Source organism: Pseudochaenichthys georgianus, chromosome 3 (assembly GCF_902827115.2).
Source record: "Pseudochaenichthys georgianus chromosome 3, fPseGeo1.2, whole genome shotgun sequence".
Lineage (NCBI taxonomy): Eukaryota > Metazoa > Chordata > Actinopteri > Perciformes > Channichthyidae > Pseudochaenichthys > Pseudochaenichthys georgianus.
The window spans coordinates 43854097-43998275 of record NC_047505.1 but is presented as its reverse complement, the minus strand read 5'-3'; positions in this window follow the sequence as shown (position 1 = coordinate 43998275).

Here is a 144179-nt window from a genome sequence, read left to right as displayed (position 1 = left end):
ACTTCAGTGTTAGTATTATTAGATCTCAGTGCTGCGTTTGACACTTTTGACCACAGCATATTACTAGACCGACTGGAAAACTGGGTGGGACTTTCAGAAATAGTTCTAAATTGGGTTGAATCCTACTTAAAGGACAGAAACAACTTTGTTTCTATAGGTAAATACAAATCTGAGTTGACAAATATGACATGTGGGGTTCCTCAAAGCTCCATCTTGGGGCCTCTTCTCTTTAACATCTACATGCTACCACTGGCTCAGATAATGAAAAACAACAAAATAAGTTACCATAGCTATGCGGATGACACCCAAATTTACATAACCATTTCACCAGGAGACTATGCTCCAATTCAAACACTGAGTAAGTGCATTCAACAAATCAATGACTGGATGTGTCAGAACTTTCTCCGATTAAACAAAGACAAAACTGAGGTAATGGTCTTTGGAGCCAAGGCAGAACGTATAAAAGTTAGTGCTGAGCTTCAGCCTGCAACGTTCAAAACAACAGATAAAGCCAGAAATCTAGGTGTAGTCATGGACTCTGACCTGAGTTTCAACAGTCATATTAAAACAGTTACTAAATCAGCCTACTATCACCTAAAGAATATATCTAGGATTAAAAGACTAATGTCACAGCAGGATTTGGAAAAACGTGTCCATGCGTTTATCTTCAGTAGACTCGACTACTGCAATGGTGTCTTCACAGGTCTCACTAAAAAATCTATTAGAAAGCTGCAGCTGATTCAGAACGCCGCTGCTCGAGTCCTCACTAACACTATGAAAGTGGATCACATCACTCCTGTTCTGAAATCTTTACACTGGCTTCCTGTGTGTCAAAGAATATATTTTAAAATACTGCTGCTGGATTATAAAGCACTGAATGGTTTAGGCCAAAAATACATTTCTGATCTTCTGCTAAATTATGAATCATCCAGATCTCTCAGGTCTTTAGGGACTGGTCAGCTTTCTGTCCCCAGAGTCAGAACTAAACATGGTAAAGCAGCGTTCAGTTATTATGCTCCAAATATCTGGAACAAACTCCCAGAAACCTGCAGGTCCGCTGCAACTCTTACTACTTTTAAATCCAGGCTGAAGACTTTTATTTTTGTCGCTGCTTTTAATTGAAACTGAGCCGTTGTGTTTATCAGTAAAGTGGAACTTCTGTGTGAACTATTCATATCTTAAACTGCACTGTAACTTTGTATTCATGTACTTTTTATTCATGTATTTTTTCTTTTAATGTTTCCTTTATTATCTTTTACTGTTTTTAAATGCCTTTGTCTGAATGTCTTTCGTTTTTGTAAAGCACCTTGAATTGCCTTGTGTTGAAAGGTGCTATATAAATGAAAGCTTTAGCGCAAGTTCAATAAGGAAGACCTAACAATGAGTCAGTTACACGTCACTCTATTGCTCTCTACCCCCTCATTAAATGTGGGGGCGTCACCCCTCAGCAGCCAATTGCTGCACACGTTAAATTCCTTAAATCCCTGCTCTTTCTTCCTGTCAGTTGTCATTTCAGGTGACCACATGCAACCCTCCTCCACCCCTCTCGCCTCCCGTCTCCTCCAGGACAAAGCTAAAACCTTCCTCCTTCAGACCGGTCCCACCTACTTATCACCACCACCAGTGTCTAGACCCCGGGGGAATTAATCGGAACGGTTCTTTCCCTCCTGAATGATTATCCTGCAAACCGGGGCCTAATCGCCAAACACCATTCCATTCTCCTGTTGTATTATCATGGCAATTTCATTCATATGACGTGTAACAATAAATATGTATTCCATACATCACGTCTCTCCGGGTTGAAATAAACTTGCCTTGCCTTGCCTATGTAGTGGCTGATGGTGCAACTATGCCATCAAAACCCATGCATAGAAAACACCTTTTGAAAAGCTGTCCACTGTAGTAGCCTCTATGCGTGAAAGGGTTCTTTCAATGTTCTGCTTGTCTTCATATGACAACACTTCAAATTAGATGAAGTTATCAAAACAAAAAGCACACCAACAGATAGCCAAAGTAAAGTAAAGGAAGTTGCAGATGCATCAAAGGGGCCTCAGTTAGGTACAGTAGGTACCCATAAATGTGTAAGTAGATCATTTGGAAAAGTGGTTAAATGGTTTTCTTTCTTTCTCTCAAAGGGTCAGCTTCAAGTTTCATAGCAATTACTTTCTGATAGACAAGAAGTAAAAAAGGTCACTGTTCCTAAGCCCTTTGGTGGTAATAACGAGTCAAACTGTAATATTAATAATAAGATAATATTGAGGTGAGACACATTTTTTTATTTTAAATTTGAACTGGTCTGATAACTCCCGTTAATAATGATCCCAGGAAAATTACCGATTATAAGGTTGAATCTCTGCCTTCTTAAGTGACTCTCTGTGCTCATTTATATTGCATACAGTTGTGATGAAAATGGGGTTTTCTTGGGGATATAGTTCCATCCTGCTGTGTTTGATATGAAAGATAAAACTGTAGTATCACTGTATTAGCAAGCATTAAAAAAGAAATAGATGTATGTATCAAAGAGTAGGAGTTATTTTTCTAATTCGTATCTATTCTGGGACATAATATTGCATATAAAGGGTTTTTTCTACCTTAAAGGTGGGGTAGGTAAGTTTGAGAAACCAACTCGAGATACACTTTTGTTATATTCCATGGAATGCTCTTAACATCCCGATAGCAATGAATATCTTAAGTGCTTTGACAATAACCCATACAAAAATGTAATCTGTGGAAGCCGTAGTACTGTAAAAAGCACGACCAATCATCTGAGCCGGCCCGGCTAAAGTAACCGGATGGCCTACCTGCCTGTCAGCCTTCCATCTGTGCACAAACTTATCTCGTGCCCTCATTGGTCATGTGCGCGTTCGTGTGTGTTGGAGGAGGGGCTCTGTAAGGAAGTGGCAGATTTTTTTCCGGTTGTGTATTTTCAAATTCTAGCGCACTCGAGCCAGTTTCTCTAAAATTACCTACCCTACCTTTAAGCAGTAGAAACACAAGTAGCCAATGTCAAAAAAATAAAATGTAATATATTACTATCCCAGGTGCACAGAGCTCAATGTCCAGTCATGTATTAAACTCATTGTTTACAAAAACATATTTAAAAGTAAAAACTTATGGTAAATATTTTTTTCTCCAAACCTTTCCCTTTCACATAATAGAAGCCTCCCGTATCTGTTTTCCTCAAGGCAGTTTTAGTCAATTAAAAATGTTAGCAGCTCAGGAAGTTTTAAAATAAGAAAAACAAGTTTGAAAACAATCTTGAGACCTGCCAGGGTAAAAGTGAGACAGCCTGTGAGCCCCCAACCACAGCCAAAACGATTCAGCATTTGGCTACTGAATGGGTGTAAATGAATGCACAGATAGTGACCTAGTACTGTTATAATTAACATTATGTTAAGCATAACAATGTCCTTTTTGGAATTGGTTCATAATGTGCTGGTTAAAACAGGCTCCCCTATGTTTATTACTGTAGGTGGCCAAGCGAGAAAGTTCTAAATCTGGAAATCTGAGCATCGGATCAACATCTACAGTACTTAATACATTTCCACAGATAGCTCGACACTTTAAGCAATTTGACGGTTCTGACATGGGTCCTCTTGATAATAAGGATATACTGTCATATTCCGAAGACAGTGTTCCATGTTTGGAAAGTGTATTTCTTTTCCACTCGGCTGTCAGCAACAGCCATTTTTATGATGGTATAACTCAATGTTTTGGTGTTCGGGTCCGCAACATTTTGGGCTCGAGCATGCAAAGTTGTATAGAAACTCGCCACTCTACCAAAAAACTAAAAAAAGAACAGCGCCATTGACTGTATACAACCTGCTGAGCAGCAAATGGCAGAGAGACACAGGTAGTGATTAGCTCGTGAACAACGGGGATCATTTAGCAGCTAAAGAGCTAGATATTTCTCTGATGAGTTTGTGGAGAAAAACATTTGAGCTAATTTCTTTAACTTGTGATGTGTGTCATTTTGTAAAGCACTTTGAGCTGCACGTGCTGTATAAAAAGCAGTGTTTCCCCTACCATTGTCTTGGAGGGGCGCTGCGCTCCGCCAACAGAGCTCCCCCAACGGAGTCCCCCCCCAACGGAGCCCTCCCAAAGGAGCCCCCCCTGAACAGTGGCGGAGCTGGGAGGTGGCTGGGAGTGGCCACGGCCACCCCCAGCTGAATCCTGGCCACCCTATTGGCCACCCCAAACACCCTCACCACGGGGGCCCAAACTATTTTAGAACATTAAGAAAACATTTTTTAGTAACCTTTCATCATTCATCAATAATTAACATTAATAGGACGTTATGTGGATAATGTACTCACTAAACTTACAATTCATTTAACTTATTTTGTTCCAAAAGTTAATTATCCAAAGCCTCTGTACACCCCCTTCTATTTACATGTAATGGTTTGGTCCTGCCTCCAAACGCGGTGCAGCACCGCCGGCACTTTCTAGCAGAGAGTGAGAGCATGTTAGGAGCAGGGATGCTAGTACTTACGTGAAGAGAAAAGAAAGGAGAGAAAGACAAGAGAGAGGGACTAAAGGGCGACAGTATGTCACCCAGTTTTTCAAAGAAAAGGTGGGTGTGGTCTATGAGTGGTAGAAATGTGTCTGTTAGCTACGTGTAGTCCATTGTAAATAATAATTGTTATGTGTTTTTTTTACGAAGCTGACATTAAGTACTGTTAATATCTATACAGGTTTTTTATTTCACTCCTCTTTTAGCTGACATTTAGTAAATGCAGGTACATTTTTAGCAGCTATTCATACTAAATCAGTTGTCCCTCCCCCTGGTGCCAGGACCAACAGATCCATCTCTAGACTTAGCAGCCCTGTCCACCCCATAAGTGTTATATTTTCACAGCTCAGTGTCAGTACATATTGTGCAGTTAGTATTGGACTACAAGATAGATGCAAGCCTGTACAGGTAGAGTTATTTAAAGCATAAATGAGTCGGTTGGGTTGTGGAGGTGCAGGTTACAGCATTGTGCTTGGTTGGCGTGGCCTGGGCCTGGTGGCGGGGCCCAATGTGATATATTTTCATGGGGCCCAAAATCCCTGGCGTGTATGGCCAGAGGGCAGGACCTATAACGCATTTACTACCCAATAGCATTGTGAGGCTGAACAAAAGGACCTTTTGACTATGTAAATGTAGTCTTTTAAAAAAACAAAACATTTACTGACTTTTTTAGGATAGCTTCAAGTAATGTTGTAAAATTACAACCGGGGGCCTTACAGGGTTAAGGGCTATTGTTTATTGTTATTTACTTTAAGATGTTTATTCTTAACCTATCATGTAATTTAAAAACTCTTATTTAAATGATGTGTGTGTGTCTCTGTATTCCTGATGATACACTGAGAGAATGAGCTCTTAGGGCTGCTGATCACCATAAGCTAAACAGTCTGTAGATTGCATTACATTTGTATAATGTAAGCTTTGTTGATACTTTGCCTGCGGGAATACAAAACAAATAGTTAGATATACTGAATATTATTTGATCTATTCCACCACTTAATCCCAAATAATGTAGAGGTGTGTTGTAGGTACCTTAAATAACTCCTTGTTTTCTAGTGAGATGTATTTTTATGTAATAGTGATTTCAATGCCACCCCAAAATAATCACTGGTTCCATCCTGGCCACCCAACTGAAAATGTCCTGGCTCCGACACTGCCCCTGAAATTCAAGGTGTTTAAAAAAAAAAAGCACCAAATCTATATCTACTGTCACTTTTCACATTGAACAGGTGCTCTTTTATTAAATAAACTAAACACTTTCATTTTGTGAGTTTAGTGTTTTTGACCCTAAGAAACACTGATGCATTAATCAATAACAATAATACACAGCTCCTCTCTCTGCTCCAGAGGATTTAAAAATATATATCCCCATGTCTTGTTTCAGAAAGATTGGATACAAAGAATCTTGATGATAATACATGAACAGTAGTAAATTGGCTACAACAAAGCGACATGAAAAAAGAAATCTCTTTAGTATGTAAAAGCTTGATTCAAACACACTATGTGCAAGGTTTTAGATGTGAGTACAGATGGCAGACTTAATAGAGTACACCTGAGCAAGCCTATTAGTGATACAGCTGGGTGATTGGGTTTTGTTTTAAGAGCCTTTTTCTGGTTTGTCCCCAGGGTGTGCTGCCACGCTGTGTTGGTATCTCGGCACAGAGCGAGCAGGAAACAGGAACAGCTGCTGCTCTCCTCTTGGTCCGAAACCAAGCTGTCCTCATTCTATCTATCTGTCTTTATGTGACTTTGTTTCAGTCCACTGGATGCCTTCCGCTCTTACTGTCTCTTCTTCACATCTCTGCTAATTCATGCAAGCATACAGCGGAGCATTCTTAGCAAAGGTAATTCATTTTAAGAGCATGACAGTATTGTGTAAGTAGGTAATGCCACATCATTTGTGTTAGTAAGAAACACAATTTATGACAAGTTGACCCGATCTGCAGACACATGGGAAAAGGTAACCCTGTTTGGTTTCTTTAGTTTACAGCCAACATTAATCTTGATCAGGTTTAAGAAACAAAGAGGAAATTATGGAAAAAAGTTAGTTGAAAAAGGCTTTTCCACACAAACAAGTTGCATTTGTCACACCAAGTCTAACAAGTTTTTCTTTCATCCCCTAATTCTATCCTGGTCTATCTGTGTCGCTCTGTTGGCATGTGAGTTGGCCATGGTTGTCTGACTGATGTTTTATTCTGGACAGGGAGCTCTGCTGTGCTCTGTATTCTGTTTTCAGACACAGTGGGGACTCCTCAGTTAGTTGCCAGTACTCGGGCCTCTGGGACAGTATTGTCCAGATGCTTCTCTCTCAAACTGGTTATCTGTCAGAGGAAACTTGATGCTCTAATTTTGAAATTGCTATGTATGTGCCACTATGCATGTGTTTGAGTTCGCTTGAAAGGGGTTGGCCCATACCAGCAGAACTTTAAAACGTTACAAATCAAAATGCACATTAAAAAAAGTATTGGTAAGGTTCCTAAGTTGTCATATGCATTTCAGTGAACTTGGAACAGTAATGCATTCAGTATATCTAATTTGCTCTATAGGGCTGGGTGTTATTTCAAAATATTTTATAATTGCACTGATACCTGATTTCTTATTTTTATTCTTCATTGGTTATATGTATATATAAAGGACTTTTTTTTCGAAATAAGTCATTAGTCCTTCAAAAGCAGAATTCAGTGCAGCACTGCAATAACATGTTTGGTCAGGACTTCTGACCACATGAGACAAAGCACCTTTTGTGTGTTCATTATATTCTACATTGCCATTTATCTCATCTCTCTACCTCTTTCCAGTCTGTTCCCACCCTCCCTTTCTCTGTTGCTTTCATTGAAAAAGGCACATGGTGGTTTTAACGTTATTGGAGCAGTTGTCCAGGCTTTAATCTGTGACTTGGGGCTGTCATTATCCATCAGCTGAGACGCTCTGTCCCTTCCAATTTCCTCCCTGCGTCCATCTCTCACTTTCGCACCTAGACTTTGAATCCTCCCTTTGCATCCGTTCGCCTCATAAATATTCAGCATGCCGACGAGTAATTTTCACACACAATCTGCCACTCCCATCATTTCTACACCTGGACACATGGACGTTGACATCCCTCTCGGTCTTAATCTACTTTCATGTCATTTATTTTCTCTCCTCTTCCTCCCTTATCGACTCCTATCTTTTTTCCTACTTCTTGCATCTCCTGTCACCTTTCCTCTCCTCTCATCTTAATTGTCCTAGTATTCTTTAATTAGGGGTACAGTTGAGTAAAATCTTGAGATTATAGGTTTCTGGGTCAATGTTTTGCACTTTGACAAAAAAAAAGGAACATAAAGTATTTCCTTCGAGTTTGAATTGGAGCTTTCAACAGATAGAGTATATTATTTGTCAAATGGTTTTGTTGTTAAAATGTTCTTTTGCCGTTCTAACATTGTAAAATGTTATTCTTCCACTATGTGAAGAAAGAGCCCACTTTATGCATCTTTAGAAGATATAGGAGGTTGTCCACTTATTGCAAGGTCGGCTGAATGTTGAGAAATTCTTGAACCCATATGCTTCCAATGATTAAGACATAACATAATATAATAAAAAGTTCTTCAGTGCAATTTCAATGGCAGAAGGAATACACAATGGCATTTTAATTGGATGATTTCAGAGTATACAATTCAGAAAGTAGGGTGCCCATCATGTAGCGAGGGGATAAGGTTAGAGATGATAGTTGCGGATGGGTACATTTAAAAAAAAGAAAGAAAAAAAGTTTTACAACAAATAAAATGCACTTGCCATGATTGTTGAAGCTCAAATGTGTACGCAATGAGTGTGTTGGTCAATAAGACTGTTAAAAAATGTACATTCGTTTTCAGGCAACATATTGCAACCCTGTCTCCTAAAAATTACGTTCCCACAGAACTAAACTGCATTCTCAATTACGTTTAGCTAGAAACGTATTTTCTCCCACGTTACGTTTGTTATGAACGTATCTTAAATACGTTTATTTTCTACATATCTTTGCCATTTATTGTCTTGTTTGTAATAATGATAATAGTTATTTATAAATATCATTTTAGAGCACACCTTTGAAATCGAGAATCGGGCTCGATATATGGTTAAATTAAAATCAGTAGGCGAGGCTGTAATTTCGCCAGCTGTTACTCTCATGAGCGAGGCAGAACATAATAGTTTGATCATGCCAAGAAGCTGCTGTGTCGTTTATTGCACCTCAAACATTAAAACAAATCCAGAGTTACGTGTTTCTGTACTTCCTCTAAGAAGAAAGGACAGTAACAGAAGAGCTCTGTGGCTTCAGGCTTGATCGCCGTTCAAATGACAGCGTTGGTTTCCCCAAAAGTGGGCGGGGCTGTAAAGTGAAGTAGATTTTACTCTGATCTATTATTCAAAACCATTCTATTTATTCTAACGTAAATTACATGCCAGTGTTTTATCTTTTTATTTATTTGTTTTTATTTTAAATCGTATAATGTCGGACTTTTTTTGTCGTCTTTGAGGAAAATAAATGGGGTTTCGAGCCTCAAAATACTGAAATCTATATTTTTTAAAATCTCTTCCTTCTAATTTGTTATTCTTTTCTAAATAACACACAATTATCCTTGTTTTTATTTATTCGTTTAATTCTATAATCTTGGGCATTTTAGCATGCTTTTTAGCCATAAATAAAGTCACCAGAAACAGACGGGACATTTCGAGATTTAGGATGGCCGAAGACACTACACTACCCATAATCCCCAGCTATCGTTTGGGACTACAGTCCCGTTGAAAGACCCCGTGATGTTGCGCCAAGGTTACGCCGAGCGTCAAGCTCTTTGAAATGGAACGAAACCACGGCAGACTATTCAAAACTGGACTCGAACGCCCCACCAGAACTACACATGCTGGCTATTGTGTTTCGCAACATGTTCTCTATGCCACGTCTCTACTGGGAATTGTAGTTTTAAAAGACGTGTTTCCCAAATTTAGAAGTTGACAGTATTAAACTGTGTACAGCCCTGGAGGTTTAGGCGATAGGAAACACATTGGTGTGTACACATTTAAAACATGTAATTACTAAATGGGTGAAAATCGCTTGTATCCATAATGGGCAGCATTAATATATACCCACACGACAGCTCATTGTTACTTTGTTATTCTACTCCACTACAATTCAGAGGTTAACCTGGTATTTTTACTTCACTACATTTAGTTTAGTTACTTTGCAGATTCTGATTAATGATGTGGAATATAAACAACCCTTAAAGCAGACTTTAGTTACACCTGAGTAAAATTCAGGGTAGGTGATTGTCAAGTGGCAACAATCAGGAGAGATATTTGATAGTTGGTGCTTGAGAAGACTAAACATGTATCTGCAGATCTTTATAAAGTATATTCATTACTCGTTATTCTCTACTAATAGTTAATTAAAAACTGTATAATGGCTATTTTGCACATCCCTTTCAAGATTTCAAGATTTTCTAAGGTGTATTGATCTTATACACAACTTGGGTCGCAGGTTCCTCAACAGCGCATTACAAGACATCTATCAATATGTGTGTACTGTATACCTCCACCATTAAACTGTCATATTCTGCACATTTCTTATACTATCTACATACATTAGAGTATAATTAATGTGTAATATCAGTTAAAATAAGTGCTTTAACATAGTTAACATTGCAGGAAAGCAATATTTTAGACGTTAAGTACTTTGTCAGGCTTAATATTTATCTGTAGATAGATACCCCCTAAGCTTTTTTCTTGTTTAAAAGAAGACCTTAACCTCTTTAATGTGTTAATAAAGGTTAATTCGTTTTTCTGTTTTGCACATTCTCCTATTAATATCTGTTTACATCCGGCACTAAACTGTTTTATTGTAGAGATCACTTAGTATCTTCTTGACTTTTTATATTTTATATTTCTATCATTGACCTTCTACTTTCCCCCTATGAAAGTATGTACTCTTAATATTGTTTTAATCAAATAAGATTATTCAACAAAAATAATTCAATAACATGCTTTAACCACTAGGCCGTGCACACAAGGTACACACAGCATATTAATAATAACTTTGTATTATTAGTGTAGACACGTATGTATAACATCTGAAGATGTGTGGTTTTATTCATGTTTTTACATAATTTTACAGGATATTGCTATACTATTTCTCTTGTTTTACTTCTACACATTAATATCTGATTTGTAAAACATCACAGACAGAAAGGCATAGGCTATACGTCATTTAATGGTAAGCTATTGAAATTGTGATTCCATAGATGTGTCTCCCATCACCCAAATCCCCTGACTATTCTCTCAACTCAGTATTTACATTCTGATATTCAAAGAAAATCAGTAATATCTTTAAAAACTACAAGTCCTTTTCTATCAGCTGTGCACCGTTATGGTGTAAATATAACCTATATACCAATTGGATCAAATATAAAAGTCAGCCGAATTACTATTGATACTGCAAGGAGACGTATTTTGTGAAAAGAAATTGAAGATGTTGTTTAATTGTTGATATATTTATGATCCACGTCAAGTATTCAGTTTTGGCAGCAGTTCTCCTGTTTGTCTCTCTCATCATGGCTCTATAAATAAAGAACTACGGCAGATCTGTAATATTTAATGCAGCCGAACCGTGTATTACAATGCCTTTATGTGATGACTTCCAAAGAGAAAAGCAAGCACACTCTGAATTAGGTATTATTTTATTTTTCGTTGTCGGATATCATATCTTATTAACACCATATCCCAGCGTGCATTGCGGCTAAAACATCCAATCAACAAGCTTCAAGCTTAGGATCTTGGGTAATCAGTTTAGTGGGTTTGTGGTGTGTATCTCTCAAAATGTCCCGTCTGTTTCCGGTGACTTGATTTACGGCTAAAAAGCCAAAGATTATAGAATTAAATGAATACATATAAACAAGGATAATTGTGTGTTATTGTTGAGTAAATAACAGTGTGTTATTTAGAAAAGAATAACAAATTAGAAGGAAAATATTTAAAAAAATACAGATTTCAGTATTTTGAGGCTCTGAGCCCCATTTCTTTTCCTCACAGACGGAAAAAAAGTCTGACATTATACGATTTAAAATAAAAACAAATAAATAAAAAGACAAAACACTGGCATGTAATTTACGTTAGAATAAATAGAATGGTTTTGAATAATAGATGAGAGTAAAATCTACTTCACTTTACAGCCCCGCCCACTTTTGGGGAAACGAACGCTGTCATTTGAACGGCGATCAAGCCTGAAGCCACAGAGCTCTTCTGTTACTGTCCTTTCTTCTTAGAGGAAGTACAGAAACACGTAACTCTGGATTTGTTTTAATGTTTGAGGTGCAATGAACGACGCAGCAGCTTTTTGGTATGATCAAACTATTATGTTCTGCCTCGCTCATGAGAGTAACAGCTGGCGAAATTACAGCCTCGCCTCCTGATTTTAATTTAACCATATATCGAGCCCGATTCTCGATTTCAAAGGTGTGCACTAAAATGATATTTATAAATGACTATTATCATCATTACAAACAAGACAATAAATGGCAAAGATATGTAGAAAATAAACGTATTTAAGATACGTTCATAAGAAACGTAACGTGGGAGAAAATATGTTTCGAGAAGATATGTAGAAAATAAACGTATTTGAGATACGTTCATAACAAACGTAACGTGGGAGAAAATACGTTTCTAGCTAAACGTAATTGAGAATGCAGATTAGTTCTGTGGGAACGTAATTTTTAGGAGACAGGGTTGCATATTGGCATGCAAAACTGATAGAAGTTCTGACAACAGTAAAGTAGAGGGCTGTGACTATAATCTGGGTACATCTAACACAGTGTAGAGGGAACAAAAAGAACATGGACAGAATAGGTAAAAACAAATTGAAAGAATGAGAGAGGAAGAAAAAAGACAAACGAGAGGGAGAGATAAATAGACAAGAGAGCAGAGAGAACGGATGGAAGAAACCACAGTGAAGTGTAACATGGTTGGAGAATACTGTATAATGAGTTTTGTTGGTCTTCAGGTTTGGTCTGCTGGTCACAGGCAGGACATTTACACTCTGCGTCTCGCACATAAATCATGTCACATGGTTGAACGAACAGACACTGCCAGCATTTTAGCTCAGTTCGGCCCACCCTGCTTCAACACGTACACACAGAGAGTATAGACTGCAGGATACTGTATCTGAATACACATTATAAGTACACTTGGGCAGAGAAACTGTTTGTATGCTTAGACATGGATGGGAGCCAAGCAGCAAACACAAGAGCCCAAAAGTGATGCAAACGTGTCTAAAACGTGCACGATTCCCAGCAGGGGGTGGTTGTAGAATGAAGTCCAGTTGTATAAAGGTCTACGAGAAAATGACTCAATTTCTCCCTTGAATTGAGATCTTTGCAATACAGCATGATGTGTACATGTTAGTCAAATAGACAAAGCGGCAGGTATTGCTTTGACTCCATAGTGTACAGCGTTCTCTGGTTCGGGTGTTGTTTTTCTCTTTTTTGTGTTTTCAGTTCATGAATGTTAATTGTAACAAATAATGCGTCATGTTGATTTATTTCATAGAGAGAGGAGAGTGAAAATTAATTTATAAATGTTTCTGTCAGGTTGTGTTTGTATTACAAGAGGGAGACAAACAAATGCCACCGTCACACATTCCTGAGCTCTGCATTCTCGCGCCCCTCCACTCTGGATATATGATATCTGGCACAGGTTCCACACACTGGAGCACTCCCCTTTTGATGCGTGTGCAAACACAGGGGCTGAGACAACAGTCTCCAAATGCTCTGATGCAATTAGCCAACAGAGTGTGAAGCAGAAAACCTTTGTAGCTTTTTACACAGCGCACAAAAACAGTGTCAACACAAAAGGACGCAGAGATCAGTCGACAGGATCCGAGTCTCTTTGTTGATGCCACTACATCCCCTGTGTGTCTGTCGCAGAGAGTGAAATTAGCATTCGTATAAACTGGGTAGAAGAGGAGAGGGACGAGTGAAGCTCTGATGGGAGGTACGGTGCCTGTGGTCTGCGGTTAGTGAAGGGCATGATCTTACAAAGAGAGTGCATGGATTGTGGTGGAAACCTTTTAAAATGCTCTATTGAATACACAAGAAAGGTCAGGCAGTGACAGACAGTTTGATAAAGATAAAGCATAAAGGGAGAAGCCACTGCAATCTTTTTTTGGGGGATTTTGTTCATTTTGTGCTTGAGAGAGCATATAAAATGACCGTTAACATTTTAAATGAGATCTCTGAATGTGGTCACTACAATTCTCCTTTTAACAATGTGATAATAAAGTATGCTGTTTATATCAGTAGAACTTGTCAGTCTGCAGTCTCTCTGCATTTTTCCACTCTCCGCCCCTCTCATCAGCCTGATAATGCTCACCTGCTCACACACCTGCAACACATCCAATTAGCCTGGTATTTAATCTCCTACCTCACTACTCCTCTTTTCCAGATTGTTTCTTTGTTCTCTAGATGCCGGTCTGATTTCTCATTGCCGACTGTCCCCTAAAATGTTAAAAGCAGCAGCAGCTAGTGCAGTAGCGTAGGCAGAAATGTACTTTAGGGTGGGCCAGATTTTTCTTCTGCGCATCAGAAGCTAACAACAATACCCGCTGGTACCAGTGGCAGATTACTTTTAGAATACTTTTGGAATACTTTCTTTTTCCATAACAGATGGGTATGTTTTGGTGAACAGGAGACACCTATTTTACTGTTTTAATGGCTTATCACGAGCACAAACACAACATCTTGGTGTAATTCTGGACAGCTCTCTCATCTGCACCACACATAAAAAACATCACCCGGACTGCATTCTTTGTACTGTCTTAAAACCTTTCCTTAGAATATGTTATGCATTGTAAGGTGTCCTTGGGTACTTTGAGAGGCGCCGCTAAATAGAATGAATTATCATTATTATTTATTATCTGAAACGATGTAATAACTTTTAAAACTTTTTCCAGTCACTTGCCTCATGCATTCAGCAGCAGCAGGCCATTCACTTTATTTGATCCCGTTATAAATGTCATCATTTCGACAATAAAGAAATGCTACATAAACGTTATCTTCCACATTTTATCTAACCATCTCCGTTTCTAACTTTCAATATATTTTAAAAGAGATCTCTCTCTCATCTGCGTGCGGGGGTGGGGCCTCACAGACATGCTGCATCTCTCTCGCTCTCTCACAGACATGCTGCAGCGCTGTGCAGTGTGCACACAGTTCTGCCGGTAATACATATTACATTTTGTGAGGAAACTTTTCCACCAATAATTCCAATAAGTATTCCAAAATGTATTCACTTCAGGTTTACGAAAGTAACTGTAATCAGATTACTTGTTTTTCAAATGTAACGCCAGCTGAATACACTTGATTTTTGTATTCTGATTACGTAACGCCGTTACATGTATTCCGTTACAACCCAACCTGTGTATATCTCTCCGGACTGTCCACCAGCAGATGAAAAACACCCACCTCTCCGCCTCTTCCAAGGGACGAGGGAACCGTGCGGCAGAGTTTCCGTTAACATTGTTTTTCTTCTGACAGCCCAGCAGCAGGAGACGTGGGGAGAGGGAGGCGGGGCTATTTCATCGTTATCAGAAAATGATCGTATAGATCGCTGATGAGGGCAGTGGGGGCTGTCTTGGAGTCTGGCTTTTAAAAAAAAAACAAAGTTCATTAGTGAACTTTGAGCCATCATTTATTTTGCAGGCAGCTCTCTGCCTCTCACGTTATTATGGCGCGCGCCGGAACCAACAATCAGTTTTTACCGTAAATTAGTTCGGTTCAGAGGACGCACATGCAACATTAATTAAACTCGATATTTGTTCACTTGAATTTCACTTTGAATTCTTGGATATTCTCAATGGGTGAATACATTTTTTTATAATAATAATAAAATAATTTAAAAAAATTATTATTATTATTATTTTTTTTTTAAATGACACCAAAGCTTTCTCAGGGTGGGCCAATGAGTAAACTGGGTGGGCCTGGGCCCACCCTGGCCCTATGGTGGCTACGCCACTGAGCTAGTGATGGGCAAATGATGGGCAAATGAACCTTTGAATGAAGCATCCAACCACTTGGACAATTGTTTTAAAAATAAGTTCATTTCTCAAAGCTTCAGTTACCGCGACCTCTCCTGGCGAAGTGCAAGGATGCAGTGGGTTTAACATATCTTTGCCTTGAAAAATATTCGATGCACACGCACATGCACACACGCACACGCACACGCACACACACACACACACACACACACACACACACACACACACACACACACACACACACACACACACACACACACACACACACACACACACACACACACACACACACACACACACACACACACACACACACACACACTCACACTCACACTCACACACAAATACTGAATATCATGTTCTATTTGCAATTAAAGATTGATAATTGTGTGTATTGGGTTATTGAGAAGAGAGTGCTGGAAAATTGTGTAATTATGGCAGGGGGTGATTATGTGGGATGGGGAACACTCACATATCTTTATTGAGGTAGCCTACATTATTCTTTTTATTTTGTATTTTTCTAAAGGCATTTTTTTGCTGGAGAGGGGCTTTTTCAGTTATATTATTAAAGTTGAAAAGCGGGCAATGATTAAAAGTTCATCCAGTCCAGGATTTGAACCAGTTGCACGGAGGACGTTGCCGCATGCGGGCCGCTGGCTCTATCCACTGGGCTATCTATTCTTTAAACTGTTGAACCTTTTTTTAATACTCATAATTGTCTTTTTGTTCACAACTTCTCCACATTTTGAAGTGTTTCCCGAGCCAGAACGACCTAGGCTATATTTCTTCCTGGCTTGCTCTATAATGATCCAATACAAATGCAATACCAACAACAACGCAAACTACTACAACAACCCACACATTGCACATTGTTTAGAGCAGTTATAAAGTGTTGAAGCGCTCAAATTCGAAACTGTTTCAACCTGTCACCTGTCAGAATCGAGACGACAGCATTGAATCACCTGATTGGACAGCGAACCAGTGAGTTGATTCATTCAGGAAATGAAGCAGTTGCTGCTTCGGACGTCATATGTCACGTGATTTGAAGCAAGCTTCGAAGCACTGCTTCTATGGAATAGGAAAAGCAGGGTTTGAAGCACGTATCGAAGCTTCAGTGTCAAACAGCCATCACCAGCAGCAGCCATAGGTAAATAGGAAACTTTTATTGAGCTTTACAGTATATAATATGCTTAATAGATTATTCTAGTGTAAAGGCAAAAATGTGTATAGTTTTTATTTAAAACTTAGCAGAGGGCTCAAAACCTAGATAATACAGAGATGCCAACACAATTGTAGTCCTGTAATGTATATGAATATGTTTATGTTGATGACAAAGATATGTTACAAAAACATGTACAGGCAGTCAAAAGACCTATGAATACGAAGAAAAATAAATTCTAGGCCTAACCTGAACCTCAATGGCCTCAGTCCTCTTAAATTAGCTTGTATTCTACATAGCACAGCCATTCTCCTGTGATTTGCTCCGATTCAGAAACAAAAACATTAGTGAAGTTGCGTGCTAAGCGATGGGATAACTGTCTGATTCCTCCCAAATGCATTGAGTTAAGTTTAGGTCAGAGGTCTGTTCAAGCCGTCAAGTTCTCCCATACAAAACTCAGAAAAGCATTTCATTTAATGAACCTCGCTTCGTGTTTAGATGCATTTTCATGTTGAAACAGTTAGAGGCCTTCAACAAATTGTGGTCGGAGAGTCTTTATGACATTGATTTGGTCGCATGTGGCACAGCCCACTTTTAATATTTCCCATATGCTGAAACCGCCAACCAACCACTGTCAGTTGACAAAGCCCAAGTGAAGGTTACTACTGTAACTTTAACGAAAGACATATAAACGCATGTTACATTTTAGTTCCATGACCTGGTCCCCCTGTCTAACAATGGCTGTATAGCTGACTAACTGTTGTTACATAAGCTTAACGCAGCCTGGCACCGCTGGGACTTCCTTCTCTCGGTTAATTTGCAAGCAAAAAAACAGACCAATGCCAGCGGCAATACTAAAGAGATGGACATATAAAGAGGATGGAAAAGAAAAATGGGGGGAGGAAAAGAAGAAGATTAGAGAGAGCAAGGCGACTTTTGAAATATGAAGGGAAAGTTACAGAGAAGAAGAGTGAAGCAAATATATGAAGACAATTAGAGAGAAGACGAAGTAAGAGCGTGAGTGAAAAACAGCAGGCGAGTGTTTGGCGAGCTAATTCCAAGATATCGACATCGCCTTGATTAGTAACTGGAGGGAACCTTTTAATGATAGGCATTTTTTAATCAAACCCCAGCATAACACAGCCCACCAAGCCATCTATTATACAGAGTCGGGTGAATTATTTCTCTCCTCCCAATCCTTCCCCTGGGCAAGTCAACAGATGATGATGATCCTGCTGCTCTCCTTCAAACTGAAAAGGTAATCGACTCTACAAGTACGCTCTGACATTAAAGTACTTTATTATCTTCAATGGTCTTATTACTTCAGATTAAAACTACCTATGTAAAGCTTAAGGAGCTGTGTATTGATGCTTCACTTGGCACATTGGAGCAATAATGAGGCATTCTATTGTGGGGCTGTCTCCAATACCTGAGCAGGGATTTTGTGTGTATCGGTGGGTGTGTGAGTCTCCAGGGTAAAAAAAGAGCCCTCCAACTCTTGAAGAGTGACTTTTTATTGTTGGATAGTGGAGGCCAGGCTGCCAGATTGGAAGAATACAATACCTGAAGGAGAGAAGATGACACAGGTTAAAGAAGAGGAACAATGAATGAAGACCTTTAGGGACAAACAGTTTGTGGTTCGTGAAGTGTACTATGGGCAGAAAAGTGTACCGCTGGTCTAGCTAGAGAGGGCTTGTCTCGGTGGTCTCCAGTGCGCTCATTAGGAAGCAGGGACAGCATCTTAGAAACCCCTCCCTTCCCAAGAGATAGAAAGCAACTAATTAGATGTCTGTCCTCCTCCCTGACACATCCACATCCCCAGCGAACCACTCATTAGTCTAACTTTGCTTGCAACGTGGCAGAGTTTACAAGTGGATTGAAGGAAATACAAAAGTGAACAAAGGAAAATACCGTTTGTTGTATACAATAATAAATGAACAGTGCTAACAAATGTATTTAAGATGAAGAGATTTGCTAAGGACATGCTAATGTTGTCGGAAGTCAAATGCTGACAATGATTAGTTAAGAGCTGTTTGGAGGTAATTAGGGTAAAGTTAATTAATTATTGGGTATCAACAATGGGTTTAATGACTGTGTGCCACACAATGTCATTTTCTTTTAGATGGTTTAGACTGTTGGACCGATTATAAGCTTCTGTCTTGTTATAGAGTAGTGTAAAGATATTTGCATAGTTTGTGCTTAGAGGTTGACAGAAAGAGAGAGAGACAGCCGACTTTAGCATTAATGTTGTTGTGCTGGTAAATGTACAGTGTACTGTTAGTTTCATTTTGTCTCTAAGTGTACCCTGCTGCTCTTCAAAACCCAAGAAGAGTTCCCTTGTCTTGCTTCCTACCTCCTTGGTAGAGTGAAGGAGGAAGCCTCCAAGTAAACGCCAGCCCTAGCTCTGCCATAGAACAGGAGGAGAAGAGGAAACCAATATTTTCATCTGAATGTGGAAAGGAAAAAACACTTTCTTACACAATTTATTTCCAAGAGAACAGGAGAGCAATGGATACAAAGAAAAACAAACAATAATAGGTACACAGGACTTGACATGGTCAGGTTGTTTGTTACATAATTGTATGTAAAACCAACATTAACAAATTAATACAGTGTAACAGAAACACTGACCTTTGCCCCCAACAACTGTATGCCAGACTTCATGAGTCACTGATATTACATTTAATAATTCAGGCGTTTTGATATAATAATAGCCCTCAAACTTTTTTTCTTTTTTTAAAACATTGTCATATAAAGCTCTCAAAACTGAAATCCAATTAGGTTACATTTTGTGTGGTCCTTCCATGGAGGGTGTTTCGCCTCATTACAGTGCAGAGAAGGCCAATACAGATTTAACTAAAAAGGTGAAATCTCGGTATTATCTTTTTCAACAGCACCATCGTACAAAAGAACACCAAGGCACTTTCCAAACATAATATTTGTGAAAGGGAAGACAATTATCACACTGTGTCCTACTGTTCCATAAAGTAATTAAAGAAAAAAGTTCCCATTGTTCATTTTCTTTCTAGTTTTCTCTTTTTTTAACTTTTAATTTTGTATTAAATATGTAATTATAACTTTACATGAGAAATAATTCACTTCATTAAAGTGTTATTAACCTTCGGAAAATAGAGAAAAACTTGTTAGACTTGAGGACTTTATTAATGTATTCATAGTACAACAAGGATGATTGATCTTGTTCGATGAAGCTGGATATTTTTTTTAATAAGTATTTTCATATGTTAGACACAGGTTTATTTCATCCACTGTAAGTACATGTAATATTCAGCCTGCCACACTTGGCTATGTTAATGTGGTACATAACAATTAGAGTGATTGACAGAAGACGGCTTTACTCTCTCTCATCTAATGTGAATTCTTGTCCATCTGCTTTTCTTTTCTCTCCACCCGTCCTCATTTGAAACATCTATTTTCTTCCAAGGCATTGAACTAACAAGGAAAGAACACTGGTTAATTCTGGCTTTAAATTCTGGTCAATACACAGGCTCAGTGTTAGGATGTTTGATTAGATCTCAATACCCTCGTCTCTCCTACTCCAAAAAAACGATTTAGCTTGGGGAACGGGTGTGTGTGTGTGTGTGTGTGTGTGTGTGTGTGTGTGTGTGTGTGTGTGTGTGTGTGTGTGTGTGTGTGTGTCGGGTGAGACTCTTAAGAAAGGAGTGCTGCTGCTGTTTTCATTGATTGTGACACTGAACCCCACATTTACAATAGCACATCTCTTACGTCTTCCTCTCCTTCCCCGATGCCAATGAATCAAAGGCTGCAGAGGGGCGAAAGCAGATCTTGTTAGTGATGCTTTCCAGGGAACCTCTCCTTCAAACATCTGAAAGCCTTTCCCTGATCGATAGCTGCCGGTCTGTGGCGCGTCTGCCTTTGCGCAGGCTTGTGACTAAGCTAAGCGTTTCTGTGCTTCAAAATAAATGGACTGAATGACTCTGTGCTCTACAGGGATGCAAGACTTTGAGCAACGGCTGACATCGACTAACATGTTTTTATATTTGATCATTTAAGGAGACTGAGCTGTCAACTCCCCTTAGTATTTTTTGAGAGATATTATAGAAGTTGAGTATTAGGACAGTGACACATTATTTGTTGTGTTGGCTCCGTACATCAGACTACAGCATGGCATAACACAACGATGTTGAAAGACTGACAACAATATTTTGTATGTGTTCTGAAAGACAAGTTCAGACAAGATACAACACCCTAAATATTTGATATTTTGTTGTTTATTGTCAAGGTTTTTTTTGCCTTTCATCTTATATTCAAGTCAGGGAAATACATGAACTCAGTCCAAGTAACCGATTTGTTCAGTCAATATCAATCCCTGTTTGGCCATATAAACTCATTGGTCTGCCTTTATATGACCATCATTTGTCCTGCTCCATTAGCCTCAGGCTGACTATGTTTTCAGAGAGGTTCCCAAACTGTTTGCAAAATGTAAAAGTAAACACAGCTATACTACTCATTTTTTCATTGAGCATGTAGCAAGATCCTAGCAATGTTACTTCAGTACGAGTCGAATGTCTGCAGAATAAAACATTTTAGAAGTGGTGGCAGAAGACATGCTTTAAACTGTTATTTGAGCATATTAGAAAATAAGACAGCAGTTGGATAAGATTAATGCTAAAGGAGATTGCAATCTCAAAAACTAAACCAACGTCATGAATCAAAGAGTCTATTGTGTGTCTCTCCACAGAGTTCTGACAACCTCGAGGTCATTCACAAAATGAGTGGCCCAGACTTCCTCCAAGGCATCTTTCAAAGTCTGGCCAAAGGGCAGGAAAAAAGAGATGTCTTATTTATTTAATATTTTCTCATCTCATGACATCTCTCGCTTGGGCAGGTCTACACGGACAATCACATCTCAGAATGAAAAATAGTAGGATTTGGGGAGGGGGATTTTGTACTCTCCATTTAAGGACAATTAAACAACTAAAGTTGTTGTGCAATCTACTAATGGGTAATTATAAAGTAGGGATTCAAATTGTAAAAACAAAGTTGTACTTTGAATCAGAATTCTATTGACGCATTTGTTTGTAATTTAATGTGAAATACCTGCCAGTAATTGTAATTTGTGTCCTTGCAATCCCAGCTGTTGACATACATAATACATCAGCATGAAGGACATAGATTTACGTGCATCTACATTTAAATCCATACTAGCAACCCAGACTTCAATGTGCATTAAAAAACAACATTTCTGTGTGTCTGTTTCTATGTATATTTACTGGGTTCCCGATTCTAAGTTAATGATATATAATAAAGCCCATCAAGTTCAAGGCATGCAAAGGATGTAGACAGAGCCATTACCGGAATCAATTATATTGTCGCTCAAGCTTTGTATTATCTCAGTCCATGTCCTTAAATACTGATGCCCTCACAGTCTTAAGAAGAAGTTTTTCACAGGATATCAGAGAGACAACAGATATATGTTCTTTCAATGGATAGGTACTACATCTTAATGAAACACACAGTGGGGGGTGGGTAGTCTGACAGAATAAAGATCAGACGTTAAGTAATGGTAGACCAAAACTCTCCCATCGGGGAAGTGCAGTATTTGATGACTCATTGGTTTAGTCATTTACTGAACACAGCAGGGAATACATCATAAAAAGTTGTGGCCATCCCCTTCAAAGTCTCCCCACCACAAACCTAAAGACGTCAGGGGGTGGACAGAACAAGAAAGGGAAGTTATTCAACATGTATGGTGTCTGACAACCTCTGCCAAGTGGGGCCAAAGTCCTTCTCTCAGTTCTGCTTCCAAACAGTGGACGAAGGAAAGGGAGAAGGCAAGATAAGATCCTCAGGGTGCTTCTGACTGATGTCCTGCTGAGCCGGCCTCAGTGCTGTGCACGGGTCCAAATTAGCCGCTGCCATGAAGACTTAATATGCTCCTGACAGAGGGAGAGAAGGAGGGACACTCAGGAGACTGAGAGGAGATATGGAACATCAAGAGTATGGGGAATATAAGGGGAAAATAAAAAAAAGGCAACAAGAGAAAGAAAGTTAATAAAGGGATCAATACATGTAGGCATGAGAAGAAGGAGAAAGAGTGAAAGGCTGTGTGTTTGTGTGTTTATGAAAGAAACAAACACACAGTCACACATGAAAATACTTGGGAGGTAGCGGAGACAAAGGCAAGGAAGCGAGATAATATGAAGGAGATGCATATGGAGAGAAGAGAGCGTATACTTCAAGGTCTATATTGGGTTGGCGGTGGCAGCGCCAGAGGACCTGAGCAGAATAGCCTTGGCATCGCGTCCTTGGCCAATTAATGTGAAGCTGTCTGGGTCCAGGGAAGCTATTAGATTCTGGAAGAGAAAAACATATTAAAAAAGAACAGGAAGAAAAGTTCACTGCTGCTTCCCCACAGTGGTGCCTGTATGTAAAGCCCCTTGTTTTTCTTGACTGAATAATAGTCCTCAACCCCCCCCCCCTTTCAAAGCCTCTGGATGTGGGCAGAACAGCTCTGCGTTATTAACCATCTCACTAGAGACACGATACCCTCGCCGACAAGAAGCAGCTTTTATTAAAGATGCCGCAGAGTGGAAAGGAGTGAGCATTGAGATTCAAATTGAGGGAGACAAGAAAACACTGTGTGGCCATAGCCTTAGTTAGTTAGATGAGATGGAGAATTTGTATTGATGTTAATCAAACAACAACCGTGTTTCTTCCTGTGTTTAATAAGCAGCGCCTGCACTCACATAAGTGTGTACACCAACTACAGAGAATAATTGAGTACATGCCTGTGTTTGCAAGCATGCAGACAGATGTGGACATGACAATTCATGGGTAAACATGCATGCATGCAAATATACAGTGACCCTGTGGACACACGTTCCAATCAAGTGGATTTATTCGAAAATATTTGACTATAACATTATTATTAGCTGTATGACATGGTGAGATATTTTTCAAGTATAATGAAGGCAAACAATTCCTAAGCTACAGTCGAGCATTCGTGAAAGATTTACATTTAATTCATTGGCTAATATGTGACAAGCTCTTCCACAATGATTGTAGGCGCATAATAAATCTGCAGTTTTATACTCTCCTCAGCATCCTGCATTGTTACCAACGCAACACCTGGTTCATGTTATTAACATCGAGATAGTCAGGTTGTTTAAAGCTGGGAGAGATGTGTTCATGTTCCCAGAATCAAAGCACGGATCAAAGGAATAAAACATGTGTTATTCTCTCCCTACATAGATCTGTGTGATTATTGGCTGGACTGGAGTGTATTACGTGAAAAGACCCTGCACCATTAATTCAAATCAGAGAGAGGGGTTTGCTTTATATTTCAATGAAATGTAACTTATAATGTGTTTCCCTGTAAACAAATCAATTGTAATATCTCTTGGCTATGGAGGATTTAAAAACCTGGATTGGATCTAATCTACTTAGTTTGCAATGGCACCATTGCTCTGAACTGAACTGTATATTCAATCCACTGTGTGACCTTTTCTGATGAATATCCAAAATATGCAAATCAACCCTTTTTGCTAATTTAGATCATATATATTCAAATGGTATATTAAATATTACATTTTTTACCACATCCAAGATGCTCTTCAAGGCTCAGCAACGTGTTTTTATAGTCAAAGCCATAAACAGGAATATTTCTCCAGTTGATTAAAAACAAATTCATTATCGCTAACATATGACTTAAATAACAATTAAAAACGAATAACAGGCTATCCTGGGAGGGATAACCTGTGTGTCACCATTCACATGTTTCTGAGTTTGGTGTGATGTCAAACGGCATCAGAAACAACTGAAGCAAAAACAAGAAACCATCACACAACAGTAATTAACAAAGGGCATGCTCCTTGCTGGTGTGTTGGTGTGTAGATGAACATCTGAGTATTACATTACATTGCATTTAGCTGACGCTTTTATCCAAAGCGACTTACAATAAGTACATTCGACCAGGAAGACACAACCTTGAAGAAAACAGAATCATATAAGTACATCAGGTTTCATAGAGCCAAGTGCTACTCAACTGGCTATAGATAAGCCGGTCCTTTATTAGTATATAAGTGCTCTGTTAGCAGTTCTTTGTTAGTAATTCTATCACTCGAGGTGGAGTCGAAAGAGATGAGTTTTCAGTCTGCGCCGGAAGGTGTGTAAGCTTTCTGCCGTCCTGATGTCAATGGGGAGCTCATTCCACCATTTTGGAGCCAGGATAGCAAACCCACGTGTTTTTGCTGATGGGAACTTGGGTCCCCCTCGCAGCGAGGGTGCAGAGAGTTGTTTGGCTGTGCAGAGCGTAGAGCACGTGCTGGGGTGTACAGTTTAACCATGTCCTGGATGTAGAAAGGGCCAGATCAATTTGCAGCATGGTACGCAAGTACCAAGTTACCGGAAGCCAATGAAGGGAGCGGAGGAACGGCGTGGTGTGGGAAAATGTAGGAAGGTTGAAGACCAGACGAGCCGCTGCATTCTGGATGAGCTGCAGAGGTCGGATGGCACATGCAGGTAGACCAGCCAGGAGGGAGTTGCAGTAGTCTAGGCGTGAGGTGACGAAAGCCTCGACCAGAAGCTGCGTCGCTTTCTGGGGACGTATCTTCCTGATGTTGTAGAGCGTGTATCTGCAGCAACGGGTTGTAGCAGCGATGTTTGCAGTGAAGGACAGGTTGTTATCTAGGATCACACCCAGATTCCTTGCAGTCTGAGTCGGGGAAACAACGGAGGTGCCGATGTTGATAGTCAGGTCAAGAGTGGGACAATCTTTTCCCGGAAGGAAAAGCAGTTCAGTTTTGTCAAGGTTGAGCTTGAGATGATGAGCAGACATCCACTGAGAGATGTCAGCTAAACAAGCAGAGATGCGTGCGATGACCTGGGTCTCTGAGCGGGGAAAGGACAGAATTAATTGGGTGTCGTCAGCGTAGCAGTGGTATGAAAAACCATGCGGGCTAATGACAGATCCGAGCGAGTTTGTGTACAGGGAGAAGAGGAGGGGACCAAGAACAGAGCCCTGAGGGACCCCTGTAGTTAATTGACAAGGGTCGGACTCGGACCCTCTCCAAGTTACCCTGTAGGTACGGTCTTTGAGGTATGAGGTGAGGAGGGAAAGTGCAGAGCCTGAAACTCCAAGTTCTTGGAGAGTGCGAAGGAGGATCTGATGGTTCACCGTGTCGAATGCAGCAGACAGGTCCAACAGGATGATGACAGAGGAGAGGGATGCTGCTTTGGCAGTGTGCAGTTCCTCAGAGACAGCAAGGAGAGCAGTTTCTGTGGAGTGGCCTGCCTTGAAACCAGACTGGTGCGGATCCAGAAGGTTGTTCTGATGGAGATAACAGGAGAGTTGTTTCAAGACAGCACGTTCAAGTGTTTTAGACAGGAACGGGAGGAGAGAGACAGGCCTGTAGTTTATAACATCAGACGGGTCGAGAGTGGGTTTCTTTAGGAGAGGGTTTACTCTTGCCTCCTTGAGACTGTTTGGAAAGTGACCAGAAGTTCGAGAAGTGTTTATGAAATGGATGAGAAACGGTAGAATATCAGGAGCGATAGTCTGAAGGAGGTTTGAAGGGATAGGGTCCAGAGGACGGTAGGGCGGGCAGAGGTAATGAGGGTAAGAACCTCACTTGGCGAGAGAGGGGAAAAGGAGGTTAGTGTGCGGGTGGAAGGAGGGTCTGGTGACCCATCGGTGAGTAAAGGTGAGTCAGAAAAAGAAGAGCGAATATCATCAACCTTTTTTTCAAAGTGGTTAACAAAGTCGCTTGACAGAAGTGAGGAGGGAGGAGGGGCTTTGGGGGGGTCCAAGAGGGTGGAGAAGATGGAAAATAGTTTGTTAGGATTGGAATAGGAAGATTGGATCTTATCTTGAAAGAAAGTGCTTTTTGCCTGAGAGATCGAAGCAGAGAAAGAGGAGAGGAGAGCCTGATAGGTTAGGAGGTCGTCTTGGTGTTTGGATTTCCACCATTTCCGCTCTGCTGCCCTAAGGACGGTTCTATTAGCACGCAGTGCGTCATTTAGCCAGGGAGCAGGAGGGGACTGACGAGCCTGCCGAGATGTGAGAGGACAGAGAGAGTCCAGAGAGGATGAGAGAGTAGAGAGGAGAGTTTCCGCAGCAGAGTTTGGAGGCAGGAGTTGGAACGAGTCTGAGGAAGGGAGGGCTGAGAGCACCGATGAGGCAAAGGTAGAGGGGGAGAGGGAACAGAGGTTATGGCGGACAGGTGCAGGATGAGAAGAGATTAGTTTGTTATGTTTGGAAGTGATCGGATGTGTGGAGCGGGTTTACAGAGAGGTTAGAAGTAGTGCAGTTCCTTGAGAATATGCGATCAAGGACATTGCCAGCTTTATGAGTTGGTGGGGACAGAGACAGTGAGAAAGCAAAGGCGGTTAACAGAGATGTTAGTTCGTCTATCTTCCCCGTCTGGAGGTTGAAGTCTCCGAGAAGTACAGCGGGAGGGCCAGTTTCAGGGATGTGTGAGAGGAGATTATCCAATTCCTCCAAGAAGTCCCCCAAGGCGCCTGGTGGACGGTAAAGAACAACAATGGTTAATTGTATAGGATGGGTTACTGTGACGGCATGGAATTCAAAGGTGGAAGGAGTGAAGTTAGGTAGCTTGAAGAGGGAAAAGCTCCATTTGGGATAGAGCAGGAGACCAGTGCCACCTCCTCTGCCAGTGGGTCTGGGTGTATGGGAGAAGGAATATGCTGTGGAGAGAGCTGCTGGGGTGGATGTGTTGGATGGAGTAATCCAGGTCTCAGTGAGAGCAAGGAAATCCAGAGACTGCAGGGAAGCGTAGCCAGAGGAGAAGTCAGCCTTAGGAACAGCTGACTGGCAGTTCCACAGGCCGCCTGAAACTAGATGTTGGATGTCAGTGGAGCATGTGGGATAGACGAGAGCAGGCCGGTTATAGCGATTAGGCGATACACGGGGCCAGTGATAGTTGCGAGAAGACACATGAACAGGAATGGAGAAAATACACATGCTTATAGCATGAGGGGCTAGAAAGCTAAAGAAAATAAAAATAAGACACCAGCAATACTTAGCTCAATCAGAGTAGGATTTGCCTCATCTTTGCCGGTCTGACGCTGACGCTCAAAGAAAGAGCTACCTAAATGGACACCTGATTGCTGAGTTCTCACAGCTGTGGTGCCACGCCCCTCTAATTAGTTAACTCTCTACAGCTGATGGGCGACAGCTGAGAGGCCCTGCCTATTTAAATGCAGCCTTGATCGCCTACTGAGAGCAGTGTAACAGGTTCAGTGATCAGATCTGAGATTTAAATTCTCTCAAAAGCGCCGTTTTAGCTACAATAACTAGTGATGGCAAAATGAAGCTTTGAATGAAGCATCGAACCACTTGGACAATTGTGTCGGAAATAGGTTCATTTCTCGAAGCCTCAGTTACAGCGACCTCTCCTGGCGAAGTGCAAGGCTGCAGTGGGTTTAACGTATCTTTGCATTGAAAAATATTCGATGCACTCACACACTAAGACTGAATATCATGTTCTATTTGCAATTAAAGATTGATAATTGTGTGTATTTCTTTATTGAGAAGAGACTAGAGAGTGCTGGAAAAAATGTTGTGAGGAGAGGGCCTTTTATCAGTTATTAAAGTATTAAAGTTGAAAAGCAATGATTACAAGTACATCCATTCCGGGCTTTGAACCAGCTGCGCGGAGGACATCGCCGCATCCTGGCCACCGGCTCTACCCACTGGGCTATCTATTCCTTAAACTATTGAACTGTTTTTACATTACTCATAATTCTCTTTTTGTTCAGAACTTCTCCACATTTCGAAGTGTTTCCCGAGCCAGAACGACCTATCTTTCTTCCTGGCTTGCTCTATAATGATACTAAAATTAAAATGCAATAACAACAACAACAACAACTCAACAGCAACAATGCAAACTACGACAACAACCCACACATTGCGCATTGTTTAGAGCGGTTATAAAGTGAAGCGCTCAAATTCGAAACTGTTTCAACCTGTCAGAATCGAGACGAGGCAGTGCATTGAATCGCGTGAATGGACCGTGAACCAGTCAAGTGATTCATTCAGGAAATGAAGCAGTTGCTGGTTCGGACGTCACATGTCACGTGATTTGAAGCAGTTGCTGCTTCTGACGTCACATGTCACGTGATTTGAAGCAAGCTTCGAAGCACTGCTTCTATGAAATAGGAAGTCCAGGCTTGAAGCTCCGTTCGAAGCTTCAGTGTCAAACTGTCATCACTAACAATAACTACAGAACAATTATACAGAGTAGAATAACTGAAATAGAGAAGTCTAATTAAACAAGAATAGTACTTACAGTGGTTGCTGCGTCAATAGGTATTGTCGCCACCGGGTCAAAATGCACACTGAGTACTTCAGTTTTTGAATCCACTATTTGAATGCTTTTTTAGCTGAAAGATGAGTACATCACGCTGTTGTACACTTCACGCAATCAGCTGAGAGGCCCTGCCTATTTAAATGCAGCCTTGATCGCCTACTGAGAGCAGTGTAACAGGTTCAGTGATCAGATCTGAGATTTAAATTCTCTCAAAAGCGCCGTTTTAGCTACAATAACTACAGAAAAATGATACAGAGTAGAATAACTGAAATAGAGAAGTCTAAAGTCTAAAGAGTATGTTTTTTGAAGAGACAAATAATGGTGATACATGTTTCTAGTCAGGCCTTGCACAACTTGTTGTTTGTGCTGCTATTATACTAAACACTAAGTGCAGTGTCTCTGAAAGAGCTTCCTCTCATTGATTGTGCCCCCTCCAAACCGTATTGACCTCCATCACTCTCTGTTCTGCAGACATTATCAGACCTTGGGCGAATAGTTTTCTTCGTTGCCTCACAGTACTTCTAGAACTTTTCTCGCACAACAAAGACCTTTCTCTCTTTTCAGTCATTACTTACCTTCAACTGATTGGACATTTGGTATTTTCTTATAAGACAATTGTCAAGACAATATGGTAAACAATAGGTAGAACACGGGCAGGTAACCTTCTCTAACCAGCACATGTTGGTGAGTTTCTATATAAGACTTGAGTTTCATCAGCATTTGTAACATAAATATAAATAACATATGCAAAGTCACTTAGGAAGTATGGTATCATGAACATGTTTAATTTATATTTAGTCTATCTTGCAGTATAGCCTATTTTTTTTAAATCTGAAGTGATTTAAAACAGTGATGGCTCAGACTGTTTTTTTGTATATGCCAGACATGGCTAAACAAAACCTTTTTGAATCACAGAACGGATTTGAGATTTGTGTGACAGTTCAGAGGTCTGGAACCAGGCTAAATCACACTGCCCTCTGGAAGGACCCTATTTTTCTATTTGTACATCTGTTCTTTCTGTTTGTTCTCCAATTTGCTCACAATGTCATGGTGAAGGGTACGGTCAGGTAGCTCTTAAGCCAGAACAAGTCACAGTTTTGTGCACAATTCACATCTTAAATTGATACTTCAGCTTACCTTCATGCTAAGAAACAACTGTAAAAGTAACAGTTCTCTGCAGTTATGGTGCAAATACATTTCTCAAGTTAACCAAGTGGAGACAGTACAATGTTCTTTCAAAAGACTTGTTAGCAATAGGAAAGCATAACAACATGGTACAATTGGGTGATGGGAGACCATTTTGAGTGGCTTTCTTTCTTCATTAGTCCAGTGTTTGAATTGCTCACATGAATTGTTTCGTATACTGTAATCCCACTCAGTCCAATTTATTTTGTCTGATAAAGCAGACACTGGTTAAAACATTTTTACAAATAAATTATTCAGAACAATGACTGCTCCAATCTTGGCATCTCGTATCTTTCACATCTCTCTCTACTTTCTTTTGCCAATCTTCCCACAGTGGATTTGCTTGGGCCGTCTCCTCTGATTGCATATTTTCTCAATTTTTCGACCTGATTCTCCCTGTTATGCAGCCGACATAGAGCTGCCACTTGCTGCTGCTCCTCAAATATTCTTTTTGAAAAGCCTTATTGTTATCGTCTGTCTCTCGCACTAAAATGCACACTCACATGCACACTCTTGTTTATTATCAGATTCTGGTCTTATCTGGTCAAGTGTGTTTACCACTACAGTACACCTTGAGTTTACGCTGCAGGGGCCCAATATTTTGCTGAGAGATTATTTGAGGGATTATATATACTTTTTATTTTCCATCTGGGGAGAGCATAGGAGATAAGTCCCAAATGGGTTATCCGTGATGGTCTGTTCATTTTATTTTTGCGCAATACATCATTCCATCACTTATTGATATGGCACAGGAGCAAAAAAGAGAAAGTAATATGAAAACATCTTGAGCTGTAGCATCATTGTTGTGTAAGTGTTGTCTTAGACCCCGTTGGTGACTTGATTTGGTCTCACCTGATATTAGTTATGGCAATAAGATAGGAATGTGTTGATTGCAGTGAGCTCAAAAACATACATTTACATCCTAATGTATGTTTCTCATGTTAAAAACAAATATTCATTCAGAGAGCCAATTTTGTTCTCTGCTAGTTAGAATAACGGAACTGCATAACTATAATGCAGGCGTTGTTTTTCACCCATTGCCACTTACACCCCACGGTACTGTCTAATGCAGGTTTATGAATAGCTTTATAACCTGACATAGCTGACAGTGCGATGAGAACTTGTGATTAAGGCCTATGCTGAGTCTCACCTGATGTGTTCTCTTGTGCAGAACCTGCCAGCCGAACTCAGATATGATGACTCTACTGTGGTGAGGAGCTGTCAGTGCTAAGAGGCGATACTAAAAAAAGATCTATCACTGCCACACGGACCGAAGATCGGCCATTTCTCAGTGAAAGTTCATCAACAAATATAAATTCTAATAAATGAGTAAAGACTTTGTTAGCATTTAATCCAAAGCAAAGTGCAAAGTCTTGATGAAGATATATTTTTACTCTTGACCTTAGTGTAAAAGATTGCTATATGTTTATTATAGGAGTAGAAAATCAACTACCTTCACATAATATCCTGCATTACATTATATTTCTTATGGCAAATCTGTATTTCCACATGTATATTTTCCACATGTACTGTATATACAGTATATCTTTTTTTTTAACTTTTTAACTTTTTAATGCTATTTTATTTATATTGCAGAAATATTTGTTGGACTGTTTATCTACCTTAATTTCTCTTATGTACATTGCCTTGTCTTTTATGCTGCTGCAACGCAAACATTTCCCTGTCCGTCCGTCCGTCCGTCCATCCGTCCGTCCATCCATCTATCTATCTATCTATCTATCTATCTATCTATCTATCTATCTATCTATCTATCTATCTATCTATCTATCTATCTATCTATCTATCTATCTATGTATCTATCTATCTATCTATCTATCTATCTATCTATCATTCCATCTATCTATCATTCCATCTATCTATCTATCTATCTATCTATATCAATCTATCTATCTATCAATATTATTCGTTCAGAATATTGCTCCCCTCATTTTATTTCTCATCATGCTGTTACTGCATGTTCCCTGTGTCTTGGAGACTGCATGAAAAGTCTTTATTAGATACTTTGACAGACATATTTTCTATCTGCTGATAGAGTTTTTAATAGCACTGCCATGGAAGAAAAAACAATATGAGATGATGGATGAAAGCTATTGCTCAGGAAATGAAGAATAAATAAATGGAGTTTTCACCAAGGTGTTTGTGTTTATGGGCTTCTTTGCAAATAGAACATATTTGGAGCTGTAATCACAGAAGGCCAGAAAAGAAAGTGAATTATCAGAGCTAAAATGTTTTGTGACTTTGAAAACACACTTATTTTAGCATGCTGTTGATGGGAAGTTTAAATTACTTGCATAAACGAAGCACTACAATTTTAATGTACTTGAATATTTCAGTTATATGTTACTTGATATTTTATTCACTGCTTTTGTGCAAAGTTTTTGTCGGGGACAGGCGAGTCTGAATGGAGCAGATGGACTTTCACTTGATCTGAAAGTTCAGGACTCTGGGAAGTTGTCTTTCCTTCATTTTCAAGAGGGGAGGGAGGGATGTCGGTTGCTCTTCACTCATTGTCATACATGCAATGTGGTTTTATGATTATTGGTCCTTGGATAGTGCTATCCATATTGAGTGACCTCAATGAATGGCCTCATTCTAAATATAGTTTTTAGCAATGCAAGATCAAAAGCTTTGTGCAACACTGAACACTGAACTATTTTTTCATGACAAGGAATTGCAAGATCTCTGGCCCAAAACCTGTTTTTCTTTTTCCGTGCCATCCGTTTGAACGTGTGTTCAAGTTTTAGGAATTGCGTAAAGAAAAATAATTTAAAAAAGAGCAATCCCAACAAGTACTAACACTATATTTGCTTTAAATTGAGCTCCAGCAGGGAGCTGTCCAGATGGCCCAATCAGAAAAAAAGTCTGGCAGTTGCATCTGGAGCCAGCAGGCCAGATGGAGAGAGTGCAGATATGGGTTGAGTCATAAGAAGAAGAAGACGGGGGGAAAAAACTCCATTTGTGATATGGTTGTATGTTTGTCCCTTTTTTCCATATTGTTGTTAATAATGAAACCTGTCGTGATGGGTGATTAAGATCAGTAAGGGAGCATATATGTCATTGCTCCAGTAATAATGACCCTGCATGGCATCTGAAATCTATCTGCAATTAACTGTGTTGTCAGTGATGACCAAGCACAGTTATGTTGTACTTTCCAGAACCCAGATAACTGCATTTTACTTTGCATGAGAAGCCCAAGGGAAATAACAAATGTCATTACCCACACTGCTAAAACTGAGCTAGGATTTGGCACAGTAACTCAACAAATTATAATAGAGCAAGTTTCTCTACAAGGAGTGAAGGTCATGATGCTCGGTGTGATCATGGCAGTGTGCTTCTGGTTGGATATCAACAAGGGCCAAGAGCTGTAGTCAGACTCACAGTCGGTTGGCTTGCAGAGGTTTGCAGTGTTGCTCCAACTTGAGATGACCTCAACTAAAACGATTCTGAACTTTTCCGCACAAACCTGCTGAAATTGGAACGTCATTTTCTATTTTTCTAAAGTGCTGGGGTCAACTTTATTTAAAAGCTCCCAGATATGAATGATGAACATAGGCTATATAATGCCTGTAAAGGCTTACCCTGAAGTAGACCATAGGAGCCTTAAAAGTGTCTTATCAAGGGTTAAGACATGACAAGTTGTTTCTGCAGTTTTTAAATGCACATTGTCGTTTTTTAACTCTGGTGCTCTGAAGACGAACATGCTAATACATTGCAGTTGATAGGATCTGAACATATCCGTTACATAATAAACACAAAATAATAATAAAAAATAAAGCTAAAGTGACTTGCAAACTATTTATGGTTTGTTTATGATATGCTAAAACAGCGGTTCCCAACCTTTTTCAACTCAGGGCCCACTTAAGAATCAAACAATTTTTCGCGGCCCACATTCAACCATAAACAATACGGAGGCTAAATAAAGTTCTGATTGGTTGATTCAGAACATGTGACACGTTGTAAATCCAGTAGAACAGACCGCTGCCAAGGACTGTAATGACCGTTGCTAAGGAGGATCAAGAAAGAGAAAGGAAAAGAGGTTAAAATAAAATCTTAACAATGAAAATGTTTTTTTGCGGCAAATATTGAATTTAGATTTACACCCGTTAATATTTTATTTGAGCTTTTAGATGAAGACCGCACACAGTTAATAAATACAACTATTCCTCTGGATAAAATACATATTTTTAAAAGTCAATCAAGGAGTAATATTAATTTAAGGTGTTTGAAGAGTAGATTAAAAATACAATTTCTTTTGAAAAAAATGATTGCCACAAAAAATGAAATAGTGGCTCAACACGCCATGAAATGGGAAATAATTATCTCTAACGAAGAGTGGGATTAAAGGAACAATAAATATGCTTGCCATGTTGTGTTTTTTGTGGTATTTGGTTGTCAACCTATTTTTGTTTGAGAAATGTTGAAGTGATCTAGTGACTGTATCTTTATTTCTTCTGTTTTTTTTTTTTTTTTGTCTGAGATGGGAATGTCATCTCCTATATGTTATCGTTATGTCCATATTTGTGTCTTTAGCCTGTACAAAATAATAAAAAAAAAAAAAATGTGACAGCCCAATTGCAATGCCTTCGCGGACCACTAGGGGGCCGCGGCCCACAGGTTGGGAACCGCTGTGCCAAAAGCTAACCGCTAGATAAAGGCTTTAATTAACTAATTTACCATATAAATGAGAGTGGTGTCAATCTTCTCATCCCACTCTCGGCAAGAAGCACATTTCCAAACGAGTTGAACTATTCTTTTAAACAGTACACTCATTAAAATAATGTTTTTTACCAGCGTAATACATCACCTTTCCATTCTCTGGTAATCCTTTTGTCTAGTAACAATATCATTAAGATCAATAACACCTAATGCAACATATTACTCAACACATTTCATCCTCAGAGAGAGAGAGGTTTGAGGTAACTCCCCGGTGGGAATCAAGGTGTTCTCATTCTCCAGGGATCTCACCATGATATCTTGTGTTCTTTACCTCAGCCTAAAAGGTCAGGGCTTGACTCGATGCTTTACACGCCCACAGCAACACATTCTGAAGCGTTTCGCAACACCAGCTAGCCCACAAGCTAATGAATCCAACCTGCCTTACAACCAAGCACTTCATAAGCGCCGGTCAGTAGCTGTGGTAAAGGGTCAGTGCTTCTCAAACGGCTGGGTTGCCGAAGCGTGAACAGACCGCGGTGGAAGCAATCCTAAGCCAACGCGGGGGTGTCTGCCATGAGAGGGCTTGTTCACACACTATATACACACTCCTAGAGGTTCAAACAGATAGCGTTTGTGGTGTGAACTTATTGAGATTAGCTTTTAAGATGTTCAACATTATTTGAACGTCATTATTTTATTCCCCTTTACGTGCCTTTTCTTGTCCTTTTCAATGAATGTTGACTTATAACAATGAGACACAAACTGGTGCCACTTAAAGTGTAAATAATTTGTTCTAGACTTCACTGTTAATTAGAAATGTAACTGACTTTGCGGTAAACAATGGGCAACTCAGGGTCAATTTTACATTGAACCTTGGCAAAACAATTGAGTAGATTAGCGCTCTCATTTCTACAGGCTTAGTGGATTCAGCCTCCAATGATCAGTCACAGATCATCCATATCCATCTGGATCGCTTTATCTTGGCTCATACTCGGTTTGCCTGAGGGGAATCAATTAAACACTCTTGATGTGGTCTTAAATGTGTAAAGTTCAAGTCCATGCTTAATTAAATATGGGCAGTTTGCTATATTGTATCTGCTTATGATACATTATACACAAATACCATGAAAAAGAAATACAAAATGTGAGCTGAAAATATCAAACAACAAAGTGTACAAGACACCGAATAGATTACAGCAAGCCAAAATGGTCATGAATGTTTCACCTGTTCTTGTATTAAGTGCTTTTTCATAAAAAAACAGTGAACTAATGAATAAGGTTCCCAGGTGTGTTTGGATAAAGATATATTGAGGCTGTAGCAGGAAACCTCAGTAAATGCACCATGTTGAGAATGGATTAGCCTGCTGAACAAAATAGAGGATTGTTGCAGGTGGTGTTTTTCTGTGTCCTGCTTTTGTAGCCTTATCAATTGTTTGTTAGGCTCTTTTGAGAGCTCTGTTGGGCAATTCAGTTTTTGTTTTGAAAGGAAATGTGTATTCCCAGAGTTACAACTGATTGTTTAAATGTATTGTTGTGGGAGAGATCACATTTGTAAGGGTGTGATATTGCTTTATTTAGCAACATAAGAATCCTAATGTACATGTGTACACTTTATGGGTGTTTTTCAAATGTGTTAGTTGTTCTATTTAATCTTTTCAGCTGTCATATGAATACTCATCTTACAATTTTCAATATGATTATTTTTCCTTCTATCTTGACTATCATAGATTGTGCCACAAAGGTATATACGTATACAGTACATATTTAGTTATTGTATTAATCTGAAACAGTTGCCATAGCTATACTGTTGCACAGCTACCAAAACATCTCCGAGGACTGCTTTATTCTGCTCTGAGTAGTAAATCCAGGAATGAAAAGACGCACGTATGCACGCTGACAAGGCATTATACAGCCCGGGGAACCTGGCCTTCTACGTGAAACCATTATGCAGGATTCCTGCCTCCTGCTGAATGCAGGTGGGATACAGGACCTACTTATTACAGCCCAGATGTGCCTGTAATCCATCACTGTCTCCCCTGCCCCCATCGCACTCTGGAGGATGTCTGGTGCAAGCCCCCCAGTATGTGTATGTGCGCCCTATTAATGTGTGAGCATGCATACCTGTACCTTCCTCTGCCTATCTTTTTGTATAGGCCTGAACAGTAATTGTCAGTCATGTATGCACATGTTTATGTATGTGTACTTGTGTTGTTTCATTATTCTTCAGTCTGTCTCTGTTCCTCACCTTATCTTTGTCAGCAAGCCAGTGGTTTATATAATATATATTACATTCATTAACAGTCCCTCTAAAGTATTATACATATTAAAGGAAGGCTCTGAAGCATCTTAAGTTCAACTTTATTTGACAGGATTTATAAAACTACATGTAGGTAAAGTCCTGTGTGTGAGTTGTAGTTGCCTCACAGTGCTGCTGTGGTACAGATGGTGTGGTGGTGGTTGCTCACTCATTATTCCTGCTGCTCATTATATAGTCATTATTTGTGTCACTCTTCTCTCCCTACAAACAAAATAATGATTTGTTATGGTTCATGTGCTTTACTTCTTGCTGCCAAATCTAGTGATTTCTCTGTGCTGCCATGACTCCCAAACATATAGCCATGTATACATTCTCGTACATCCACCGAGATACATTTAGTACATTAATTGTACATGAGAGGACCTTACTTCCTCTTCTCTTATCGATTCAGTTTCTAAAAGCTATAATCCTGTCTTGATATGCTCATCCAGCCCAAGTGTTGCTAAAGCACAAAAGACAATTAGAGCATGGAGTTAAGACTTCTTAACATCCTTTGCGGTCCTTTCACTAAAGCCCTCTGGAGTTGATAGGGAGTAGGGCAGTATACGTGATAGTTGTTTGAGTGTTTGTGTGTCAGCTGCCACCACAAGATCCCCTCACTCTGACACACTGCCAACACAGGCTGATTTACGAGATCATTTACAGTAATCTTTTTGCCCCTTGACGGTGCCTTGACTTGCATTTTATGTCACACAGATTGGTGTCATAAGACGTCAAAACAGACTGGTTTTGACAGAGCTGGAGGTGCTCTGACATTTGGTGAACCACATGAATATTGAGTCGCTTGACAGACTATTGAGCTCGCTGAGGCCAAAGTATTTTCTCCAAACACAAACAATTAAGCCCTCGCTAGATTCCTCTCTTAACGCAAAAGCTTTTCTTTTCTTTGTTGGTTTACATTGTCCTTTACCCTACTAAGCAAGGCTCTACGTTCTCTGCTCCAAATCAATAGTCAGATGTACCAATAGATTGCCTACCGCTGCTGCCCACACTAATGAACAAGTAGTTGAGCTGAGGAGAAGCAGGGATCAATTCCATCATGTTCCTTGTAAACCTTTTAGTTTGCTGGTATCACAATGTTATCCTAGGGAGGGCATGTGTTCCCCATCTGATTAAGCCTCTGTGTAAAGGCGTAGCTGTGCACCGTCAATACAGAATGATTTTTCGCAGTACTATAACACCACATGTACCCATGCTCTTATACTCCCACCTCTCTGACCCTAGCTGTCTCAAGTGTTGCAATAATTGCCCAATCAATACACCCTATGTCAATTGCGTCATGCCAAGAAAGCAGGAAGCAAGAACAGGCAACAGACACAGTCTGCTCCCCCCTGGGGCTAATCTGTCACTGAATCAATACAAACGATGACACCAGATGACAACTGACCGGCTGATATCATCTTTCATCTAGCCACCAAAGGAGCCTCGCTCTGTGATATGTGGCAGCTATAGTGGACTCCTGTTAGTGATCCTGCCACCATTCTTCAATGTGTCCAGCTAAGCGGAGGAAGAGCAGAGTGTGAGCTCTCTGAGGGATCTCTTGTTCATTCTGAAAGCGCTGTGTGCAGCATTTTGCATCTCCGGTGTGAGGGGTTAAGCCCAACACTGCTGATGCTGGACAAATCCCAGCATCTCCAAAAAGATACTTTCTCACAAATGATAATAGGAAGATTCTTAAATCTAGACAACCCCCACTGTGCAAGATGAAGGAATCATTACATGTATAGTGTGAAGACTGAATTTCACTTACAATTTAGAACTCAAATAATTATATATATTTATTTACATAAAGTTAAAAAAAGCTAAACTCACCACATGATCTGCTGCTTGTGTTTTGTGCATCACTTCCACATCTGTCTCTTAACAATTAGTATGGCAGGATGTAGCCATGGCCAGTAAAAAGGGGATGTTTTCAACATGACCTGACCCATTGGTTTGGAGTCTATGACGTTGAAGCAAAGCCTAGCAATTTAGACCTTAAACTCGTTAACTAAAACACATGAGAAGTTGGTTTATTTTCTTATAGAGACAATACACAATCTGACTTTCTTTTTGGACGTTTTTTTTCCCTAACAATTTTAAAACTCATTGCACAGCCTTGTGCAAGCAGTGCCAACGGTACAGCATGTGTAAATGAGCAACAGAAGGAATATGACGTTTTGTTGGCGGGAAAGGCGGGGCAATATTCTTTTTTGTTGATCGACGTTCAATAATTGGAATGGATGATGTGGGAGCTTGGTGGCTTGCTTCTTGCAGATCACATTTGCAAAGATCAACTTGTCATTTATCATCCCTAACAAAATGTTTAGACAAAGATTTCACCTGACACCAGTCCAACATAGCATGTGGTTAATTTGCTGAAGATCAGAAAGGAGGCAAACGCCCAGAAACAAAATGGAACTAAGGATGGCTGGTGGGCCTGGCAGAACATTTGCAGGAAACACACCAAGTGTAATTCTGCTGATGTCTGTGTTTTGTATACTACAGCTTGTCTGTAAGATAAGGCTTTGCAAGGGAAGACCAAGCCTCTCAGTACATTACACCATTGTAGATCACAATGGGTAGAAGGAATCCCTGGCCCACCTTAATCTTCACAATCTTGCACACTCAGCACATGTGGAATCAGGGATATCACTGGAAAGGAGCAAATGTGGAGAGGAACAGAAGAAGAGAAAGAGTGAGACCTTACCTTTTATCGTTCTCAAAAGACCTTCTCAATGCCTCATTTGGCTAAAAGGATACTTGAATGCATACACTGTGAATAAAACTCCAGCTCTAAATTGTTGCATTAAGTCTGTATGACGAGGGGGATTTGAAATAGTCAGTGACTGCTTAGAGTCGGAAGAGAAGAAAGAAAGGAAAGAAAAAGGGGAAATCAAGAAGAAAATCAAGGAGCAAGGTTGAATGGGCTCGATTTTCTTTTTTGAATGGATGATGGGCACACAGAAACATTCAATTTGTCATACACTTGTTGGTTGACTGACTGGCTGCGTGATGGATTGATTGACTGACTTGCTGGTTGGTTGGATGTCTGGTTTGCTCTCAGCATTTCAATGAGTTATTTCTTCTCATGTTTGACTGATATTCCCACGGTAAAGCTCCAAACATTACAAGAGTGTCTTGAAAAGCACAGCTTCATCTCTGCTCATTACGGAGTAATACAAACGTTGAATGAAGAGAAAAACTGTGTGTATTCATCATTTACATTACATGTAATTTGTTAGAGGCTTTTATCCAAAGTGACTTACATACATTCAGTGCTGTGGACAATCCCCACAGGAGCAATTTGGGGTGAAGTGTCTTGCCCAGGGACACAACGACATGCTGACTGCAGTGGGGTTTGAACTTGGTACCCACTGATTCGATGTCCATCACACTACCCACTGAGCCACAGCCTCCCTCATCATGTCATTGTGTAACACATTCATTAGTCATCTTGATGCTTATTGTCTACAGAGGCATTTGGGAGATTTATTTTATCCAAGTTGCTTCATACATACATCACTAGTGTCTTGATCTTCACTTTAATTTGGATGACGCATAGAAAATGTCACTATCTATTTCATCTTTCTAATTTTCAGGGCTGATATGACTGTTTAAGTCATTTAAAATCATCTGAGTCGGCCCGGCTAAAATAACTGGATGGCCTACCTGCCTGTCAGCGTACCACCTCGTGCACAAACTTATCTCGTGCCCTCATTGGTCATGTGTGCGTTTGTGTATGTTGGAGGAGGGGCTCTGTAAGGAAGTCTGAAGGAAGGGGCAGATTTTTTTCGGTTGTGTACTTTCAAATTCTAGCACACTCGAGCTAGTTTCTCCATTCTTACCTACCATACCTTTAACTAATGCATGAGTTAAAGTATAAGCATAATGGCATTACTTATATGCATATAAAGATATTAAAATGTAATTAATAGACCTATAGACTGTGTTTACTCAAATATATCATCAACATCAACTGTTTAGCCGTCTATCTATCTGGGCCATTTCTTAATCTTTTCTAAAGAGATATTTAATTGTCATTCCAGTTGGTCAGTCTTTGGCACCGGCAGTATACAGTGTTGCCTAATAGGTCTTAGAGCTGCAGACTTAATTAAAAAATGACATAAATGGCACTGGACCGACAATAATGTCCCATTTGATGAATATGTGCTAGAAAACATTATTCTCCTGTCTCTTTGCACCCGTTCTTACTGTTCAGTTTGCTCCCTTGTGTATGATTAGTGTGAGCTGACTGGAAAAAAAAAACATTAAATAATCCCGTTTTTCAACCATGTGGTTACAACCCTAAACAACTGCAGGAATCTATAAGAACGTAAAAAAACTGCTTTAAGTAGTACATTTTAGACTGCTGAAGCCTCTTAGTTTATACTAAAATATTTCTACCTCTACTTCTGTTGACAATTTGTTTATGGCTAGCACAACTCATGACCAGAAATAACTTCTTTAACAGAAAAAAAACCCCCATTGTTCTCTGAATGGTCAGGTTTCCAGCAGTGTCTACACAAATTCAGCACTAACTCCAATTACCAACAAAAATATGGACCAAATGTTCAAGGAAAACATCAAAGACATGAAGGCAAACAAAAAAGTAATACACAAATAATAATAAAAACAAGTTCAACTGGAAGTATATAATAACACCACCAAACAGGTGCAACTCGCTGTCAAAGGGAGTTCTAATAAACTCGTTCGACTTCCCGGTGCCATCTTCTCCCCTCAACTTCCTATTGAAGTTGACTTGAAAGCAAAATGATATCAGGGGAAAATTGTGGCATAATTACTAAGCGATATAATAGAAACTGCCATCATTAAAAGGTTGTCTTTTGTTCTCTGTTTTTCTTCTTGAATCCATGTCCTCCTGCTGCTAACAACTGTTTTGCTAAGCCACCCATAGGCCTTTTGACACTAAGACGGATGGCACTGGTCTCTATTCAGACCTCTTTAATTCAGTTGGAGAATGTGATACTCTTCTCTACAGGAACTTCTATACAGTCGAGCACATACAGTAAAGAAGTAGGGGGATATTTGTTAATAAATATATCAGTGCCACAAGGAGTGAATCAGGCTCTGAAGGTCAGTGGTTTCATTTCCAGCCTGTGCAGCTGACATGGCGCTGTATAGGCTAGATACTTGCCTAAAACCCAAGTTGTTCCCAATTGCACGACCAACGGTACGTGTATGTTTGTCTCCCTGAGCAAATTCCACCCTGTATGTCAGCCTCTGTCTCCTTATAAATGTGTGTGAATGCTGACTTGTATATGAAAACAAACTTTGATCAGTTGTAAAGACTTAAAAAGTGATTTCTAAATGCAGTCCATCTATGAAACATATACTTTCCTAACCACACACACACACACACACACACACACACACACACACACACACACACACACACACACACACACACACACACACACACACACACACACACACACACACACACACACACACACACGAATGCATGCAGGTTTTCATCATCGCATTTCTGGTTAAACGGAACTAGCCTCGATGGTCTCATTCCCACTTGGCCAGGTTCGGTTTGATAAATTACTTTTTGATGCAATTTGTGTGGCATGTGGTTGTGTGAGTGTTGGTCTGGCTTGTTATTGGGTCCAGGGTTCCCAGTAACCATGTGGTTCTCAGGAAATAGCACTGGCTGTTTGATCCCATTGATCTTCTCGCTCAGAGATGTGAAGCCAGCAATACATTGCATGTGTTGTCGGGAAACACAAACACACATACACATGCACTACCTTGTCGGATTCATCTATTTTCTCATGTACTAAGCTGATTTGGATAATTTGGCAGCACAATACAATGCCCTGAATTGCTGTAACGTTGTAAGTCAGATTTATTTTTAATTTACAACGATCGTCTTTTCATAAATGTAAAATAAGAAATAAAAAACTGAACTACTGAATGTCTGTGAGTATAATGGTAAACGGAGATCTACCAAAGTAATGTCCTTCAGAAACCCTGTCAGAAATTTATTAGAAGCTCATTATTAATAATAAAGGTCAACGAGCTCCTTGCAAGCAGGCTAATCCCCAAATCTTGCTGTTGCTCATAGAGGCACAGATTCAAAGCTATGATGGATTATTTTAGAGTTAAAGTAACTTGCTATCCAATTATGGGTCCATTCCGTCCTCATAACAAGGCCAAAAGCTCCATATCTAATCTCTATTCTAAGTTTTAAAAAGTACAACTTTAAAAACATAATTGAGCAGCCCTTAACTAAAGCTGTTGCCTACATTTAGCTGACCAAGGCCAGTTCTGTGTATTGTCACGTTTTCTCTCATTGCAAGATCATTATGTGCACACCCACACACACAGACCAACCACAACACACGCAGAAAGGGCTCTCAGGGAAAGCAAACATAACTCGCTGAAGCCACACACTCTTGTTAGACAAACACACACATGGCTAGCAGTTGATACATCCACTCGTTCTGCTGTAGGTCTCTGTAAACACTCCAGGAGACATAATCAAACTCAAACATTGTTAAGCCCTTTGTCACCCTTTCATCCTCGGACAAGGAGGATGACAGACAATAAATTCCAATTTAGTGATGGCCCTGACTGCAAAATAATACTCAGAAAAGTCTTAACTATTCTGTTGCACTGTTAGTTTGAGGGCCACTTTTAAGTATTAATCAATCATTAAAGGAATGGTATGCTCATGACACTCATTTTTTTTAAATTATCATCCGATAAAACAGACCAGTCTCTGCCAGTCTCTCTTTTTTTTTTTTAATCCGATGACATTATCAGTGATTTTAAACTGATTATATACCGAAATAACATCAACACTGTGGGCGCCGCCATTTCCCGGACGTGACGTAATCCATGCGTTTGGTTTTCGAAGACACGTTGATCTCCATGTTATTTACTGTAGTTTCTCTCTTCAAATATGCCTCACTGTATCGCAAAATATTGCCACAATTCTGATAGGAACAATCCACGGAATGCTCGGTTCCATCTGTTGCCAAAAGGTAAGCATAAGAAGTACATTCGGAGGCAGTGGCTAGCGAAATGTGGCCGGCCCGAACCGAGAGATTTACAGGCTCATGTATGCAGCGAACATTTCACATTTCCGGACGACTACTCTGAGAGTATGATCAAACATAACATGGGATTTAAAGAACAACCATTACTCAATGGAGATGCAGTACCATCGGTCTTTCTGGTGTCATCACCGACCAGGACACCAGTTCGGCCAGTTGAGAAATCGCCCTCTGCAAGTGTGAAGCGACGGAGGAGCAGAAGTAGTGCTCGGAGTAAGAATAAGGTATGTTATAGCGCATTTCCATTGCAGCGGCTAGCCCCGTTTTAACGTCCAGGCCAGGACAGTTTTTGGTGGCCTTTCCATATAGCGTAGTACCGGCTAGTGTGTATTTCCCCCCAGTTTTTCCGGCCCCATAAAATCGTGATTCTATGGCCAGGGACAACGAAGCTGAGTATGCTAAACTAGAGAGGGAATCGCTAGCAAGGGTGGTACTACATGCATACATAGTATCTTATATCATCTTCCTGTTATACACACACATGCATTTCCAAACATCTGGACTACCTATGTTGCAAATGTATTATCTTTTCAATTTACACACGGCATCTATTGCACGTCTGTCCATCCTGGGAGAGGGATCCCTCCTCTGTTGCTCTCCCTGAGGTTTCTCCCATGTTCCCTTTAAACTGTGGGTTTTCTTCGGAAGTTTTTCCTTGTACGATGTGAGGGTCTTAGGACAGAGGGTGTCGTATTGTCATACTGATATGTATGGCTGAATTCCCCCATCCAATCTCTTCACATTGGTCAAAACTTGTTCCTCTGCTGACGAGTCCGAACTGAAATACTCCACCATATTTCCGTGTGTTGACAAAGTGAACGCATGGATGACGTCGCGACCATCACGTGACTACTGAAAATGGCAAACATGGCGGCGGCCAGACGGAATATACAGGTCTTGATAAAAAAGAGCTATAAAATAATTATTTACCGGGGAATATCGCTGATTTCTTCAGGGTATGGTTTAAACATAACGTTTCACTAAATACTGAAGTTTTAATTAATTATCTAATGAGTGGACCATTCCTTTAACGATATCATATCATATCAGTTTCACATTTTGAGCTTATCTTCAAGAGCACTGGCAATGAAAGTAGAACAAAATACCATAAAACATGAGGATGAATAGCAGCAAAATGAAAAGGGAGACCAATGCTGATAACATAGTAAATATCACACTTGAGGTGACGAAAACGGAAAGAGAAAAAACCTTAAAAAGTACAGACCGAGAGATAGAGAAGGCAGGGGAAAGGAAAAAGAGAAGGGAAAAGATGGGAGGGTTGTGGAAGCTGAAATGATGGCCACCCATGCGCTCCTCTAATATGAGGCACAAATAGATCTGCCTTTTATCCCAGCAATGCACACACCATCTATAAAGACCTGTCAAACTGAAGAGGGTAGCTCATTTATGATGCAAACATACACACCCAGACGCACACACACCCAGACGCACGCACACCCAGACGCACACACACACACACACACACACACACACACACACACACACACACACACACACACACACACACACACACACACACACACACACACACACACACACACACACACACACACACACACACACACACACACACACACACACACTGGTGGCAAGCTCATTTATGCTGCTGTTTATTACCATTATCACCAGACAAGAGGAAGCGAGAGCAAGAGCCAGGCTGCATTTCGCCCCTTGACGCCCATCATCATCGTCTGAGTCTCAGGTGTTTATCGGGCTGTCACTTCACAGGAGGCCCAGCAGGCATCTTGACACCCTGACACCCCTTCCTTCATCGGCCCCTCTCTTTTGCTCACTCTATCTTTTGCACTCTTGTTATTTTTCTCACATTTCACATTTGTTTCTTTTCCCTGTTGTGTCATTTCCCTCTTTTCCTTCACATCTTGGTTTCATTTTAAGCTGCCGCCTCCTCATCTCCTCGTACTGCTATTCTCTTTTCACTTCCCTCTTTTTTTTCGTTTGATCGCCTTGGAGACAATAACCAGCTCACTTTTTAGCTCACTCTTGTTTACAGATCCGTCTATCAGATGGGCGTGCTCTTGCGCTTCAAATGGGTAAACCATGCAGTTTAAGCATTAATGATCACATCACTTGTTTTTTCCAGTGGTTTACTGTAATCACTCCCAAGTGTATTTTTATCAGTCAGGTATAACATTCATGGGTCTAATTTAGCTGTTGCGCTTATCAAAATGCAGCTATTGGGCCGTTTTGGTGCCCATTATTTTAAAAGGCAATTACTGCGTGTGATAATTACGTTAATGGCAATTAAGAGAGACTAACTTCATCATGGTATAATTGGGGATAGACTTAACTTTCTGCATTGGCAGCTATTAGGGGAAAAGCTTGTGCTGGAGGCGGTACACTGTGGCTTCACTTTATTTGAAACCCTGCTTCAAAGGGTTTGACTGTTTTAGATTACGAATATATCAACATAGACATGAAGGTGAAATAAAAAAGATAATTTTTTGTTTTTGAGGAATTAATTTTTCTCTAGGCAAAATAAAACTCTCTCTTCATCCAGTTTATATATATATATAGAGAGAGCATTAATACATTGGAGCTTCACATTTAAAAAATCCTATTGAGACCTTATAGACTTAAACGCTGGATGATTATTCTTCAAAGAGCTGTCAAATTAAATGTCTCCATTTAAACTGGAGCTTTCTTTCAGCTTCCATTTAGATTGTGTTTAGGCTTTTAAAGGCCTTTCAATTGGGTCTTTCATTATACTGTACATCTGATATCTTAACATGTGATCTGTACATGGCTGTCTTATCTGGAGCATGAAAATCCCATGTTAATGCATAAAGGTTATATATGCATGCAGAACAGATTGTGAGCATATCAGTCAGACCACCTCTATGTTGGGCACTAATGAGTACAATATGTAAAGAGTGACCACGTTCTTGAGAAAAAAAATAATCCATCCAGAAAGTTGAAAGGTCATCTGACTACGTCTTTAGGATTGGTTCCCTTGACCAGAGATGTGGCAAGTTTCACTGAAGTGTGCCAACCCTGACGTACTTATTTACATTATAACATTGAACTACTCTGAACTTAGAAAGGACACAATAAAAATGCTTGTTAACTTGGATGGGATGTCATTTTCTCGATAGAGTATATGTTAAAACCAGGTTTACAGTATGGGGACAAATATGTGATGAGGAGAAGCCAACAGGCACCCATAACATGTTCTCCCTTTATGTTTCTAAGGCAGAACAACGTAGTGAAGTGCTCGGCGATGGACTACTCTTTAGCTCTCCCCTGGTCCAATACAGTCAGGTTGTGAGTACGTTTTCAGCTGCCCTTTGACCTTTGAGTGGTCTGTCCTCCAGAGAAGTCTTGTCTGTGAGGAGGTCTTCTCCCATCTCCACAATGTCTTCCTAGCCTACATTTCCAACCTCCATGTCATCCTCAAGAGTGTCTCTTACAGTCTGGTCAAATTCTTGCCTATCCTCTAGAGCGGCTCACCCCATCTGGTCATCCCCCAGACTTGCTCCATTCATCTGCCGTGTTGTCTGGTCATCCTCCAGACTTGCTCCATTCATACTTGCAGTATTGTATCTGTTTTATTGTGTTGCACTGTTGGAGGAGCCTGGGACCTAAGATTTTCATCGACATAACTACACTGTAGCTATGTACGAATGACAATAAAAGCCTTGAATCTTGAATCTGTCCTGTTGTCTGGTCATCCTCCAGACTTGCTCCATTCCTCTGCCCTGTTGTCTGGTCGTCCTCCAGACTTGCTCCATTCATCTGCCCCGTTGTCTGGTCGTCCTCCAGACTTGCTCCATTCATCTGCCCTGTTGTCTGGTCGTCCTCCAGACTTGCTCCATTCATCTGCCCCGTTGTCTGGTCGTCCTCCAGACTTGCTCAATTCCTCTGCCCTGTTGTCTGGTCGTCCTCCAGACTTGCTCCATTCATCTGCCCTGTTGTCTGGTCGTCCTCCAGACTTGCTCCATTCATCTGCCCTGTTGTCTGGTCGTCCTCCAGACTTGCTCCATTCATCTGCCCTGTTGTCTGGTCGTCCTCCAGACTTGCTCAATTCCTCTGCCCTGTTGTCTGGTCGTCCTCCAGACTTGCTCCATTCATCTGCCCTGTTGTCTGGTCGTCCTCCAGACTTGCTCAATTCCTCTGCCCTGTTGTCTGGTCGTCCTCCAGACTTGCTCCATTCCTCTGCCCTGTTGTCTGGTCCTCCTCCCCATTGGCTTCATGTCTGCTCTTCCCCCAGGCCATCTGCCTGCGGTCCTCAGCTCCGCGTCTGTTCAGCCCCCAGGCCATCCACCTCAGGTGTTCTGCTCCTTCCCAGATCCCGACCCGACTGATGGGATGTCTGGCCTCTCTTTGTTGTTTTCCTGTCTCTCTGTCCCTTTGTCCATCTCCTGCTCACTTCCCCCAGGCCATGTACTCTCCTTTGACCCGCCATTCTTGAACCTTCCACCAGATGCCAAGTCCTGCTCACATGACATCCCTTTCCAACAACCTATTGCCATTTCCATCATCAGGTATGCCTGGCCTTTCTTGCCAGACCTCTTGCTATTTGCATTCTTGCCACCTTTAAGCGTATTCACTAGGGGTGTAACGGTACACGTACCCGTACCGAAATTATTTGGTACGGGACCTTCGGTTCGGTACACGTGTGTACCGAAGTGTACCGAACGAATATAACGAAAATCCTCTAGCATCATTGAAGTCTCCGGTTTGCGAACATTTTGGTTTCGCAGTTACGTACAAGGATGACGGACAAAGACAGGTGGACCGAACCAAAGCTGTTTGTTGGCATTGTTCAACTACAATTGGTTACGCGGCTGGCAATACATACAACTTGCACACTCATTTGAAAAGGCATCACCCGAACGTGAATATTACCGGTACCAAAAGAAAAAAGACTGAAGTGCAGACCCAACTCCCACTAGCGTTTAAGCCTCCACCACTCGCAAACAGTTCAGACCGAGCCAAAGCTATTACAAACGCCAAATATCCTTTGTTGCCATGTTAGCAAAGCGCTACCTGGCTGTATCTGCTACCTCTGTCCCTAGCGAGAGGGTGTTCTCCACAGCAGGAGACATTGTTAGTGCCAGCAGATCTGCCCTTTCGGCAAGCAATGTGGACAAGTTCATCTTTCTTAAAAAAAACATGAAAATACAATGACAAGTAAGTCATAATGTCAAACTGGCTGCTTAGGTACTAGTACAGTACAGTTCTAATACAGATTATTTCAGTTCATCGAAATGCTGCACCTTATATGTTTATTTTATTATATTTTGTATTTATTTGAGTGAATATTCACGGTTTAATAATAATTAAAAACCCAAAACTAATAGTTTATGTTTTGTGAGTACTAGTACAGTAAAGTTCAAATACAGATTATTTCAGTTCATCGAAATGCTGCACCTTAATGTTTATTTTATTATATTTTGTATTTATTTGAGTGAATACATTATTCACAGTTTAATAATAATTAAAAAAAATATATATTTTATGTTTTGTGATAATTTTTTCTGCTGTACTGAAAACGTACCGAACCGAACCGTGACCTAAAAACCGAGGTACGTACCAAACCAAAATGTTTGTGAACCGTTACAAATCTTCACAATGCTTTTCTGAAAACAAAGTCTGACACCAAATTCAGTTTTCACACATGATACACACTGTCCAGATATGGGTTGGAGCTAGTATCAATTTGAAATAAAAAAAGTTTAAATAACCAGATTTATATCAATACATGTTCTTCATCCTCCGTGTTTGTCTCCTATCTGTATATTGTTTCCTGTTTCTTAACCTTTCTGACTTTTTTTACACCCATTTTGAGCTACTTCCTTTGAAGCAATCCATTTCCCATCTCCAGCTTTTTAATTTGAATGCCTCAGTATTCTTGTTCTCTTCCCTCCTCTCATTCTCATATTTTCCTGTGTCTTCATTGTTCTTTCTCTCTCTTCTACTCTTTTTGGGCCGCAGGGTTTTAGGGCAGACGAGAGTCTGAAACCCCTGGGAAGGCAGCAGAGTAAAAGGTGTTTTACTTGACCTGTTGCTCCTGCTTTCTTCTAGTCTTTCAATCTCACCATTCTCACTATCTTTTCCCTCTTGTCCTTTTTTGAATTTCTCCCTTACGTCTTTTCTTCCCGATTTTGTCAACAAATAGTATGTCCCACCTTCATTTCATCTTCTGTTTTACTCTTTACGCATCTTGCAATCAATTTTCAATCTTCTAATCCTCTTGTTTTACCCCTCTATCTGTTATTCCTCCTTATATCCTTACTTGCTTCCGTCTCTCGGTCCCAAGGAGCCGATGAGGGAAAAATATATTTGCTTCAAATTTCTCTCCTCATTTTCTCATCCTTCCACTCTTTCTTTCTTCTTTACCGAGTCCCAGAGGTTTCAGATTCACGTATCTCTCTTTCCTTTGCCATCCCCCTGTTTCTATCCCTTCCCTACCCTAGCCGTCCTCTCCCCCTCCCCTTCCACTCTACCCTCCTTCCCTCTTCGTTCCCTTGGTCTCATGGGTGCAGGTGGTAGAGGATGACGCTTCGCTTTGATTGCTGCATGGCTGCAGGCATTCCCGAGGCAGAGTAGCTGTGGAGCTTCAGTCTGCTGGATGTAGTGGTAAATAATCCCGACTGGGGAGAGAGGAACAGAGACACACTCTGGAGGGGAAGAAGGAAGGGAGTGTGTGTGTGTGTGTGTGTGTGTGTGTGTGTGTGTGTGTGTGTGTGTGTGTGTGTGTGTGTGTGTGTGTGTGTGTGTGTGTGTGTGTGTGTGTGTGTGTGTGTGTGTGTGTGTGTGTGTGTGTGTGTGTGTGTGTGTGTGTGTGTGTGTGTGTGTGTGTGTGTGTGTGTGTGTGTGTGTGTGTGTGTGCGTGGGTGTGTCTGTGTCTGTGTGCAGGGATTTTTGACTCGGAAGGTAAGTGTTATCGCAATATACTTTTTGGATTGATGAGAAAGCATTTTTGGACACTTTAAGAAACTAAAATGGAGAAACATCCCACAACTCTTGCTGAAAATGTTCACATTGAGAACAATGTTGGATTTTAGAAGTTTAAGTGAACATTATTTGTGTTTCTGGGCGAACCTTTACGTCTAAATTAGGAAAGAATGTGAGATGTTAGAGTATATTAGCATCAACACAACTCTAACAGATAAACAGCTAGCTTGACGGAAAGATTTCAGCACTCTAGTCCTTGCTTTAAGGGAAGGGGGTACAAACACCCTTCAATTGTGAGCTATTCTGCGTGGTTTCTTAATAAACTACTCACATTTACTTTAATGACTTAGTTAAGATATTCTCAAATCAATCGTCATGCTATACTTATTCATTGGGCGTTGTAATAATTTCCCCTATCCCCTAATGGGAAAAATGGGAAATAAGTTACCATATTATGACTTGGTGAAAAGATACACACATTAATACACACATGCATGTACAGTAGTTGCCCTATCAAAATAACCACCAAAATGCCTATACCTCATTTACCTTTTTCCACTTTCTACTGAACTGTAGATCTGGTTCATTTACACAGACACACAAACAGACCCACACATGCACACGATCTGATGATAAAAATAGGCACAATAAGGGCAAAACCTATTAATTTTTCAAATATTATCTTTGTGATGAGCTATTCCATTAAATACTTAATATTGTGACCCCCTTAATTTGGCAATGAGCTCTCTGAGAGACGTACATTTTATTATGCATGATTTTAAACCCCAGAAGAAGTAGCACACACTTTGATTATAATACAAAGGTTCTATTGTGGTAACAAGTAGGATACATAGGGCAATTACATCTCAAACATGACAATATATGTCGATTGAAATTATCCTGGCTTCAGTCTTGGCTGAGTTTTAGAAAAAGTATGATTACATATGTAAGGCGTGTGGCACAGTGGATAGAGCCTTGGTGATGTGATCAGGAGGTCACAGGTTCAAACCCCACTGCAGTCAGCATGTCGTTGTGTCCCTGGGCAAAACACTTCACCCCAAATTGCTCCTGTGGGGATTGTCCACAGTACTGAGTATATAAGTCGCTTTGGATAAAAGCATCTAACAAGTAATATGTGGCAGAAATATATTAGCAATTGTTAATGTTCCACTATACTGGCATAAACACAGTCACTAGCAATGTATGTGGATATATGCGTATTTAAAAACTCCGTCCCAACAAATGATTGCAGCTTCAAAGAACTACATTAGAAATAACAAAAGATGAGATTGTAACAATGACCATCCTGATCATTATATCTTATGTATTCACTAGATCAGTGTTTCTCAAACTTTTTCATACCAAGGACCACTTAACCAATAAAAAAACACTCGCGGATAGTGCTGCGTACCTGGACTCACATTCAGGTTCAGGTCCGGACTCAAGTCCAGAGGTTCAGGTTCAGGTCCGGACTTATAAGTCCGGACCTGAACCCATGGCTTGTGTCAAGTTGTGTGAGTAACTAAAGTGAACTTATTGTGAGCTAATTATCAATTGAAAATTAACTCATAATCAACTCAAATTCAAACTCGTCAGGTTTATTGTGCTCCCTTCCAACTTGTGTCTACATTTCTCTGCAAAGTACAAATGTAAAAAAAACACTTTTTGCCACTTAGTCTACAAATGACTTATGACAGCAACTACAGTGAACTACTACAAAGTTCAAACATTTATTTCATTTACCAAACTAAAGTAACCAAACAGTCCCTGAGCTGACTGAGCCTAAATCCCAAAAACGTTGCTGAAAGGTAGAGTGTAGAGTAGACTATACGCATACACTGTTACACACCTACTATACAGTATAGGCTAAACTGTAGTGACTGACTGTACAGTCAGAGTGTACTGTACTGTCTGTACACCATGTATTTTCTACAACTCTACATGTGTACATTATACAGTACATACTACATACATAGTGATGTACATACTGTTAGAAATTAAAATCAACGTTGATATGGCGTAATTTTGAATTAAATACACTATTTAATTTAAATCAGTTTTATTCTGAAAAAACCGAAAGTTCACACTATTAATTTAATACTTTTATTCTGAAAATTCTTCACTTTCGGTTAGCATTAGCATGTGGCGAAATGCTACGTTTTCAAACCGTGAATCGAAGGTGAAATGACATGTGATGTTGTACACTGAACACACTGGGATTAGCACTCATTTATTGACGCTGAATAACGTTTATCAGGGAATGTTTAAATAACCACAGACACCAGAATATACGTAAGTGCTATTTTTTTGCGAGTCCAAGTACCGGTTCCCGACGTTCTGGTTTTAACCGGACTTGAACCGAAACGTTTTACAAGTCCAGTACCGGTTCGGCGTACCGGTACGCAGCACTACTCGCGGACCACCTAACTCCAAAAATATCCAAAAACAGATCGTTTTTCTAGAACAGATTACAAATCGCCTGCAAATGGTACAAACAAGTGTAAACTGGTGTTACCTACTGTAACCCAGCTTCTATGAGTAATGGCGCAGCCCTCTAAGGCTATCGCTATTGGGTTATCCCTCTGCGCCCCCGCGCAGCACTGAAACACTTGTAGTCCACGCCCACCCGCTAGGTGGGCCCCACCCTCGGGCCTCCTTCCGGTATAAATAGGAAGGTAGCCCGGCAATCTGCTCCCATACAATATAACTTTTCTTCAGCTATTCGTAGAGCCAGTGGGGCCCAGCGCTTAGAGGGCTGCGCCATTACTCATAGAAGCTGGGTTACATTAGGTAACCCCAGTACTATTTCGTATATGGCTTCGCCCTCTAAGGCTATCGCTATTGGGTTAAGGGCGAAGCATGATGTAGTCTGCGCCCCACTGGGTCCGTCCAGCACTAGAAGCACAGACACACAGACTCAATAACACATCCCTGCCTGTTGTGCCATGCGTAATGGCACCTCCCCGTCCCTGGAACATAGCAAACATACCTGTTTTCCTGACGGGGTGAAGGCTGGGACAATACATACCGACCGCTGTGAGAAATAGAGACGAAGGTCCCACCTTATCCTGCGATCATAGAGGGGGAACAGCCGCTCTCTCCGCGCCAGCCAGGTAGGAGAGCGCTCAGCTGGATCCCTGACGTTACTCACTCTAATCAGACACTTCGTACGAAGTGTATTAGAGGAAGGGGAACATCCCTCTCCTACGAGGGGAAAAGGCCGCTCTCTGTGTGCCGAGAGGCAGGAGAGAGGCGCTCAGCTGGCTCCCTGACGTCACTCACTCTGACAGGACACCCAGTACGGGGTGCGTCAGAGGAAAGGGAAACATCCCTCAAATACAATTGAATAAATTAACAGGGGGAAGACCAAGATGCAGCCGTGCAAATATCTTCCACTGGCATTCTTCCGTGCAAAGCCGCGGAGGAGGAATTCCTCTGGTGGAGTGCGCATGTTCTCCGGGGCTCAACCGAGACATACGCCTGCGACACCGCCTCACACTTTTAGGCAAAGGGCTGCGAGGGAGTTTCCACACGCTGCATTTCACTCCGTCTCTCATCATGCGGCGCGTACACGCCCAGAGGATGAGAGGTATGTGTATGCTGTCCACACGAGGCATTATAACGGTGCTCATGGATTTATTGTGACCGTGTGTAGGAGGCATATCTGGGACAGAGGAATGCCGCGAGCTCTGCAGTTTATAAACCAATAGGTTTAAAACAGCAGGCTTCTGCAGCAAATGAACCACCTCTGGTGTGTCCCCCTGTTGGAAGAGACCCCGGGGGATCATCACGTGACCAGCTGACGCCAACGCCGAGCAGCTGCGTCACGGAGAGGGCTGTGTGGGTTGTGACATGCTTGAGGAGAGCTGTCAGTTCCTCCACTCGCTGCCGCGAGAGCCGCGCTCTGCTGGCTGAGTTTATCTTCTTCCAATTTCTTATGAAACCCAGGCTTGACAGATGCGATACGAGATGTAACCTCTGGAAAGCGACTTCCTCCCTGGAGCGAGCCAGCAAATAGCAGGTCGTCCAGAGGAAACCACCCTCTCATCCCTCCTCTGTGTAGCGGCTCCAGCCTTCTCTACACAAAAATGGGAGGAGCCAGGAAATATCCGACGGCAGACGATTGTCTGGTCTGATATTCCCTGAAATGAGAAAACGCAGGAATTTCCTGTGTTTCGGGATGAGGGGTACGTGGAAGTATGCATCCTTCAGGTGGAAGTATGCATCCTTCAGGTGGAAGTGTGCATCCTTCAGGTGGAAGTATGCATCCTTCAGGTGGAAGTGAACCAGTCGTCCTGGTGAACACATTCCAGCACCTGTTTGATCGTCAGCATGTGGAATACTGACAGATCTGGTGACGAGCCACGCCAGAGCCCCTTCCGCTGCTGCCCGTGAGGCAACCCGGGGCCTCCACACGCTGCGTCTCACTCCGACTCTCATCATGAGGCGCGTACACGCTCAGGGGATGGATGGAGGTGTGTGCAGTGCTGCCCACATGAAGCGTTATAACGGCGTTCATGTGTTTATTAAGGCCGTGTTTATTAAGGCCGTGTGTACGAGGCGTATCTCGGACAGAGGAAGGCTGCGAGCTCTGTAGGTTATTAACAGGGGTTAAAACCGGCAGGCGTCTGCAGCGAGCCCTGCTGTCTACTTAATCAACAGATTAGTGGCAGCCGGCTTAATTAGCGAGCTCTGCAGTTTATTAACCGAGAGGTTAAAACCAGCAGAATCCTGCAGCGAGCCCTGGCGCCGTGGCGCTGCCGCTGGGGCACTCACGGCCCGTCCACACAGCGGCGTGCGCTGACGCTTGCCGGCGGGCGTGTCTGAAACTCGACCAACAACCAATCACATGAATCTCCCGCCCCTGACACACAAGCAGCGGTTTGATTGGCTAGAGCTTGTACTGGCATATGATTCGATTGGCTGACTCCTCACCGAGGCGTCAAAAGTTGAACATTGCTCAACTTTTGCAGCGAGCCACGCCAGCTACACTCCACGTCGCTTCCCACGATGCATTTCGGCTAAAAGTGATGTCACCCCATTCAAAGTGAATGGGGAAGCGTCAACGCACGCCGCTGTGTGGACGGGCCGTCAGCCTCCCGTGAGGCGAAAGGGCTGCGAGGAAGCCTCCACACGCTGCGTTTCACTCCGGCTGTCATCATGAGGCGTGTACACGCTCAGGGGATGAGTGGCGGTGTGTGTCCTGCCCTGTAGGCCGCCGCGGCTTTGTTGTCTGTGCGAATCAACACATGCTGATTCCGCAGCAACGGGGCAAAGTGCTGAATTATTCTCCGTACGGAGATCAATTCCAGCACATTTATGTGGAAAAACATGTGACATACACGTTCTTCCCCACCCTGAGAGAGATGCGTCTGTGAACACCGAGATGTGTGACGTAACTCTGCCCAGGGGAACCCCCTCTGACAGGACGTGGGGACTTTTCCAGCGTCACCACGCTGCGTGGTATGACACGTTGAAGGAGAGCTGTCAGCGTTTCCACTCTCTGCCGTGAGAGTCGTGCTCTCATGCGGGCTGAGTTCAATTCCACCCCAGGTAAACAATACTCTGGGCTGGAACAGGACAGCTCTTTTCCCAGTTGATCATGAAACCCCGCTTTGACAGATGCGATAGGAGTATACCGTCTGTAAAGCCGCTTCCTCCCTGGAAGTAAGTGGGTCTCATTCCCCCTGTCTTTTTCGGGATAAGAAAATAGCGGGAGTAATACCCCTGATTTTCTTCCTCCTGGGGAACCCTGGAAATAGTCTCTTTCAACAGGAGTTCCCGTAGCTCTGCTTGGAGCGCAAGACACTGTTCTCGGGATGTTAGACATGTCACCTGTATCCCTTTGAACTGTGGGGGGGTGGAGGCGAACTGCAGGGTGTACCCTCTGCTGATCAGCCTGTGCATCCATCCGTCCATCAAACACAGGCGCTGCCACGCCGAGAAACACTCTGACAGCGGGCGCGCCTGTTCGAGATGTGTTGTGGTTGTCATGACGACGAGCCACTCCAAAGCCCTCGAGACAACCCAAGGGCTGTGCGGAGGCCTCCACACGCTGTGTATCACTCCGCCTCGCATCATGAGACGTGTACACGCTCAGAGGATGGATGGAGGTGTGTGCAGTAATATCCACATGAGGCGTTACCACTGCTCTCATGGGCTTATTATGACCGTGTATAGGTGGCGTATCTCGGACAGAAGAATGCCGCGAGATCTGTGGTTTAATAACCGAAGAGTCATAACCATCAGAAATCTGTCGCGAACCATGCCGCCTACTAATCATCAGATTGGAGGCAGATGGTGTAATTATTGTGCTCCGCAGCTTATTAATCGATAGATTAAATAGCGCAGGCTTTTGTACCGGACCCGGCTGGCTATTAACCGACAGGTCATACGCAGCCTTCGTCGGTGCGGGACGGTGCCCTGGAGGTGCGGGTCGGTGCCCCAGCCGCCGCTGACGGACGATTCTGACGCCTCGGCTGCTGTTGCTGCTGGTGTCTGTCCGTCTGCCGCCGGGTTGGCTGCTGCTGCTGCCGCTGGTGTCGCTGCTGCTTCACCGCTGGCTGGAGCCAACCGACGTGCTGGCGGATGTCCTCCGCCTGCTCCGAAGCCGCCTTCATGGAATCAACCATGGTCAGGAACTGGGGCCCGAACAGCCCGTCCGAGCTGATCGGAGCGTCCAGTAAGACCTTCCTGACCGCTGCCTGCTGTAACCAGAGGTGACGCTGGATCTGTGTCATCCATGCCGTAATCCTCGCCTGGGACACCGCCACGGCTGCGCACAGCGTGAGCGCCGTGCTGGCCGCCTTAGCGATCTCCTCCGACTCCTCTGGAGCCACGGTGGTGGATCGCTCGACCAACGTCACCACCGAGTTGGTCAGCAAAGCGATGTTGTTTGCCGCTGCTGATGCCTGGAACGCACACTGGTACGCGCGGTCAGCCTGGCGGGCGACATACTGGTCCTTGGGGTCGGCCAACATAGGGCACCGTCCGGCGCCCAAGTTGGCCTGTCTTACCCCGAACAATGCCGTTAAGCTCGGTTCCAGAGCGGGGGTGGTTGGGAAAACCTCATCTGTGAAACCCTCCACCTTGGTGAAGGGGACAAGGGAGGCCACCGGAGCCCTCAAGCTCCTCGGGTTCGCCGCTGCACCTTCCTGATAACGCCTAATGGCGGGGAAGTGCGGCCAGATCGGATCACTCCTGCCCGTCTGCACCCGGGAAAACACGCCCGCCATGTCATCCAGAGCCACCCTCTCCCGTACTCGTGGAACGGGGAGACCTCTACATGCTGCTGCCTTGCCGATTATTTCCGGCAGCTCCAGCATGATGCCTCCCAATGCCGGTAGCGCTGTGGCCACGGAGAAGGGGACCACGTGCTCGACCGCCACCTCTGACTCTCGCTCCGACCCCGTCTCCCCCGTCCGGGGACGAGGGGGAAGGGGAGAGCCATATGGCGAGCCCTGGATGGAGGCGGGGAAGGAGTCGTCCGACTCCTGCCCCGCACTCGCCTCCATAAACAGGCTGTCCTGGATGGGCACCTGCCCACCCCAGACATCTTCCTCACCCGCAGCAGCTAGGGCGTCCGCCCTTTGCTTCCTGTCGGATGAAGGAAGACGCACACAATGAGGACATGCGACCTGCTGGCTGAGAGCCGCGTCCGCGTGCTCTGGCCCCAGACAGGCTGCGCATATCGGATGCAAATCATAGCTCATAATGTAGCCTGTATTGCACGAAGGGCACATACGGACACACTCTTTATTGCTCATGCTGTTGCTTTCTCGTGCTTCAGTAAACAGCTGGTTGCTGAAGAAAAGAGGGAGCAGATTGCCGGGCCACCTTCCTATTTATACCGGAAGGAGGCCCGAGGGTGGGGCCCACCTAGCGGGTGGGCGTGGACTACAAGTGTTTCAGTGCTGCGCGGGGGCGCAGAGGGATAACCCAATAGCGATAGCCTTAGAGGGCGAAGCCATATACGAAATAGAACATGTGTGATGGAGGTGTTGCGCTGGGCTATATCATGCAATCGAAAGTGAAACTTAAGCTCGCTCCATTGTGGAGATATACCCGCGAGAGTGCGGGAAACTTTTATTTATTTATTTATTTCAAATGTGAAATGTTACCAATATACTCACGGACCACTAGGGCAACCCAGTCTCACGGCATTTCGTGTTCACCAACACGATTTTTAATCTATTGATTCGTGTTCACCAACACGATTTGCCCCTTTTTTTCGTGTTGCACCGCACGATTTTAAAAGCAATGTATTTCTACTGGTAATGTGTTTCGTGCCTGCAGGCTGCAGCACGTCTTTTTCTCCGGTCGGGTCGTGGAAGACCGGAAGCTGTGTGGTTCATAAAAACATGTTCTTACTCAATATCAAACCACAGTTATTGCTTTTATTTTAAATCGTATAATTTCGGACTTTTGTTGCCGTCTGTGAGGAAAATAAATGGGGCTCAGAGCCTCAGGATACTGAAATCTGTATTTTTTAAATCTTTTTTTCCTTCTAATTTGTTATTCTTTTCAAAATAACACACTGTTATTTACTCACCAATAACACACAATTATCCTTGCTTTTATTTATTGGTTTAATTCCATAATCTCGGGCCTTTTTGGCGTCCGTCAGGAACTGAATTTCAAAATAAATATAACCGGAAACAGACGTAGGCATTTCGAGCGATTACCCAAGATCCTCAGCTATAGTTTTAAGCTCGCTGATTGGATGTGTTAGCCGCAATGCATGCTGGGATTTGGTGTTTATATTATATGAAATCCGGAAAACATTTTAAAAGTATAAAATAATACTTAATTCCGAGTGCTCTTGCTTTTCTCTTTGAAAGTCATCACATAACGGCATTGTAATACACGGTTCGGCTGCATTAAATATTACAGATCTGCCGTAGTTCTTTATTTAGAGAGCCCTGATGAGAAGACCTTTGGAAACACTGGAAGAAATGGCGCCGAAACTGAATACTTGACGTGGATCATAAATATATCAACAATTAAACAACATCTTCAATTTCTCTTCACACAATACGTCTCCTTGCAGTATCAACACTAATTCGGCTGACTTTTACATTTGATCTAATTCATAGATAGGTTATATTTACACCATAACGGTGCACAGCTGATAGAAAAGGACTGTAGTTTTCAAAGATATTACTGATTTTCTTTGAATGTAAGAATGTAAATACTGAGTCTGAAATAGTATAGCAATATGCTGTAAAATTATGTGAAAGCATGCATAAAACTATACATCTTCAGATGTTGTACATACACACTAATAATACAAAGTTATTATGGCTGTGTGCACCTTGTGTTCACCTCCTAGTGGTTAAAGCACGTTATTGAATTATTGTTTTTATGTGTTATATTTGATTAAAAAAATATTAAGAGTACATACTTTCATAGGGGGAAAGTATAAATATAGAAATATAGAATATAAAAAATAAAGAAGATACTATAAGTGATCTCTACAATAAAACAGTTTAGTGCAGGATGTACACAGATATTAATAGGAGGAGGTGCAAAACAGAAAAACGGATTAACCTTTATTTAAACATTAAATATTAAATATTAAGCCTGACAAAGTAATTAACGTCTAATATATTGCTTTCCTGCAATGTTAACTATGTTGAAGCACTTATTTTAACTGATATTATACACATTAATTATACTCTTATGTATGTAGATAGAATACGAAATGTGCAGAATATGACAGTTTAATGGTGGAGGTACAAACATATTGATAGATGTCTTGTAATGCACTGTTGAGGAACCTGTGACCCAAGTTTTTCATTCATTGCATAACTACACCGTAGTTGTGTATGATATGTCAATAAACCTTTGAAAATCTTGAAATGGATGTGCAAAATAGCCATAATATACAGTCTTTAATTAACTATTAGTAGAGAATAACGAGTAATGAATATACTTTATTACTTGTTTCCATTCATGTCAATTGCAGATACATGTTTAGTCTTCTCAAGCACCAACTATCAAATATCTCTCCTGATTGTTGGCACTTGACAATCACCTTACCTGAATTTTACTCAGGTGTAACTAAAGTCTGATTTAAGGGTTGTTTATATTTCACATAATTAATCAGAATCTGCAAAGTAACTCAAATAAATGCAGTGGAGTAAAAATACCAGGTTAACCTCTGAATTGTAGTGGAGTAGAATTACAAAGTAGCAATGAGCTGTCATGTGGGTATATATTAATGCTGCGCATTATGGACACAAGCGATTTTCACCCATGTATTAATTATATGTTTTACATTTGATAACATCAATGTGTTTAATACTGGCAACTTCTAATTGTGGGAAAAACGAAAACGTTCAGTAGAGACGTCCCATAGAACATTTTGCGAAACACAATAGACAGCATGTGTAGTTCTGGGAGGGTGTTCGATTCCAGTTTTGGATAGTCTGGCGTGGTTTCGTTCCATTTCACACAGCTGTTTGACGCTCTGCGTAACCTTACGGGAACTGTAGTCCTAAACGATAGCTGGGGATTATGGGTAGTGTAGTGTCTTCGGCCATCCTAAACTCAGAAATGTTGACAATCGCAATGATGTTCGAAATGTCCCTTATAGGCCTACGTCTGTTTCCGGTTATTTTTATTTTGAAATTCAGTTCCTGACGGACACCAAAAAAGCCCGAGATTATGGAATTAAACCAATAAATAAAAGCAAGGATAATTGTGTGTTATTGGTGAGTAAATAACAGTGTGTTATTTTGAAAAGAATAACAAATTAGAAGGAAACAAATATTTAAAAATACAGATTTCAGTATCCTGAGGCTCTGAGCCCCATTTATTTTCCTCACAGACGGCAACAAAAGTCCGAAATTATACGATTTAAAATAAAAGCAATAATTGTGGCTTGATATTGAGTAAGAACATGTTTTTATGAACCACACAGCTTCCGGTCTTCCACGACCCGACCGGAGAAAAAGACGTGCTGCAGCCTGCAGGCACGAAACACGTTACCAGTAGAAATACATTGCTTTTAAAATCGTGCTGTGCAACACGAAAAAAAGGGGCAAATCGTGATGGTGAACACGAATCAATAGATTAAAAATCGTGTTGGTGAACACGAAATGCCGTGAGACTGGGTTGACTAGGGGGCGCTCACGGACCACCAGTGGTCCGCGGACCACACTTTGAGAAGCACTGCACTAGATTATATGTTGATGGTCTCATCGGTGGTGGCAAAGTCCATAGGGACTTGACTTGGCAACTGGAAGGTCACTAGTTCAAGCCCCGGAGAGACCAAGTGCTACCGAGGTGTCCCTGAGCAAGGCACCGTTCCCATCACTGCTCCCCGGGAGCCATACATAATGGCAGCCCACTGCTCCTAACACTAGGATGGGTCAAATGCAGAGAAACCGTTTTGTTACATAGTACTTGTACTACGTAATGACAATAAGTTGAATCTTCAATCTTCAATATAGTGGCTAGAACTCACTTTCACAGCACACAAAGTTCAATCTTATTTGCCTGGAAATAAATGACAAAGCTTACTCATCAGCTCTGTTGCTCAATCAGTACAGGGGATCAGTCGAAGGGTTTTCAAGAGGATTTTCAAAAGCAAAACCAACTGCCAGCTCAATGTCCTCCAGAATTTGCTGAAACTTTTTAGGTGAAAGGGAGTTCACTCATACCTCTCAATACAAACATGCCTCATATTTTGGTACTTCAGAAAAAGGTTTACAAATTCAACAATAGCTTGTGCAAAGCTATCACTTTACAAAGCAGGCTAAGTGTCGCAATGAAGTACAATTTAATCAAGTATTCAAGTTACTTTGCATTCTTCACGTAAAATCATTATTAATGCTTCGATTGTGTTTCACATGTTAAAATGGTATCCTTATTTTCTGTCAACTTTAGGTAAGGGAGGACTCAATTTGTTCTCAGTTTAGCTAAAAGGGGCCAGTTTTTCTTTCGGACAGAAAATAATAGGCTCTCTGTATAACTTTCCCTCTGGAGAGGAGTCCTTAAATAATCTTTAGTTTTTTCTAAGCAGTGTGAAGGGCAAATAACACGTAAAAGTTTTAGTAGAATGGACCCTTACTTCATTGTGTTTGATGGAGACAAAACAAGAAAAAGACTGGAGGCAAACAAAAATTGCCTTAAAGAGCCTGTGACACGACTTTCCCCCATCATCCAAACCCATCAATTTGAGTACATATTGTCCCCTTGAAAACCGTTACTGAACTGATTTTGGATATTTGTACTTTGATAACCATTAATCTGCCCTTCAATGTTGACCATTTTCTGGATCTTCTCGGGGATTCTTCAAGTCCCGCCAAATTATGTGTGACGTCATTGCTTAGTGAGTGAACAAGTAAAGGAGTTTTTATGTATAAATGATATCCTGTCTAAACATCAGTCAGGATTCAGAAAGAAACACAGCACCATCACTGCGACAATGAAAGTGGTGAATGACATTACTACTATTTTAGATAATAAGCAGAGTTGTGCAGCACTGTTTATTGACCTTTCCATAGCATTTGACACCGTTGATCATCTCATCTTAAAGCAGAGACTACTCAGTATTGGCATGTCCAGCCATGCAGTGGGTGGTTTGTGAACTACCTCTCTGAAAGGTCCCAATGTGTTCATTTTGATGGACTGTCTTCTGAATGGTTAAACATTTCTAATGGTGTACCACAAGGTTCTGTTTTAGGTCCACTTTTATTCTCCATATATATTAACAGTGTAGGTGATAATGTGGATGAAGCTACTTTAAATTTTTATGCGGATGATACTGTGATGTATTGTGCAGGTCCCTCCATTAAAGAGGCTGTTAAATTACAAGCTATTTTTAACATTATTCAGACTCAGCTCTCTGAATTAAAGCTTCTTTTAAATGTGGATAAGACCAAGGTAATGCTCTTTTCAAAAGCTAAGAAGACACCAGAGCCTGTTTTAGATATTGTAACTACGCAAGGAACAAAACTTGAAGTTGTTGCCTGTTACAAATACCTTGGTATCTGGCTTGATGATCGTCTCTCTTTTAAACTTCATGTCAATAACCTGCTTAAAAAACTGAGGGTTAGGCTAGGGTTCTTTTTCAGAAACAAGTCCTGTTTCTCGCTTGAGGCCAGGAAAAGGCTAGTCACTGTGACCTTTATACCTGTGCTGGACTATGGTGATCTGGTCTATATGAATGCACCTGCCAATTACCTGAGCAAATTGGATGCTGCGTATCACAGTGCTCTGAGATTTGTCACAAATTGTAAAGCGCTTACACATCACTGTACACTGTACACCAAGGCAGGTTTACCATCACTCTCTGTACGGAGGCTCAGTCATTGGTACACATTTATCTATAAAGCTTTGTTGGGTAAACTCCCGTATTATATCTGCTCTCTGATAACACAGAGAGTTGCAAGCAGCTATTGTCTGAGGTCACATGATGTAGTCTTGTTAGATGTGCCAAGAGCAAGGACTGTCTTAGGTAAGACAGCTTTTATGTGCGCAGCTCCACTTGCTTGGAACAATCTTCAGCAAGAATTGAAACTGAGCAATCTCATTCCTCTGCATGTTTTTAAAGCTAGGCTAAATGAAATGCTTGCTGATACAATGGGCACTTGTAAATGTCTATAACTATGTATCCTGTAAATATAATGTATAATGTCCTTTATTGTTTTATGTTTCATGTGGAACCTTTATGCAGCAGGTCTCCCTTGAAAAAGAGATCTATGATCTCAATGGGACCAATCTGGTTAAATAAAGGTTTGAAATGAAATGAAATTAAATTAAATTAAATTGCGGGCACAGCGCTCCAGCTGCACCGTCCGGATCCCAGCATCTGCATGTAAACGCACGATGGCGCACACAGCAGCAAGCTAAAACAGTGATGACAGTTTAATTTTGAACGTGTCTGAGAGCTCATATGAGGCTGAAGGATCGGTTTATGTTGTTATCTAAAAATCATCCCGGGACTCTCGACCGGCCCACTTCGGTACCGCTAGTAAATTGTCAATGGGGGGAGTGGGGGATGTGCTAGTGACTTATCCGACCGGCCCACTTCGGTACCGGCCCATCGGGATTCGAATCCCGATGGCCAGTCCGCCACTGCACCCAGCCCAGTCCACGTAAACTGTCAATGGGGGGAGCCTCGCTGCGGGGAAACGGTGGACCTAGTGTCCCGATCGGAGTGGGAATAATAATAATAATAATAATAATCCGTGCATTTTATCCATTAATTTCCCCAACATTGTGGTAAAAAACCCACACGTTTAATCCATGTTGGTGTACTACAACTACAAAAAGCATCGGTTTGTTTTCTCATCAGGAAATGCAGACCGGCTCAAACAAACGATTTTTAAATCATCATCCTCACGATCATTTAATGTATCATATGTTCGCCGAATTGACATGAAAGCAAATGTAGTTTCATCCACTTGAGTTTACAACTACAAAAATAATCGATTTGTTTTTATATCACATCCGACGGGAGGAAATTCAGCAGCTCTCACTACCGATTTTGAATCCTAATTTAATCCTCATCTTCACCACGATCATTTATTTTTATGTTCGCTGAATTGACATGAAAGCACTGACAAATATGAATATACTGTAGTCAACTTCATTAAAACGTTATTAACGTGCCTAAACTCAGTAATTCACCATTTCTACGCATGACAACACACTTTGTCCGTGTTTGGCTCTCTCGCCGCACAGTGAAGAGTTCCCGCATTGACGTGACGAAATTATTGATATTTATCGGAACGGTATCGCACCTTCTTTTTTAAACTGACGGTTCGAGATTACTAGTAGCCCAATATTTCATTGCACAACAGTTGTTGGGAGGCTGTCACAGGCTCTTTAACATTGAGAATGTCATCTGGTTCAAACTTGAAATGTTATCGTGTACATTTGAGATGACAAACTGATTTGAAGCTGTAGAGAGCTACACATTTGGTACAGTGTTTAAGAGAAGGAGAACACATGTTGGTAATTGTTAACATTAGCCTTCTGCTGTCGTTTGTCTGAGCAAAACTCATCTTTTGTTTGAAACATTTCTAATCTTGTTGAATAAAACCATGGTGCTTAAACTATTTGCTTTTGTAATTATGGGCACTATGCAACACCCTCACCTCCAAAGACAGACATTCAAACTAATCCAGGAGCAATTCATCAGCTCACACAAACATCAACTTTGCTATGTCATATAGAAAAGGTCAACGGAAACCTCACCAGAGGCTTTTTTTATCAGCACTTTCACTCATGTTTCTTCCTCCTCCCAGCTGTCTTTTGATTTTGAATACACTTTCATTTACATCTTTGGCCTCGTTTTCTTGTTCAGAGCTTCTCAGTACCCATGAGTTTCTGTTGTTGTTCGACATTCTGATAGGTGTAAGATTAGGTATTAGATTGGCTGTAAAGTGTAATAACAGTATTTTATGACTATTATTTGCAATGCTTAGGCCTGTAATGTAATTCTGATACATCCTTGTAATCACTTCTCTCAATTGGTCTTCAGTTCAGACGGCTCTCAATTACAAATCTCCCTGGCGAGTCTAGTCACCAAAGACCTTCTGTCAAGTCCTTATTATCAAATCCCATATGTTATTTTATTGATACGATGATGAAGCTTAGGATAGTTCTCACTTGGCTATGTCTTTAGTCTTCTCTCTCAAAATTAAACAAACACTATTGGATGGGATGGTTTGGTCAAATTTGACATAGGAGTGTTTAATAAAATGAATATTGTCGTGAATCAAACTGACTCGACCGGTGTCATTATGACTCCATGGAAATCTGAATACCACGTAGGAGGAGCGTAAGTAAACTCTGTCAGAAGTGATAGTCGTGTTACTCTCAAAGATAATTATCCAACATTCACACCCACTTCAAGCAGGATTGGATCCCTTGTTGGTAGCATATGTGTGTTGTTATTGGCTGGTTTGATTATATGTATTTAATGTCTTTGCCTGATTTTATTTGGAACCCCCCTCCTAAAAAAACAATTAAGCTCCAACAAAAGCCATGTTGTAGTTTTTGCACACTGACACCTTGGATTCCTTGCATGGTTAGCCAGGACATTGTTTGTAGCCTTTATTTAACCAGGTGAAAGCCCCTTGAGATCAAAATATCTCTTTTTCAAGGGTGACCTGCAGACATATTGGATGACTTCCAACTGACTGAAGCTTGAACCAAGATCTTAAAACCTACAGTATCCAATTATCTGGTACAGCTATGTGTTAACACTCCGAGGGGAACACCTCCTATCTGACTTTTTATAGGAAGCTTCATAAATAAATAAATGAAATATGACATGATTCTGAGCGATTCAAGACACTTGATGAATAAAATAATATCCCTTCATTCTCATGTGCATATTTTGGGTAAGGGTGAAATGAACTGGTAAATGGACTGTGAAGCGCTTTATCTATATATATAACTTTTTACAATATATTCTATTGCACACATCTACTATGTTCTTCAATCTCAACTCAACCAACTCACAACTGAAGTACAACATGGATATGTCTTACTCATTTAATATTCATGCTCTCTTTCGTCTCTTATCGTGTTCTTCTGTTCTGTATTCCTCATCTGTTTTTTCCCCTCCACCACTTTCACAAGCCTTTCCCCCCCCCATGGATCTATTACTGTGAGTATGATATTGTCCTGGCTTCTTTTCAGCTCATTCCCTCACAGCTGTCTGTGCCACCTGATGATCAAGATATGTGGAAACAGTAGTTTTACAGGCCACTGAACAAGTAGTATATTTATTATGACCATGTTAATCTTGGAAAAATGTGCTTGCTACTTTATAAAGTCTCTGAACACGTGCATTTTCATTTTTCACTGAAAGGAATGAAGCCAAACATGACATCAGTGCTTCTCTAACTATATACTCAATAGCTGATAGGAGCTATAAAGCAGTATATCAGACATGCAATAAAATGGTGCTGTAAAAACATAATGATACTCTATATAGAATATCAGTAATAGATGTGTTTTTTTTTTTATTAGGACCTAAACTGCACTTGAAAATGTATTTCTTCCATTGCCTTTACAATTGACCTTATTTATAAATGTATAAATATAAAATAAACTTGCCTTATTGGTCAATCAACAAGTTCTTTACTTGAAATATTTAACAAATGTCACTTCACTTCATTTATTTATTATTTTAGTTGTGTAATTACACAAAAGGCCTTTGATATTTTGTATCTTGGTATCATCCATGCTAGTCAGCAATCAACCGTTAACACTGTTGGCTTCACATGCACATATTCAGCCTGTAATTTCCCCCCCCTTTCTTTGGTACAAGTCTATATGGTTATTTTGTAAGATTTGAATTTTCTGTATCTAATTTAGAAAATGGTGATCATTATCAATACAATATATACATATACACTTACATAATACATTGACCAGGTCTCTTTGTTACAAACATTTTTATAGTATGTTCCTGACTCCCCAAAAATTATAACAAAACATAACATTGTTTCATGAAATTAATAATGATACAGAGAGGATATTTACTCTGTAAGGCTAGTTTTGGTCATATGAAGCTAAAGTTAATAATTTAACAATTTAAAACTGGCTTTCATGTTAAAAAAAAACATTAATCTATTAAAACACATAAAAAAGGTGTTTTGCTGGTTGTTTCATTTCAAAAATGTTTAATGAAATGGATTTTGGTACTTTTGTGCCAGTGGCTAAGCTTTCTACTTCTAGGTTTCGTTTGTCTATTGAAAATTTGATTGGATCTCAATGCTTTTATCTGGTTAAATAAAGATTAAATAAAAAATGATCAAACTGCGTTCATCTGGCATACACAACATTGTGAAAAGTACTTCAAAATCCTACATGACCAAGGTGAAGTGTTATCAGGTGCACATCATGTAATTATGCAATGAAAATGTTCCCTTTCTGTGCAGCATTAAGGTCCAATTATGGCAATAATTGGTTAAAGCTTTTACCAAAGAAAAACAGTTAGATAACTAAAGACCTCACTGCGATGAAACCATATCAGCAAATCAGACAAGGCTCAGTAAGTATGGGTGCACGTTCCTGACCCTACTTACTAGGGCTGCACGGTATTGAAAAAATCTGACATTGCGGTTTTTTGTTCCCCTGCGATATATATTGCGGGTTTTTTAACCTGTTAAGCCCCAAGGTCCCGGCGGGTACTTTACTTTTTTTTTCACGACACTGTGTCTCAGGGGATCTTAATATTTAAGAACCTATTAATGTGTTATACCAGATTAACGGGAATAATCTCAGCTAACTGACGATACAAACCATTTTTACCAAAACAAAACACAAGTCTCATAAGAAGCATCTAAATGACCGCTGAGCGAAATATGATAACGGCCTTTGGCACAGAACTCAAGACAAAAGTACCCTTATTACTTATCGTAGCTGCACATACAAGATATCCGATTAAAGCTGAGGTTCCACAGATTATTTAGCTATATTGTATCATCACTGAGTCATCCGAACTCGCGACAGGGGAAGCAAACACAGACATCACAACACGTACCTTTACGGAGCTTCTAGGGGAGATCGTCTCACCGTAGCTGTCAATCTGATCAAAAGACGTGTTCAATGGCATTAAAACGAGAAAAAACGCGGCTGAATAGGTTAATCCATAGGTTAATAATGTATCTGTGGCTTTGAAGCAATTGTTTATAATCCATAATTCCATTTTTATGTAAAGATCGGGGCACAAAAGTTAGCTGCTAATGGTAGACACCAGAGTGGCTGCAGCTTCCGGTCGTGGCTATGCGGCAGTCTAATACACACACATTACCAAATAAGGAGTGAGAGTGACGCGTAGCCAAAACCGGAAGCTGCATACATTATTAACCTATGGATCAACCGATTCAGCCGCGTTTTTTCTCGTTTTAATGCCATTGAACACGTCTTTTGATCAGATTGACAGCTACAGTGAGACGATCTCCCGTAAAAGCTCCGTAAAGGTACGTGTTGTGATGTCTGTGTTTGCTTCCCCTGTTGCGAGATCGGATCGCTTAGAATACTATACTTAAATAATCTGTGGAGTCTCAGCTTTAATCGGATATATTGTATGTGCAGTTTCGATAAGTAATAAGGGTATCTTTATTTTGAATTCTGTGCTAAAGTGCGTTAGCATTTAAAAAAATAAAACCGCACGTCCCTGAGGTGTGAATATCGCGCATGCGCATATCGCGGTTATTGCCATGACATGGTATATCGTTCAGCCCTACTACTTACATATCCTCCTCTTCCTCCTGAAAGTACTCTGTCAAAGATTTTGTCCTGAAACAAGCCACCAAGGAGAATTAAACGTGAACATGTTTGATTTTTACTTTCTTTAATAACCAGCTCAGTCATAAAAGCTACTCAGTTCTGACCAAGTAGGGACTTAAACATCAAATTACATGAAAACTGGGCCCTGAAGGTAATTTGATCCAAAATGGGTGTAATGTGGCTTTATTTTCGTGAGCAGCCACTAATGTTTGATGCCAAAAACGATTTGAACGCACTTTAGCGTAAAACTCATGAGAGAATTGACCAGCAGCTCGGTCATAAATTCACCGTAGTGACTTGCTCCTGCTCTGGTTAGTTGTGAATGAGAGCTTTAACAAATCACATGAAGGATATTGTCTTAGCACTGTAACATGAGCAACCAAATCACTACAAATGTATAAGCTTGTTATAACTATAAAAACTATAACTAACAGCATATGCATGTTTGCATCACTCATAAATTAACTTTTTTGTCAAATGTTCCTTTTACATCGCTGTAAAGCCTACAGCAGAACAAATGGATTTACGAGGCAGCGGTGAGCAGTAGAGTTGCTTTATTAGCTGGCAGCCATCTTTTGTGGGCAGGTGCTCAGCCATGTTTTTACTGCCATTACTATCTTTCTCCTCCTCCTCCATCCCTCAACATTTTGGTAAACCCTTGAATTCATATCAAGGATGATGGTAAGTCTCTCGGATTTGTGGGTACATAAACACATGTGCATTTAAGGGATGCAAATGATGCTTTCAGATATGTGTTGCTTTTCATCAATGGGTGTCAAATACCAACATTCTGTGCAAAATGCACTTTTTTATAGAGAAAATAAATACCTCACGATGTCTATCTAATTATGAACTTGCTTTACTTTCACGGAACACATTTTTGGTGATTACAAACAAATGTAACAAAGTAACATATTTACCAACACATGTTCTACGCCACTACATACTTACATTTAAATGTGTGCTGCGTCGGTTCAGCCATTCTCCGCAAGGGTTTTTGAAATTGGTCCGTGCGCAAAGCATTGTGGGGATTTTAAGGACGCGAAGTCTACCCATGGGCAGCCTCGAAATTACCCCCAAACCAAGGACGCGGCCTCGGTGGAATTCCAAGTATGCTGGAGATTGGAACAGTCCTTCGGCGGCACTCGATGACGTAGCATCCTTGAAATATTGGCTTGGAAGCCAGTTTCCTCGAGATTGAGAAACAGACTCTGTGTTGAAATAGTTTCTTTCTCTGTGATTTGAGGCCCTGTGCATTATAACTTCTGTTTTGAGTCTTATCCGAGACCAATCATTTATGTGATGTCATGTTTTTTTCCGAGTCCACAGATTGGTTCCTTTTGGGACAATGTTCTTCCAGCGGTTGTTTCATGGATTTGTGAGTGTGACAAATAAAGTACAAATAAGGTAAGGTTGAATACAAGCAAACATTCATCAAAGGAATATTCAACATTTTTGGGAATGTTAACTTCTTGTAAAGAGTAAGATTAAATGTTTGATTAAAGAAAGGTGTACACAAATGTGTCTTTCAGCACTCCTCACTTAATTAAGGGGAACATTTTAAATGGAAACGATATGAGATGAACTGTAAATCACAGAGCCCAAACTTTGTACTCAGGGAAGGAGAAAGGACCCTCATCACCATTTTAGTTTATTACCTTATCTGTAGGGTAATTTACACAAATTGCTTCAGGTCCAAACTTGTCACCCTCTGTAAGGAGATCTTGCTTGCCTAATGATGGTGCCACTGTACAATCACAAATGTCTGCGGACATGCAGCAATATGAGAGTTATGACTCCTCTTGGTGGTTCAGCATAGTTATTTGAAGTGTTAATGCTCCTAAAGAGATTTAGCCTTGCTCGCCTAATTAGCTTATAGAATAATGAACAAAGTTAAATAACTACAGCCCTACTTGAAATGACATCACACCAGCTGCAATGCCAATTCGGGAAAGTAAAGAGCCCCTTCCCCAATTTCTACCTCTCTACTCTATAAGTGCTTATGAACTGACCACACCCAGCTTTGAACTCAGCCTTCATTTTTCTATCTGAACTACACATCTGTACTGTTTTGTGACCGCATCTTGCACGGTTGCGAGGCTACAGCAACATCTACATTTAATAACACTTGAAAAGCACTTAAAACTGCTATTTGTCGTAGTTATGGCTTTAGTTGTTGTATCCAAGACCACATTTGCTGTACTGACACATAAGTATGACAAATACACACCATTGTTAATGATGCTATGGTCCCATTTAACATATTTCTCATTACTTTCTGCTTCAACTGATTGATGGATTGCATCGTATATCACTTGTGAGAAGTGGGAGAGAACGAAAACAGGGGAGATTGACTTTGGCATTTGATATTCTTTAATGAACAGCATCTTCTTTAATGAAACCTCTCACAAACACAACACAGACACGTAAAACATTATTTATAGTGTTGGCAGACCTCAAAGGTTAATTCCATATCTAAATACTGTTTGATCCGCCCCTCTTCTCACATCAGTGAAGAACCATGATGCAAACTTTTGGGCACATCATATCCCCTACCCTATCAAACAAGAACACCAATAAAAGTATTTCAGGAAGATCTACTTTTAAGCTGTGACTCACCATAGGTTACAAATTGGCCATGTTAAAATCTAGAGCATGTGGAGAAAGACCATAGAACTAATAATCAGAACAAACCTGTGTAAACACCTTTAAATTATATGAATGATAAACTCACAATAATAATATGATAACAAGTTGAGCTGTGAACTATTTCGTCTCTTGTCTACTACCATTTGTGCTAAAGCAGAGTATTCAGAAAATGTCATCCCTCCTTCAGCTTTACAGGACAGAAGTGCCTCTTCGTTGCTGCTGGTCAACAAAAAACCTAATATCCTTGACCAAAGAGTTCAGAAACACAAGGAGCCTTTTGAAGTGGCTGAATATACAGGAACAGCTACAGAAAACCACTCTCACAAAGAAACCTCCCGAAGTGTGGCTAAGATGGTTCACGGATGATTTTTAAAACTAGTAAGTCATCAGTTGGAAGTACAACAAGAAATGTTTTTCTTTCAATTATTTTTTTCCGCTGGTAAGATGAGAACGGTCATTTAAATTGAGTCAACTTTCCTCTTTTATCAGCAAGTACCCTGCCGGGCTGACATGAGCATGACAAGACTTCTTGTGTTACCTTCCCCGTTCTGGTCCGTGTAAACCAAGCAATGGTGTGTTAGCCTAATAGGCCCCATCGGCTGTCTCTTGGGGGTCAGTTTGCTAAGTAGTAAACCTGTGTTCTGCCAGGTGTCATTAACGTCCAACGGGACTGTGAGGGGACCTGTCACGACTAGGAGTAATGGATGTCTTCTCCACTGATTGCTAGTAGGAATGGAGTCAGCACAACCAGCAAATTAGAAGTGACATCTTGATGGAGGCAAAGCAGGAGGCGCAGCTGGTCACACAAGTTAGATGGAGGAATGGGAATCTTGGAAAATAGAGGGAGACAAAAGTGATAAAAGGAGAAGAGAGGACAATCCAAACACAGGCTTAGAATCTTTCAAATTATATTAAAAAAAAATGTGTATGCACTATGGAATACTATATACTACTATGCCATTTTGAAATGTTCTCGAATAAATTACGTCTTGAGCATTGACACCAGAGGGCTGACAAGCTTCGTCTTCTCTTCTCTTCCTGAGCTGGGGTCAAGTGCGTGAACATGAAGGTTCCCTTTTAATGATCAGCAGACATAATGAAACTCTTACAGAATGTATGTCATCCTTGAGTTTGTTGTGATGCTCTTCTAAGAGCATGAGATATATCTTTATTCGGGTTCATTACACATCATCATGAATGTTTTAGCAAAAGCACTGCAGTGGGCAAAGGTTTACTGTAGCGTTGCTGCATCAACAACAACCAACCAACCAAGCAGAAATCACAGCAACATCCTCAATCACTTCGGCAATGTAATAACACACAAAGCTAACAACATCAAGGGAATCACTCTGTGTCACTCAGTAGCCTCAGGGCGAGATGAGCACAGGAGCTGACATTATGAAATGGATTAGATTTGAGACCAATTAAAAATGAATTGCTCAAAATGAGCACTGACCCTCACCGAATTGGATGCCAGTGATCTCATTAGGCTGGTCTCTCACTCAGTGCGAGCCAGAAGCTGGAGAACAGGCCCGTCTGACACACTGTCAGAGAGGGAAGAAACCCAAAGGGCTGCAGCCTGAGAACCATGTCTCCTCAAGATATGTGGCATGTGTGAGACATACTGTGTGTGGGTCTTCTTTGTCTGTGTGGCTTGACCTTGTGTTTCTGTGCATGTTTTTGTGTGTAACTATGAGTGTGTGTATGACTGCATACTGTAACTGCACCACTGCATGAGTGTAAATTATGTGATTTATAAATGAAACGTTGTGTAATATGGTACCACATGTGTGGTAATGTATTTATGTGTGTGTGTGTGTGTGTGTGTGTGTGTGTGTGTGTGTGTGTGTGTGTGTGTGTGTGTGTGTGTGTGTGTGTGTGTGTGTGTGTGTGTGTGTGTGTGTGTGTGTGTGTGTGTGTGTGTGTGTGTGTGTGTGTGTGTGTGTGTGTGTGGCGAGAGAAATGCATTTAATAAAATAAATATTTTTCCAAATGTTTTAAGTAAAGAAACATATTTCTAACAATTAAATATCAGGTTTCCTGTATTCAAACATGTTCTACTTAGTCCCTCATCTGTGTCTTCATCTGATAACCATATCCAATCCCTTTCCAATGCACACACTCCAACTTGTGAGCAATTAGATGCTTGCCACCGCGGCAGACTGTGTTTTGATTGGTCATTAAGCGCCTGAAGCCTTCATTAGTGACACTGCCTTTATCACAGGGAGGACATTAGCTGATGTTAAGAGAGAACTGAGGGAATCAAAAAAGAGGCTCAGAGGACAAGGAAAGTGTAGTCTGTACAGATGGTAATGGGTATGGAAATACAATGTCAAGTGAGTGATGGATGAATCATACAGTATCTGGTATTCAGCCAGTCTCTCTTTTTATGCCCAAAGTGACACTCTTTGATCTCAGGGCCCAGGGGTGGGGTGCATGGTTCCCGGCCTAATAGGCACCCTCACTTAGAAGAGAACATGCTGTGCAATTTTGATTTGTCTCCGATTTGAGTGGCAGTATGTCTCTGAAAGAAAAATCCTCCTCTAAATGAAAACGAAACTCAACTGTTAACAGGCACGCAAAAACATCCAGTACATTCAGAATACAAGTTATAATTGGTATTTTATTCTTATAGTCAAAATGTTGTACCAATGAAACAGAACTCTTTTTTTAGTAAAGATTTGCCTGGACCTACTTCCTGGCTACCATCCCACCAAACAACATGTCAAAACGTGTCCAGTATTCTTGAATTCTCGGGAGATTTTTCATGAAGAACTGATGCACAGGTCCCCCTGGGAAGGCTCCTAATGCACTTTCAAGGTCGTCTGCTCTCGCTCTAAGTAGTGGCAACAAGCCCTGACAGCAGCTCTGGCCCAACGGAACTTGCATAAGATGGTTCCTTCTCCTGGAAGCACTGGGCCATTAAAAATGGATGGATCAATATATAAGAATACACGCACCTCCGGCCTGTCTATGCTAATTCAGAGAGCAAAAGGGGAAGTGAAGGAAAGCAGAGGAGAAAAAAAAGTGAAAGGACAAGGTATAGGGACAGTGTGGTTGGGAGGGGGGGTGGATAAAGAAAGGAAGAGGAGGATGGATGTTATCAGGATGACAGCATTAGTAGGTTGTTGGGAGATGGAAGGATCCAAGACCACAATTGAAATGTACAGTAGGTATACAAATAACTATGAATCGAATAGTAATACTACGAAGTCTGGAGTATCCCAAACTAGTCAAAGGGAGTGGGTAATATTCAATCTACGTTTTTATTGCCTCATAAATATTCTTTGCATAGTTCATGAATATATTGCCCTGTATTAAAAGTCAGTAAAAGATCAATTAACATGTCAGTCAGATGGCCCATTGAGAATTTTGACCAGCTGTGGTTTTAAAGTCTGGTGGTGGAAAACATCTTCGTCTGTTCTTTCCCCTCAGTCCTAATCTCCCTTAATGATCCTGTGAAAATGGCTATTTGCATGCCTGGTCTGAACTTTGACCAACTGGGTAAATTTGCATGTGAATTATTAAATATATTCTCAAGTAATTATAATTCTATGACAAAGGCCAAGTTGTATAAAGTAAAATCATGAACTATCGTTATTGGACAGAAAAGTGGTTGGTTGATCAGACAGAAAGACAAAGAGGGGAAAATCTAACAAAACCCTCAAAATACACTCAAAGTCAAATTCTTACAAATGTTTTAATAGTTGTGACTGAGAAACAATCTAAGACATAGTTTTATGAAATGTATATTGTTACAGCACATGTCAAGTGGAAGTCAATTGTACTGCTTTTGTATAGATGCCAACCTACATACCACAAGTAACTTTAACTTTTGTAATGATACACAAGAATTGGAAAGTTGTCTTTTCATACATGTTTTATGTTTACTTGTAATTAAAAAAAGAGACAAAAATACACCCAGAAAAGTCTTGTATAGAACATGATCAATAGTTGGAGAATCAAAAAAAGGAAATAGTTTACTAAATATACCAATAAGTCATATTATGTATAGGAAGCCCACTGAGATCTGTTGTATAAAGAGTGCAGTAACAGTAAAGCAGTGAAATAATACATATTAAACCCGAGTGAGAGTAAGAAAGAGATAAGTGACACTTTGTCAGCCTAACACAGAGATATTAATTAAGACAACTTATGTCAATCAATTTCACAGAGTCTCTCAAACTGCTGTGACAGCTGACATACTGTATCTGTTGCCTCTGAGCACAGCTGTATAATCATGTCTCATCCTGTTCTGCCTTTTACACGATGCACTGTTTTTGTTTCATCAGCAATCTGCCTGTCGAGCAACAACGGATACTTTGTCTAATCTAACCCTTCTGAAGAACAGAGTTAATGCTAAACTAATGTAACCCTCATACAAAGAAGTAAGTTGATAAGATTTTAACAAAGAGGAAGGATATGTGAAAAACACAATAACTAATACAAACTTGTATTGGCAGTTTAAAGAAAGGGCTTCATGATGTGTCATGGAGTAAACTCAAACTTGTTTTATGAAATGAAAGTAGTGAAAATAACAGCAGCATGTCTTACAGGACTAACCAAAAGTAACCATGCTGTGTCAGTCAATGTGCCTTCAATAGGTACAGTATTAATCTGAGATTTACTCAACAATTTACATTTTAGTACAATTATGTTACTTTATACTTTAACTTTCTTTACATCACCACCTCAGAACTTGAATTATCCTTGGTTAAAGGTGGGGTAGGTAAGTTTGAGAAACCGGCTCGAGATACACTTGTTGTTATATTCCATGGAATGCTCTTAACATCCCGATAGCAATGAATATCTTAAGTGCTTTGACAAAAAATCCATAACAAAATGTCACCTGTGGAAGCCGTAGTACTGTAAAAAGCACGACCAATCATCTGAGCCTGCCCGGCTAAAGTAACTGGATGGCCTACCTGCCTGTCAGCCTTCCATCTGTGCACAAACTTATCTCGTGCCCTCATTGGTCATGTGCACGTTCATGTGTGTTGGAGGAGGGGCTCTGTAAGGAAGTGGCAGATTTTTTCCGGTTTTGTATTTTCAAATTCTAGCGCACTTGAGCTGGTTTCTCCAAAATTACCTACTCCACCTTTAACACATGCAAATAAAACATTTTTGTTAACCTATTAAGCCCCAAGCCTGTTTTTCAGGTCTCAGGCTAAAAAATGACATTCCCAGAACAAATGACAATAACTTTCCTTCTAAAAGGGGTTAATAATCTTTGTTCTCAAAGCAATGATAAACCTGTGAGTTGGATGTAGAAAAATCAGAATCAATATAGATTTTTTTAATTTTAAAGTAAATTCAGATTGAACATAGTAAAAGGCTGTGGCTCAGTGGAAAGTGTGCTGGACTTCAAAACAGGGGATGGCAAGTTTGAGTCCCACTGCAGTCAGCATGTCGTTGTGTCCCTGGGCAAAATACTTCACCCCAAACTGCTCCTGTGCAGGTACAGGGCTTTAATGATTGTTTTTGGGAAACACAAAAAAGGGAAAAAAGATAGTGTTAGATGCTTTACTACTAGATGCTTTGTACTGCATTTTGTACTGGTGGCCGTGTGACTGATATATTATTATACTGTAGATTACATCATATAGAATATACAGTTCTGTGGTGGTATCTCATGTACAATCATGAACAAAAAATGTTTTGTACTGTATTTCAGGAAGCATTATTTACAATTAAAAACACAAGATGGCATTGAGGATGTTCTGAATGGCACTTCCTGCATCGCAATCATCCTCACAAAGAAGAATGCTCTCTCGTGCAACACCTGTTATGAAATACCTGTTGGTTGAAATACTTGCTTTTGAAAAATATCTTGCTTTTAACCTCACTGACATGTCTTTTACACAGTCAGTAATTTGCTTTGATGATGCCAACACAAAGACCTTTCTGTCAAAGTACTTGCTCTCATTTCTCAGCGGCTTCGATTAACTCATGTTTTGACATCCCGTGGTTGCGTAAGGGTGATGATGATGACGACGATAATGATGATGATTGTGGCTGCTAGTGTGTGATACACCCAACACTAACAACCTTGGCGAGGGGGAAGCCACCATCATCATCCTGACCTTCACAGGACTCAAATTAAATACAATAGCCTTGATTCTGAGCACACACTCACTATCAAACCCTATGAACCATTTTGAGTGACATATCATTCATATGGGAGTATCAATGAGCAGTTTGTGGGTGATGCAAGCAGCCTGCAAGAAATGCTTCTAGTCTCATGCCGTAGCAAAAGATGTACAAACAACACAGTGCTTCTTTGTTTTTCACTCATTGTGTGATGGACACTAAGAGGTCATCCAAATTGCTGCTTATTATATTTTTGGGGTTTTCCGTTAAACCAAAGTATTGGTTGGGAGGCGTGTGGTGCAGTGGGTTGTGAGTTGGTGTTCGGATCAGGGTTCAAACCCCACTGCAGTCAGCATGTCGTTGTGTCCCTGGACAAGACACTTCACCCCAAATTGCTCCTGTGGGGATTGCCCACAGTATTGAGTATGTAAGTCGCTTTGGATAAAAGCGTCTAACAAATGTAATGTAATGGTTGCTAAAACCTTTAACCACACTATTTAAATCATAACAAATGTAGCTAAACTGATACTTGAGTTATGACAATAAAAGAGTATTGAGAGTGTGATGAGAGTATATCAATGTATCGATCACAGTGCATTTTGTTGAGAATGTGCTGATTTGAAATGTTTTGATTTATGACTGACTGATAACACATTCGTACTATTGTAGCATAAATGTGTGGCTCTCTTAACGTCCAGTGCTACATGTAATCAGAAAAAACTGCCAATACTTTTTTTGGCCACTTGCTTTGAATCAATCCATCAGATAATCCTACTGTTGTAATTTAGCCATCACATCAAATAGGCTAACACTGGAGTATGTGTTTACTATCCATACCAATGTCCAGGGGCAGAGCCTGGGGCAATTCCCTGCATGATTCAGATGGCCCAGAGCTAGAAACAGGCTCTGGATGACAGTATACAAAATGATTGTGTCCGAGTGATTGTTATCAGGGCAACAACACATTTCTAGCAGTTCACCTGCTAATGATGAAAATAATAAATCATTTTAGTCCCCCTTTAGGGCATTTGTTTCCTCATGAATTAAGTAAATGCTTATTTGAGCAACTTCAAATCTTCCGCTCCTGCTACCTTAACGTCCCTCTCATCATACAGAAACTTTTTTTTATTGATTTTACTGGACCAGCAATATACTCAAATGACTCTGCTTGATTTCAAGAAGAATCCGTTTCAATACGGACATTTATTTTTTAGGGTGGCAAAAGGGCTGAGAGCTGACGGTTGTTTGGTTGATTTTTTTAAAACCAATGTAATACAACATTGCTCCAATCCTCCATGTTGTCCAAATATATTTTATTTTTGGTGCCCACCTTTTGTTTTTAGACCTCTCCTTTCTCTTTAAATTTGCAAAGAGGAACGCAAGGAAATGATGCGACAACCGGTTTTTAATAAAATTCAGTGTTTTTATTTGGTTCATGTTGGACAACAACCAGGACCTCAAGATATAAAGTGCAATCGCCCAAAAGTGAAAAATAATAGTGAGATAAGATCACGTTGAACTTGAAACTTGAAAAAGGCCGAAATGAACAACAATTAATGAGTTTCAGGGGAAGATGATATTTGTTATCAATATGAATCCCTTGTTTTTGGAAACTTCAAAAGAGGCCTATATATTGGATATCCCAAATCTCTATTTAAGCAAACCTAATATACAGTACTGTATGTACAATAAGCTGCTCATTGATTTTTACAAACTATTGATAATGTGGTTAATTAAGCACTATTTGATTTACAGAGCAATTGATTGGCATCACAACACTTGGATTATGAAGATTTATTTTTGGACCAAGAAACACAATCTCCCAGGGAGCTGAGTTTTCACAGACTTCCACGTCTGTTGTTTTGGAAAAGGCTAACCAAAGCTTGGAAGCCAGTTCAGCGGTCTGCCCAGCAGGAAGGTTCGTGGCTCCTTCCTCAAGCCTCTCTCTAATCTCCCAGTAATACAGCTTGAGTCATGATAAAACAGCTCTGATGGAGGCAAACCCTGTTATCCTGAGTAGCAGGCTTTGTCACAGGTGGTGAATGAGTTCAAGAAATGAACTTGAGTGTGTATTTTCAGGATTAAGCACAGCCTCTAAGAGCGTGTATCTGTGTGTGTCCTTTATCACATGGATATATTTGCTGTTTGCTGTCTCTCTCACACACACGTCTCACACACAAAAGCCTAAAAGCACAGTAGGACACACATTTTCAGGCCAAGAAGGTTGGCTCCTAATGGAAATGCATTTCAGCTGCTGCCACACCTCATCTTCTATATTGCTTTTTCATTGAAAAGAGGGGCTCTTTTACTAGAGGACTACAGTTTTCGTGGGCTTTTGTTCAAACACTCTCATCTCATGGAAGGACATATTAGCCCTTTATCTTTTAGAGACATGCTGGCACATTATTTTTTCCTTTATCCCATTTCATATTGGTCTATCGCATTCAGATCCAGTCAAAAGAGATATGAGGAAGGCTTTATGTGATACCTTATTGTTTGTGTAACTCTTTGTCTGACAGATGTACAACTGATAACTAATAAACTAATTCTCGTTGCATTTTAAAAAAAAAAAATCTTTTAAAGTTGAAATCAAAATTGAAGATGCTTTAATCCAATAGATAGTATGACATTTTATATTTCAATATCCTCTGATTTAGGATTTGTAAGCTAAAATATATGATATAACCTATTAATAAAATATGTATAGCATAACATAATGTAGTTATATGCTACAAGGACATGTCAATTGTTTATTATAAACACATTGTAACCTGTGACATTTTCTTTTTACATAATTGCAACTGTGTTTTACTATCTTAACAGTTTTAAAATCACAACCAGAAACTTCACTCCTCTTTGACTTAAATTAAATAGCTCACTGTGCTCCTTTTGGTTTAAGTCACATAGGTCAAAGGTAGAGGAAGGCTAAAAACTTTACAAGCCTTCCTACTGGTGTGGTGGAAACTTCTGAAGCAATTGGAAACAGGACTCAAAGAGGCACGAGGAGAGCTGCACTGTTAAAAATGATTTGTTGACTCAACGTGACTAAGTCAAGTCATCTTGTTGCTGTGACTGAGTTAAGTTGTGTCAAGTTGATTCCACATTTACTGTCAAGTCTATTACACTTCAATACATTAGTTGTTACAACTTGTAGTCTGTTGACTCAACTTCATGTGTCAAGTTATTTGGACTAGAAAATAGTAGTTAAGATAACTTAAGAAGATTTTTGGTTAAACGTATTTGATTGAGTTCTTAAAAAGGTGTTAATCAAGTTGGTTCAACATGTACAACTGTGTTTGTTCAACTTCTAGTACCAAGTTAAACACTGTTAAAAATGATTTGTTGACTCAACTTGACTAAGTCAAGTCATCTTGTTGCTTTGACTGAGTTAAGTGGTGTCAAGTTGATTCAACATTTATTGTCAAGTCTATTACACTTCAATAAATTAGTTGATACAACTTGTAGTATGTCAAGTTATTTGAACTAGAAGATATTAGTTAAGATAACTTAAGAAGATGTTGGTTAAACGTATTTGATTGAGTTCTTAAAAATGTGTTAATCAAGTTAGCTCAACATGTACAACTGTGTTTGTTCAACTTCTAGTACCAAGTTAACTTACCAGGACAAGCAAACTAATAGCTACAAAGTTATACGATACATCAACATGAGAACTAGCTTAGTCTAAACTATATTAACACATGAAAAAATAGCTGAAAAGACATTTCAATCAGGACTGTTATTACAATATCAATACCTGAAGAAATGAAGAACTCCAACCCACACACTCATTAACTGTTCAGTGTTGCTTTTTTAATTCAAATAAGTGTGTCAATGGATGCCAACATATCATAAAGACCTTCCTTGGGACATGCAGACCAAACAAAAAACACCCTCTAACACACCATTGTTTTTGCTCTGGGCTGCTCAAAAACTGAAATTACACTATAGATACAACTGTAATTGAGTGACTTGTTAAACAGAGTCCATTCTGAGGAGTAAATGTTCAGGGTTGCTGCAGTAAAATGCATAGAAAATTGTATCTCTCTTAACTTAACTGTCAGTCAGAACATTAAAACATTCTAACAGTACTGAAATATCCACTCTGTTCATGGTTGCTGTACAACATAAAATACACACTAGTGTCTCTCTGACACTTCCTCAAAATAGAGCAATAGAAAATGAAAACCAAATAAACTGGTGTGACCCACAGAGGGGCTATACATTTGTTTTCCTCTTGGAACAGTGGACAAATGAAACAGTGGACAAAAAATGAAAATGCATCATTTGGGACGGATGCAGAGACATCTTCCTAGGCCATCTCTCTAACTGAGCAATATATTCTTCAGAGAGTGGACCCAGGGAGTGCACGAGTCCAACCCAATTCCCATGAACAGGCGCTGAATCACCTCAAAGGTGTATTTCAAGTCTTTTCGATAGTCAAGGTTCAGCATGTACTGCAATCCCATCAGGTTCACAAAAGCATTGGGTACATCACCAAGGTGACGTATGACTATCCTTTTCTCGATCACGAGGGCGACATCGTTGTAGGAAGCTGGAAGAGGTTCCTTCACATCTTCAACGACTAAAAGGACTCCAATCACCATTCCCTTGATGACGTCCTCTTCAGGATCCGTTGGCTTCATGCAAAAAGAAACAAAAAACAACAACGAAAGTGCTTTAGAGATGCTTTGGCATATGTGCATACACAGACGACGCCTGAAACGACTAGTGTAACCCTGTGAACTCGTTTTTTGTATCATCTTGAATGACATTTCAGCGCTTACCTCACACATCTTCATGATAGTTGAAGGATTCTCCCTCATGTACCATGGTAGGCCCTGCAACACTGCTGCTCTTTTCCTTTGGTTCGATGCCTGCCAAAACACATGATAAATTAATATTGCTCGTTGCTATCATAATTATATGACCCCCTCACTCCACAAGGCATTCTGGTTATTTGCACTACGTTCACAGCTAACTTAATAGATTCCTTCATATTCCGTGTGTCCGTGTCCGTGTGTGGCCTGCCTTCTCTGACCCTTGCCTGCCTCACTATCCCTTAAGCCTTTGTACCACCATGTTGTTTATTAAATCATTGAACTGCATCAGGCGCCTGCTTTTGGGTCCTTCCCCTGTATCCCGTCGTAACAATTACATTGAGTTTACACGAGAACACATGAATGAATGTGGAAAGGCAGCTCTATTGCCTCAAAGTACTTTAAAGTAAGGAACTGTACTTACATCCTTGTCGAGGCTCTCCATTAAGGATGTAATTTCTTTGATCCCCTCAAAGCGCTTTGACCTGAACAACTGAAGGAATTTCTGCAGGTGGCTGTCCAGACCCTCATAGAGCGAATTGAGGTCCATCGACATCAGCCTGGTGAATTCCTTGACGATCTATATGAAGAAGTGACATTACATCATTTTAGTCCAAGTTAAAAGTGACCTACGTTTTCACATCTCACAAGCTGCCCAGATGCAATATTTGGTATTGCACAAGCATATATATGTCAAACCATATACAAATGTTGAACATGCAATACATGAAATAGAAGAACATTATTACGATTTAACAGCTCTGTCAAGACTTTCAGAATTGGAATATAAACAAATGTACGTCTGGAAGATGCATCTAAAACATATTCAATCGGCTCAATCACTTTAAAATGATTCTTGTAAAAAGTTTCTCTTTTGTATTCAGAGCCAAAAGGTCCACCCTTTGACAGGAAACTTAGGGGGTTTGCTTTTTTAACTATCTCTGTTATAGCAGTGGTGACTGCACTATTTACTGCACAATTGTGGTTGATCAGTACACTTCCAATTATTTGTGGTGTGCACTCTTCCACAGCTGAGCTAATACTACATAGCTCGTTTATAATTTCCTGGGTTTTTGTCTTAGACACATGCAAAATCGTTTGCATACGCAGTAAGAAAGATGCAACTTTCTGTTGAAACAAATCATGCAGGTCTTGATCCTCTATGTCAGGGGTCTTCAACTAAAATGCAACGAGGTCCAGTTAGAGAAAATCTCCCCATGCAAAGGTCCGGAACATCAAAATATCTAAGTTGCTTCATGAATTAGTGTGATATATATTGAAGTGACCTGTAGCTTTATCAACATCTGTATGTAATCAACAACTGACTGCCAATCAAATAAAGAAAGTACAATTCAAAAACAACAATATTTATTGTCAATTAACATTACTTAAATACTGTGGATATGTGTAATGTTTAAATATTGAAGTTAAATGCATCAATGTGGTGCACTTTGAGAGCAACATTAAGAGATCTATGGATACATCTCTCAACACCCATATGAAACAGAACTGTAGCATATTTTCCTTTTAGGATATTTTACAAATCACTCCCCTTTTAAACTCTATTCTTGTTATTTTTAACAACTTTTTTGTTGCTGTCATATAGTATTTTATACCTGTTTTTCATTTAGTCTCATTAATAACTATAATGATCATATCAAGGTGTGCCTTAACCTCACTGAGCTGAGGTTATTTGAGCCTCTCAGGAGATAGCTCTCTTCCACCTGGTTGTAGAAAATCTCTTTAAATTCGTTAGCATAGCTAGCTAACCAGATGCTAATAACAACAGATCGCCACTGTGCTTACAACTAAAGACACAGCCACGCAAACACTGCGGCATGTGTACGGCTCCTTATGGGTATTGCAATATTTTAAGGGCTGGAGCGGCGTTCCGGTGCTCAGCACTCCTTTCAGACGAGACATATACCACGTGAAGACACGTTACGCTCGTGTTGTGTTCATGAACCTGTCCTTGGCCAGGAAAAACAGGTACTCGCTTGTTTAATTATTTTTGCGGTCTAGATTTCTTCTTCTTTTTTGAAGTGAGAAGTTGTCCGTCTGTCGGACTGACTCCCTCCCCCCCACCCCCAAAAGAAAACTCTTCGGTTATCCACGAATTACACAAGTCAACCAAATCAGCGTTAAAAAAGTGGGAGGCGCCGAAAAATCCCCTATTAATGTATTGATTATAGCTCCGGGTCCGTATAGGTCGGCGTCTGGGTCCGGATCCGGACCGCGGTCTGCCTGTTGCCGAACCCTGCTCTATGTAATCATCTGTTGTTAAATATAGATGGTCCGAATTTGTCTCATCAACATTCAACTCATTCAACCCTCCTTTGCTTTACACTATATACTCGCTATTTCACTCGGGCAGCTCTTAATTTCCAACCTACTGCTAGCTAGCTAGCTCGCTAACATGCTAACGTTTTTCCTAAAACTAACTAACGTTAAATATGAAATATGCATCAAAAGGTGTGGCGACAGTCAGTCTGAGACAGAGACTAACGTTAGAGGATTAATTTGCATTGTCTGCTGATGAACTAGATTACATTTGAATGTACTTACTTGATAACTCCAGTCCGGGCTCTGAGCGAGGAAGAAAGATGGCAGCCAACTCGGATTTCAAATTCATTTCAGTTTTGGGACACTGCGTGTGACGTCATATTGCGGGCGCATGCGTGTTACATACAATGCCGAGGCTGACTCATGTTATCAATTTAATGCAACGGATTATTCTGAGTTTACAAATATTTTTCAAGTTGAAGTTTTTGTAACTCGTCTTAATGAGTTGTAATGGGCAGTGGGTTCACTCAGCATGATAACATTTGCCCATCTGACTAAAAACCAATATCCTTTTTAACAGTGTGGAGCTTTGATGGCAAACACTGACGGTTTATTTGGAGTTACGGTTGGAGAATTGACGAGACAGGTGATGTGTCACGAGTTGACACAGCGGTTGCCAAACCAATTCTGAAGAACTCTTTCTGTAGCTCGAGGTTTTAACTAGTTCGGAGTGTAATAATCAACATTCCTTATCAGTGAGACTAAAGCAATAAGGACCCTGAATCTAACTAGAGCGCTCGTCGTCCATAGGAAAGAATGTGCGCCAGGGAACCTTCGTCCCTGAACAGTAAACCACCACATGGCGGCTTGTGCTCTGTCATAGACTGGCAACAACAATGCGCCCAAGCTGCTCCTACTTAAGAGAGATAGCAGCAATACCCAAGGCCGTATAACTATGCCATGGGAAAGGAGACAGTGAGAGGAGAAAATTATGAACTGTGTCGAAGGTTGAATACCTAAGCAAATTATTCCCTAAAAACCGGTATATTGTCAGGTGTCTCCGATGCGGATACATGCTTGTTTTTCTGCATCTTTACTGATCCAACTTAATGAATTTCATCTGCTTCTTCTGGCTATAATACGGCTGTTATTGTGAAGTACCCAAACATTGCTATCAGTGTCATCTTATGTTCATTCCAGTTGGCTAAAATGAAACAAAAATAATTAGACAGTGAAACAATTATACCAGGTTGTTGGAAAGGTTGTTTCAATGTGGCGTTTTAAATATGAGATTCTTAAAGTATGCTGGGTTAAAAATAAAACAAAGGAAAGACAAAAAGAAAAACCCAGGAAAAAGATAAATAAGAGTCCTGATCCATGCTTATTGCACTGGCAACTCGTTTTTTGTAGCTTGTTGATAGCCTATGATTATCCACGAGCCCTGCTTTCCTCTGACACAGGCTGAAGCGCAGCCAATTAGCCTTTGGCCTGCAGAAAGCAATGCTCTGGCTGGGTTGGTTATGAAAGCTTCCAGTGAAATCCCCACTTATGGAGTTAAGAGGGTGGATGGTTGTTTTATATGGTCTGACAGTGCTGATCAGAAATGACTGCTGACGAGTTATGATTGCAAATGCAAAGCGAACAGAATGATAAATGCTTTGCCATTCAGTCACTCCCTATGTCAGTCAGATTGATCTAAAAACAAAGTATGAAATGGTTACATCATAGTTTATTAAGCAAAAGGAATGTACTTTATTCCTAATATCTAGCGATTATGTGATGTATGGCCTGCTTTTTGAAAGTTATACATGCTCAAATTAATCAGTGGAAACATGGTTTATCATTTTAATCCAGTTGTGGCACGAAAAAGAAAGAAAAGCTGCTTACATCAAACGTAATTGTTTGTATCATTTGTGATTTTTCTTTTTATACTAATCCTAGATCAAATAATGCTGCATGCTGTGTTTGTAGGCATTCTGTTTGATGGAGTGAGCTTGAAATGAAAATGTGTCACCTGTTCCATAATCCTCGACAGGGGAGTATATTAAATGTTAATCCCTCACTATTAGAAATGGTGACAATACGAAAAAAGGAAGGATGGAGGAGGAGGGGAGGGAGAAGGGAATGACACATTCTGGAGGAGAATTAGTTGATTTTATTCATATATAATTATTCATATATAACTGCATTCTGAAGTAATAGGCTGTGTTGAATGAACCATTACATCATTTTCTTTTTGTGCATTTAAACTTATCCACACCAGCACAAGTATCATGTTATTAGCTACCTCTTTTGATTGTGTGTCCGCTGAGAGTGTCTGAGATTAGTCTTGGATCGGTGCTCAATGTTGCTTCCCTCTGTGGCCAAATTGTATTCAGCAGTCTTACAACTAACAGCACAGACGAAACAATTAGAGCTATAGCTTGGGGCTCTATAGACCAACTTCGCCATTACTTAGTTATTAGACGGGGACGGCTGGGAGGGAGGCTTTAAATGAAGTCATGGTTTAGGAAGAGGATTGAAAAGCAATACAGGGAGGGACAATAATAGAGGCAAAGGTTGGACAACAACAAAAAATGGAGTAGACATGAAGAAAGGTGAAGACAAATGAAAAGAAAAGAAAAGACAGCAGAGGTGAAGTAGGGCTTGTCCATCAGTGAGGGAATATGAGGCAGGATGAGATGAGGACGACATGACAGATCAAGGAGTGAACTTATGGAGCGTTTCCACTGCAGGCCTCGCTCGGTTTGGTTAGGCCTTATTAGGCCCGGCTCACTTTAATGCTGTGCTTCCATTACAGTTTAGGAACTGGGGCAGTTACGGCCCCTACACACGGCAGCGTGCGTTGCCGCTTCTGCCCATTCACTTTGAATGGGGTGACGTCACGATTTGCCGAACTGCATTGTGGGAACAAAGCGTAGCTTCTCTCGCGGTGCTCGCTGCAAAAGTAGAGCAATGTTCTACTTTTGCCGCCTCGACGAAGGCATCAGCCAATCAAATCCCGCGTATGCAAATCTGACAGTACAAGCACTAGCCAATCAAACCGCGTGTATGTTGGGAGAGCCAGACCGCAGTTATTTCCCATATGTCAAAAAATGGAGGAGAAAATTATCGTGGCGGTAGGGAATCACCCGGTACTCTATGACCAGTCCCTCTTTACATACAGGGATACAAACCGGAGGAGCCAGGCATGGGGGGAGGTGGCAGAGACAGTGGGTGAAACTGGTAGGTTTTCGCTTGTTTGGGGAGTTTATATCCAGTGCACTTCGTTTGAATGGACAGCTAGCAAGCATAGACATTATATTTAGCCAGCATGGATGTAGCATGAAAGCTTTGCTTTGTATGTCCGGGGCGAGACATTCATGTGATTGGTTGTTGGTCGCGTTGCTCGCGTTGACTCCCCAAGCTCAAGACACGCCCACCGCCAAGCGGCAACGCATGCCGCCGTGTGTAGGGGCCGTTACTATAGTAACGCAGTGTAGGCGGAGCCGCGACGTCATCTTCAATGAGAGCCCCAGAAAAACAACACAGCCGTTAGCTCTTAGCACTCAGAGCTCACAGCTCCTCATATCTGTTCAGAAACTAGACAAAAGTTAAACAAGTACAAACCAAATATGTTCATCTTGTTGTAGTTGTAGCCCCCTTGCCAGCGATTCTCTCTCTAGTTTAGCATACTCAGCCCGACTCAGCCTGGTTGTTCCTGGCCCTAGAACCACGATTTAGTCGGGCCAGAAAAAAGGTGAAAAAGTAGCCTCGGGCCAAAACTAGGCCAAGTGGAAATGCAACCAAAAACGGGCCCCGCACGGCTCGGCACGCTTAAAGCGAGCTACCCGCTGCAGTGGAAACGCGCCATAAGTGAGGCAGCACACAAGTGACTGCAGACGCAGAGCAGCAGTTGAATAACTTGTTTCACATGGAAATCATAACAGACAAAGGACTGGAGGAGGATTAAGTAGAGGAGAGAAGATCATTTACACTCTGTGATGATTATAACAACATTTACTTGTAGGACAAAGTAAGAGGGCTTTACATTTCAGAATGCTATTAAAACCAAACCTGCAGTGCAATAATGCAAAACATCATCACATCTATCAGTCCATACAACAGGGAACATGACCGAATAAAGTACATTCACTCAATTCAAGTGCACTCAAAATGAAAAGCTAGTTAAAGTTAGTCAGGATGAGCTTAAAAGTGGCAGGATATTGAATGCCACTTTCCATGATTATGGACCAAATTGAGATGAGTAAAACGAATACGCTGGTGTGTTTTTTTTTAGACATCCCAGGTTCTGGAGTCCCATTATTTTTCTACATAGACCTTTTTACGTGACTCACTATTGAGGAACTTATTTGGCTTGGATAATACAACTCTACCATTTCACTCTTCAGTACAAAAGATGAACATTGCATCAAAAAATATCTGGTTCTTTGATGATGAATTGAAGAAACCTGAAGGCAGAAAAAAGAATCACTCCAAACGTGAGTTTTACCAAGAAACATCCAGTTACAGAGCTTGTATGTTTCTATTTTCTGTAACATTCAGGATATAACTTAAAGAAAATGTTCTAATTGGAGTATAGAAACTCGTATATTTGAGCATGCTTTATGCTTTGTATGCACTGGTTAGGTCAGAAAATAAACAAAAACCACTCTGATTCTTGTAGTGGAGTGTAATTGATTATGTGGGGAATTTGTTATCATTGATCCAGACAGTTTTAATCATGGAACAGGCCTATTCAGCCATCATAATGTACTACATCTGAGAGACGGTGAAGTGCATTTTAGGTATGTGGGATACATTTATTTGTATACATCTTATTCTTGGAGCAATGAAGCTTGCGATTCAGATGAATCTACTTCATCCAGACCAATCTCAGAGAGCACAACTTTTTTTCCAGGCCTGAATAAAAGAATATCCATGTATAAGGATCAAATATACAAATATCAAGAGTGCTTCCAATGTATGTGAGCATGTGATTTCTAATAGTTTTGTTTAGCAATGAGACACTAACAGCTGATATATTGTGCTTGGATGAAGATGAACCCAAATCCATGCTGTGGTCACATCTGCATACATGTTTCCTTAATTGCAGTCAATGCATAACTTCCAAAGGATGCCATTCACTTTAAGCCCCTCATCAAACAGTTTAAACTATTTCCCAACTTGTGATAAAGTATATATCTAGCTTTCTAAACATGCCCTTTTACAGTGTATACACAGCAAGGGATGACCGGGGTCGGACTTTCTCAGCAGTAATTTGAGTGCTGCCATAATAACCATCACCTCGTTGTTCAATCTTCTACGTGACACTTCGCAGCCTTAATTACAATCTGTCGCCTGTTTGTTGGAGAAATCCAGACCTCCTAATCCAGTTGAGTGTAAAGGGAACAAATTGTGATTACTTGATAATAGACACTGTTAAGTCTGCTCCATTAACCAAGCACCATTAGAATGAACCAGAGTATGGCTGACCATAAATCACAATGGTTTATCTGAGCTGCTGTAATGGAGAAAATCTTCTGAGCTCCACATGCACTGCCATCCCTTTAATAAGCCAAACAATGAAATATACGTGAAAAGCAAAAGTGTACTGCGAATTGTTATGAAAATATATGGCAAGCAGTTACTCAATATAATTTGTTTGGAACAATTTTATTTTAACAGTTATTATTATTATTTTTTTTTTTATGCACAATTGATGTTCTGTGGATGGGGAGAAACATATACCAAACAATATAAAAGCACCATTAAGAGGAGTTCGGAATAACATTACTTCTGTTGCCCTCAAATGTCTTCTCTTTGTACTTGGAGAAAAAAGGCTTTCAGGTTTTCTGAGGTGGAGTATACAGAATGAGGGATAGAAAAGAGTGAACATGTTGACAAATTAAACTAACGATTGGTACAGGACACCTTAATAACTTCTATAAAGTCCTATTTGAAAAGACTGCAAGTAATAAATACTGTATAAGCAAAGATAACCTGGAAATCACCAATTTTTACCAAGCTTTTAGTGCACGCTGGCAACAAAGTGGCAATGTTCTTGCAACTACCAGCTGCAGCTTAAAACAGACTTGGCGTGCAACACGTTAAAACCTTTATACAGTCTATGGTTTAAACCAATGGGTATTCTGCGGCGGAGCAGCCGTTCCATTGTTTTTTGCTTTCAACTATAAACTCCCTGCCAGGTGCTTGCTAGGATTATACTAAATTAATGTTATCAAAAACAAACCTAGTTCTGTAAGCTAATGCTCAAATGTAATTTTGTTTGCTCGGTATGAGGTTACCTTTGTTTATAAAGGAGAATGAAGAATTATTATATAAAGTTCATTGTTGATTGTGGCTTTTGAACATGACCAATGAAACAGGATGTTTGTTTCTCAAAGAACACTAAATGCACTCATATACAATCAATGTAGTTGAAGCAGAACCTTTTGGCAATAGTTTGATTGTCAGTATTTATGAGAACATCATCAGTATGAGATATAAATAATATGTAAATGATGAGGAAAAGGTTCTTTTGAATAACGGAAACACCCGTTTAACTCAGGATTCATTGTATAAGACATGGACTTGATTAAAAGGGCAATTAACACAGACAAAAAGGTTTTCCGTTTGCACATTTTATAATAAGGCTAATGAGGCTTTGTATCATTTGCTGAACTGGTAAAACAAATACATTTAACTTCATACTTGGGTGGTAAATTACAAGTACATCTTAACTTTTCCAATTTCATTTCTAGCTTAAACACTTCTGTTTAGTTGGCTGTGCAGTTTCTGGCTCCACCTCACCCCTCTGGGACAATCCTGAGTAAAGCTTAGAGCAGCTTATTTCAACAATGTTTGGCTTCACTTTTCCTCTCCCGTTCCCTCATGTCCTGCATGCAAGCCGAGGCAAAACAATAATGTCAATACCCAGGAAAATGCAATATAGCGTAGATAAAGTTAATGTTTGTTGTGTTAGTACATTGGCTGAGAAGTAGTGGTTCACACTAAACACATTATGAGTTCAAGATTTTACTGCTCGTGTATAACCAACCAGCACTGGGTTAGCATTTCTCTCCCTTGAAAACAGATATACTGCAACAAAGGAAAATATTAATTTGTAATGTATTTATGGAGGCAGCAACATTTTATTTAAAATGAATATCAAGGAATTATTCACTACAACTATACACATATATCAAAAGCTTCAGCAGCCATGTGTTTAGGACCCTTGTTCTGTCCATCAGTTTTGAGGGTTCTAATATCTGTTACACACTTTTCCTCAGTTTACCTGGGCCCTAATACATCTGCCTTTTAATTGCCTGTGTTTCCATCCCTACAGTGAAATTCAACACCTCATCTGAGTCATTCAGCAACTAACAGGCAATTAAAGGGATGTTGGCATGGAGTTCCTGTTGGCTGATGTATTGATTGGCTAACTGTGGCTGCTTGTCTGTTTAATATCCTTCTTTTAGGAGGGTTATTTGCATGTTATATCTCTCCAAAACATTTCCGGAACCATATGCCATGTGTATAATGAGGGTTGTTAACGAAATAAATATATTTATTTAGCACATGCACTCAAACATTTAAAGAAGAAGATCAGAAATAAAAAAATTAAAATCACATTATCCAGGAGACTAAGTAGCACGGTGGATATAAGGAATGGATTATCTGGATCGTGCAAAGTCATTTAAAGATAAATTACTTTGCAGATTGAGCCCTAGAGTCTTCAGCTGCAAGGTGAAGCCTACAATTGATCGAAGGATGTATACCACGAAAACAACACAACCATGTTTCCATGTTTGGTAAAGAAAAACATAGCCCACATTTAAAAGGGTTCTTTCTTGCACTTTGTTTGCCGTTCCTGTGAGTAAGAGGCTGTAATTTGCACCTTGGCAAAGATGATGAATGGAATTCCTATGCACTCAGATCGGTTCTCACAAGTGATTTAAAGGTATAATAATCCTTTACGATATTGCTCTGTGGTTTCCAGGCCATTAAAATAACACCAAATGTGTCAGAGGAACACAAACTGTTCATTTAAAACAGATTGCTGGCCTAGTGCGGGACTGGGTCCACACCACTGGGGAGCTGGGGAGCTATTACTATGGTGTCACTTCTCTTGCTGTTTGCATGGAAGAAAAATGGAAAACATTTAGTGTGGCTCATATCTCGAATATCCTGGATAATCCACATACTTACAGATAACGCATTGCCCATCTTGATCTTCAAAAGCTGCTGATCGTGCATGTCTGTGTGTCTTACTTTAACAGGGAAAATGCCTCTTTGAGTATGTTTCTAAACACATCTGACCTGCAACCATTTAGTGTTTAACATATTTGACACATTTTTGTAGGTTGAACATATAGTCCATAAATGTCGTCATTGTTATGAAGCTGAAAATATAAGCCTACATTATTGTCATATGGAGATAACAGTTTTACGCATTTAGAGGAAAACATTTACGTCAAATGATAGCTTTATTTACTGCTATTTACTGTCATTGCCCTTTGCACACTTTCCTCCACTTAAGTATCCCTCCTCTTACAGTGATTGAATACACTTGCTGTGTTTGAAGTGTTATGCTTTAAATGTGATTACGAAGAACGACCAAAGTATTACATATCTGAGATGTTTTGTCTTTAGTATGTCAATCTTCCTTTTCTTCCAATTATTTCTCAACTATGTCTCTTTTTATTGCACTTAAATGTAAATTGTATCCTGTTGCTTACCTGGAGGTAATACACAATGTCAGATATATGGACAATAGAAAATAATCAGTAAGGAAAAAGTTCAACTTCAACCTCATTTTTCTGTGATAATATCTTAAGCCTTCATTTTAAAAACTGTATTACATTGTGTGGATTTTTCCCTCTGATATTGCTAACTCACAAAATGGCAACAGATCACTTGATGGATGTAGAAAAATGCATGCATTATTTCCATTTAAATTAAATGTATATTTTAATGAGGTGTATACATTATTATCACCCAGGAACTCATAATGTTTGGATCAATATGTTACTCTTGCATGTCTTGCCAAGTTGAAGAGGAGTATGTCTCACAGTTTGGATCCCCACTCCAACTCAGCAATCAAATATATCCTAATTAGGGCACTTGCCACAGGTCATAATACTCAGAATAAATCACAGTCATCATTCTTCCTCCATGCCTTATTTATCCTGCTAGGAATTACAGCAAAGCCTAGCAGCAGATATCTTCGCAGTGGGTGTACATCTGTAATTCTTGTTTCAGACTGCTGTATCTCTTCCAGGCCTAGTTTCTGTTTGATCTATAAAAAGAGGATGGGAAGGTCAACTTTCTTCCCTGGAGAGTCAGAGAGTGTCCGGCTGAGCTCCATTTAAGCCACACATGATACTTTGCAGTAATTAAGCCGCTTTGTTGGAGACAAAATACGATTGCCACTCAGGAGTGTGCCTTTTTTCAGCACCAACAGATCCACGTCTGTGAAGAACATAGATCTAATTATAGCAGACAAATCCAGTTCAATCTAATCAGACTGCTGTGGCTGGACAGGTGAATAAAGATATGATACAAAATATGTAATTTAATTACTATGGTGGAGTGTTAAGAAATGAAAAATAATAATAAAATGCATCACATATTTAGATGCTGTTGATGATAAACTTCATCACTTCTGTATAACGATTTACATCATGACAGTTTCACTGTAAACATAAAAAAAACGTTGCACGAAAATTGCAGATTAAAGCTTCAACATCTTCCTCTGCGACTTGTAACCAATGCCTTATACTAGGCCGTTAAAAGCGATAACACATTTTTGTTCTTATCCAATTTACCTCAGACTTGGTGGTTGTTTTGCAGGTGACCCATGGTGGTGCTGTGTTGAATATAATGCAATTTGTACACGCAACATTTCTTTTTATTTCATTAACCCATGTTGACTGACCAATCATTTGAGGCTTTCTCCGAGTGGTTGCTTGTTGATGCTAGTGCTTAGTCCTCCTTGCTGTGTGCTGATCTAATTATCTAGTGATGTTTCACCTCTGAAATGTACTTTACATTGTCTTTACATTTATTTCAAACTGGTGTATATTAATATCTACCAAGATTTAATCATTAGATTATAGTCATCCTGTTTGGAATGAAACCAGCAAAAAAGTGTCCTCAGTCTAAAATTAAAGAAATAAACCCATAACAATAAAGTGGCATTTACCTCAGCGTGACCTTTACCTCAGCGTGACCTTTACTCTATGATTCTATGTGGGAAGATTGCCAAAATCAGAGCAGTTAAAATCCCTCTGCAGTGGCACAGAGGGGAGCATCTACAGGTACTCCAGGCTGTCAGGCGCTTAATACACCACCCAGTGCTCTGAGAGCAGAGGATACAAAGGAGGGTAAGCCGAAATAAAGACACTCTGCTAAGCCGCAAGCAAGCATGCCCACACACCTATGTACAATTTTAACCTTTTAAAAATGTGACTTGAGATTTTTTCAATTTAGGTACAGGATATGAATAAATGTCACCATGACAGAACATCTACCAATTGTCTCGATTGAAAAGAGCACTTCAAAAGATTGGGAAAAATGCTTATTTCTAGAGGAAAATTTGAGAAGAACAATTACAACATGTTGTGATGAGTTAAGTCGCTAATGTCTGTTGCTTTTTTAAATTGTGGGTAGCCATATACTTGAGTGAACCTTTAGAAGAATTATTCTAAAACGTCCTCTTTCTTTTCAGTGTCCTTTTCCGGGTTTCCCATATCCAGCTTTCCAGATTTCTTCTTGGGAAATACTCATATTTATGTTTCAGTTAGGAAAGTGTCCATATTTCCCTATTACTGTTAGAGTTAAGTCATCATTCAGGTAGCATGGCTCTATATTTGCATTGATTTTACCTGTGTTTTTACCCCTGAGTCAAGGTTTCCAGCCGTTTCCTTTAGTGTCATTTGAGTGAGTGAGACTGACAGACTGACTGACAGACAGACAGACAGACAGACAGACAGAGAGATAGACGGACAGACAGACAGACAGACAGACAGACAGACAGACAGACAGACAGACGGATAGACGGATAGACAGGCAGAAGGTTAAACAGATGCCAGCAGTTTTAAAGTGTCTCTTGAGTGTCTTTGCGGGGGTGCATTTTTCAAATGGAAGCCCAATTACAAAACTTGCAATGCAAGCAAGCATGTCTAAACTGAACAATATATCAATAACTCACCTCTTAAGGAAGTAATGGCCACCTCTGCTGGCTCTGAAGGTGACTTTGTTTTAGTATTGGCTGTCACAAGGACCTATGTTGAAACTTGAATTGATTTGCAGTTATATTTTCTACCACTTGCGCTTAAAACCTGTGCATCAGTTATTGCTGTATGCTGATGCCAAGGTCATTTTGAACGTAAGAATGATAGAGTCTGACATTAGCCCCATTGCCTCTGAATGGGCAGATGCTTTGCTTCGGAAAGTAGGTTGCCAAGTGTCTGCTTTGATAACCCGGTGGGGCTGGCTGAGAGGAGTTGGCAGGCTTGTGGCGGGAAACTCCCTGTGCGTTTACTCACTGTAGATAGACTCTGCTGCATTACCATTTAGAGCACAATGAACACACACAAACACTGTATGGCTATGTTTCACACACAGGCACACACACTTATGCTTGGAACACACAGGGCTCCGTGAACATTTAACCTTAATACATACTTTTGGAAAATGCAGTAGCCTAAAATGCGAATGTGGAATTGTGGTTTGTTTGAACAACTTTTACAAAATGTTTGACTTTTTTGTATTGAAATGTTGTGTAAAGTGTAATCTTTATACACATATTTAATCAATCACTTTTAAAGTATGTTAAGCACAGCAGAGACCTGAACAATGGACACAAGTGGGCTGCAACTTTGTTCCAGCATTTTAGATATAGGAAGTCTTCTTTATTTTGTAAGTAATCTACACAAAGGCTATGCCTTTACATAACTACCACTACGGTTTTTGCACTACTTAATACTAAATACTGTTGATATTTACATTAATTATGTGACCATCTATGTTTCCTGTAGTTATTGAATTGCTCTTTTTACTGCACTGTTAGTGTACCGTTTTATTATTATTGTGCTGCTGTGTTTATTGTATTTTTGTAACTCTGGCACAACAATTTCCTTCGGGATGAATAAAGTCCTATCTTATCTTATCATATCTTATGAAAAAGGCAGTAAAGAGAGAAAACCTTTGGCGAGTGATCACCACCAATTTAGATTTGTCTTCATCCACTTCCATAAAAACTGAAAGGATTATTGCCTTCCTTTACTCCCTTAAATATATTATCACCTTCGGAATATTTCACAGTCAAGATGGTTGTACACTTGGATCATGAGTCATTCAGCTCACTTGACTATATACAGCTGAGAGGTTTCAGTTTTAGGCTTCCATCAGTTCCAATACAAGAGATGTGTTCATTCATGGTTTTCAAGTTTGTTTTTCTTTTACATACATTTATAATGTTTATGACATGTATCTCATACCTAGCAGTTGTTGTTTTGTCTTCCTCTCTTAGTTTATTTTTTTTCTACCCAATGTTACACCATCATTGTCACTTTACACACTCTACTTTTTTACTCACTCATAATATAACATATTCCTGCCTCCCCTGCCTCTACTCTGTCCTCTTGTGTATGCTGACCTCCTTTGTTTCAACGGGGTTGGTACATTGCAGCAGTGAGTGCAGGGACAGAGAAACTGATATAATAAGAACTGACTACTAGGATGTTTGCCTGTAACCCATTTCTGCAGACTGATCGTATGAACACTGTGATGGGTGGCTAAATTAGTGGTGATGCAAGGGGCAACCAGCGAAACCATTACCAAGGGCACCGAATTGGTCAGGGCCAGTGGCGGTTCTACGGGGTGGCAGCGGCCTCCTCAGAAAAATACCGTGCCACCCTAGTTGCTACCCCAGTTGGCAGCTTTGTTTTGAAAGAAAAGTTGTGGCTCATCGGACATTTATGAGAGAAAATCTCTAATGTCCGAGTGCAAGTGAATGCAGCACAAGACGCGAGCCTTGTAACCCCTCCCCCGGCCCTGGCGGTATGATTGGTGGCGATTTCATTTGAACGGGATGGCGCAAAATGAGAAGCATTTGGATCCAAGTAGACGGAAGGAATGAGGTATTTGCGGTCTACAATGACAGAGAAGAGACTGTCAAGTTTGGCTGTACTCAGCATTGAATCAAAACGCACCATAGCTTTAAATCACCGCATTCAGCTGTTATAGGCATGCCAACTTAATGCTCTGCCCACGGATGACTCGATGAGCATAACAAACAGGTTAGTTACCAGTTTGTAGCTCTGCATAATTCATGATATATCAGTGCTTATATCTGTTGTGTGAAACGTATTTACTTCATTACTGTAATTGAATTGTTGGCATGTTGCATACTATAACTGTACAAAAATCCTGCACAATTGACTGTGGTAGACTTACTTTTATGAAACACAGACACTGACCAACCACTATATCTTTGTTGTTTATCTGAAGGACTGAGAAAAAAAGAGGTGCAGGTGGAAGGCTAAGGATTTCCAATGAGGCACAGGAAGCAGCAGTTACAAACTGGGTTTTGGCAAACAATGCCATCACACTTAGAGAGATCCGAAGCGTAACTATGTGCTGAGATGCATGTTGCACAATGTTATTTTTGAATAATATGTGATTTTCTTTCAACAACTCATTTGTATTTCTTCATTTACTGTATTTCTATATACTCAAGCAATCTTTCTCTGCAGAAACCTCTATGTACAGAGCATAGCCCATACAAGATGAAAGTTCTTTAGATTATGCTCAGCAGTGTGTAGTTGGGTGGGCAAACAATCTAGTATTATGAATGAAGTGTGTTATATTTGGTGCAAAAGTTTGCATTTGGTAAGTGTTTATGTAGTTTTGAGTGCAGTTCTTCATTTAGCAGGAGAAATTAGGTGTTTCACACTTTGGGTGTGGGGTTTTGTGAATTGTGTTTTGTGTTCTGACAAATCAATCAATCAATCAATCAATGTTTATTTATATAGCCCAATATCACAAATGTTACAATTGTCTCAGTGGACTTCACAGTGTGTACAGAATATCAGTATGACAATACGACACCCTCTGTCCTTAGACCCTCACATCGTACAAGGAAAAACTTCCGGAGAAAACCCACAGTTTAAAGGGAAAAATGGGAGAAACCTCAGGGAGTGCAACAGAGGAGGGATCCCTCTCCCAGGACGGACAGACGTGCAATAGATGCCGTGTGTAAATTGAAAAGATAATACATTTGCAAGATAGGTAGTCCAAATGTTTGGAAATGCATGTGTGTATAATAGGAAGATGAATCCATGAGGATATCCATCCAGGACCTATGATCCAGGACCACAGCCACGACTCAAGATCCAGGACACAGGACCGCAGCAACAGGATCATCCATGACTCCGGATCACGGTGTATATAGACACCAAAAAGAAAGACATTTGGGGAGGCTGGGTTAATCGGAACATGAGAGTACACAGGTATAGACAGAGAGAAGGAAGAAGTAAGATGTCCGCCGACAAACTAAGCCTATATCAGCAAAACTAGGGGCTGAATCTAATCAGCCCTAACTATAAGCTTTATCAAAAAGGAAGGTCTTAAGCGCACTCTTAAAAACGGATAGGGTGTCTGCCGCCCGAACACAAACTGGATGCTGATTCCACAAATGTGGAGCTTGATAAGAAAAGGCTCTGGCTCCCATTGTACTTTTAGAGACCCTAGGAACAACCAACAACCCTGCATTCTTGGAACGCTATGCCCTAGTAGGACAGTAGGGTATAATGAGTTCTTTAAGGTAAGATGGTGCCTGCCCATTAAGGGCTTTGTAGGCGAGAAGAATAATTTTAAATTCTATCCTGTGTTCTATAGGGTGCCAGTGTAAGGCAGCCAGAACAGGAGTAATGTGGGTCCCTTTTCCTAACTGGTTAGTACACAAGCTGCAGCATTTTGAATCAGCTGAAGCGACTTGACTGACTTCTTGATACACCCTGATAATAAAGAGTTACAATAATCCAGCCTTGAAGTAACAAATGCATGGACTAGTTTCTCTGCATCGTTTTGAGGCAAGATATGCCTGCTTTTTGCAATGTTACGTGGATGGAAGTAGGCGGTCCTTGAAATTGATTTTATATGGGCGTTAAAGGATAAATCCTGATCAAATATAACACCAAGATTCCTTACAGTCTCACTGGAGGCCAAATTAATGCCATCCATAGTTAGTATATCTTTAGATAATTTGTTTCGTAGATTCTTTGGGCCGAGTACAATAATTTCAGTTTTGGTCGTGTTTTACATCAAAAAGTGTAAGGTCATCTACGTTTTTAAGTCCTTGAGGCAGTCTTGAATTTTATTTAGATGATTAATTTCATAAGGCTTGATTGATAAATATAGTTGAGTATCATCTGCATAACAATGAAAATGTACAGAATGAACAAAATAGGTCCGAGCACTGAGCCCTATGGCACTCCATGGCTAACTTTGGATTGCATGGAAGATTTATCGTTGACACGTACAAACTGAGAGCGTTCAGATAGATAGGACCTAAACCAGCCTAAAGCAGTTCCCTGTATGCCAACTGAGTGCTCTAGTCTTTGCAATAAGAGGTCATGGTCAATAGTATCAAATGCAGCACTGAGATCGAGCAAGACAAGAATAGAGACGAGTCCTTTGTCTGAGGCTATTAGAATGTCATTTGTGACTTTAACCAGAGCTGTCTCTGTGCTATGATGTGTTCTAAAGCCAGACTGAAAATCTTCAAATAAATCATTGTTTTTTAAGTAATCACACAGCTGTTTTGCGACCGCTTTCTCAAGAATTTTTGAGAGGAACGAAAAATTAGAAATAGGTCTATAGTTGGCTAAAACCTCTGGATCGAGGTTGTGCTTTTTAAGAAGCGGTTTTATCACTGCTACTTTGAATGATTCTGGAACATAGCCTGATAACAAAGACATATTCATAATATTTAATAAAGAAGTGCTAATTAATGGAAAAACTTCCTTCAACAGCTTAGTTGGAATTGGGTCTAAGATACACGTTGATGGTTTAGAAGAAAGAATCATTGCATTTAATTGTTCAAGGTTTATGGCTGAAAAGCATTCTAGTTTACTATCTAGTGTAATATTAGAACTTAGATTTCCGGGAGCTGTTGATAACACTATACTGGTCAAAGGCAAGAGGTCATTAATTTTGTTTCTAAGAGTAACAATTTTATCGTTAAAAAAGCACATAAAATCATTACTACTGAGTGCTATGGGAATAGAAGGCTCAAAAATACAGTGCTGAAAAGAAATCTTGCATTATTCTTATTCTCATCTATTAATGAAGAGTAGTAGGCTGCTCTCGCTTTATATTCATTGAGAGTAATATGCCAAATTAAACGAGATTCTTCAAGTTTAGTGGAACGCCATATCCTTTCAAGTTCTCTCAACTTTTGCTTTATTTTGCGGGTTTCGGCATTATGCCATGGAGCTAATCTATGTTGTTTTATTTTCTTCTTTTTCAAAAGAGCAACAGAGTCTAATTTTAATCGCATCTGTAGCACTATCAACAACATGATCAATTTGGGGTGGTGTACATTTTGTATAAGTTTCCTCCCTTACATGCAGACATGCTATCAAGTTAAGTATTGGTGGAATCTCTTCCTTAAAGTTTCTGCTGCAGGAATAAAAGCAATACAAAAAAAATGTTTGTTAGCAATCGAGAAAAACTGTAATTTGATTGATATGACTGCGATTAAATCAGCATATACTTCTGCCAGGGGATGCCACCCCTCAAATTCTCCTGCCACCCTCTTGCCACCCCATGAATATTTTTCTAGATCCGCCCCTGGTCAGGGCCATCACAGAACGTTTATATATGAACTGGGTAGAAACTTGTGCACGCGGTCTGCAGGCTGCAATTGCATTGTATGAGCTTTTCACATGAAACACACACAGACACACATACTGTTTCCATTCAAGATTATTCCAACCTTTAAAAAAAACGGTATTTCTGTGCACGTTGTGTGTGCTGTGACATTGAGATACAGATTTTTTGTTGTGTCAAATTAATTAGCTTGGAAGCCTGCCTGCTTCTCTCAGTTTGACCCTGGCTGTGTGTGTGTGTGTGTGTGTGTGTGTGTGTGTGTGTGTGTGTGTGTGTGTGTGTGTGTGTGTGTGTGTGTGTGTGTGTGTGTGTGTGTGTGTGTGTGTGTGTGTGTGTTTGTGTTTGTGTGTGTGTGTGCGTCTGTGTGTTTGCGTGTGTGTGTGTGTGTGTGTGTGTGTGTGTGTGTGTGTGTGTGTGTGTGTGTGTGTGTGTGTGTGTGTGTGTGTGTGTGCATGTACATAGAAGACCTTATTTTGTAATGTTGAAGTGATCATTTTTTGTGTTCGTTTAGTCTGTTAATATATTATTCTCAACTTGAGTGCACCGTTTCTTCTCAAGGTTCAGCTCTCATGGACTAGAAGCTTTTATTGCTGCAATTACATTCTGCCAATCAACATGTTTTGTCTTGCTGGCCTTTTTTCCGATGTGTGACAATGAAAGAGTGAAATTCACCTGGCCCTAACCTATGCAAAAAAAACTCTGTTTCATACACTCCTTTATGATGGTACCTTTACTGCACATTTCTTGTGACTTTTGTCTGACTTGTGTTTTGCGTGTTGATCACATTTTCTATGTAAGTTTTTCCAGTGTTGGTTTATGACCATTAAGTCTAATCTCTATTCTGCATTGTTAATCACATATAGAACGATAACACAACACATTGAGAGCATTCTACTGTAGCATATTGCACTTGCTAAAGAATATGTTGTTGGATATCAAGTCTTCACTGGCAGTCATGTACCTCATCCTATTGTAGAAAATGGTTACCATTTAAATATATCTTGCTTAGAGAAACCAGTTTCACATGCACAAGTTAACATTCTTACCTGATTTTCTGCAGTTTCTCAAGGGTTAACTTATAACATTTAGTTTGGTCTAATCTGTTGTCTTTTGAGTTCCTGGAAGAGTTCTAATGAAAGGAAATGGTAGATGTGATGAACACACTGTAAAATGTTTGGCTGTAAAATTACAGTAAATTACTGGCTACTAGTTGCATGGATTTCACAGTAATTTACTGTAAATATTTCGCAGTAATTGACTGTAACTATTTCACAGTAATTTACCTATATTTTACAGTAAATTTGAATAAAAGTACAACTAAATACTGTGACTTTACAGTTGCCATGCCCATGTAATTACTGTGATATAGCAGTACAGAGCTGCAGTAGCGTGGCGTGGGAAAAAAAATAGGGGAAGCCAATAATACATCCTTTCTTTTGGGTCGGGGGTATGGTGGTCAATGTAATAACGTAACCAGATGAGTGATTACAACACCCGGTATCATTTTACACACATTTGTATCATACAGATGCAGGACTTACACATGCCTGTTATCTAACCGACAGGTCCGCACGCACTCTCCAGCCGAAACTCTAATAAGCATTCATTCACAAACTAAAACAGGAGACCTTTAACGTCTTATGTCCGATTCGCTCCTTTTCTTCTCGCTGTACACAGCTCCAGTTTGGGCATTAGTCTGTCATCAGATTGTATTTGTTGTTGCTGCTGTAACAGAAGTTTAGTACAATTATTTTTGATTAAATACTCCAAATCTCCACCCTCCATAATTGCACTTGCTTCAGTTGCTTGCTACTTTCTAACGGCGGTGAGAGTGGTGCAGTGACGCTATCTATCTTCTATCGATTAGAGTTATGATTCGAAAATTATAAAAGTAGGGTAGACATGTGGATATTATCCGGCTGAACAAAACGTGCATTTATCTATTTCGAGCTATTTTCCAAAATCCTATGGAGAAATCCCATTGCTTTCTGTCGAGGGAAACCGAGCGCAGCTTACTTCCGGGTTTTAGGACGCGTCACTGCAACACTAAGTTGATGCGATTTGATTGGATTGTGAGGCAAGGGAAGCCAGCCGCCTCTGGCTTCCCTTGGCATGGCCCTGACCAATCACAGGTTGGCAGAGGCATGACGTGAGCCTTGTCTGATTGGTCAATCCCTCCATTTTTTTTCACCAAGGGAAGCCAGATTCGGCTGGCCTCCTCTCGCAACAGTGAGTGCAATCTACTGTTTTAACATAACACCTAAAGGGGCGCTGTTTCACTCTTTGTAAAATACTCAATGAGAATGGGGAGAGACGGGCCGGCAGCAACACACAACAAAGAATTTCTGAAACTAAACTAAGTGTTTTTATTTATTTATTAAAATTATAACTACAATCCGAAAAAACAGGGGAAGCCTGGCTTCCCTTGGCCTCCAGGAGAAAACGCCACTGCAGAGCTGTGGTATTATGGTACCTTGCTCTACATAAATTACAGTAATTAAATGTATTTTCACGCTATTACTGTAAAAGTAATGCAACACAGTAGCCAGTAATTTACTGTAAATATAAAAATGTAAATAATACGAAAATATATTGTAAATTTGACTAGTTAACTGGGATTTTACCATAACTAGATCTACACAATTCAATCAGCTCAATCAACAAAGAAAAACAAAGAAAATGCCCATTTTAACTTTGTATTACTCCATTGAAGTGCAAAGTACATTTCACAGTGTCTTGGACATGTTGTTACGGCCCCAACCTCTATTCCGCGGTAGTGGCAACATGAAAGAATACACGCAATAACCGGTACTTGGTAATGAGCATTTATTGATAATTGTTTGCTCACACAAGCGAAACGGAAAACAAAAAGAGGTCTGGAGGACTGGCCAAAAGGAACAAACAGAAGGAGGGAACCCGAGGCAGCCACACCACGGACCGTAGGACCCAGAGCTCCCACCCCCCAACCAGAAATCAAATATAACCCTATGGGAAACAAAATAAAGCCGCGAAAACTGGACTACCAGGTCCTCCAGGCTAAACATAAACACTAGTGATGTTACGTATTGCGCCGAGGCTTCGGAGCGTGTGTCGAGTAATCCCCGAAGCATTTGTGAAGCATGTATCGATGCTTGTATCGTTTTGGGCCAGTGACGTCATCGATGACAAACGAAGCCTCGCTGCCTGTCGATACCACGTGACTGCTTCAGGAAGCGATTCAGATCGGTTGAACCACAACGTTCATACCCATGGATGTATAATAAGAACCATATTACCCCTCCTGTACCCGGGCCCGGTGACACGATGGAAATAAGAGAGCTCAGACCCTCACTTATATAGAGGTCGGAACACGTCATAAGTATAAATAGATACAAGCATAAATAAATGTAGGAATAAAAACATGAATAAATACAGGAATAAATATGGTCCAGTGTTTTCAGTGAGATTCAGTGTGTGTGCTGCGGCTCAGCTGGAAAGCAGTTGATTCACGACCGCAGGGTCCCTGGTTCAACAACTGGTCAATACGTATTTTTTGTTGTTTATAAAAGCTACAGCGAAATGAGATAATGTAGTTAATAAATGTATTCTTTGATATGGTTTAGCCTTTCTCAGGCTACAACATGGTTAAGTTTATGAAGGAATACAAATCCCTCCTTGCAATGTTTACCAGCCTCCTTAGGCTTTTCAATCACAATCATTCAACTGGAATAAAAACATTATTGTTGACATGAAAATATGATGTAATGTTCATTGTTAAGAGTTGTTCTAAGGCTTTACTCATTGGGAACTCGGGATGAGATAGAGCACACTGTTGAAATTTCCAATCTGCCTGTTTTACACACTTTGACCAACAGGGGGTTTGTGTTCAAATGAAGCCCATGATCAGTGGCGTAACAAGGTTATGATTGGCCCCGGTGCAAATATTTTTTTTGGGCCCCCCCCCCCCAACTCAGCGCTGCTTGCTTCTTCTTTTTTTCTCTCTCTCTCTCTCCACTTTCAAAATCTATTTAAAACTCATAACAAACAAACAAAATTCCCAAAGTTGTCTTGAAATTAACTTGATAAATAAAAGAAACGAAAAATATAGCCTACTTATGCAAACAACATTGAATCTGGACTTGAAATGATTCTGATTAGGCCTATTCGGCATTATTCATGGTGCACGCGCTCTATCTCTCTTTCTCTCACTCTCTCACTCTCACAGGCTTCAAATCAAGTCGTCATTATTACAACAAATACACACTTGCAACTGATAACACTGGCAATTATTTTATATTTATTAGACTATTCAAAGAAATCATGCTTCAAAAAACAACGGCACAGCGAACTAATCACACAATCACAGAATGAATCATTCTTCATCATGGCACAGTGCCCACACGTTATCACAGACACAGGTTAGGTGCGCACCATGCGCATTTTCCAACATAAGAGAGGTCACAATTACATTGCTACATATTTAAATCTCCGATCCCTCTCCATAACAAGAGAAAAGCTACTCATCACCATTAGAAGTTCATCTTGCGGGCCTTGCGCTCAGCAAAGTCGTCAACAACGCTGCTCAGATCTAACTTCCGGGCTCTGCTGTTCTCTATTGAGAGTGTTGCCAATCCAATGAGTCGTTCTTGTCCCATGTTGCTTCTTAAATACGTCTTAATCAATTTGAGGTTTGAGAATGAGCGTTCTGCTGTCGCAACAGTGACAGGATGGTGAGATATAACAGCAATGCTGTGCACACTTCGCTAAATGTGGCTGCCATTGAGCTGTGGTCCACAATAAGCATCTTGGCCATATCCTTCACAGATGGTTCTTTAGCTATTTCAGTCTTAAAGCAGACTCTGAATGCAAGGAGTTGGACGGAGAAATTCGGGGATAAATCCCTGCTGTAGTGGTCCGCGAGGCGCTGCGTGTGCTGGTGAAGGGCATTATCCTGCGCACGGTTCAATGTCCCGGGGTGGATAGCCTGGAACAGTTCGTTCGTTTCACACATAGAAGTGAACCTCTGTGACAGCTGGCTGTTAATGATGTCCAGGCTGGCATTGAAAACATTAATTCTGAAACAGCTCTCGCCATCACTAAGTCTCTCGTCTTGACTGAGTTCATCGAAGTGGCGTTTCATCCTTCTTTTGCGAATTTCTGTGTACTCGCTCTGCGCTCCCCATCTCTCAGCAAGATTTTGAGCAGTGCGTTTGACCTGGTCAAAGTCATCTCGGTATGCAGATATGGCCTGTATTGTGTTTTGGAGGACACCAACAGCTTTGTGGATGTCTACATCCTTTGCCTGCAACATCTTTGACACTGCATTCATGTTTTCCAGTATTTTTGTCTGTTGTACGACAAGAAAAATAAAGCTGAATTTTGCCATATGGTTTTTTAGGGCTGTAGCCTTGTCCCGTTCCTCCCTCTTTTCGCTGACCAGTACGATTTTAGTTAGAGCTTTCATGATATCTACATACCGGTATCTAAGAGCAGCAATTGCATCATGTCTTGAGCACCAACTGGTTGGGCAGAGGCGCTTCATGGTAACTTTACCATGCTCTGAGAGTTCTGATGACATGATACCAGAAAGGAGTGACCATCTTTTAATACTTTGGCTGAAAAAAGTATACAGAGTCTCAACAATATCATAAAAATTGCGCAGCTCCGCTATATTCTTTACGGAGTCATTCAGTGTCAGATTTAAATTGTGTGCAGCACAGTGTACATATTTGGCAAGCGGGTCTTCATTCACAGTGCGGTATAATGAGACAATAACAGGCTACACACACACACACGCACACACACACGTATATATTTATATACATATATATACAATTTCAGAATCAAACAGCACTCTCATAATAACGTAACACTATCAAAGACTGGATATATCCCCCCCCCCCCTCTCTGGTCGCTACAATGAGGAAAATAAATTACAGGCCAAAAGTTTTATTTACAAGTATAAAAAGTAAGCAGAGGACACCAAACCAACTGAGACCTGTCTGTCTGCTGCATCTTCATGCACACTGCGTTGCGGCTCGCCTCGAAAGTAGACGAGAATAGCCGATCGCAGCCGGGGGAGGTCTCAAAAAGCTCGTCTGAAGTCGGACAGCTCGGAGTCGGCTTCGTCTTCTTCTTCTCTCGGTTTTTTGGCGGATTGCAAACAACTTTAAGGTGTATACCGCGACCTCCGGAGTCGGCTTGACTCTTTTTGCATTTATAAAGAATGCACACATGTGTTTAATTGTTAATGTCAGATATGTACTAAGTAAATACATGTGTTCCTGCTCAAGATTAGATTCAACTTTATTGTTATTGCACATATTACAGGTACTGAGACAACGAAATGCAGTTTAGCTTCTAACCAGGAGTGCAAAAAGCAGTAGAGTGAAAAGTAATGTACACAATCTACAGAATAAAATATAGAATGAATTGAATGATGAATAAACAGTGAGGGGTATGAATACACTAGATATCAGCCTGTGAGCAGTGTGTATGAATATGCTAAGATATATAAAGTATGAAAACGGTAAGCAGTGCAAGTATAGTATAACATATATAGATATGAATTTCATGATGATAAACATTGTGGAACAATTATGAACAATGTTAATGGAGGGGGCGACGTAAAACTGACACAAAACAACAACAAACTTTTGCCGAGCCAATTGGAGAGTTTCATCACCAGCACGTGGTAAAAACCACCAATGAGCGCTCAGCTCGAGATACCAGCGAGTCGTTTCCCATCAAGCATTTAGCTTCCGCAGCCCGTGGAGAGGAACTGCGCCGCCTCGCCCTCAAGGCTGCAGGCGTCTTTTTCCCGCGAGATTTCAACGTCTCATGTATAGGCGAGCCTCCAGAGCAAGTCGGACAAAATGACTAACCATCATGCAACGCACTAGCAAGACGTTGATCAAAATTGCGCAGGTCTGCGCAGGTCTCGCTTGTCTCAAACAAGCCTAGTATTGCCACCTGTACTGAAGACCCTCAGCCACGCCCCTACACAGGGGTGACGCCGGCCAATCACAAAGCTTTCATGTGTTAAAGTGCATTATTCAGGCACAGGAAGATTATGTTACAGGACATTAACGATAAAACAGAATATTGTTGTTCTATTTTTAGAAACATATCACGATCGACTGGTTGGGCACCCCTGGGCTAGACCATATGTTAGAATTACTGTCAAGGATTCATGGGAAAAGGTAGGACCCAAATGCAGACTACAAAAAGGTAAAGGTTATAAACAAAAGCGAGCTTTATTTAAAAGCTGAAAAACAAAAAACATGGCATGAATCAAAAACATTGATAGTACAAGGTAGCAAGAATACACAAAACTGACAGTGACCAACATGGAGGGAGACAGGAGAGACAAACAATGAACCGACATGGAACACAGGGGAAGACTAGACTAAATACACAGAAGGGTAATCACAGGACAAGACACAGATGGGCAGGGGAGGGAGAAACACAAGGGCAACAGGTGAACACAATGAGACAATCAGACACACCAGGGAAACTAACGACAGGGAGGAGGACCAGACAAAACACAAGGGCCTTTTCTCATTTCATCAAATCCCCCTCCTCGACTCCTCGGGGCGCCTTAGTGCGCCATGTTGAAGGACATCTCATTTCTCTAAATGCACTTCGAGGACCGAGCGTCGAGGAGGCTCTCTGGAGGAGCTCTAACCGAGGATACACTGATGGGTCCTCCACGGTCCTCCACGACTGTAGATATCTACAAACAAAGAGTCCATATTTTTCTAAAACCATTTAGTGCTTCACATAATAAAATACACAACGGCTGTTAGGCTGTAGGTGCGTGTGTGTGGTACAGTGTGTAGGTGTGTGTGTTGTACAGTGCGTAGATGCAGTGGACTAGACAGGTCCCAGTTGGTTTGGTGTCCTCTGCTTACTTTTAATACTTGTAAATAAAACTTTTGGCCCGTAATTTATTTTCCTCATTGTAGCGACCAGAGAGGGGGGGGGGATATATCCAGTCTCTGATAGTGTTACGTTATTATGAGAGTGCTCTGTTTGATTCTGAAATTGTATATATACATATATATATATGTGTGTGTGTATGTGTCCGCACCTGTAGCCTGTTATTTCATTATACCGCACTGTGAATGAATCAAAGTAAATATATAAGTCATCATGAACACATCTGTCCATCAGACAGAGGGCTGCTGTGCCTCCTGTCATCATTAATGGACGTCTCTTTAAAATGACAGCTCAGAGGAGAGGAGTTCTCATTTCTCTAACTGCCTGCTGCTTCCCCTCCTCTCTCCTCGGTTCCCCTCCTCGGCTCCTCGGCTCCTCGGCTCCTCCGCTCGCATCTCCTGTGGGCGGGACTAAGTCTCGAGGATAAGAGTCGAGGATAAGAGTCGAGGAGGGGAGTCGAGGAGGGGAGTTCGAGAAATGAGAAAGGGCCAAGGAGGAAGACAAAACACTGAATGAACAGACTTACAAAACCCATAACCAGACGGACAACACTAAAACCTTGACATAAACCTGGGAGTGTGACACCATAGGTCCGTTGTGGTGGCAAAGTAGTCAGCTGAAGCCACATCTCTCTCAACTTCCCCACGCATTTGTCACATAGCGCAGGCAGCGCAGACCTGCTGAAATAATAGAGAGACGGCATCACGTAACGCTTGTCCAACGTGTTGAAAAGTTGCTTAAAGCCCTGGTTGCTAACAGTGCTATCTGGGCACATATCTTTAGCGATGTGAAATGTAATGGCACCTGTAATATCTCTGTGTCTCTGCGAGCTCGTCGCGTAGGCCGTTGCTCTGTCGATCGATGACTGTGATGATGTTGTGGATGAAGTCGAGCGGCATCTGCTTTTTGGTCTGCTTTTTGTTGTATTATTGCCCAGTCGTATTGCACTTTGTGTTTGTTTTTCAGATGATTAAAGAGATTGGTTGTGTTGGCGTGTGGTGCCAACACAACCTGGTAACAAATCCTGCACTGTACTTTCTTTTGCTCCACGTCAGACTCCTGAAAGCCAAAGTACTTCCAAATAGTTGTACCCTTCTTTTTAACGAGTTGCTGCTCTTGTTCTGATATCTTCGCTTGCGCTGAATATGAGGGGCCGTACAGGCCGTAATTCATACTGGTCCTCTCACGCACATACATTCTCCTTTTACAAACATATATTTTCACTCTTACATACATACATTCTTCTCTTGCATACATATACATTCTTCTCTTGCATACATATATTGTCTTCATACATAGGCCTACATACATTCTTCTCTTGCATACATATATTCTCTTCAGACATGCATATATTATAAAATATATGTATGTAAAAGGAGAATGTATGTATGTATGTAAGAGTGAAAATATATGTATGTAAAAGGAGAATGTATGTATGTAAGAGTGAAAATATATGTATGTAAAAGGAGAATGTATGTATGTAAGAGTGAAAATATATGTATGTAAAAGGAGAATGTATGTAAGAGTGAAAATATATGTATGTAAAAGGAGAATGTATGTGCGTGAGAGGACCAGTATGAATTACGGCCTGTACAGCCCCTCATAGCTGAACACTCACAACACATGTCACTCCCAGCAGGTGGCCGAGTGGGCTTTTAGGGAGGGGCGAAGCGCAACCAGCACAATAATCGTATTTTGTCAATTATGCTGTTTTCATAATCGTCGCAAGCCATAATCGTAATCGCGATTAAAATACGGTTAATTGCACAGCCCTAACACACGCACCTACAGCTAACAGCCTAACAGCCGTTGTGTATTTTATTATGTGAAGCATTAAATGGTTTTAGAAAAATATGGACTCTTTTTGTAGATATCTACTAAACTACAGCAAATAAAGAGAGTAGGCCTGTTATACTGAGTGATATATATTATACACACTGCTCTGCTTTCTGCACGGACCTCACAGCTGTTCTCTCTGGAAACATCGCGTCGCGATGAAAGCAGTTAATAAAATAATATCCAGGGGATGCATGCAGAGCTGTCATTGGCTGAGTTAAGTCCGGCCGTGCGTCACGACTCTTTGAAACATCTCTGTTGCCGGAAATGCATCCACGAAGGAGCCGTGGAGGACCCATCAGTGTATCCTCGGTTATAGCTCCTCCAGAGAGCCTCCTCGACGCTCGATGCTCGGTCCTCGAAGTGCATTTAGAGAAATTAGATGTCCTTCAACATGGCGCGCTGAAATTCATTTCCGGGTCACTACCGGAGGACCGAGGAGTCGAGGAGGGGGATTTGATTAAATGAGAAAGGGCCCAGGTGCACCTGCGCAGCAGGGAGACAGAAAAGAAAACAAGGAGGGGAGCACTTAAGACATGTCTACACAGACATCCACTCGAAGTCAATCATTTTTCTGAAGAATGTGCTGACATGGGGGTTTAAATTGCCATGCCTCTTTTTGGCTTTCGAGCCCGTCTCAGGATTAATGCCCAGGAAGCACCTGAAAACAATAAGCCAAGACAACAATTTCACATAGATTTATATGGTGCATCGTTTATTTTAAGGCACATGCAGCGGTGCCCCTTTCAATTTAAGTAAAACCTGCACCAAAGAAATAAATTAGTATTTTTAAAGCCAAGCAAGAACGATAAAAGCAAGAAAATCACTTAATTTGTTGTGTTATCACAGAGGATGGTCTGAATACAGTATTATATTAACATGTTGTGAAATCCTGGTAATCATTGATCCTGTACATTCACAGTAATTAATTGTGAATGTATTGATTTCACTGTGAAATTCAAAATTACAGTATTATATTGTGAACATCACAGGTAAAGACTGTAAAGTGGTAAAACAGTAATTTATTGTAAAATATTACAGCTACATATTGTGAAATCATGGTAATATTTTACAGTGCAAGCTTGAGATTATCTGGAGGAGGAAATATGAAAAGTTCAGCAGAGCTATATGAATACAAGTAATATCTAAGCAAACCCAATTTTATCCCAGGGCCTTGACATTTACAAGACAACCTTTATGGATATGTAATTTAATTCCCAAGTTTTCTGGGCTAAAATCCCTCAATAATCACATCGTATGACATATGACTTATTTTTTATTTTTGTGCTAGATCACATTGTAAAATACATGTTTATCTCAGTTCTGTATGAATATAAGTTCAATGAAACATGAACATAAAATGTCATTTTCTAATCCATTTTCCCTCACAAAATATGTGAGGTAATGCATATATTATGCTGATTTATACACACATCAACAATCTCAACACCTGTCACCATCATTGTTTTATGTCGTTTATATTTGGAAGTTAGCATACAGTACAGTGGCTTTTGCTACTAATGCAACACACAGTTCTTATACTGTCTACACTGTATGTGTAGTTTTAACTTGAGATTTCCAATCAACTATAAATAAATATACTGAGTTATTTTGACGGAGATTATTGAGGGATTTTAGCACAGAAAACATGAGAAATAAATGACATATCCATAAAGGTTGTCTTGTAAATGTCAAGTCCCTGGGATAAAATTAGGTTTGCTTAGGGTACTTTTATTCACATAGCTCTGCTGAACTTTTCATATTTCCTCCTCCAGATAATCTCAAGCTTGTTTATCACATCTACCATTTCCTTTCATTAGAACTCTTCCAGGAACACAAAAGACAACAGATTAGACCAAACTAAATGTTATAACCCTTGAGAAACTGCAGAAAATCAGGTAAGAATGTTAACTTGTGCAAGATATATTTAAATGGTAAGCATTTTCGACTATATGATGAGGTACATGACTGCCAGTGAAGACTTGATATCCAACAACATATTATTTAGCAAGTGCATGCTACAGTAGAATGCTCTCAATGTGTTGTGTTATCGTTCTATATTTGATTAACAATGCAGAGTAGAGATTAGACTTAATGGTCATAAACCAACACTGGAAAAACTTACATTTTCAACGTATAATGGCTGTGAATTTAAAGTCTGCATACCACTAAAGTAGTTCCACATATTTCTGATGGGAGCATAAAAGTCTGAAGCAACAATATAATCATCCATATAATGGTTGTTGAGATATTTGATTAAAAACCATATACACATCTTGATTGTGCTAAAGTAAGATTCATAGGATCAACATCTCAGGAAGACCCAATGGGGACCATGCATCTAAAGTGGACTAATTGATCACCAGGCCCACATTACAGTTTTCTGGACTCACGCTCGTATGACCAGAAACCCACACCAAACTAGTCATTTCTAAAGCGTTGGACCAACTATAACAAAGATCATGTGCTTCAGAAATGGCCATAACAGCAGCTTAACTTCAACTTCTAACTGGCATGTCGTGCCAGTTAGAAGTTGAAGTGCCAGTTAATCCTTTGTGAGACTCAATTTGAGGTGACCTTCCACTGACAGTGTACAGTACCGAGCAATAATAATCCTGGGCTATAGCAGAGGGGAATGAAAACAACGACATGGATGAGGTGGAGGTTGTCTTTTATTTGCTGCAAAGACCCTAGTGCTCTCAATAAGGTACAGGTAAGACCAACATTATTAGAAAAGCTCAAAAATGGCGGCAGGCCAGCGCCACTTGGATTTACAAGGGGCAAAGCCAATCATAACCAATTTCAGCATTCTTGTGTGTGAATGCGCAGGGTCTTGAAGTGTGTGAGAGAGATAGGTTGATCCTTTTCTATGTGTGCCTGTGCATGCTTGTCTTTACAATCATGCTGAGCAATGCTCCAGTCCCTTCAGGAGCAACATTTAAATCTGTGGTCTGACCCATCCATCTGTCTCTTGCTGTGGGCTGACTAAGTATGCTGTTGGCTCATAATTCATGCTGGATAATATAATACACAAACCATGCAGTCACATTATACTAGATTTACACATGCTTACCAAGGCAATGATGTGACAACAAAACACACAAGGAATGCCAGGCGAACAGCTGAGCACTCACACAAATAGCCCATACTGTCCTGATTAAATTGCCATTATTTAAGCCTTTGAAAACACATTTTACCAAACATGTGTTGAAGTACTTACAAGTGTAATGTTGGTCACATACACAATCATTCACTAATTTGCAACCACAAAGCTGATCAGTGAGCTTTGCCAGTGGATTGTTTCATTTATAAAAAACATGTTCTAATTCATTTGCCCAGCTTAATGTACAAAGAGGATTTATACAACAACCTTAACATTCACTTTTATGGATCAAACACTACATTCACTTTTTCCTTTCTTATCTTGACTCTTCGAACAATACTTATCTGATCTGAATACTAAATCTGTCTCCATGCCCTGATCGCCATCTACTGTAACCCATCCTACTCTTTTCAATTGTTATGCTTACTTTTTCCTCCATGAATTTTATTTACTAATTTCACTCTCGCTCAGTTTTCCCCCTCATCTCTTGCCGCTACATTTCTGCCAAAGGAATTTGGCATGGCCGCTCATTTCTGATTCGACCTGGAAGAACAGAATATTAAAGACCCGTTGTCCCCAGGATGTCAGCACTACAGGGAAACCATCTCAGAGGCAGACATAGCAGTGCTATGATTTCTAAGAGATTGATTCAGAATCTTGAAGGAGGAGTAATTTACATCTTCAAAGCTTGTTTTTCAAAGTGTGTGTGATTGTGGAAGAGCAGCAGGTGATAGATCTGTTCCTGACACTGATAAGAAATGACTTTTAGTGGCACCTTTCAAGCTGACCAATAGTGCTCCAAAGCTATGATATGTTACTCAGGCACACACAGACATGTACTGATAGAAACACATACAAGCATTTGCTAACTGGAGCAGTTCTGCTATGAGAATACATCTCCCTCTGATCTGTGAAAAAAAGGACTGTCCCCTCCCATGGGCCAGACAGTAAACAAAAATCACAAACATGATGCACTGTCACACAACAAACTGATAACACGTCTGGGAGGCCGATCAAGCATCTAGAAATTATTCATGCACTCTGGTTTAGTTCATGTTTGTTCTCTTGTAATCAGTCATTGTTGAAGTGATTATTAAGCAGGGACTGAAGCAAGAGAGGGGTCAGGGTGGAAAAATAAAAGATTGAAAGACTGGACAGAGATTTTAAATTATGATAAGAGAAAGAAAAAGATGACAAAGTTCAGTGAAAGTGTGTTGCCTAATAATGAATGTAATCTGCATTTAGATGATATCAGGCTGGTCATTCCTGATGTGAATTCATTAGCTCTGATTAAAGATTTACAGCAAGTGTTGTTTGAAGGGATGCTGCGAAGTTGTTAAGATGAACATACCTGCACATCAAGACTGCAAACAGTCTTTAAAGTCATTTAAATTGATATACAATATAATGTTATGATTAAATTAGTACATTAAGTAATTTGAATCTATTACTTAGCCAGTGCCAGAAGCACGATAGTCATTTAATCGATTACTGCATGTTACTGCACCTCCGTTTATATAGTGTCAGTGTGTCTTATAGACCTAATAAAAGCTGCTTTTGATCCAATCACTGCATGAGTTTTTTTTATGCCCCAACATACTGCAAAAAGCATCAACCGCAGTGTAAAGTGTCCCTATCAAAACATGCTGAAGGTTGCCATCTATTAAATCAGGCGACATCACACTTGAAAAACAGAGAGGGGGACAAATTGTGTTGTGCTGAAAGAGAAAACCTGAGGAAAATAACGAAAATGCACTTTTAAGTGCATTTTCACTAATGGTTAATATTATGTAACCATTAGTGATGCATCATATTGGCAACTCATTCCTTTAATATTAGCAACGGAAACCCTCTTATTGTCTGCATTAAATCCTCACTATGTACACATGTTAATGTTAACCTTTATGAGTATGATTTTATTCATCTGCAGTATTTCTGTGTTGTATTTCTTATTTTTCTACCTCTGAGATAATGTATTGCCTTTAAATCCCTTGTGAATAGCTGCAGTGTTGAGTGACAGGCTTCACTACTGGAGCAAGTCTACCTTTGGGATGTTGACACTATCTTCTTTGCTTTGGTGAAAAGGGCAGAATGACTTTATCAGGATCCACACAACTTCAGTCTGATGAGAAGCTTGATAGTTGAAGCTATTCAACATGATTGATGTATATTCAGCCACTGCAGCTTTGAGCCATCGAGAAGTATGTCTTTTTTTGGAGATAGCGTCTATATGAATCAGATAATATTGACAACAAACAGTAGCAGGGCACTTCAATGGCACATCTCCATGGCATTGAATATGGAGATAAAGCAATATTCATTAAAGACAGTGTCTTTACTGCAGATTATAATCTTTTGTTTAAAATGTATGGTTATGTAAATCACTCATCTTTTGTGTGACTGGCTTAATTTGACATATTTTACTTAGTAACCAAAGCATTATTAGTCTTTTCTTGCTTTAAAAACAATGCCTTTTTTCCATCCATCCATCCATCTTCTCCCGCTTATCCGTGGTCGGGTCGTGGGGGTAGCAGTTCCAGCAGAGAGCCCCAAACGTTCTTTTCCCTGGCAACATCAACCAGCTCTGACTGGGGGATCCCAAGGCGCTCCCAGGCCAGCGAAGAGATATAATCCCTCCACCTGGTCCTAGGTCTACCCCTTGGTCTCTTCCCAGCTGGACGTGCCTGGAACACCTCCCTAGGGAGGCGCCCAGGTGGCATCCTAACTAGGTGCCCAAACCACCTCAACTGGCTCCTTTCGACGCGAAGGAGGAGCGGCTCAACTCCGAGTCCCTCCCTGATGACCGAACTTCTCACCTTATCCCTAAGGGAGACACCAGCCACCCTGCGGAGAAAACCCATCTCGGCCGCTTGTATCCGCGATCTCGTTCTTTCGGTCATGACCCATCCTTCATGACCATAGGTGAGGATAGGAACGAATATGGCCCGGTGGACAGAGAGCTTTGCCTTCTGGCTCAGCTCCCTTTTCGTCACAACGGTGCGGTAAAGCGACTGCAGTACCGCTCCCGCTGCTCCGATTCTCCGGCCCATCTCACGCTCCATTGTTCCCTCACTCGAGAACAAGACCCCGAGATACTTGAACTCCTTCACTTGGGGTAACGACTCATTCCCTACTTGGAGTGGACAGTCCATCGGTTTCCTGCTGAGAACCATGGCCTCAGATTTGGAGGTGCTGATCCTCATCCCAGCCGCTTCACACTCGGTTGCGAACCGATCCAGTGAGTGCTGAAGGTCGCAGACCGATGAAGCCATTAGAACCACATCATCTGCAAAAAGCAGTGGTGCAATCCTTAGTCCACCGAACTGCAGACCCCCTCCCCCACGACTACGCCTCGAAATCCGATCCATGTATATTACAAACAGGATTGGTGACAAAGCGCAGCCCTGGCGGAGGCCAACCCTCACCGGAAATGGGTCCGACTTACTGCCGAGGACCCGGACACAGCTCTCGCTTTGGGAGTACAGAGATTGGATGGCCCTGAGTAGAGACCCCCTCTCCCCATACTCCCGCAGCACCTCCCACAGTAACTCCCTGGGAACTCGGTCATACGCCTTCTCCAAGTCTACAAAACACATGTAGACCGGATAAGCGTACTCCCAGGCCCCCTCCAGGATCCTTGCGAGAGTAAACAGCTGATCCGTCGTTCCACGACCAGGACGGAATCCGCATTGTTTCTCCTCAATCTGAGGTTCGACAATCGGTCTGACCCTCCTTTCGAGTACCTTGAAGTAAACTTTCCCGGGGAGGCTGAGTAGTGTGATGCCTCTGTAATTGGCACACACCCTCTGACCCCCCTTTTTAAAAAGGGGAACCACCACCCCGGTCTGCCACTCCTTCGGTACTGTTTCCGACTTCCACGCAACGTTGATGAGACGTGTCAACCATGACAGTCCCTCAACACCCAGCCTTCAGCATTTCTGGGCGGATCTCATCCACCCCCGGGGCTTTGCCACTGTGGAGTTGTTTGACGACCTCAGTGACCTCCCCCCGGGAGATTGGTATTGATCCCCCGTCATACTCCAGCTCTGCCTCTAACATAGAGGGCAGAGTTGTCTGGTTCAGGAGTTCCTCAAAGTGTTCCTTCCAACGCCCTAACACTCCATCAGTTGAGGTCAACAACGTCCCATCCTTACTGTACACAGCTTGGATGGTTACCTGCTTCCCCCTCCTGAGGTGTCGGACAGTTTTCCAGAACAACTTTGGTGCCGCCCGAAAGTCCCTCTCCATGTCTTCTCCGAACTTCTCCCACACCCGCTGCTTTGCCTCGGCCACGGATGAGGCTGCTGCCCTTCGGGCCTGTCGGTACCTTGCAACTGCCTCGGGAGTCCCCCGGGATAACAAATCCCTGAAGGCCTCCTTCTTCAGTCGGACGCCGGAGGTGCGAGTTGAAGGCCTCCTGAACTTGGGCCTCCTCCAGACGTTCCCAGTTCACCCGAACTACACGTTTGGGCTTACCAGGTCTATCCAGAGGCTTCCCCCGCCACTCGACCCAACTCACCACCAGATGGTGATCAGTTGACAACTCCGCCCCTCTCTTTACCCGAGTGTCCAAAACATACGGCCTCAGGTCCGATGATACGATAACGAAATCGATCATGGACCTTCTGCCTAGGGTGCTCTGGTACCACGTACACTTATGAGCATCCTTATGTTCGAACATGGTGTTTGTTATGGCCAATCCATGACTAGCACAGAAGTCCAGTAACAAACCACCACTCCGGTTCAGATCAGGGGGGCCGTTCCTCCCAATCACGCCCCTCCAAGTGTCTCCATCATTGCCCACATGTGCGTTGAAGTCTCCCAGCAAGATTAAAGAGTCCCCTTCAGGAGCCCCATACAGGACTCTTTCTAGGGTCTCCAAGAAGGCCGTATACTCTGAACTGCTGTTGGGTGCATAAGCACACACAACAGTAAGAGTTTTCCCCCCCATAACCCGCAGGCGTAGGGAGGCGACCCTCTCGTCCACTGGGGTAAACTCCAACAACGAAGCACCTAACCGGGGACTTGTGAGTATCCCCACACCCGCCCGGCGCCTCACACCTTGAGCAACTCCGGAGAAGAATAGAGTCCAACCCCTATCCAGAAGTAAGGTTCCAGAGCCGACGCTGTGCGTAGAGGTGAGCCCAACCAGATCCAACTGGTAACGCAATTATCACTGGCCCCGTGTATCTCCTAATCGCTATAACCGGCCCGCTCTCGTCTATCCCATGTGCTCCACTGAGATCCAGCATCTAGTTTCAGGCGGCCTGTGGAACTGCCAGTCAGCTGTTCCTAAGGCTGACTTCATCTCTGGCTACGCCTCCCTGCAGTCTCTGGATTTCCTTGCTCTCACTGAGACCTGGATTACTCCATCCAACACATCCACCCCAGCAGCTCTCTCCACAGCATATTCCTTCTCCCATACACCCAGACCCACTGGCAGAGGAGGGGGCACTGGTCTCCTGCTCCCTCCCAAATGGAGCTTTTCCCTCTTCAAGCTACCTAACTTCACTCCTTCCACCTTTGAATTCCATGCCGTCACAGTGACCCATCCTATACAACTAACCATTGTTGTTCTCTACCGTCCACCAGGCGCCTTGGGGGACTTCTTGGAGGAGTTAGATCATCTCCTCACACACATCCCTGAAACTGGCCCTCCCGCTGTACTTCTCGGAGACTTCAACCTCCAGACGGGGAAGATAGATGAACTAACATCTCTGTTATCCACCTTTGCTTTCTCACTGTCTCCCTCCCCACCAACTCATAAAGCTGGCAATGTCCTTGATCTCATATTCTCAAGGAACTGCACTACTTCTAACCTCTCTGTAAACCCGCTCCACACATCCGATCACTTCTTCATTTCATTCTCTTTACCCCTTTCAAAACATAACAAACTAATCTCTTCGCATCCTGCACTTGTCCGCCGTAACCTCCGTTCCCTCTCCCCCTCTACCTTTGCCTCATCGGTGCTCTCAGCCCTCCCTTCCTCTGACTCGTTCCAACTCCTGCCTCCAAACTCTGCTGCAGAAACTCTCCTCTCTACTCTCTCCTCCTCTCTGGACTCTCTCTGTCCTCTCACATCTCGGCAGGCTCGTCAGTCCCTTCCTGCTCCCTGGCTAAATGACGCACTGCGTGCTAATAGAACCGTCCTTAGGGCAGCTGAGCGGAAATGGTGGAAATCCAAACACTGTGACGACCTCCTAATCTATCAGGCTCTCCTCTCCTCTTTCTCTGCTTCGATCTCTCAGGCAAAAAGCACTTTCTTTCAAGATAAGATCCAATCTTCTTATTCCAATCCTAAAAAACTATTTTCCATCTTCTCCACCCTCTTGGATCCTCCCAAGGCCCCTTCCCCCTCCTCCCTTCTGTCAAGCGACTTTGTTAATCACCTTGAAAAAAAGGTTGACGATATTCGCTCTTCTTTTTCTGACTCACCTCTACTCACCGCTGGATCACCTGAGCCACCTTCAACCGGCACACTAACCTCCTTTTCCCCTCTCTATCCATGTGAGGTTCTTACCCTCGTTACCTCTGCCCGCCCTACCACCTGTCCTCTGGACCCTATCCCTTCAAACCTCCTTCAGACTATCGCTCCTGATATTCTACCGTTTCTCACCCATTTCATCAACACTTCTCTAACTTCTGGTCACTTTCCAAACAGTCTCAAGGAGGCAAGAATAAACCCTCTCCTGAAGAAACCCACTCTCAACCCGTCTGATGTTATAAACTACAGGCCTGTCTCTCTCCTCCCGTTCCTGTCTAAAACACTTGAACGCGCTGTCTTTAAACAACTCTCCTGCTATCTCCATCAGAACAACCTTCTGGATCCGCACCAGTCTGGTTTCAAGGCAGGTCACTCCACAGAAACTGCCCTCCTTGCTGTCACTGAGGAACTGCACACTGCTAAAGCAGCCTCCCTCTCCTCTGTCCTCATCCTGTTGGACCTGTCTGCTGCATTCGACACGGTGAACCATCAGATCCTCCTTCGCACTCTCCAAGAACTTGGAGTTTCAGGCTCTGCACTTTCCCTCCTCACCTCATACCTCAAAGACCGCACCTACAGGGTAACTTGGAGAGGGTCCGAGTCCGACCCTTGTCAATTAACTACAGGGGTCCCTCAGGGCTCTGTTCTTGGTCCCCTCCTCTTCTCCCTGTACACAAACTCGCTCGGATCTGTCATTAGCCCGCATGGTTTTTCATACCACTGCTACGCTGACGACACCCAACTAATTTTGTCCTTTCCCCGCTCAGAGACCCAGGTCGTCGCACGCATCTCTGCTTGTTTAGCTGACATCTCTCAGTGGATGTCCGCTCATCATCTCAAGCTCAACCTTGACAAAACTGAAGTGCTTTTCCTTCCGGGAAAATATTGTCCCTCTCTTGACCTGACTATCAACATCGGCACCTCTGTTGTTTCCCCGACCCAGACTGCAAGGAATCTGGGTGTGATCCTAGATAACAACCTGTCCTTCACTGCAAACATCGCTGCTACAACCCGCTGCTGCAGATACACGCTCTACAACATCAGGAAGATACGTCCCCAGCTGACCCAGAAAGCGACGCAGGTTCTGGTCCAGGCTCTCGTCACCTCACGCCTAGACTACTGCAACTCCCTCCTGGCTGGTCTACCTGCATGTGCCATCCGACCTCTGCAGCTCATCCAGAATGCAGCGGCTCGCCTGGTCTTCAACCTTCCAAAATTCTCCCACACCACGCCGCTCCTCCGCTCCCTTCACTGGCTTCCGGTAACTGCTAGAATCCACTTCAAGACACTGGTACTTGCGTACCATGCTGCGAATGGATCTGGCCCTTCCTACTTCCAGGACATGGTTACACCGTACACCCCAGCACGTGCACTTCGCTCTGCATCAGCCAAACGACTCGCTGCACCCTCGCTGCGAGGGGGACCCAAGTTCCCATCAGCAAAAACACGTGGATTTGCTATCCTGGCTCCAAAATGGTGGAATGAGCTCCCCATTGAAATCAGGACCGCAGAAAGCTTACACACCTTCCGGCGCAGACTGAAAACTCATCTCTTTCGACTCCACTTCGAGCGATAGAATGACTAACAAAGAACTGCTAACTGAGCACTTATATACTAATAAAGGACTGGCTTATCTAAAGCCAGTTGAGTAGCACTTGAAACGATTGGCTCTTTGAAACCTGATGTTCTTATATGATTCTGTTTTCTTCAAGGTTGTGTCTTCCTGGTCGAATGTACTTATTGTAAGTCGCTTTGGATAAAAGCGTCAGCTAAATGCAATGTAATGTAATGTAATGTAACGCTCCACCTCCCGCACAAGCTCCGGCTCCTTCCCCCCCAGAGAGGTGACGTTCCACGTCCCCAAAGCCAGCTTCTGTCGCCCGGGTCTGGTCCGTCGAGACCCTCCGCTTTCACTGCCACCCTTCTGGCAGCGCACCCGACCCCATCGTTGTTTCCCGTAGGTGGTGGGCCCGCGGGACGGAGAAGCGGAGGTGTTGCCCACGTTGCCTTTTCGGGCTGGGCCCGGCCGGGCTCCGTGGCAAGCCCGGCCACCAGACGCTCGCCGACGAGTCCTCCTTCTGGGCCTGGCTCCAGCAAGGGACCCCGGGCTTCCTCCGGGCTGGGTATCCTCACTTCTTGGTTTTTCTTTCATGAGGTCTTTTGAACCAATCTTAGTCTGGCCCCTTGCCTGAGACCAATTTGCCATGGGAGACCCTACCAGGAACACAAGGTTCCAGACAACACAGCTCCCAGGTTCATCAGGGCACACAAACCTAACCACGCCCCTTAGCTGTGATATAATGAGCATATACCACGGCCTGTCGTGAGCTATTGCTTAAGTATAACCCTTTCTCCTGTCTGTTACTCCCTCTTTCAGTACAAGAACCAGAGGGGGATTCAATGGAGCCTGAATACCTGCACTGAGACCCTCACCCCCTTCTCTGTCTGTGTACTGTCATGTTCCGATTAACCCAGCTTCCCCAAATGTCTTTCTTTTTGGTGTCTATATACGCTGGGATCCGGAGTCATGGATGATCCTGCGGTCCTGTGTCCTGCATCGTGAGCCCTGGATCTTGAGTCGTGGCTATGGTCCTGGATCATAAGTCCTGGATGGATATACTCGTGGATTCATCTTCCTATTATACACACATGCATTTCCAAACATTTGGACTACCTATGTTGCAAATGTATTATCTTTTCAATTTACACACGGCATCTATTGCACGTCTGTCCGTCCTGGGAGAGGGACCCCTCCTCTGTTGCTCTCCCTGAGGTTTCTCCCATTTTCCCCTTTAAACTGTGGGTTTTCTTCGGAAGTTTTTCCTTGTACGATGTGAGGGTCTAAGGACAGAGGGTGTCGTATTGTCATACTGATATTTTGTACAAACTGTGAAGTCCACTGGGACAAATGTAACATTTGGGCTAGGGCTGAACGATTAATCGATTTTAAATCGAAATCGCGATTCGAGATGATGCGATTATCAAATCGCAAAGCCTGCGATTTTTTTTAACATTTGTTTACATTTTTCTTTTGACATTTTTTTTTTTTTGACATTTTTTTGTTTTTCTTCTTGTGTGTCAATCATCCACACCAATCAGAAGTGCTGTGCTCCACATGTACCAGCCATTGTTAATCAATCAGAAGTGGCCCATGATAGAAGGTGATAGACAGATTAATCCAATCACCTGCCAAGTGCTTTTGAAAGTGCCTGTCCTTTCCAAATGGCTTCCTAGATAGTTTGATGAAACAAACCATCTGGGTCAGGTTAGTGATGCTCCATCACATTACATCTATTACAGGGTGAATCTTTAACTGAAGCTTGACTTTAAAGCAACCCAACGGAAGTTTCATGTAAGTTTAGTTCTTTCACTCGTAGCTCGGGCTGCGGGGCGCTAGAGACAAGAGTATGTTGATACGACCTTCCTAGACACAGTTATGGCCGCATTTTACAATAAACTTCTATTGGGTCGCTTAACATTTTTTTTATTGATTGATTGATTGATTGACCCTGCACCCTGAGTCTCAACTCTGTGTTTTTCAAGACTTTCCCTGTTTTTTTGTATTAAACAAAACATTAAAGGGATAGTGGAAATTGAACCCCAAATAGTTTCGTTTTAACTTATATACAAGCATAATTACGTACCAACACAATCACACCTGATTAAAAAAATATAATAATTGCCTTACGCATGTTAGAAGCACTTTATTGCAGCTTCCCCGAACTTTTTTAGAAACGAAATGATCGAGTCAGCCAAACCGGAAGTGAGGAAAACTCAGGAAGACGAAACAATAACAAACCACGGCGTCTATGCAGAATGAACGTGGAAGGGCAAATATACCAGACAAAGAAGAAGGATTGTACGAGGTATCCAGTGATGATAGCGAGTCAGAAACATCCTCTCGGCTTTCCTGCGAAAATGTAGTTTTAGGAACTGAATCTGAATCCGGTTCAGTAAGCGACGATGGTGAGAATATTGAGCCAGACGATGGACCATTACGTCCTTATTTGTTCGAGCCCGAGGTGATGGAGTTAGTTCACGGCATGGGCAATGGCGAGGATGACCAGGATCAGGCGCCAGATGATGCACCCCTACGCACAAATAATCTTGACTGGTAGGTCCCTAAGCATAGCTCACGCTAGGCGCTATATTATATATTGCAAAAGTTGGCATGCATGCACTGTAGGCCTATGGCTATGCCCGAGGATGACTGCATGTAGGGTACATTTCATAACATACCAGGGTCAGGTTCACATAAATTATCTTGTCACATTTATTATTGTATATGTAACAGCCTTATGGGCATTAATTACATGAATACATTTAAATGAATTGTATACTAGCATGATATACAGCTAGAGCCAATCGGTCTTTTGACGTAGTATGGTCCTAATCCTTGGCTAGCCAGGCTGCCTGTCAAGTGTAGGCTGTACTCACAGTACTGTTAGTCTATCATGTCTATATGATGACTGTAGTGTACACATTCGACACTGTGTACCGGATTATCGGATGACGAGGCCTCCGGTCACCTAATCGACAGGCAATAAATGGCGTTGTACACAATGGTACAGGCTAATGATGCATTAAATCAGCCAGAAAACATAATAAAATACTCGTGCCTCGTCCAATGTTTGTGCCCGTCTTCCTTTGTTTTCGTCATCACCCGAAGATTCCCGAAGTATTTCGTTTCATTGAGAGGGCGTGGTCGGGAGCAGTAAAATTGAAAATAAAATGAAAGTAGGCGCATGAAATAAAAAAAAATGGTTTATTATGCTTATTTTTAATAAAAATACATAAGTTAAACCCAAAATTCGCGGATTTCCACTATCCCTTTAAGCTTTCCCAATGGTGTGGTTTTCGTTTTGTGAAAAAGTGCAAATGCAGTGTTTGTATATAATTACATCACATATGTTTTTGCTGTTGGTCGTGAAATTGCTCCTGCTGACTTGAGCCAGCCATTTTTTCCTCCGCTCTGTGTCAGTGGGGAAGCCGTACATTCGTACTCCTTTCTCGGAGCGATTTAAGCATCCCCAGGCAGCACAGCAAACCATGGTGGCGACTAGGAGGCAGCACAGCAAACCAGGACAACACGGAGGAAAAGGCACAGACAAACTGTATGATATGCTATTCAATGTTTATTGAATTCCATGTATTTGCAATGGATGTTCCTAAAGCAACACATTTAACATCATCATCATCATGCTGCTGCTAGTCTTTTGATAGTCACCTGTCGGTCTCCTGTCCTTTCTGAAAGCCATAAAGATGACATTAGTCATTTTAGATAACTTGTGTCCTCAATTACCATGGGATTACTGAAACTAACATGAATTTAAGAAAATGGTAGAAATTAATCTAATCTGAATTTTAAAGCATTACTTTAGATCCCCTCCCTCTAAATATATCAATAAACATTAGAAAGTGATGCTCCTGACTACCATACAAGTTTAAGAACATAATATTGGTTTTAAAGAATTCAAAGCTATAAATAAACAGCAACAGGCTCTTTAACCAAGGCACTGTTAGCCTAACATGTAAACTAGTTGTTCACAGTAATCCTAATATTATCACTTAATATTAGCAAATTCTATTTTTTTTTAAAAAACATATTGATGTAAATACATACACATATCGATTTGTTGTATAAATATTGCAAATCAAAACCTTTATTCACTAATAATTACCAAAAATCGTAGTTCTATCTCCTGTTATCAATGCATTCACATTGCCCGCCATGAACTTTCGGGGAACAATCCTCGTCTACATGAACCACGTGACGATAACCGTTTTTGGACTTCCGTTGTCGTAACTCTTCTATCTATATGGCGCTAGGAAAAAGCAGAGCCTTAGAGATACGGGCTCTGGGAAAAAGTATTTCTGGGCCCAGTGACGTCACGGACTGATACGGAAGTTGTAGTACCGCTGTTTGGACACAACACATTTTTGGCACAGAGTCCGGCGCACTTCCTGGGGCTTGGGTTACACTCTATAGAAACTACATAAATGTTATGATGGATTATCAGTAATAATTTCAAAGGGACACAGAGACATTGGATTAACCTTCAGCAGCGTTGATCTGCCCTTGAACACAACTTTTGATCAGAAAACAGCCAAGGTAAGACGTATTTGCCATTTTGGCCCCTTAAAGTGAAGTTGTGTGTTGTCTTTGTCACTACCCGATCTGCAGCTCTGCCCGATCTGCAGCTCTGCCCGATCTGCAGTGCGCATGTGCGAGATGGTCCGCCATATTGGACAACTCCGGACGGCAATCCAAGTAGGACAACATTGACACAGTGGCTTTTGGCAAAGCTCAAAAGGAAAACTCGAGAGAGATGAGTTATTGTTATTACAACGTGACTTCACTATTATTTAACAACTCTTTTTATTGGGTTCTTTTATTTGGGGTTAAGTACATTGTCAGAATAAGTGAGAAATGGATTTAACTTCTGTTAGACAGCTATATGCCATACATTTTTGCACACATTCACAGTAAATATGTATTCAGTATGATAGCTGTCTAACATAAATTCAATTCATTTCTCACTTATTCTGACAATGTACTTAACCCCAAATAAAAGAACCCCATAAAAAGAGTTGTTAAATAATATTGAAGTCACGTTGTAATAACAATAACTCATCTCTCTCTCGTTTTATTTTTGAGCTTTGCTAAAAGCCACTGTGTCAAGTGTCCATCTTGGGTTGCCGTCCGGAGTTGTCCAATATGGCGGACCATCTCGCACATGCGCACTGCAGATCGGGTAGTGACAGTCTTTCCTGGCTTTTGCTGCCATGAGTTTTGGTCTCACAGTGATGATACTTATACCATTGGAATCTGGAATCTCAGCTTTCATATGATATCTAGTTTGTGCAGAAAGTATAAAATATTGCTACCATGAGTTATGTGCAGTGCGTGAGCACCCTTTTGCTTAGTGCTGATTCATAGGCTTGGCGTTAGACTTTAATTTCGTTTAGGTAAAAATGGTATCGTTAGTTAGCTGAGTTTCTTACCGTTAAAGGTAACATTTGAAAAAAGATCTGCCACTTCCTTACAGAGCCCCTCCTCCAACACACACGAACGTGCACATGACCAATGAGGGCACGAGATAAGTTTGTGCACAGATGGAAGGCTGACAGGCAGGTAGGCCATCCAGTTACTTTAGCCGGGCCGGCTAAAATGATTGGTCGTGCTTTGTACAGTACTACCGCTTCCACAGATGACATTTTTTTATGGATTTTTTGTCAAAGCACTTAAGATATTCATTGCTATCGGGATGTTAAGAGCATTCCATGGAATATAACAAAAAGTGTATCTCGAGCCGGTTTCTCAAACTTACCTACCCCACCATTAAGTGGGTATGACACATTGATTGATCGATTGATTGATTGATACATTTTATATCAAACAAGTAAAATAAATAATTACAAAACAATTTTTTTTTTTGCAGTGCGTAGTCATGTAAGAGCAATCAAAACAAAAATGACATTTACAACAACAACAACAACAACAACAACAACAACAGCATGGCGGGGGCTATCGGGCTTAACAGGATAAACATGTTAATATCAAATATAAGGTGACCTATATTGTCCTGGGTCACATGACAATGAAGCTATTTGAAAAAAGAGTATTTTCAATAAAGAAGCTGCCAAATGTTCATAACAATTTTCATATGAAAAATAAAAAGACACTTACATCTTTTAAAAAGAGGTGTGAATGAAAGTCGCAAGAGGAAAGGCTTACAATTTGTAGGTGTGTTATTCGACAGTTTTCACTAGAACATGAGATCAGCTGATATCACTTTTGACAGTTAATAACAAAGACAGCAAGGATATTAAGAGGGACCATGCGTGAGATATATAAGAAATAAATCATAGACCTAAGCATGTTGAGCAATAGTCAGAACTTACATGTAAGCTGGAGCATCATTTTTATTGCATATTACACATGTAACTGCTTTCTGTCAGTATCCACAGATCAGCCATTGAGATCTGAATGGGATGCGCTTTTCACTCACTCTTTCTTTGCTAGTGACTGTGTCTTTCTTACTGCTTCCACTCTCTCAAACACATTCACATTTTCTCTCTCCCTCTTTTTTCTCACTTTCTCACAACATCTCTCCCAGCTCCTTACTCTCGGTAGATGTCAATCAGTGAGAAGAGCAGGCGAGACACACAGCCAACCTCAAGGGGTCACGCAGAGCGGTCACTGCCAGCAGGGCCTGTTGACAGCTTGCCGCTCGTTATCCAGAGCTGAAACTAGAGACAAATTAGATCCCTACAGCGGAGAGAGTCGGTCAGAGGAGCCAGGTGTGGCTGCAAAGACAGGGAGGATTGTCATCAATTCTACAGCCCAATTGCCAGGCACAAAGCTGCATTAAAGATTGTGCAAAACCAACCATTTGCAATTTCCTGGAGTTGCCATGCATTGACAAATTAAACATTACAAATATGTTTGGTTATGAATGCTATTGACTCCATATATGTCTGTATGTCAATAAGGTGCTCACTGTTAGTGAGGTTAAGTAGTATATTTTGAAATAATTATTGTAATGACACTTCCTAAAGAAATGGTGACCTTTGCTTCATGTATTCATTCAATGTTTAATAGGCAAAGCTAGAAACCAACCAGAAAGAAACAGGGCTTGTCCTTGTTGTCAACAAGTAAATGCTATAGGCATGGCTAAGGTGGTGAACAAGCACTATCATCTTGCAATCCGTGTGAAACAATCTTATGAAATTAAATATGTAAAACTAGGTGATAAACTGGGTCATTTTTTAGTGGCTTTGGGATGCAGTTCAGCAACAGCTCACACCATGTGAAGAGGGTCAAACTAGTCGTCCCTTGGTAACAAGATGTTTCAGTATGATTTAAAGGAAAGAGCTGAGAGTGATCCATCAGTGCTGCTGCCTATCAGAGTTGTTAGGATGTCATACTGTGGACCTCTACCTTTACCTTTGATTTACTTTAACTTCTTTCTTACAAGCAAGCTTGTTTTGACAGCACTTAACACCCTTGTAGCTGCCCTGAAGTACCAGAGGACAAACATTTCTCTTCCCAGAAGGAGGACATAGCGCTATCCAATAAGGAATGGAGCGACTGGAATAGAAAACAGGACAGAGAGCAATGGGTGCACCATTAAGAAATAGCCACTAAACTACATCTGACAATAGCCAAGATTGCACTTGAACCCAATTCATCGAGGTAAAGTGGCCATTTGAGGAGGTGTGGTGGGGAATCGGTGTTCTAGGATTGACATAGAGGAATGCAGAGAGCGTAAGTTGAATTCTGTATACATACGTCACTGTAACACAACAACACTTTAGCCAAGGAAGTCATGGCATTCTAACATTTAAACCCACATATAGTACGTATCCATACACAAATAGTAATAGAGGTTTCCTGCTTGCAACTCACATGAACCACATGGAGAGTCATAAGAATTCATCATATAACAACAACAAATATACAATCTGTAATGTACAAACAATAAACAAGATTTAGTAGCAATCCATTTAGAATAAAACAACTGAGTATTCAACCCTCACGACATTTCGTGTTATAGTCACGAAATTAGTCTATTGATTCGTGTTCACCAACACGATTTCCCCTTTTTTTTTTTTCGTGTCACACAGAACGATTGTAAAAGCAATGTAAATAATAAAAAATTAGAAGAAAAAAAAGATTACAAAAAATACAGATTTCAGTATTTTATATTCAGTATAGTACAGAACGATTTTAGAAGCAATGTATTTCTATTGGTAGTATGTTTCGTGCCTGCACCAAATAATAACAAATTAGAAGGAAAAAACATACTACCAATAGAAATACATTGCTTTTAAAATCGTTCTGTGTGACACGAAAAAAAAGGGGAAAATCGTGTTGGTGAACACGAATCAATAGATTAAATTAATTTCGTGACTATAACACGAAATGCCGTGAGACTGGGTTGGAGTATTTTTCATCCTCAAGTGCTACTGCTTTCTTTGGAAGTCATTATATTTCTTTTTGTACAGTAAGTTGTTGTAGAATTTCAGTTTGTATCAAAGTGGCGGAGGACCAATTAACAGACGTACAAATATCTCATTGCCCACCCTGGAGCCACACAGCTACTTTTGCTAAAATGATCACATAGTCTCTCAAGTGTGTTTTTAAAGTGATTATCTATCAAATAAACTTATATTAAAATGGTTAAGCAGATTTGTGGGTGTCTATCTGTATCTCCGCGTAATTGTGGAGTAGTGCTCCAAGTGTATTATGCTCATTCATGCATTTGTATTTGCCAGCACACAAATTGCTGCCATGACACAAGTGTCACTACTTTTTCCTCCGTGTGAGTGCATTCCCTTTTATTCGACAGGCTCTGAGGCATAACAACCACTGGAGCTAGTATATTGGCAATCACACAAATCTGCCTTCACCTCAATATTTAATGAGCTGAGCAAATTAGCCATACAAAGCAATCTATTGAGCCTTTCCTCCCCACTTTGCTGATGCACATGCAGAGAAAGGCACCTCACAGAAAGCCTATTACAGCTGAGCCAACACTTCTAATACCTATGAGAAGTATCTTGTACACACAAATATGGATAAGCTCATGCACACACCCATACACACACACATAGGCCAGCTCTACTGCTCAAAACACACTTTTCCGCATCCTGTCCACAAACTACCAAAGAAACTCAAAACATTGACATAATAATAACACTCATTTTCTAATTTTCAGCTGTGTGAAATAGAGACTGTTAAACAGTTAACGACAGTGCCTCCTTCAGTCAATCAAATAACACAAACACTGATGAGTTGTCTGTGTCTGATGGAGCTGCATGTGTCTCGACTGTTAATTAAAATGTAGCCTGAACCTTGACAAGTCTCTGACTCGGAGAGTAAGTTAATTAGCTTGTTAAAAACTTGGTTAAGGAAACGTTTAATGGTGCAATACACAGTGAGAGTAAATTGGATTGTGTCATGTTTGAGGAATAGCAAACAACTGCTATCTCATCTTCGCACTTGGTATATTTTCTCAATGATCCTCAGATGTCTTGTTCAGAGTGTTAGCCTTAAGGGACCCATTATTGGATCTTGAAAATATATGTTTCTTAAATTGGTTTCAATCATTAAAATAGGCATAAATACTTGACTAAACAAAATGAACATTGACCGAAGGTGAGATCTTACTGTAATTTCACGATAGAGTTACTCCTAGAATAAATATAAGAATAGGCACAATTTAATCTACTAATAAAATCACAAAAAAACATTGTGATAACATTATTTTTATATGAATGACATTTCTGCATATTATAATTGTATTTAACTACTTTTGAAACTCGTACAAAAACAAAGGTGACAGGGGAAAATAATGTTGATTCATGTACCAAAAGATGTCTCTGGTGTTAACGCCATACTGTTCCTCTGTGTGCCGTGTGTTTATGCAAAAATGGGAATGACTGTGTGTCTAAGTAAGACACAGAGGTCTGGCAGAGAAATCCCTCTGCTTAAATGCTATATCCCTGTCTAAACAACTACTCCATTTCAGCCTGCAGCATAATCCCTGCACTCACGCTAAAGCTAATTCACGGTGCTCAGGGGAGATTTTCCCACCCATTCTCTCACTTTCACTCACCATTTATTGCATTATTGGATTCTTATTCAACAAGATCTCCTCTTTTAATTCATCAAAGAAAGGATAACTATCATAAAGGATAGATAGATAAGATAAGATTGTAAGTGAATAGGTGTTATTGTCCCCGAACAATAAGATCATCCTTTTATTTGTACCTTGATAATTATTGATGAGAATCAAGACAGTCTTGAAACATGTCGATTTGCATAAGAAACAAATGATTGTTTCACAAAGACAAGGTTATGTTTACTTGCGGTTTGTCGCCCACGACCATCACCCACATATTATGGTTTAACTCCAGGGCGGAAAGTGACTCTTTCTCCTTCCCTCAATTCAGGATTGAATGTAGACATTTTACATCCTTTTCCATATCATAGATAGTCTTTATCTGCCTTTGACAAAATGAAACACATTTTCAAACGATGTGGAAAATTGTATGTCAGTTTGAAACTGTGGCTTCGTGGTGGATTCTTTCTTTTCCCTCAAAACCTTAATCATTCGTCCTAGTATTCTCATCTGGAAGTCTTTTATTTCCCTGGCAACGTCTTTCTTTCCATGCCACACAATTTATTGGCGGTAGCCCTGCTCACTGTCTCACCCATCTGTTTCCATTCATTAGGACAGGATTCGCTTCTCTGCTCTTCTGACACCTTTTCACATCGGGCTGCACAATGTAATTAAATAGGTTGGGAGGAATGATTTCTGAGTTGCAGCTAGCTCTGTCCTTTTCCATCTCTGAATCAGTTCTTCTAATAGGAGGGAGACAACATTGTGCTATTTTGTTGAGATATACTGTGAACTTCCATTTAATGTCCTATCTCTCTCATGTGGTGCGTGTATTAAGATTTCAGACATTGTGCCATTCTCCATCCACTGTAGTTTTTAAGTTTGTTTGCATTTTAGGGGGGCAAATTATAGAAAAACACTGTATCATTTGTGTTGACGTTAACTAAAGGGTGCAATGGGGCGACTTACTGTTTGCAAAGAAACTCTAACTGTATTGAGTTTTTACATTGTACCTTCCAACATAATAAGTGTTTTGGGTAATTGTTGCATCAATTAACTACTTTGCGAATGTGGAAACAACAGTGCACTAAATCAGCTTACACATAAACAGTCCACCCACACATGTGTTTCAGTAATTTGGTTCGATTAAAGCTATTCTCATGACTGTGTGGGCATGGACATACGGTGACTAATTTCCGTCTCCATCCATCCATCTTCTCCCGCTTATCCGTGGTCGGGTCGCGGGGGTAGCAGTTCCAGCAGAGAGCCCCAAACTTTCCTTTCCCTGGCGACATCAACCAGCTCTGACTGGGGGATCCCAAGGCGCTCCCAGGCCAGCGAAGAGATATAATCCCTCCACCTGGTCCTCGGTCTACCCCTTGGTCTCTTCCCAGCTGGACGTGCTTGGAACACCTCCCTAGGGAGGCGCCAGGTGGCATCCTTACTAGGTGCCCGAACCACCTCAACTGGCTCCTTTCGACGCGAAGGAGGAGCGGTTCAACTCCAAGTCCCTCCCGGATGACCGAACTTCTCACCTTATCCCTAAGAGAGACGCCAGCCACCCTACGGAGAAAACCCATCTCGGCCACTTGTATCCGCAATCTCGTTTTTTCGGTCATGACCCATCCTTCATGACCATAGGTGAGGGTAGGAACGAAAATGGCCCGGGAGACAGAGAGCTTTGCCTTCTGGCTCAGCTCTCTTTTCGTCACAACGGTGCGGTAAAGCGACTGCAGTACCGCTCCCGCTGCTCCGATTCTCCGGCCCATCTCACGCTCCATTGTTCCCTCACTTGAGAACAAGACCCCGAGATACTTGAACTCCTTCACTTGGGGTAAGGACTCATTCCCTACTTGGAGTGGACAGTCCATCGGTTTCCTGCTGAGAACCATGGCCTCAGATTTGGAGGTGCTGATCCTCATCCCAGCCGCTTCACACTCGGTTGCGAACCGATCCAGTGAGAGCCGAAGGTCGCAGACCGATGAAGCCATCAGAACCACATCATCTGCAAAAAGCAGTGGTGCAATCCTTAGCCCACCGAACTGCAGACCCCCTCCCCCACGACTACGCCTTGAAATCCTATCCATGTATATTACAAACAGGATTGGTGACAAAGCGCAGCCCTGGCGGAGGCCAACCCTCACCGGAAATGGGTCCGACTTACTGCCGAGGACCCGGGCACAGCTCTCGCTTTGGGAGTACAGAGATTGGATGGCCCTGAGTAGAGACCCCCTCACCCCATACTCCCGCAGCACCTCCCACAGTAACTCCCTGGGAACCCGGTCATACGCCTTCTCCAAGTCTACAACACACATGTAGACCGGATAAGCGTACTCCCAAGCCCCCTCCAGGATCCTTGCGAGAGTCAAACGCTGATCCGTCGTTCCACGACCAGGACGGAATCCGCATTGTTCCTCCTCAATCTGAGGTTCGACAATTGCCGTCTCCTTCCCTATTTTTTTTAGATGCAGCTGTTAATTGTTGCATCAATTTGGGTAGGACAATTTGCAGCTTATTTATGGGCATTCTGCATTCATATTCTTTTCCATGTTTGTATAGATGTCTTTCTTAAAAATTAAGGTGTCCTTGAGTGAAAAACGAGCAACTCAAAGGCAGTCTGACAAAGAAAAAATGAAACATATATGTGATCAGACTCTAGGCATTGAGTGGTGACCACCGGCCAATATGACAGACTGGTGAGAGACTCCTGGGGTACGAGGGCAGCTTGTGACCACGGGAGGACTCTCTGACTTGATTTCTTCATCAGCAGGTGCCATGGTCCCCTGACACACGGACACAAGCAGCCAGCATGCACCAATAATGACACATATGCATGCATAGACACACAACCACGAACACAAGCACACTTTTTCAGTAATCCCATCCAAGCTAGGGTCTAGGACCTCATGTTTAGGTTACATGCTGAGGCAACCCCTGAACTGTCCATATGATCACTTGGATGTATACACATGACATTAGTATTAGCATTTTAAGCCCTCCATAGCTGTGGCTGCATTTGCTTTGTACACTACACACAGTTTTTTTTTATAGATAACAATAATGAAAAATGTTTGTGATAATTATTAAAAAATGTTTTGACTTGCTGCTAGGCAAGGCAAGGCAAGGCAAGTTTATTTATATAGCACCTTTCAAGACAAGGCAATTCAAAGTGCTTTACAACAATTGAAAGACATTAATTAATTAAAATCAGTCATTAAAAAGCAAAGATAATAAAATAAACATTAAAAGAAAAAATAAATGGATAAAAGTTACAGTGCAGTTTAAAATATGAATAGTTCAATTATATGCTAAATGTTTCATTAGCTCATAAGGATTACAATTCATCTACTTGGTAAAAGTGCATTTTAGTTTGCTCTCAAAAAATTAAACCAAACACAAGGGAGATTCTAAAACCTACCCCTGAAGTATCTCTTTGCAAAAGTGTGTTTGTGTGTGTGTGTGTGTGTGTGTGTGTGTGTGTGTGTGTGTGTGTGTGTGTGTGTGTGTGTGTGTGTGTGTGTGTGTGTGTGTGTGTGTGTGTGTGTGTGTGTGTGTGTTTACTGTAACTGTGTGTGTGTGTGTGTGTGTGTGTGTGTGTGTGTGTGTGTGTGTGTGTGTGTGTGTGTGTGTGTGTGTGTGTGTGTGTGTGTGTGTGTGTGTGTGTGTGTGTGTGTGTGTGTGTGTGTGTGTGTGTGTGTGCCCTTATATGTATGCATACACTTATCCCAAGGACTGACCTGACACTTGGTTATCTCCTCTCTCCTTTGGCCTCCCTGTCACATACAGAGTAGGACGTGATGAGTGGCACAGGGAGTCCCTCAAGTAAACGATACAAACCATGCATTATGGATCCTCACGTAAGCAAACAGGACCCCATGATATTTTGGACCCACAGAGAGGGCAGCAGAGAGAAAACTCTCACAGCAGAAAAGGAAGACAGCCTTAATTATTTGGGAGGAATTGAAAATACTAATGTATCTGAAACTCTTCCTACTATTACTGACTGGCAAATGTTCTCCCGTCCTCCAATACATACTCCAAGATCAGACCCTACATGTATGTGATCTGATTAACACAAGATTAAAGGGATGTGGGGGGGGGGGGGGACTAGCTCTGGGTATTTGTCATTGTCATCTATGAGGTATTCCCAGGTCCCAGGGATTCATCATTTTTAGGATTAAAGCAGTGGATACATTTCCTGTACCTTTATCTAAAAGAAACAACCCATAACAGACTGATTTCACAAGAGCAGTTCTTCCACGTTAACTACCACTCAAGGGTGTAGTGCAGGGTAAACCCACCTCTCAGATTTAGATTTAGGATTTTTCAAAACCTCCAGGGCATTTTGCACAGTTTACGGTGGGTAACGCTAGGATACAGTATGTTATGTACGAATGTATGTATACGAATGACAATAAAAGCCTTAAATCTTGAATCTTGTTAGGGCCAACCAGAATGGGAAATCACATATTTACTGGGTGAGAGAGATAAATACATTTGCCTCCCCATATTGATCTTGTTTTATACATACGTTTGGTCAACACCAATTTTAACAGAATTTTAGGATTTCAAGCCATATTTATCCAACGTTTAGCTACACAGAGTCATAGTGTTGGCAATGTTCGTCTTTCAGTTGGCTGGACCGGAGAGATCTTGAATTTTTATTTGTCCAATACTTTGTTTTAAGACCAAATACATTTGCATCAGCCGTACTTTCGATTAAGTGGTAATTATCAAATGTCATGATGGTTGTAAATAACAGTACAGTCTGGACCTGCTCTTTATGAAAGGTTGTGAAGGTTGACTTGACATGCTTCACTCTGGTTAAGCTGATTGAACAGCTGTAATTCTACAATAGTCTTTCTTATTCAGCTGCATCACTGTATGTTCAAAACATAGGAAAATATACACATAATAGAGATTTCCCATTTGTTTTGATAGGAAGATTACCTTTTCAGGTTATACTTACTGAAATAGACAGCATGGTTTTCTTCTGACTTTCATGGAGACAGCACTGAAGTCTGGCAATTTGAACTCCATAAACACCTTTGTCTTGCAAAGTATTCTTCCTGTTTCCTTCCTCCCTCCTTTATTCAGCTTTGCTTTCCATCCCAGGATGACCTTTATGAATAATGAGGTGCTCCAAAGGTAACCGTGACAACGGGTCTACCTTGGAGGTGGCAAATAGGCCCAGAGATAAAGTACCTTAACACCTGACAAGGAAGTGTGGTGTGTTCGCGTCATCAGAGCTGAGGGACGGAAGTCTGCTGATTAACGCTGACAGCCTGAAGAGCACATTGTGCCAGAGCATTAATAATAAACTCTTAAATGGCCTGTGTATGCTTTTAGAGAAGGTTACACAGCCATGAAAGGAAGATGTAGGAAAGAAGGATGAGCGAGGGATGACAGCAGGGTTAAAAGATAACTTGGCTTGGTTTCACAAACTTTATTTGCGGCACTTGTCCTATTTTAAAGGTCTGAAGAAGAAAAATTACTAGTTTCGGGGGGTACTAATTAGCTCAATTATTTCAGCATAGGAGGATATTTTAGTATGTACAAAGTGCATAATTAATGAGCCAAGAAACTTAAATAGCTTACGGGGTGTTAAGCAAATTAACATATCCGCCCCATCATTTTCTCCCACTTTAACTTTAACACTCCAGCATTCTCAGTTTAAGAAAGCAGCTTCCTCACAGGGGTGCAAGAGAGGTCATGAATTCTTTGAACATGTGGTATATTTTGTGCAGTACTTAAGATATTATAATTATTGTCCATCAGGATCTTATTTAAGATCAGGGGGTCCCATTAACTGTAATCTTTTTAAACATGAAACCCATTTTTTTTTAGATGTGATTAGATTTCTGTATGCATGAATGACAAAACAAAACAGCCATTTACCACCTTCTCATATTACTGAAATTACTTAAGCCACCTCGACCTTTTCATTATATTAGAATATATATACTGTACATATAGATTAGGGTTGTGTACGTTGAAAGGTTAACCATCGTGATTCATCTATAACCTTAGCAGGTTAAACAAGTTTTACCCATGTTCCTCCCATAATTCCAGCGTAAATGTTAACAATAAACTGCATGTGATGAAAAGGAAGTGGAGAAAAATGGCTACAATTATTGCACTGATTGGAGACCACTAAGATCAATAGGGACCATAACTACCTTGGTGATACTCTTTCACTTTAAGTGTGGTGACATCTAAGCATATCATTTTTGTAGAATGGTGTGCCAGTTTCTTGAAGTTGTGCAGGAGAGGGATATAGTGCACAGGGTCACCACTGTAGAACCGGATAGTGCTAGTTGATTATGATACTGGAGAGAATACTACCATCCAAGCACATACTCTGTGTAGTGCACATTATCCAGAGGGTCATTGCAGTGGCTCTCTGCACACATGTATTTGTTTTATTCACCCTAAAAAAAGAAAGTAATAGTATATTAAAGTTCTGACTCATACCATGAATAACCACAGATTACTATTGTAAGAACATGATTCATTTTTGTAATTCATTGACATCACTATTATACGTTTGGTACAAAGTGAGGTTGCATTTTTAATGTGGGATATTAGAAACTGTCATCGATTTGATCAGAGAAACACGTCACCATGGCATGAAAGGCTATATCAAAGGTATTGAAATCCATTTGTCAAGGGCTTTACAAATATTTACGGAAATCACAGGCTGGGTTAAAAATTAGTTGACTAAGCCAATGTGCCAGCTCAGCGGGTGGAACTCCCTCAATGTCAGATGATCAGGCTGTGAATCATTGATCTGAGCAAATCAATAGTCAGCACGTCCATCTCCCAGCCATTCTCAGTGGGTCACCATCTGTGTGTGTGTCCATATCCTGTCCGAAGCCATCGCAGGAGCCCATCAGCACACACCAGGTGGCTGCCATCTGGGTCCCGCCGCTTAACACGCAGCATGGTTCCCTGTGTAGGAGAGTGTTGTATGTATGCATGAGACTGAGAGATAAAGAGTGACCATTACATTTCACATTAGTGGGCGTGCATCCGTGACTGTGCTGTGTGTAAGTGTTGTTAAATTGAGTCAGTGATTGCATGTGAGAACATGAAGATAAGTAAAGGTACACATCGTACAATTTATGTAAAAGAGATACAAAGTGAAGGTGGAGGTGAAGACCAGCACCAAAGAAGGTGGGGTGAAAGCAAAGAGGTAAAAAGGTTTTTGTTTTTAAAGCATGCCGATGTCATGAAGGATGAAGAACTCAGCTTGTGTGCAAAGTACAATAAATGGTGGTGCGTTGGTGTGAGTTTCTGAAACTTCTTCACTAGCTCATCTTCTCACTCTTCAGATTCACAGGGCTCTCTGTATGTGTGGGCTTGAGTCATGACACTCTTGACAATCAGGGCACATTATCTCATATTTGCTGTTGAAATAGGGACAATAGTTAGGCACTCAGTGTTATTTTATAATTTCACTTCTTGAGTGTAAAGAGGTACTGTAACTTGACATGCACCCACTGCAAATCTGGAATATTTTGTCTGTTTTAGTGGGATATCTAAAAATATCCCTGTCCCAACATATATGGTAATTGTAACTTCAAAGTTATTTATTTTATATTTTTGTAGACTGTAAATTCAGTATCCTGCTATTGTTTACCGGCAGTGCTTTGAATTGGGTGCAGGGTTGAATTTGTTAACAATAGTTAAAGGGGACCTATCATGCAAAATGCACTTTTGTGTCCCCGGTGTTCCAGGGAACTCACCAAGTGTCAGAAAACACAACCCTCTCTCTTTTCCTCCATACCCAAATCTCTAAAAACGGGGCTGCAACGGATCTGATACAGACTGATACAGATTTAAAATATCTCTGACGTCAGAAACAAGGAGCTTTCCACTTATCAGGGGCATGGGGGGTTGCCGTGACATGGTAACAGTTGGTAACATGACGCTCGTGCCTCGCCCCCCTCCTTTGCAGGGGGGTGTGGTCAGCTGCAGCTCATTTGCCACAGAATCAGCCCTTGCAAAAACAGGGCAGGAATACAGCAAATAGAACAAAATGAGGCATGGCTCAAATGCATGATCTGTTTGGTATCTTGAAAAAAAAACTTCACAGACATGTTTTATATAGGTATGGCCCTACAATATATTATTCAAATATAGCATGATAGGTCCACTTTAAACTTATTTCAAAGACTTTCTATACTATATGCACAGTCCTGCCTGTGAGGGATTAATTTTGTCTTTATGTCATAGTCTGCTCCATCATTCACCAGTAGTTTTCCATTCACCTGTCTCACCTGTTTTCCACACCCACTCGTTAACTCACTCTCTTTCTCTTCTGCACCCATTAGCTTCTGCCAGTATTTAAACTCGCACCTGACACACACTCTTTGCCAGATTGTACTTTGCCTCATGCTTGTCTCTCCCGCGTTCAACACTAGATTGCCTACCCGGTTCCGACCCTGCCTGTCCCCGACCTGCCTGCTCTGCCTGTTTCCTGATCCTGCCTGTCCCTCGACTATCCTGCCTGGCCTGTTATCCGACCCTGCCTGTATCCACGCTGACCGCCTCGCTTACTCCCTGACCCTCTGCCTGTCCCTGACTCACCTTCTGCCCGCTGTCCTCCGGTGCGTTATACTGCCCGGTTGGTATTCCTCCGATCCAGTGGAATCTCCAATAAAGGATATTACCAATTCTCCTTGGTTTCTCGAGTGCTGCATTTGGGTTCTCCTTAAGACTGTGACAGAACAATCTGGCCAGAACATGGACCCAGCGCACTCCTCTTCACCAAGAGACCGTTTCGAGAGAGTTGAGGACGCTCTCCAGAGGCAGGAAGCCTCGATAGCCGCCCTGGCCACCGAGGCTCATCATGCTACATCTTCACATGACCAGACGCTAACCTATTTAGCTGCGCAGCTACAGCAGCTAACGGCTACTGTGCAGCAGCTAGTGGCAGGAGTGGCCGCTCCAGCGCCTCTTCCTATGCCGTCGACACCCGCTTCTGCATCACCTCTGATGGGATTTACCCCGGAGCCTCGGGTGGGAACTCCGGAGCGCTACGCCGGGGAACCGGAGGGCTGCAGCCCGTTTCTTACGAACTGTTCTATCCTGTTTGCACTGCAGCCACACACTTTCGCTTCTGAAGCTGCTCGTGTGGCGTTCACGGTCAATCATTTGACTGGGAAAGCCCGACTGTGGGGCACAGCGGAATGGGAGCAACAAACACCCGCCTGCTCTTCGTTCCCCCGCTTTTTCTGCGGAGCTGCGCAAGGTGTTTGGACCCGTGTCTGTGGGTCCAGACGCTGCAGGAGGACTATTGAACCTGAGCCAGGGTAATGGATCTATAGTGGATTATGCCATTGAGTTTCGCACCCGGAGCCGCCTCAGCAACTGGAATTCTGCAGCCCAGTGTGACGCCTATCTGCGTGGGTTGGCGGATTACATCAAAGATGAGCTTGTGTCGTTTGATTTGCCCAATTCACTGGATGGGTTGATTGAACTGACTTCCCGCATGGATCGGCGCATCCAGACACGGAGACGGGAGCGACGATCGGCGGAAGTTCAACATGCCTGGGCGCCCCGACGTCCGAGTTTGGCTGCGACTCCTCACCTCACTCCAGAGCCGCAACCAGGGGGGGATGAGCCCATGCAGGTGGGTCGCACCAACCTCACTTTGGAGGAACGTGAGCATCGCAGACGTCGTAACCTGTGTCTCTACTGCGGCCGGGCCGGCCATTTCGTTTCTCACTGCCCGGTAAAAGGCAAGGCTCAGCAGTAATGGGGAACATACTGGTGAGCCAAACCCCTGGATTTGTTCCCACTCAGAGACCATTGAGCCACGCCAGGTTGCTATTGCCGGATAGCTCTCAGGCTCTTGCAGTTTTTATTGACTCTGGTTCGGACGCGAGTATTATGGATGAAGAGCTTATGCTGCAGTTGGGTATAGACCGGGTTCCCTTATCTCGCCCAGTTCCAGCCAACGCCTTAGACGGTCACCTGCTGGGGACAGTGACTCATCAGACTGTACCCGTTCACATG